The sequence below is a fragment of the Bos indicus genome, chromosome 8, assembly GCF_029378745.1.
Source record: "Bos indicus isolate NIAB-ARS_2022 breed Sahiwal x Tharparkar chromosome 8, NIAB-ARS_B.indTharparkar_mat_pri_1.0, whole genome shotgun sequence".
In the NCBI taxonomy this organism is placed as follows: Eukaryota; Metazoa; Chordata; class Mammalia; order Artiodactyla; family Bovidae; genus Bos; species Bos indicus.
In genome coordinates, this window is record NC_091767.1 from 84,303,424 (window position 1) to 84,445,104 (window position 141,681).

General features: G+C 48.5%; 3 protein-coding genes, 2 long non-coding RNA genes and 1 other non-coding gene across 19 annotated transcripts in view; 3 read left to right on the forward strand and 3 right to left on the reverse strand.

The window, feature by feature from the left end:
• Positions 1 to 2,275: 2,275 nt before the first annotated feature.
• FGD3 (FYVE, RhoGEF and PH domain containing 3) lies at positions 2,276 to 67,749 on the forward strand. 13 transcript variants are annotated; one of them, XM_070795130.1, is made up of 19 exons: positions 25,786 to 26,188; positions 27,248 to 27,362; positions 34,750 to 34,930; positions 35,070 to 35,160; positions 35,757 to 36,270; positions 42,617 to 42,706; positions 43,388 to 43,524; positions 45,731 to 45,887; positions 47,110 to 47,248; positions 47,800 to 47,858; positions 50,810 to 50,956; positions 51,242 to 51,392; positions 52,586 to 52,665; positions 53,907 to 53,937; positions 56,338 to 56,400; positions 63,938 to 64,152; positions 64,467 to 64,607; positions 66,381 to 66,527; positions 66,799 to 67,749. In XM_070795130.1, exons 4-19 carry the CDS (start codon positions 35,147 to 35,149, stop codon positions 67,042 to 67,044), a joined length of 2,331 nt encoding a protein of 776 aa, XP_070651231.1. In that variant the 5' UTR covers positions 25,786 to 26,188; positions 27,248 to 27,362; positions 34,750 to 34,930; positions 35,070 to 35,146; the 3' UTR covers positions 67,045 to 67,749. The 13 variants fall into 13 exon arrangements, with proteins under 13 accessions (XP_070651232.1, XP_070651240.1, XP_070651231.1 ...); XM_019966580.2 differs by lacking the exon at positions 27,248 to 27,362 and adding an exon at positions 54,858 to 54,965 and having other exon boundaries at positions 25,812 to 26,188; positions 51,300 to 51,392; positions 64,030 to 64,152; XM_019966581.2 differs by lacking the exon at positions 27,248 to 27,362 and adding an exon at positions 54,858 to 54,965 and having other exon boundaries at positions 25,821 to 26,188; positions 51,300 to 51,392; positions 64,030 to 64,152; positions 66,802 to 67,749.
• An 8,474-nt stretch (positions 67,750 to 76,223) lies between these two features.
• LOC139184611 (uncharacterized) lies at positions 76,224 to 91,843 on the reverse strand. The gene is made up of 3 exons (XR_011568159.1): positions 91,705 to 91,843; positions 77,434 to 77,560; positions 76,224 to 77,130 (listed from the first exon to the last, which is right to left on the reverse strand). It is a non-coding gene; the product is annotated as an uncharacterized lncRNA (long non-coding RNA).
• Positions 91,844 to 91,849: 6 nt separating this feature from the next.
• Positions 91,850 to 111,631, forward strand: SUSD3 (sushi domain containing 3). The gene is made up of 5 exons (XM_019966584.2): positions 91,850 to 92,024; positions 104,500 to 104,688; positions 106,433 to 106,580; positions 107,252 to 107,404; positions 110,945 to 111,631. The coding sequence occupies exons 1-5, from the start codon at positions 91,937 to 91,939 to the stop codon at positions 111,135 to 111,137; spliced, it is 771 nt and encodes a 256-aa protein (XP_019822143.1). The 5' UTR covers positions 91,850 to 91,936; the 3' UTR covers positions 111,138 to 111,631.
• Positions 111,632 to 116,129: 4,498 nt separating this feature from the next.
• Positions 116,130 to 128,622, reverse strand: LOC139184612 (uncharacterized). Its single transcript, XR_011568160.1, has 3 exons — positions 128,208 to 128,622; positions 122,442 to 122,553; positions 116,130 to 121,078 (listed from the first exon to the last, which is right to left on the reverse strand). It is a non-coding gene; the product is annotated as an uncharacterized lncRNA (long non-coding RNA).
• Positions 128,623 to 129,107: 485 nt separating this feature from the next.
• Positions 129,108 to 141,681, forward strand: part of CARD19 (caspase recruitment domain family member 19) — a 15,402-nt gene continuing 2,828 nt past the window's right edge. The window contains exons 1-2 of one of the 2 annotated variants that reach the window (XM_019966589.2): positions 129,108 to 129,283; positions 140,351 to 140,493. In XM_019966589.2, coding sequence (XP_019822148.2) covers positions 129,277 to 129,283; positions 140,351 to 140,493 — 150 coding nt within the window. In that variant the 5' untranslated portion in view covers positions 129,108 to 129,276. The remainder of the gene's footprint in view (positions 129,284 to 140,350; positions 140,494 to 141,681) is intronic. The other variant, XM_019966588.2, reaches the window with a different exon arrangement.
• LOC139184710 (small nucleolar RNA SNORA27) lies at positions 137,711 to 137,837 on the reverse strand. The gene has a single exon (XR_011568275.1). It is a non-coding gene; the product is annotated as a small nucleolar RNA SNORA27 (small nucleolar RNA).

The window sequence follows — 141,681 nt, forward strand, 5'->3', positions numbered from 1 at the left end:
GCAGCCCTCAGGTTCAAGTCCCCAGGCCCTCTGCAGGTACAGATGAAATCTGGAGCTTGGGGACATCAGGGCAGGGTCTAAGTTGGATTCTTTGTCCATAGATGCTCTTCTTGGCTAAGTGAAGGAAGTGTTCAAAATTGAAATTTGTAATCTGTTTTTTCCAAGAAAGAGTTGTTCTAGGTTTTAAACATCATATTCTCAGAGGATTGAATTTCAGTAGCTGAAGTGAAATTGCACTTGTCATCATTTAAGTTCATAATGAAAACATGTCACCAGAACTCTTCCAAATTTTGCCAAACTTCTCACTAATGCTTTTTCCCTTTTTGGGATCCCACACTTCTTTTATTATTTGTCCTGAATCTCCCCCGGATTGTCATGATGTCTGGGTCTTTCCTTGACTTTCTGATCTAGATTAAAGTATATCTCTCTGGATAAGATAAAGCAGTACACTGAGTCCCTTGGACTTCAAGGAGAACAAACCAGTCAATCATAATATATATTCATTGGAAGGACTGATGCTGAAGCTGAAGCTCCAATACTTTGGTCACCTAATACAAAGAGCCAGCTCATTAGAAAAGACCCTGGTGCTTGGAAAGATTGAAGGCAGGAGAAGAAAGGGATGACAGAGGACAAGACTGTTGGATGGCATCACTGACTCAATGGACAAGAGTTTGAGCAAGCTCAGGAGATGGTGAAGGATAGGGAAACCTGGTGTGCTGCAGTCCATGGGGTTGCAAAGAGTTGGATGTGACTGAGCGACTGAACAACATATCAAATCACTGTAGTAAGTATACTCTATGAATTACCTTATTAAAGTGATGTAACATTTTAATTTTAAAATTCTAATATTTACAACATACTAAAAAATTATTCTTTGCCTCTCCTTGAACTTCCAATGAGGAATTATGAATCAACCTAAAAACTTTCATTATCAATAACTAAACCTTTTCTTTTTTTTTTTCTCAGTATCATTCTATTGGTGATGACAATTGAACAATACACATAAAACATAACTGTTCTTGAGTAACTAATAATTGTCAAAGATTATAATTGTACAATATTGAGAACTTTAGCACAAAATATAATTATTGGAGGACAATTCCTCTACGATATTTGTGGCCTCTGCCACACATTATCATGAATCTGCCACAGGTATACATATGTCCCCTCCTTCCTGAACGCCCTAAGGAACATATTAGCACATTCTCTTTGCAAGTTGTTTTGATGCTACCACAAGTGTACATGTATAGATAAATTCATAGAGTGAAAAGTGAAGACTTTGAGGTTTCAAACCCACTGTGTCCTCCCAGGCCCCTCACCAAGGGGACTTCAGTGGGCATTTGTAGGCCTGCAGACATTGAATTATGAAGATGTTAATGAGATCCTGGACAGGGGAGTGAAGGACACTCAGGTCCGGTGGGAAGCTGAGACACCACTTCTCAAGGTGTTGGCGAACTGGGCCAGGAAAGATGGCTGGCCTCGCAGTTTTCTGCTTCACACCCGTGCCCTAGGTCTGCTCAGTGCTGGCCAGTTGTGGTTTTGGCACTTTCAAAAGTATATGACACACCATTCAGTCCAGGCTTATCACTTACAGAGGAAATGACCTCAGCAAGGCATGTATCTCCTTGGTGATCTTGGCAGAAAACTCCATGATGACCGTATTCACCTTACTCACCTTACAGGTGCACAGCTGGAAACAAACAAGTAAGTCTGTGTCACATTCACAGACAGGGCTCAGGGGAGCTGACACACCCTGAGGATCCAGGCTTCAGTTAGCATTCTCCAAATGAGGGGTGCAGGCAGGTATGAGCGTAAAATGTGAGTGTGGAGGCAAGCCTGAATGTGAGAGGCACACACACCCCCTACACCCATAGTCTCCAAACAAAGGACTCTTTAAGCAGATGAGTATTCCTTGTAGGCATGTGTTAAATGTCCGCACACTACATCATTGTGGTGATGAAGCATTTTAAATGCCCTGTTGCCACAGAATCTTCTAAAAAAGTCTGCAAGAGAGAAGGTGGGTGGCAGAGGTGTTCAGAACAAGAAACAAGGCCCCTCACAGCCTGCCAGGGCCTCCTCCTTTGCCCATGGTTGTAGAGACTCCCTGGCCCTACAGGTCCCACCAGCTCCTCGCCCACCCTCCCCCACCCTTCCTGTTACCATGGTGACAGTCGGCATCCCAGGCTGCGGGCTGCGGGCTGCACTCCCCTCACCCCTCCTGCTGGCTCTGGAGGAGCAGGCGGGCTTTGTCAGGGCTCAGCGTCTCCCTGCAGCTGTGAGATTAGACAGAGAAGAAAAGAGGCTGCCGTGGGTGCCACTGGGGCCCCTTGAGGCCTGGAACAGGGAGGCAGGGCCACTCCAGACCACCAGCCCCGAGCTCGTGGGGTTCCTGCCAGCCTCACCCTGGACTAACTGCCCACAGCACAGCGTGCCCAGAAGGAGGAGGCCCGCGGCGCCCCAGCGTGGGAGACTGGGGTGACATCCTGCTCCTTGGTGACCTGCTTGGGGTCTCAGGCAGCAAGCTGTCCCAGGCAGGAGTGGCCAATGGGGCTGCCCAGGCCTGTGGGTACCCCCTGGCTCTGCTTGTTTGCGAGTTTCATGGGTTTCCTGGCCAAGGGAAGGCGGTGAGTAGACCAATGTCTGAAAAGGGGAGAGTTTTTCTCGTTTCGGGTGGTGTTGAAGTCCTGGGTGTCACTTCCCTGGGCTCCTTGGGTAATGTATTCTCCGGGGTTGTCGGGCTGGGTTGGAGCGCTCCTGCTGTGTGACTTGAGGAGGGATCTACCTCCATTTGACCGCACCAGGGTCTAGGCTGACAACCTGGGCTGGCTTTGCTGAGGGGTCCCTGGCTCTTGAACAAAATTGTCCAGAGTATTTTTTGAACAAATGCAGAATGTTGGGTTCTGTGATGGGACCTGGTTTAATTCTGAATTTCCCTCACCCTCAGCCCACTCTTTCTTTTTTCCCCCTTTTTAAATGGATGGGAAGGGAATAGACTGGGTGCTTTAGAAATACCCCTGCATGAGGTTGCCATGATAACAGGGATTTCATATGTCAGGATTGTCTTTTTTTTTTTAAGTAGACTTGTTATTTTAGTTTTAGGTTCACAGCAAAACTGAGGGGCAAGTACAGAGATTTCTCATATAACTCCCCAGCTGCTTCTCCCTACCTCCCCCATTATCAGCCTCCCTCACCAGGGTGGTGCGTCTGTTACAACTGATGAACCTACTTCAACACATCATGATCACCCAGAGTCCACGTTTTACATTAGGGTTCACTCTAGGTGTGAACATTCGGTGGGCTTGGACAAATAGCAGGTATCCACCTTTATAGTATTGCACAGTGTAGTTTCACTGCCCTAAAAATCCTTTGTACTCCACCTAGTCATCCCTCCTCCCTTAAACCCCGGCAAGTCCTAACTCCAGTAATTTTTCCAGAATGTCACACTGTTGGACTCATACAGTATGTAACCTTTTCAGATTGGCTTCTGTCACTTAGTAACCTTCATTTTAGGTTCCAGAGTTGTCTTATTATTTCTTTCTCTTTCTCACTTACTTTCTTTTAGATTAGGAAAACCAGCCCTTCAGATAAATGTGGATAAGGGGATTTTTTTTCTTTAAAGAGAGTGTAAAGTGCTTATTCCCAGGTTCTTGGTGACCCCAGGCTGTCCCTGGCTCTTTGATGGTGTGTTCCCTGTCTACATCTATGAATCAGGACAGTGAGAAGGTCTAAGCTGTCATTGTGGGTTTCTAGGGTGACTGGGGGATGCAGCATCACAGCTTGAATTAGCTTGAAGTAAAAAGAGTGAGTCGGGTAGGGGGGTCTGTGCGCACATGTGCTCAGACTCAATTCAAATGACAGCAGCTCACCTCAACCCCAGATAGGCTGTTCACGAGAGGTGATATTGTGCAGGCTTATTTTGCGGCTTTTCCTTCCGTGTCTAGCCAGTTGGTCAGCTGAAGGCCAGCTGTCTTTGGATGCAGGGCCTGCTCTGTGTAGACAAGAGGGTGACGGGCAAGCCAGGTTGGGCTGGATCCCACTGGCACAGAGAACCCATCAGGCAGAGCTTGGGTTGGGCGTGTTTCCTCATCTGCACTTTGGGGGATCTTGACAGCTCATCCTCCGGCCCTTAGTGGCTCGCTCGGTGACCTCAGTTAGGGCTGTGGGGGGCCTGGCCCTGCCCTAGGCACCAGGAACAGACCAGCTCACACAGGTCTGGGGGGCTCAGAGCAGGATACATCTGCCTGCCGTGTTGGTGGGGGGAGCACACAGCACCAGTGCTTCAGTTCTCCCAGGTGTCCAGTGGTGCTTAGTATGTATGAAAGGAGCTGAGGGGTGCACTCTGCGGCAGATGCAGCCTGTCTGACTGAAGCATCTGCCCGGACTGAGGGGACACCCTACCCAAGCTCTTGGGCACCAGTTCTGCCTCACTCCTATAGCTTCAGGCTAGCTTTGGGGGCATCCACCTTCTCCGGGACATCCGGACATCCGGGACACCCACAGCTCAGCATTCCCAGCCCACCCGAGGCCACCAGGTGTCTATGTGGTCCAACTGTGTCCAGTGAGAGGTGAGGCACCTGTGTTTGCAGCAGTCTGTCTGGGAAGAACCGAGAAGCCATGCCTTCTGGGCCAGAACCCGCCCCCTGTGTACACTGCTGCACCTGTGCCCTCCACATGCTGCCAAGGAACGTGGTCCTCCTGTCCTCACTCCATGCTCACTGAGAGGCTGTCAGCCATCTGCTGCCCCGGGGCCACAGGCAAGATCCCTGTTAGAGCTCGACTAACTGACTAGCCAGTCACTGTGTGCACGTGTGTATGCTCAGTCGCTCAGTCATGTCTGACTCTGTGTGACCCTGTGGACTGCAGCCCGCCAGGCTCCTCTGTCCATGGGATTCTCCAGGCAAGAATACTGGAGTGGGTTGCCATGCCCTCCTCCAGGGGATCGTCCCAACCCAGGGATCAAACCCAGATCTCTTATGTCTCCTGCATTGGTGGGCAGGTTCTATACCACTAGCAGCACCTGGGAAGCCCCCAGTCAGTCACTACCCAACTACGAACCAACTAGTTGACTTCCCTCCTTCTCTGTTCTCTCCCTTTCCCTCCTTTTCCTCCTTCCTCCTTTCCCTCTCTCCTTCTCTCCCACCTTTCATAAGAGCTGGATGTATTTGCAGACAGAACTCGTGAGTGTGTCGGAGGGTGGAGTGTGAAGCCGCATGATCGAGTTGTATAGGAGTTCTGGACTTGGGCCCACCCTTGCAAGAACCTGGGTGTTGAAAGAAGGCAGGGGAGAGCGGAGGGCTCTGCACCAGTGAGCTCAATTTGGCCAGTTTAGTCCAAGTCCTCGCCCCACTTCCAGGTCAGATTCTTATGACTTATTAGAACCTGTGAGCATTCTTTAGTCTAAAGAGTGGAACCCAGAAACACACCCAAGGAGCCCACTCAGAGGGGGTCTGAGGAGTGGGAGCCCTTAAATGACCACCCACCCTCCTGGCTGCCCCTCCCAGCTTTCTGCCCCCTGCAGGAACAAGGGAGAGGGGACAGCATGGGAGCAGATGGCTCACTCCACCTTGGCCTGGCTCTGGGGTGAGAGCTCTGTCGAGTGTGTTTTGAGAGAATTCCAATGGACTTGCTAGAGATCCAATTGGGGATTTTAAAAATGAGAAGTTACTAGTGATATATGCTTGAACAGATGAACAGGGAAGGCCTGTGTTCTCCTGGTACATTATTTTATATCTCAGAATATTCCAGGAGGACTCTGCTGGATGAGGCCAGAATTTTTTGTTGAATGCATCTTATGCTGAATTTAGAGTCTCCTAAAAAAAACTGGCATCCCATGCAGATGTGGGGTTATAGCAGTCTACTCCCACGTTCTTAACATCATGTCTAAAGGACCCCTCATAGCTGCTGCTCTGACTGCAAATTGGATAAAACTGCAGGCCTCTAAATATAAGCTTGGGGCCTCCTGGTCAGCAGGCTGTGACTTTTCAGCAGCCTGTGCTGCTTCTCCAAAAATGGGTGCAGGAGAGCATGGCTGTTACTGTTTTGTCCTAGATGATTGGTCAAGGAACCCTGGTGTGGATGGGGGTCTAGCCAGTGTCCTCCTGTGGGGATACATCACGTGCAGGGAGTATCCTCGGGAACAGCTGAAATGGTAGCCTTTCTTCCTAAAGTCAGGACCTGCTGCAGAGAAGCTCCTCCCTCCCTTCCCCACTCCCTACATATATGAGGAGCCTAAGAGCTTCTGTGGCAAAGTGGGCAACTGCTGTCTATTCTCCCCATCTTCCTCTGTCTTAAACCAAGCTTCAAAAAATTTTGTCTGCAAAATAAACTATGCTGCCTAAAAAATAATCAATTGCAGGAGTAGGCAGATGCTCCCAGCCCGATATTGCTTCCTGAGACTGTCCCTCAGCTTCGTGCTGTGCTTAGTCACTCAGTGGTGTCCAACCCCATGAACTGTAGCCCACCAGGCTCCTCTGTCAATGGGGATCTCCAGGCAAGAATACTGGAGTGGGTTTCCATGCCCTCCTCCAGAGAATCTTCCCAACCCAGAAACTGAACCCAGATCTCTCGCATTGCAGGCAGATTCTTCACCATCTGAGCCATCAGGGAAGGCCTGTCCCTCAGCTTCAGAGCCCTGCTAAGGGACACTTAGGTCCCCTCCCCTTTCCCTCCCTTCATTCTTCCCTCCCTTCACTCGTTTTTGTTTTTGTTTTTTTTACTAGGACAGTGGTGCTGTGAATAGATTCCAGTTCTCTCTAGCTATCTTCTCCCAGAGCTGCCAGCATATCAGTGCCCTGAAAGTAAGCCCTCTAAATAAGCAGAGCTGTTGCGTTCTGAACTGCGTTTGGTTGATCAGGAGCAAAGATGAAGGAACTGAACAGGAAAGAAAGAGTCCAAGTGACTGTGCAAATGCCACCAGGCCAACTCTGATGTGGGTGGAGCCTGAGCATGCAGAGGAGACCCTAATCTCCCTGGGCTCAGCCATGTTCTGCTTGAGGCTGTGCAGTTGCCAGAACAATGTTGGAATCACTCTGTATCCAGACACCTGGACCTGAAGAGTGGGGCAAGGCCACTCTTATTTCCTTACTCCTTCATGTAGCTCTTTATTTACACAATGACATTTTTTTTTCTTACAGGGTTAAAAAAAAAAAAAGCGTCCCAGACACAGCACTTTCCTTTCAGTGTCGATCATCAGAGCTCTTTGTTAAAGATAAGAGGTTGCTTCCACTTCAGGCTTGAATGTCACTGCAGCCTATGCCAGGGCCTCTCTGTAATTATCCTGTCCTGTCTGGAAAGCTCTTAAATGCCACTTCATCTAAGGGCTTGAGGCCGAGATTGCTTCTCCAGTGCGATGCCAAAGGCTCCTCTTGGCTGAGATGACTAAACTGTCAAATATTTTTAGAGCAAGTCTTCTTTTAAAAAATAAATAAGAAAAGTAAAGTGAGTGATGATTAATCAGCTCCTCACTGCCTCCACCTTGGCATCTGACATACAATTTTCCCAGGGAGTCCCTGTAGCCTCGCGTTGGGGTGAAGGGGCTCCCCCACTGTCATCTGGCCAGGATGTGGCCTCTCAGGACCTGTGTTCACCCTCCTAGCTGCCTGATTGATGGTGCAAATGGGTGAAGTTCCTCAAGTTTAGGAAAAATTTTCTGCCTTTGAGCAAAACATACTTTCAGTTTAGAGCAATCTAGAAAGCTTTTTGCAAAAACATGTTCTCGGAAAGCAGAATTACATTCAGAGTCCTTTCTTTTGGAATTGCTTGACCACATTTTTCCTCAGAGAGATTTAGGACAGCTAAGTAGAAATTAAAATTTCCATACGTAAACAGACATGGAGACAGCTGGCTCTGACTCTGTAATGACTGGAAGTTTTGAATCTTGAAAGAGCATGGAGATTTTATTAGCTTATTTTTAAATAGGTTGGCTTTTCTCCCAATTGCAAATATAATACATGTTCTTCATAGAAATTTAGATATTACTGAGAAGCGTTGAGAAGAGGAAACCCAGAAGCTCACCACCTGAAAGTGGCAAGATTTATGTGGGCCTGGAAAGATTTCCCTCTTCCTTTCCTGGGTCTTGTCTACTGATAAGTGGAATATTCATCAGAATTTGTCATTGGGGCCTGAAAGCTGACAAAGTTGCCCCCCCTATCCAAAGCTTCTTGGATTCTCATCCCAGCCTCCTGTCCAGCTGTTTTGGTGATGTTGCCCAGCTTGTTGAAGGAAGTACAGTGTTGGACACTGTGTCCCATCCTTGGGGCCTGGCAGTGCCCCCAGTGCCTGCTGCTGTGTGTCCCATGGGACCGGTGAGTGGAAGAGGCACAGGCACAGGACCCACTTGTGCCAGTGTTTCTCTCCTTCCAAATGATTTCACTTAGCATAATACTCTGAAAGTCTAAACGTGTTATTGGAAATGGTAAGGTTTCATCTTTTTTATGGCTGAGTAACATTTCATTCATGGTGACTGGAGCCATGAAATTAAAAGATGTTTGCTCCTTGGAGGAATAGCTATGACAAACCTAGACAGCGTATTAAAAAGCAGAGACATCACTCTGCCAACAAAGGTCAGTATAGTCAAAGCTATGGTTTTTCCAGTAGTTGTGTATGGATGTGAGAGTTGGACCATAAAAGAACGCTGAACACTGAAGAACTGATGCTTTTGAATTGTGGTGCTGGAGAAGATGTTTGAGAGTCCCTTGGACAGCAAGGAGTTCACACCAGTCAATTCTAAAAGAAATCAACCCTGGATATTCATTGGAAAGACTGATGCTATAGCTGAAGCTCCAATGCTTTGGCCACCTGATGTAAAGAGCCAACTAATTGAAAAAGACCCTGATGATGGTAAAGATCGAAGGCAAAAGGAGAATAGGGTGGCGATGGTTAGATAACATCACCAACTCAAAGACATGAATTTGAACAGACTCTAGGAGATAGTAAAGGACAGGGAAGCCTGGTGAGATGCAGTCCACGGAGCAGACATGACTTAGTGATTGAAAAAAGTTTTCATTTTGTGTGTGTATATGTATGTATGTATATATATATATATATATATATATATATATATTCCATTGTGTATATATCTCTATCTGATTGAAAAAAATTTTCATTTTGTATGCGTGTGTGTGTATATATATATATTCCATTGTGTATATATCTCTATATGTGTATATATCTCTATCTGTCTGTCTCTATCATATCTTCTTTATCCATTCATCTATCATGGAATATTTAGTTTGCTTCCATATCTTGGCCATTATAAATAATGCTGCAGTTTATATGCAGCAATGCTCCTATGTTTATAGGAGTGTCCAAATTAGTGTTTTTGTTTTTCTCAGAAAAATGCCCAGGAGTAGAATTGCTGGATGATATGATAGTTCTGTATTTAATTTTTTGAGTTCTATATTTAATTCTTTTACTGTTTTTCATAGTGGCTGCACAAGTTTACTTTCTCACCAACAGAGCATGAGGGTTCCCTTTTCTCCACATCCTTCCTAAAACACTTGTTATTTGTTATCTTTTTGATAACAGCCATTCTGACAGATGTGAGGTAATATCTCTTTATGGTTTTTACTTGCATTTCCCTGATGATTAGTAATGTTGACCATCTTTTCATGTGTCTGTTGACCATCTGTATGTCTTCTTTGGAGAAAAAAATTCTATTCAAGTCTTCTTCCCATTTTTTTAATCAGGGTGATGTTGAGTTTTGATTTTTTTTGTATCTTTTGGATATTAACCCCTTATCAGATATATGGTTTGTAAATATCTCCTCCCATTCAGTAGGCAAGATTTTCATTTTGTGGATAGCTTCCTTCACTGTGCAAAAGCTTTTTAATTTGATGCAACTTCCTGTGCTTATTTTTGCTTTTGTTTCTCTTGCTTGAGGAGACATATCCAATAAATATTTCTAAGACTGATGTCAAAGAGGATACTGTCTATGTTTTCTTCTAAGAACTTTATGGTTTCAGGTCTTACATTTACACCTTTAGACCGTTTTGCATTTATTTTACTATATGGTGTAACATAGTTCACTTTGGTTCTTTCGCACTTAGCTGTCCAGTTTTCCTAACGTCATTTATTGGGCTATCTTTTACCTATTGTATATTCTTGCTTCCTTTGCCATAGAGTAATTGATCATTTAAGTGTGGGTTCATTTCTGGGCTCTCTATTCTGTTCTATTGATCTTTGTGGCTGTTTTTGTGCCTGTACCATACAGCTTTGATTACTGTAGCTTTGTAGTATAGTCTGAAGTCAGGGAACCTGATAATTTCAACTATGTTCTCTCTCAAGATTGTTTTTGCTATTCAGGGTCTTTTGTGTTTCCGTACAAACTTTAGAATTATTTGTTCTTTTTCTGTGAAAAATAACAATGATATTTTCATAGAGATTGCAGTGAATGTGTAGATTGCCCTGGGTAGAATGATTATTTTAACAATATTAATTCTTCTAGTCCAGGAGCACAGTATATCTTTCCATTTGTGTTGCCTTAAATTTCTTTCATCAATGTCTAGAGTTTTTTGAGTATGGATCTTTTACCTCCTTATTTAGATTTATTCTTGGGTGCTTTTGTTCTTTTTAATGAAATTATAAATGGGTTTGTTTTCTTAAGTTCTCTTTCTGATAGTTCATTGTGACCATATAGGAATCCAACCAATTCCTGTATATTAATTCCATATCCAGCAACGTTACTGAATTCATTTACTAGTTCCCATAGCTTTTTGGTGGTATCTTTAGGATTTTTTATAAAGCAAGTTTCCTACATACAAACAAACTCCATTCTGAGAGTATGTTCATAAGTCCAATTTGTTCATAAGTCCAACAAAGTTAGCCTCAGTGCAGTTCAGACGTTCACTCGTGTCCAACTCTTTGTGACCTCATGAACTGCAGCACGCCAGGCTTTCCTGTCCATCACCAACTCCCGGAGCTTGCTCAAACTCATGTCTGTTGAGTCAGTGATGTCATCCAACCATCTCATCCTCTGTTGTCCCCTTCTCCTCCTACCTTCAATCTTTCCCAGCATCAGGGTCTTTTCCAATGAGTCAGTTCTTCCCATCACATGGCCAAAATACTGGAGTTTCAGCTTCAATATCAGTCCTTTTCAGGACTGATTTCCTTTAGGATGGACTGGTTGGATCTCTTTGCAGTCCAAAGGACTCTCAAGAGTCTTCTCCAACACCATAGTTCAAAAGCATCAATTCTTTGGCACTCAGTTTTCTTTATAGTCCAACTCTCACATCCATACATGACTACTGGAAAACCCATAGCCTTGACTAGACAGACCTTTGTTGGCAAAGTAATGTCTCTGCTTTTTAATATGCTGTCTAAGTTGGTCATAACTTTTCTTCCAAGGATTAAGCGTCTTTTAATTTCATGGCTGCAGTCACCAGCTACAGTGATTTTGGACCTTCCCAAAATAAAGTCTGTCACTGTTTCCATTGTTTCCCCATCTATTTGCTGTGAAGTGATGGGACCAGATGCAATGATCTTAGTTTTCTACATCATACTCAATGGTGAAAAGCTGAAAGCATTTACTCTAAGATCAGGAACAAGACAAGAATGCCCATTCTCACTACTTTTGGGCAACACAGTATTGGAAGTCCTAGCCACAGCAATTAGACAAGAAAGAGAAACAAAATGAATCCAAACTGGAAAGAAAGAAGTAAAGCTGTCACTGTTTACAGATGACATGATACTATATATAGTAAATCCCCTACATACAAATAGTCAAGCTGCAAACTTTCAAAGATATGAATGTGCATTCCCTCGACATCAGGGGTGAATTAAAGTGAAACTTGCCCTCCATCTCCTATTGCTGGTGATCCTTCAGCCCTACCATCTCTCACCTCCTCTACCTCCTCCAGTTAATGATTCTTCTTGTCTGTTCACTTGATGCCAGACCCAGTATGCTAGCTGTTGTATGTACTTTTCAGTTACGGTGAAGTTAAAAATGTTTTCTTTATTTTGTGTGTTTATTTTAGTTGAGTACCCAACTAACACAATGGGCCATATAGTTCAGTTCAGTCGCTCAGTCGTGTCCGACTCTTTGCGGCCCCATGAATCGCAGCACGCCAGGCCTCCTTGTCCATCACCAACACCCGGAGTTCACTCAGACTCACGTCCATTGAGTCGGTGATGCCATACAGCCATCTCATCCTCTGTCATCCACTTCTCCTCCTGCCCCCAATCCCTCCCAGCATCAGAGTCTTTTCCAATGAGTCAACTCTTCACATGAGGTGGCCAAAGTACTGGAGTTTCAGCTTTAGCATCAGTCCTTCCAAAGAAATCCCAGGGCTGATCTCCTTTAGAATGGACTGGTTGGATCTCTTTGCAGTCCAAGGGACTCTCAAGAGTCTTCTCCAACACCACAGTTCAAAAGCATCAATTCTTTGGCACTCAGCCTTCTTCACAGTCCAACTCTCACATCCATACATGACCACAGGAAAAACCATAGCCTTGACTAGACGGACCTTTGTTGGCAAAGTAATGTCTCTGCTTTTCAATATGCTATCTAGGTTGGTCATAACTTTCCTTCCAAGGAGTAAGCGTCTTTTAATTTCATGGCTGCAGTCACCATCTGCAGTGATTTTGGAGCCCAGAAAAATAAAGTCTGACACTGTTTCCACTGTTTCCCCATCTATTTCCCATGAAGTGATGGGACCGGATGCCATGATCTTCGTTTTCTGAATGTTGAACTTTAAGCCAACTTTTTCACTCTCCACTTTCACTTTCATCAAGAGGCTTTTTAGTTCTTCTTCACTTTCTGCCATAAGGGTGGTGTCATCTGCATATCTGAGGTTATTGATATTTCTCCCGGCAATCTTGATTCCAGCTTGTGTTTCTTCCAGCCTAGCATTTCTCATGATGTACTCTGCATATAAGTTAAATAAGCAGGGTGACAATATACAGCCTTGACATACTCCTTTTCCTATTTGGAACCAGTCTGTTGTTCCATGTCCAGTTCTAACTGTTGCTTCCTGACCTGCATACAGATTTCTCAAGAGGCAGGTCAGGTGGTCTGGTATTCTCATCTCTTTCAGAATTTCCCACAGTTTATTGTGATCCACACAGTCAAAGGCTTTGGCATAGTCAATAAAGCAGAAATAGATGTTTTTCTGGAACTCTCTTGCTTTTTCCATGATCCAGCGGATGTTGGCAATTTGATCTCTGGTTCCTCTGCCTTTTCTAAAACCAGCTTGAGCATCAGGAAATTCACGGTTCATGTATTGCTGAAGCCTGGCTTGGAGAATTTTGAGCATTACTTTACTAGCATGTGAGATGAGTACAATCGTGTGGCTATATAGTACTGTACTGTAATAAGTTTATAATACTTTTCACATATATGATACATGAAAATAAACACACAAAATAAAACATTTTTAAATCTTACAGTAACTGAAAAGTACAGTACAACAGCTAGCATACTGGGTCTGGCATCAAGTGAACAGACAAGAAGAATCATTAACTGGAGGAGGTAGAGGAGGTGAGAGATGGTAGGGCTGAAGGATCACCAGCAATAGGAGATGGAGGGCAAGTTTCACTTTAATTCGCCCCTGATGTCGAGGGAATGCACATTCATATCTTTGAAAGTTTGCAGCTTGACTATTTGTATGTAGGGGATTTACTATATATAGTATCATGTCATCTGTAAACAGTGACAGCTTTACTTCTTTCTTTCCAGTTTGGATTCATTTTGTTTCTCTTTCTTGTCTAATTGCTGTGGCTAGGACTTCCAATACTGTGTTGCCCAAAAGTAGTGAGAATGGGCATTCTTGTCTTGTTCCTGATCTTAGAGTAAATGCTTTCAGCTTTTCACCATTGAGTATGATGTAGATTCTTGGAATTTTCTTTGTAGACAATCATGTCATCTGTAAATATGGACATTTTTATTTCTCCCATTCTGTTATGGATACATTTTAGTTCCTTGCCTTTATTGAGCTAGCTAAGGAATCTACCACTCTGATGAATAAGAATGCAGATATCCTTGCCTCATTCTCATTCTTAAGGAGGACTATGGGCTGTATTGTGTCCCACAAAATTTACATGTTAAAATCCTAATCTTCAGTACCTCAGAATGTTACTGTATTTGGAGATTGAGCCTTTATAGAGGTATAATTAAATTAAAATGAGGTCTTGTAAGTGGTAACCCTAATCCAATATGACTGGTGTCTTTATAAGAAGAAGAGATTAGGATATAGACACACACAAATAGATGAAACGCCATGTAAGGATGCAGAGAGAAGACTGTCATCTCCAAGCCATGGAAAAGGCCTCAGGAGAAACCAGCCCTACTGACACATGAATCTCAGACTTTAACCTCCGAAACTATGAGATAATAAATTTTTGTTATTGTTTCTATGGTATTTCATCATGGCAGCTCAAGCAAACTAATACCCACCCTCTCAACCCAGAGCCCCAGAGATTATCACTACTTCAACTTCATAGACTAGTACTGCCTGTTCTTGAACTTCATCAAAACCAGCCTTTTCTGCTTGGCTTATTTTGAGATACATCCATATCATTGGTTATGTCAGTAATTCATTCCTTTTTGCTTCATATTATGGCTATACCACCCTTCATTTATTCATTCTCCTGTGGCCACTTGGGTCTTTTTCCAGTTTTGAACTATTATGAACAGGGCTTCTATAGACTTTTGTGACAAAAATGGAGGTCTTTGTGTGGACAAATGTTTTCTCTTGGGTAGACCCCCTAGGAGTGCCATTGTTGGGTCATAGGGCAAATGTATGTTTAACTTCATAAGAAAATTCCAAGCAGTTTTCCAAAGCAGTTGTAAAATTTTATGCTTCCACCAACACTATATGAGATTTGTTTGCTCAGCATTCGTGTCAACACTTAGTATTCTCAGTCTTTTACATGGTAGCCCTTCTGGTGGGGCATGGTGATATCTCATTGTGAAATTAATTTGCATTTCCCTGATGGCAGGTGATGTTGAGCACTTTCCCATGTGCTTTTTGTCTATTTAAATAACTTAGTTGAGTACTTACTTTAGTCTTTCCTCAAAAAATTGTTTTCATTAGATCACTTGCCTTTTTTTCTTATTTGATTTGTAGGAATCTTTTTTTTTTTCTTTTAACTTACCATTAGCTGAAGGAAAATTGCTTCACAATATTGTGTTGACCTCTGCCATACATTAACACGAGTCAGTCATAGATATACATGTGATCCCTCCCTCTTTAACCTCCTTCCCACCTCCACCCCCCATCCCACTCCTCTAGGTTGTTACAGAGCTCCAGTTTGAGTTCCCTGAGTCATACAGTAAATTCCCATTAGTTATCTGTTTTACACATGGTAGTATATATGCTTCCATGTTACTCTCTCCATTTGTCCCAACCTGTCCTTCCTCCCCCACTGCCGACCTGTGTCCATAAGTCTGTTCTCTATGTCTGTCTCCATTGTTGTCCTGTAAATAGGTTCATCTGTACCATCTTTCTAGATTCCATATATGTGTGTTACTTCATGGGAAATAGATGGGGAAACAGTGGAAACAGTGTCAGACTTTATTTTTGGGGGCTCCAAAATCACTGCAGATGGTGATTGCAGCCATGAAATTAAAAGACACTTACTCCTTGAAGGGAAAGTTATGACCAACCTAGATAGCATATTGAAAAGCAGAGACATTTCTTTGCCAATAAAGGTCCGTCTAGTCAAGGCTATGGTTTTTCCAGTGGTCACGTATGGGTATGAGACTGTGAAGAAAGCTGAGTGCCAAGAATTGATGCTTTTTTTTTTTTAATTTTTTTTTTCTTTTTACTTGCAATGCTAGTGATAGAACCAAAGGCTGCTATCTATATCAAACAAGAGAAACGTAAAGAATTGATGCTTTTGAACTGTGGTGTTGGAGAAGACTCTTGAGAGTCCCTTGGACTGCAAGGAGGTCTAACCAGTCCATTCTAAAGGAGATCAGTCCTGGGTGTTCACTGGAAGGACTGATGCTAAAGTTGAAACTCCAATACTTTGGCCACCTCATGCGAAGAGTTGACTCATTGGAAAAGACCCTGATGCTGGGAGGGATTGGGAGCAGGAGGAAAAGGGGATGACAGAGGATGAGATGGCTGGATGGCATCACTGACTCGATGGACATGAGTTTGAGTAGACTCTGGGAGTTGGTGACGGACAGGGAGCCCTGGCGTGCTGTGATTCATGGGGTTGCAAAGAGTCGGACACAACCGAGTGATTGAACTAAACTAATACAATATTTGTTTTTCTCTTTCTGACTTACTTCACTCTGTATAATAGGCTCTAGGTTCATCCACCTTATCAGAACTGACTCAAATGCATTCCTTTTTATGGCTGAGTAATATTCCATTGTATATATGTACCACAGCTTCTTTATCCATTCATCTGATGATGGACATCTAGGTTGCTTCCATATCCTAGCTATTGTAAATGGTGCTGCAGCAAACATTGGGGTACATGTGCCTTTTTCAATTTTGGTTTCCTCAGGATATATGCTAAGTAGTGGGATTGCTGGGTCATATGGTAGTTCTACTCTCAGTTTTTTGAGGAATCTCCATACTGTCTTTGTAGGAATTCTTTAAATAGTCTGGATACAAGTCATTTGTCAGGTAGATGTATTACAAATATTTTCTTTCTGTTTATGACTTGCCTTTTCATTTTCTTTTTTTTTTATTTTCAATATCATCCATATTACTTTTTTATTTTTTTTTAATTTTTAATTTTATTTTATTTTTAAACTTTACATAATTGTATTAGTTTTGCCAAATATCAAAATGAATCCACCACAGGTATACATGTGTTCCCCATCCTGAACCCTCCTCCCTCCTCCCTCCCCATACCATCCCTCTGGGTCATCCCAGTGCACTAGCCCCAAGCATCCAGTATCGTGTGTCGAACCTGGACTGGCAACTCGTTTCTTACATGATATTTTACATGTTTCAATGTCATTCTCCCAAATCTTCCCACCCTCTCCCTCTCCCACAGAGTCCATAAGACTGTTCTATACATCAGTGTCTCTTTTGCTGTCTCGTACACCAGGTTATTGTTACCATCTTCCTAAATTCCATATATATGCGTTAGTATACTGTATTTATGTTTTTCCTTCTGGCTTACTTCACTCTGTATAATAGGCTCCAGTTTCATCCACCTCATTAGAACTGATTCAAATGTATTCTTTTTAATGGCTGAGTAATACTCCATTGTGTATATGTACCACAGCTTTCTTATCCATTCATCTGCTGATGGACATCTAGGTTGCTTCCATGTCCTGGCTATTATAAACAGTGCTGCGGTGAACATTGGGGTACACGTGTCTCTTTCCCTTCTGGTTAGGGAGCCTTTTGATGAGCACAGGTTGTTCATGTTGATGAAGTTCATTTGTCAAGTTTTTATTGTATGGCTAGTGTCTTTTCTAGCCTAAGACATTGTTGCTTATTTCGAATGCATGTATGTTTTCTCCTATTCAGTTTTAGTTTTGGTGTTTGCAGTTAAGACTGTGATTCACTTCTAGTTATTTTCACATGTGTGGTGTGAGTGGTGAGTTAAGGTTCATTTTTCCATATAGATAACCAATTAGTCCAGCTTGTTGAGAGGGTTTTCCTTTCTCATTGACAGCTGATGGCACTTTCACTGAAAATCAGCTGACCAAGTGAATGTGAGTCCATTTCTGGACTCTATTCTGTTCCATTGACCTACTTCTCTATCTGTATGCCAATATGCTGGGAGAGAGTGAAGGACAGAGAAGCCCAGCGTGCTGTAGTCCATGGGGTCGCAAAGAGTCAAACAACTCTTTTGTTGCTGACTGAATAACAACAATGCCAATATCATCACAGTGTCTTGATTTTGAATTTAATATTATTATAGTAATCATTTTACTTAATAAATTAAATCATTTTATATTTTATAGTAAGACCTGTGCTGCGGTAATCTATTGAACTAGTTCTCTGTTGGTGGACATCCAGAACACCTCCAATTTTCACCTATTACAATTATGACTGTACTGCATGTCCTTTCTCATCTGTGTGAGCATGAAGGATTGACACCTGGAGTGGGCACGGCTGGGTGGGAGGAGGTATAAGCTGTGTGTTGCCATCCTTGTTTTGGTCGAGGCTCCAGACTGCTTTCCCCAAGATGGTGCGGAGCAGGGGAATGGTGCACCCCAGGCCCTATACTGCCCCTTTCCAAGTCGACCTCCAGTGTTTGGTGCCTCTGGAGTGCTATCTCATGTCTTGCTTCTGTGCTTTGTCATGGAGACGAACCATATGAGGAAGTAGAATTCGTTTGTTTGTTTTAATTATCTTATTCTAAGAAAGTGATTAAATGAAAAAATGGCTACAATGATTATATGGCTAGAAAAATAAAATGATACAAGAGAAATCTCACTCCTACCCCATCTTCATCCATCCCTTTCCTCTTGTTCTGTATAGACAGCCCATTTTAAACTGCTTTTAAACATTTTCAAATTTACAGAAAAATTATAAGAATTGATTCAGCAAGTGTCAACATTTTCCCATATTTAATCCCTCTTTCTCTCTGTATATATAGGCAGACTTTTTTCGGTCAGAACCATCTTCAAAAAAAAAAAAAAACTTTCAGAGCTCACAGATGGAACATTTTGTGGCTAGAGACTTCCTCTTGTGTCACTCAGGCTCTGGTCATTCCATTTTAGTGACTAGCTGCATCGTCCTTTAAGGCAGTTTTGCCGGATCCCCCTCATTGTGCAAATTCCCCTCTGCAGTTGGCAGGTGGCCACGTGGTTTACCAGCAGGTCCCTCCTAGGTGGGTCTTGGTTGTTTCCAGCCTTCCTCTTAGCAGCCTGACGCAGGCTGCTGTACTTGTGCAGGTGTGTCTGCAGAACTGTGCCTGCAGAATGCCCGCATTCATCAGAGAGGTGAATGCCAGGTCAAAGGGCAGATGTGCCGTTTCACTCTCCCACCAGCCAGGTGGAAAAAGCCTCCTCCCAGGCCTCACTTCCCTCCTCCCTCAGTCTTTGCCCGTCTAACTGGGAAGAAAGTTATCACAGTTGTAGCTGTAATCTGTAGTTCCCTCATTACATGTGAGGTGGAGCCACTTCTCCTTTTCTGTGATTATCTGTTCCTAACCTTTGCCCAGAGCTATTGGGTTCTGAATCATTTCACAGCATCCTCATCTGGCCCAAATGATAGTGGCTCATCTGATGGCAGATCAGATCAGCCATCTGAATCTTAAAAAAATTAAAAAATTGAACCATTTTGCAATAAAACCAAATTTAGGTTGAGTCAAATTAACAGTAAATACATTGCTTTACATTTGGTAGCTGTTTTTTTATCATCCTTTTGTCTTTCCTGCTGCCTCACTGACACATGAACCAGATAGTTATTTAGAATGCGAAATGTCATAAGAGACAAGATTTTGAGAGAAAGCTAACTTTCTCATGGCCTTACAACAGGATTGTTCCATCTCATTAAAATATTCAGTACTGAATTTATAATCCCTAGATTATGGAATAGTTTTAGATGTACAGACAAGCTGAAAAGATAATATAAATTCCTATACCCTTCACCCAGCTTGCCACAACATGGGCATCTACAAAACCAGGTTCCATTTGTCAAGAAATTGGCATTGGTAGAATACTACAAACTACAGTTTGTAGTCAGATTTCACCAGCATTCAATCTGGGGTATCATATTTTATTTACTATATTGGATTTTTAAATTTAAAAAAAATTTAGACTGGTTTTACTTTCACAGCACTGTTAAGAGGGAAAAGGGATATTCCAATATATTCCCCGCCCCTGAACATACATAGCTTTCTCATCAACAAGGTAGTGGTGCATAGCTTTCCATTAACAACCTCTCCCACCAGAGTGGTACATTTGTTACAACAGAGCAATTGTAACAGATTGAGCAATTGAAGAGAGAATTAGTTTCTCTTTTTATAAGTTTTTTTTTTTTAACAATGTAACTTTTTATATGAAGAAATAAAGCACCTTAATTCTTAATGTTTTTAATGGCATGGGATTGTGAAGAGTCAGACCCGACTGAGGGACTTCCCTTTCACTTTTCACTTTCATGCATTGGAGAAGGAAATGGCAACCCACTCCAGTGTTCTTGCCTGGAGAATCCCAGGGACGGGGGAGCCTGGTGGGCTGCCATCTATGGGGTTACACAGAGTCAGACACGACTGAAGTGACTTAGCAGCAGCAGCACAACATAATGAATAAATGTTGGTTTTACTATTTTTCATCTTTCTATATTTATAGCAACAGTGAGAGATTTTCAGTGTTCTGACAAAATTTCTAAATGTGCTGGAACAATGGTACTTTCCCCTGTTGGTCAGACTTTGCAGGCCCTTTTCTTGGTTTTGCACTGCTGTGCAGTAGGAGCTGCCTGCTGCCTGGCTCGTTAGAAGGGATTTGCTGATGCCCGCTCTGGGTCACTGTGATGGCAGAGGATACCCCATCAGGGACGCTGAAGTGGTATTGACTGTGTGGTTCTGATCCCCAAGGACACAGGGGGACTGTGGGGCGGAGGTGAGGGGGCACATACAGGGGGCCAGTAGCAATGCTGAGAGTAGGGTCTCTGATGGGAGAACAGTGGAGCTGACAGCTCTTGGACCATCCAGAAGAGTGGCTGCCCCGGGTGTATTCCAAGTTTCCTAGTACCAAAGCAGTGATTGTTCAATGCCCATGGTCCAGAATGGACATCTGATAGCTCACAAGAGTGTCCCAGGAGAGGCTGCTTACACCTACAGTACTGCAGGACAGCAAGAGCTAGTTCAGCTCTGATCAGTACAGGCGAGAGGATGGAGCTACTCCCAGCCCTGCCGCTTCCTGGTGACAAGGAAACTGGAGCCTCTGTTCTCTACCCTGCTATGGTCAGAGGATTTGAGATATTTGAGTGCCCACTCAGAATGTATGTGGGTGGGCTAGGCCTCCCCTTTTCTAGCAGGCGCTTTTCCATTGCTGGTAACCGTGAGTAAAATCTGAATTTGTTCCCACGGAAAAGCGTCTTAAACATCTTCAGAATCTCATATGGGCTCAGTTATGATCTCAAAGCTCAGTGCCACATACAGTACAGGTGAGAGGTGATTTTTGCCCGGAGCTAGTGCTTTTGTTGTCCCCTGTCTGCAGGAAAACCTCAGTGAAGCTTGACCACATGTTTGATTCTGCATGTTCTGGGGCCATCAGATGTCCACAGCCAGTGAAACTTCTGCATGATCAAAGGACCCTGGCAGTTGATCTGATTCTGAGCAGCATTTGGGGTGGGCCAATGGGTGCCAAGTTTCTCACAAATCCAGTCCAGGCGGAATCTGGCTCAGGTATGTGCTTAGTAAATACCAGCTAGGAGAGAAGGGTCTGCTGGCAGGGGTACCAGCAGACAAGAACCATGAAGGGGCACTGGTGATTGTTTGGGAGATGTAGAGCTGGACAGAGAGCAGAGAGGACTGGGATGAACTGGAATCTTCTAGGGCTCTTGTTTGGGTCTCTCTCATCTAATCACAGTGACCTTCAGAAAGGGAGGCATTGCTTCACTTTCATCTCCCAGATATTGTGCAAATTTCCCCTGTGACCATCCCTAACTCACGTCCCCACAGAGAAGGAGTTATGGGAGACACAGTCCAGCTTAGCTCGTCGACAGTCTGGAGTCCAGTCCCCTTCATCTGATGGCTACTGGCCCAACTTCTGTGCATTTGCCTGGCATATGGGGAAGAGCAAACTGGAAGATTTTGAGAACATTTTTTGAGAGGCCACGCCTGAAGGGAGCATGTCATTCCCATTGCCCAGGGCTGGCAACACAGCCCACCATCCACAGGGGAGGTTGGGAGTAATAAGATGTGGTCACTTCACTCTCAGTACTGCTCCATATTCCTCACGCTCAAATAAGTGCGGATAAGACACAACTATATGTGGCTGTTTTATGTTTAATATCCTATACTATAAAAATACCCGTTTTGGATGACCTCTGTGTCCCTTGAGCTGGGACACAACAGGTGTATACACTCCTGGAGTAAACAGTGAATCATGGAGTTCAGGTTTGAGCAGGAAACTAATATACAGAGAGATAAACAAATATATGGAGAGACTCCATAAACCCTAGATTTTACCACCCAAGGTCTCTTTCTTCACTCTTTCCACTGTTCTTTGTGCAGACCTGTTTGTTGAGGGCACAGCAGTAAGGCCAGGTAACAATCACAGGATTGGAGGCACACAAAATGCAACCAACACTCACCTCACAAGTCACTCAGCTTATTGCACACCATCAGGTTACAACACAGTTTAGTCAAAGTAGGGAAAAAATAGGAAAGGGGGTAACAAATCACTCCAGGAGAAAGTCCCGGAAGGAGGTATCTCAGCATGAGCATCAGTCTCTGGGCCAGCAGTGGGTCCCTTGACCAAGCATGAGTGGGAAGTGGCTTTCCTCCTGCAGAGCCTCTGGCAGGGCCATCTGGAACAGCACTCAGCAGTGTGGACTTGGGTCCTCCAGCAAAGGGGCATTAAGTCATTTGGCTTAGTGGTCTGAGCTTTTAAGAAGTCAGTCAGTCAGTAGGTGTAACAGTTACTCCGGGGGTCTTGTCTCTATCAAACAAATATATGGAGTCAAAGTATATGGAGTCAAATATATGGAGTCAAAGTCACCCCTTCTGTTCCCAGTCTTTCCTAGGATGCTACCAAACAAGTGCCTTATCTCTGTTGACACTCTCGATGTATTACACTTAGACACTCAGAGTCCTATGTTGTACATTCAAAACAACTAATACGGAAATTCACATTTGCCACTGTGACTGCATCTTGAGTTATTTAATGTAGCTTAAATTCTATGAGTTTCACACAAGATGAGTAGGAATCATAACACAGAAGAAGTCAAATCATGAGATCTTCCAGGGTTCCTCTCTGACCAGTCCCTTATTCCAAGAGACTGTCGTATCCTCCTCTGTGTGGGCTTGGGCGCTAACCAGCAGCCCCACGTCAGGATATGGGCTGGGCCCCATTCACCGTCCCCCAGACCAGTTTCTCTTGGCTGGCTTGGGGCTCTCTCCCTTTGGATCACCTCTTGAGTGAAATGAATGGATACTTCCCTGGTAGAAAGGTCTCTGCTCACCTACTCTCCCCAGCCTTTGATTACACAAGTTCCCTTTTAGTGACAGCTTTCAGGGTTCCTCTGCCTTCCTTGGATGGGCTGTCCCTCAGTCTTTGCCAGCTGTTGTGCTAGGTGGGGCTGGGAGTTTCTGGGGGCAAAGCAGGGACCATGTGGGAGAGCCCTCATGATCAGCGCTGCTTCCTGTGTGGCAAGCAGCTTGGGGGAGGATGGATGGGCAGAGGGATGCTGTTTGGGGAACCTGGCCTTCCGCTGAAGAGCCTCTGACTCATGAAGCTATTCAGGGTCATGGAGAGTGAATGGCAGAGCCTTCACCATTGTTACCAGGGAACCCTTCAGGGATGAGGACACAGTTTGAACCACCGGGTCATTAATGGAATAATTGGATAGAGAAATAGGACGGTGTGCCGTTAATACCCTGCAGTCATCTCTTCACTTTGGGCTGATGCCCCCTGACCATAAGTCACCCTGTGTGCATTTCCTGATGACCATTTCATATCATTGCATAACGGATCTATTGCCTAATGAAATGTCCAAAACTGAGTGACATAAGAGAACACTTACCAACTCAGTTTTGGTGAGTCAGGAATTTTGGTACAGTTTGTCTCTGGCTTAGAGACTTTAGTGAGGTCGTAGTCTTACCCAAAGACTTGACTGGGGCCAGGGGTGCCCTTCCAGGTGATTCACGACCTCATGGCAAGTTGGTGCTGGCTGTTGGCTGAGGGCCCAGCTCCTCCCCACATGGGGCTCTCCGCAGAGCAGCTTGAGCATCATCATGATATGGTGGCTGGCTCCCCCAGAGTAAGTACCCCAAGAGAGAAAGGCAGAAGCTGCAGTGTGGTGACTGACCTGGCCTCAGAAGTTACCCTTGATATTTCTGTGGTGTCCTATTGACTGCATTACTGCATCAACCCTATTCAAAGTGGGCACAGCTGCAGCAGAGCAGGGTCACCAAGATCCCTCTTGGGGCATGGCTGCCACAAACATGCTTCTTGTTGGAGGGGGTCAGCCACATCCCGGTGGAGAATCTCCTCCCCCACCCAGGATGAGAGGGCACTTTACCCCCGTTCTTCTTTTCAGCGTATTCCACCACCACATGACCCATGGATCATTACACTTGGTCTGCTGCTGTGCTGCCAGGCTTCATCTCTGCCTTCTTGGGCCATTTCTGTACAGCAGAGATCTGGGCTTGGGTCTCCAGGTCCTGATGAGGTCCCCTTGCCAGTCTTCTGCCTTAGGGATGTCAACAAGGGGAAGGGCTGTGCTGGGTGATGGTGGCAGGCACTGTCCTTGCCAGCCTGGACTGGAAGCACTTGGATAATTGATCTACCCCAGGCCAGGCTCTCTTTCTTCACAAAACTCCAACCACGCATCCTGTATTATCTCAATTTTATGAGAAGAATTGGGGCTCCAAGGGGCTTAGTGATGTATGGAGGTGACACACCCCATCAGCCAGGATATGAAACCAGGTACCCCTGAGACATAGGCTGCCCTCTTTTCCATCACCTGCTGACTGAGCTGCTCTGAGTCCACAGTAATGGCTGGGGGCCAGGTGGAACTTATCTTAACGTTGGTCTTCAGATTCCTGGAGAAGATGCACTCATGTATTCTGGAGCTGGACCTGGGTCCAAGGTGGTCCTATCCGTAGGGCCTGGCACATGGTGGATTTCACTGCAACGAGTCATGGAGGTGAGCAAGAGCTTATCAGTGTCTTAGTCGTAGAATTCTTCGTCTTTGGTTGAAAGGAAGACTATCTGGAGGTGAAAGTGGGTAGCATCTCTCAGACTACCCCCTTCCAAACAACTGGTAAATATTTAGAAGAACAGAGGGTGGAAGCAAATCCCCTCTCCAGCTGGTGTGGGCATCCCTTGGAAACCCATGGAGAAACATGGCTGTGTGGTCTGCCAAGGGGGGTCAGTGTGGACTGGAGAAATTATCTCATTAACTGGCCCCTTCAATGGTCTCATTCGTTATACTCACATGGTCCCTGTGTGTGAGGTACTGCCTCTGAGGGGGCTCTATTGTGACCCCCATACAACAAGGAAACCAAGGTCCAGAGAAATCTCTTTGCTTTTTAAAAAACATATAAGGCTGGATGAAGAATCCATCATTTAAACTGGACCAGAATTTGTGGTCTAAGCCTTGCAGCAATCTTGTATCTTCATATATTTACTTTTCACTCTAAAAGTCATGGAGCCCTCTCTGTAGGTGCTAGGAAGGGCTGGATCTGGCTGGAGCAGCCAGATCATCAAATATGGAACAGGTTTCCTCAGGAAATTGGGGTGGGGGTGGCGACTGGCTTCACCCCTGGGAGCACCTTGAAACAATCCACTTTCAATTTTCCAATAGTTTATGGCCATTTTCATTGTTCCCATCCAAGAAAATTCAAGAAAGCCTCTGGTGGCCCATTGGGCCTTTTCTTTGATCTAGGAGCCACAGCCTGTATGGTCTGGAGCCAACCCCACTACTCAGGCACTGCTGCTGCTGCTGCTGCTGCTAAGGCACTTCAATCGTGTCCGACTCTGTGCGACCCCATAGACGGCAGCCCACCTGGCTCCCTCATCCCTGGGATTCTCCAGGCAACAACACTGGAGTGGGTTGCCATTTCCTCCACCAATGCATGAAAGTGAAAAGTGAAAGTGAAGTCGCTCAGTCGTGTCTGACCCTTAGCGACCCCATGGACTGCAGCCTACCATGCTCCTCCATCCATGGGACTTTCCAGGCAAGAGTACTGGAGTGGGGTGCCATTGCATTCTCCAACTCAGGCACTGAACCCACTAGATACCCACTGAGTGCCCCCTCTCTGAAGGTTTGAGAGACGGGCACCTGGAAGTCTGCTTAGAAAAACAGATAGAGGCAGAGGCAGGACGGCTGTAGCCTCCACACCCGGAACCACTTGGGGCACGCAGAGCAGTCGGTTAAACTTTAACCCACCTTGCGGCCAGCATCGCCTGGTCCTCGGACAGCATTCCAGCCGGTTGGGGCTGTATCTTTTTGTATGTGAGGGAAGGGAAGAACCAGTGCGGAAATGCAAATGCACTGTCGTTTAGTGACCCATATTGCGAAAACCAGCAAAAGGAAGTTGTGTTTTGCTGCTGCCTGAAGTCAGTCCTGGAGAGAAGTACGTGCGCCACAGAAGACAGGTGAGTGGTGCTGGCTCTGGGGTCTTTGCCAGCCCAGAGAGCCTCTGCTGGTCCCTTAAGGGGCACTTCTGGGGTCAGGGAAAGTTCAGAGCAGTAGTCATTTGGGGTCGGATGTCTCTAAGGCAGGAAGCTGCCGTGGTGGCGCCGAGCAGTGTCTTGTGTCCCTTTTGTCTTCCTGTGGTGCCTCTGGCATGATTTGTAGCAAGTCGTTGAGCAGTGAGTGAGCACACTGCTGAGTGTCCTGTGGCAGTTTAGACTCTAGCAAAGATGAACTTGAGGGCCGGGGTCCCCGAATAGACTGGACCTATGGAAGAAGGATAAGTGGTCCCAAACACAGTCCCTAGAGACTGTGGGGCTTCAGAAGATTCCGCTGCAATCTGCATTTTAGGTCCTGACAGGGCCTGTCTATGATGGGCTGCTAGGAGGGAAGACTGAGCCTGTCAGGGCCTCTTCCGAACCTCATACTGTGCCCAGAGAGTGCAGGGTGGTGGCCAGGCCACCTTGACCTCGGGGAGGTGGCCAGGCCACCTTGACATCGGGGAGGGTGATGGGCAGCCATGGGGTACCAGAGGCAGCTGTGTTTGTGCTGGTTGTACTGAGGGGGCATGTTCTAGGGCACGACTGTACCCAGAGCACTAGGCTCCCAGGACCCTGTGGCGTTTGCAGTGTGGGAGTCCCTCTGATTGCAGACCATCAGCCCGTTTACAGTTTCTCGGGGTCAGTGAGGTGCTATGGATTCCCCTTGGGAGGTGGAAAGATGGGTCTGGGGTTTTCACTGGAGGAGGGAACCGAGGAGTATGTGGCAGCAGGTAGCTGGTATCCTGGTGATGTTCATGGCCCACGGGGACATTTGGCTTGCAGTCCCTCCCCCAGCTCTGTGACTATGGGCCACTGATTCTACCACCCAACTTTCCCATATGTGAAGTGGGATCTGAGTGGTACCAGGCTCCAGAGGTGAGCACAGCCCTGGGAGGCTGGGTGTGCTCAGGGAAGCTCTGCTGTTACTCACACTAGTCCTCAGACAAGTCCCACAGTGACTTTGCTCCACCACTCTTTTAGGAGAGGAAGCTGAGGGCCACAGAGAAACTGAGGCCCATCACTTGCCCAAGACCATGGACTGTAAGCTGACAACCTGGGCCCAAACTCAAACCTTTGGAGCCTGAAAATTTGATTGGCAAGTGGCCCTGGGGCTGGGTGGGGCTGGGTGCTGAGGGGAGGAAGTGGTTTGTCTTCGGCTGGGTAGTTGCAGGAGGCCAAGGCCCTGGTTCCGCAACTTGCGCTGACGTCTGTTTCCACACAAAACCAGCACCTCTGAATATGCAGTGGCCCCCAAAGCTGGACAGGACTCTATGCTCTGCACACACAGAAGCCTAGACTGCAGTAGGTCTGTTGAGGTTAGAGCTGAGATGAGGTGTTGAGCAAGGCCCCAGAGGAAAGGTGAGGCCTTTCTGCCCTGAGCCCCTTGAGAGCCGAGGGTGGGGGTTGTTGCTGGACTCAGAACAATGATCACAGAAGAGTCTCCAGGAGTACACCAGGATCACGGTCAAGTGCCAGGAGCACTTGTCTTGCTGCATCTTTGCCATCTGCTCCAGGTGGGCTCTGATGACCCCACTGACAGATGAGGAAACAGGTCCATGGAAAAGGGGATGAGCCTGGGAGTAAAAATGTAACCTTCAAGCAGTATTGACCATAGCACAGATGTGAAACCCAAACCTGAATGGGGTGTCGCTCACCTGCATGACCCCTGGCTGCCTACAGCTATGAGATCCATCCTGGCTCCAACCCCCAAATCCTGTCCCCTCCCCTCTGGGCTCACACACCTAGGCACACTGCCACCTCTTCAGATGGCATGACTCACTCTTGTTTGCTTTGTGCCCTTCCCTCTGTCTGGGACACTGGTCCCTCTGCCTGTGATACTGCTCTCTCTGTCTGAGATATTGTTCCCTCTACTTAGGATGCTGTTTCCTCTGTCTGGGTTCCTGTCCCCTGTCTGAGCCCCTGTGTGTGGTGGTGATGACTGGTTGCCTAGGTTCCCAGTGAAGTGGATGGTAACCTACCTTGTACATCAGTTCTACGGGGTTTTGTGGGGGCTACTTGGAGCCCCTTGGTGCCCAGGACACAGAGCTCTTGCTGGTACAGCCATGCGGCTTTGGGGAGGTGAATCCACCATCTAGGCCTCCGTTTCACTGTAATTACCTGACAGGGTCACTGTGCAGTTAGATGAGATGATGTGGGGCTGTCAAGTGACGGACGGTAGGAGATGGAGTTTAACCTTCTGTAATCTTGATTTGCATTTTGTATTTTCAAAAATTTGGACTTGACTAAAGCATATTTTTGTAGGGCTATGTAAAAGTACATATTAGAAGGAAATAAAACTGACGTGCTGATTCAAATTCATCTATTCACTTACTCACTGAACATGCTTACTGAGCCCTGCTATTTGCCAGGTGGCAGACCACACGAAGGAGGTAAGATTTCCACCTGTGTGGTCTGCAGCCGGCGGGGAGTGGAGTGGGGAGGTGTGGGTGAGCCTGGCAGGTGGGAGCTATGGAGGAGGGGGTTCTCTTCTGAGGAAGGCCTATCACAGAGCAGGGAATGAGCGCGGGGAGCTGGGCTAGGCTGTTCCTCCAGAGGGAGGGCCTTGAAAGCCCCCCAAAGTGGCTCAGTGTGGAGGGAGAGGCAGAGTCATGTCTGTGTTAGGGTTTTCAGTATCAACTGGAAGCTGTTGGAAAGTTCTTATCCATTTTGATTCATTGCTTTTTTAAATAAAAATTTTAAACACAATCAAAAGTAGAGTGGAATATTTGTGAGCCCAGGGTGCCCCATGGGAGAGGTCAGAATGGAACAAGGAGCCCCTGTTGCCTCATCCTGAGTGTGGGCCTAGGGATCTTGGATGCTGTGGGGATAAACTCTTTTCCCAAAAAACTTTATTATAAAACATTTTAAAAATACAGCAAAGCTCCAATAATTTTGCAGTGCTCACTCCTGGGATTCTACTTGCTTTATCATACATCTAGCTGCCTATGCAAGAAAGGATTTTACTTTTTATTTCCAAGGTTGTGGTTTTATTTCTGTAGTTGCTTTTGATGTATGGCAATGCATAGTGTCTGTAGTATTTATATTTGTTCTCCTTCTAGATAAAAGTAAAAACAGAAACAAAATATGAATCAGAAATAAACATAAAAATTTAAAAATAGAAAAAAAAAAGGAAATAAAGAAGAATAGTAAATATATACATAAGCAAAAAGATTAAGTTGAAGCAGTACAGGGACTTCCCTGGCAGTCCAGTGGTTAAGACTCCACGCTTTCACTGCAGGGGGCATGGTTTGGAGCCTGGGTTGGTGAACTGAAATCCCTCATGCCATGCAGCACGGCCAAAGAAGAGAGAAAGAAACATCACAGTGATCTGTTTCCCAGACACACCTGCCTGCATACAGCGCAGCTCTGCACGTGGGCCTTCTAGTCACAGCTCCTTACACTGTACCCAGTGCGTTCTTGGGCTTGCTTTCGCTGAACTTCTGTTAACTCAGCTCTGGGCACATGTCATCACTACTGGACTCATTGTGTGATTTTGCCAACTCCTACTGTAGCTGAACAGGCCCTGTGATGGGGAACTAGGAGCTTCAGGTGATGCTAATGGCTGGAGGTCATCAGCCTGGTGAGGTGTCCTGCCCATCTTTGTCTGTTAGGACCACTAAAAAGCGATGATATAGCCAGTTGGAGGTAGAGTGTTGTGTGCTGCCTCGGGCTTTAAGAACCTTTGTGGGACTGTTGTTGGGTCCAGTGCTGTTGACCAGTCTCCTTTCCTCCTCGCTCTGCTAGCCCCATCCTGCCTTGAAGTCCCATTGACCCCCACTGAATTTTGAAGCATATGGCACCCCAGTGTCTGTGTCCATGTCTGGGTTCTCAGCACACAGGATGGAGACCACAGACTGTACCAGCCAGAGCATTTCCTAGGCTGAGGCCCCAAGACAAGTATTGTGCTTCTGGATCCTAACTCTGGAGTGCAGGCACCTCTGGGTCATGGAACAGCTTTGCAGACATGCCATCGATTGTTGCATCTGGCAGGGCCTGCACAACCAGACCTTTGTCACTGCTGATAGAGCCTTGTAGGTTTCTGCAGCCTTATCCCCCAGCCTGCAACCTGCATGTAGGTGTGTGCAGCATAGCAGTTTCTTGTATTGCCCCATGGTGCTCTCAGTACTATTTGGATTACCTCCTTCACGTAACCAACCACCCCACTGAGCACTATCATCTCTCACGATTCTGGGACTGGTGGGGTGCATTCCAGTGGCCCTCATTCAGGGTTTCTCTGGGACTGTAGCCAGTCAGGGCTAGAACTGTTTCAAAGGCTTCCTCTCAGGCTCATATGTCTGATGGCTGCTGATAGCTGTCATCTGGGGCCCCATGTTCAGGGGCTACTAAGCCATGTCAGTGACAAAGCTGCGGAGATGCCTGCCCACCTGGGGCCTCCAAGGTACCAGGTGACAGGCAGCAAGTGAGATGGGCATAGTGTTGATTTTAGTGGGAGCTCCTGCACTGTATCCGTAGTGGGGACGTCCAGCGTCAGGTGGAGCGGAATTGTGGCCCGTATGCAGGACTATCCCTGCCTGTCTCAGGCAGCTGCCAAGCAGTTTGGGGACTCCAGGGCAGGGACCACACCCCTCCTGCCACCCTATCCATTGGCTGCACAATGCACTCGGTAGTGGGGCACATTTAATTTCTCTGTACTTCTCCAGTCCCCACACCTCTCCTGGTCCCAGGTTTGGGGCCTTTGATACTGGCTGGTGGCAGCCTTGGGTGTCAGGGGCACTGGGCCCTGGGCTGAGTTCAGTAGCTGGGCTCTCTCAGCTCAGAGAGCTCGGGGCTTCAAAGAGAGAGGTGAGTGGCTGGGAAGACAGAAATGACAAATGCTCCTTGGCTCCTGCATGGTTTTACATCTTTGGCCTTGGGCATGTCAGAATGAGCCTGGAACCCAGTCCAGGGGGTTCAGAGCAGCATGTCTGGTAGACTCAGCTCCTGGGTGCTGATTCCCCTAGGCCACATGGTCAGGATCAGCTTTGGCATCCTTGTCTGAGACATGGAATGTCACCCACCTTGGTGACTACAACTGAGCAAGCATACAAAAGCGCTCAGCATGTCCCCAGACACATGGAGTATGTGTGTGTGTGTAATTGGATGTATGTTTATGTGTGTCTGTGTGTGCATGTGCATGTGTGTAAGTGTGTGTGTTTACATGTGTGTGTGTGGTGGGCACCCTTGCACGTGTGTGTCCTCGACCCTAACCCTCCCTCAGCCCTCCGCTCCTCTGAGCTGTGAGGAGGGGAGGCTATAACTGGACTGGCCTGTCCTGTGCTCACCTTGGCCTTAGAAAGGGAGACCAGCTGAGGCTGCGGGCTGTACCCTGCAGCTTCCTAGTCAGATTAGAGGGTGGTCTCAGCTCTTCTGCAACCAGAACCGCCCTCCACCAGGTACTCTGCTCCCTGGAGGGCATCTTTATGCCGAGCCCTGGGTTTCCCAGTCTGGCCAAGCCTTGATCAGCTGCCCTTGCACAAAAACCCTTGGAAGGTAAGATGGCCACACCTGAAGGACCTCCAGAGAAAGGGTACAATTCCTCTCCTTGATGGGGATCCAGGGAAGCCAGGCTGCTGCAGCCTCCCCAGGCTCTGGGCCTGCCACACCTCCTTACCACTGTTCTTTGCATAGTTCATTGTCCCTTCTGTAACAAGGAAAATGACACTGGTGAATGTTAGCAACTCACCAAGTCTGTGTAACTCAGAGGTATCACCTTCCCTGAAGTATAGTCAGCATACAATTAACTTCATGTTTAAGACGTACGATTGGATGTTCCAACATACACACACGTACACACACACATGTGATGAGCACATCTGTCAACTCTGCAAGGCTTCCTTGTGTTCCATTGTAACCCCCACACCGCACCTACCCCTCCATCCAGGCAACATCCTGGTCTGCTTTCTGGCATCACATGTTAGGGTACATTTCCTAGAATTCTATGTAAATGGAAAAACAAGTAGACACCTTTTTCTTTGTCTTTTTTTCACTTGAAATAATTTTTTCTAGATTCATCCTTATTATTGAGAAGTATTTCCTTTTCCCCTCAGTGATCCAAAGGCTTGTGTAGAATTGATATCAACTTTGGTCATTTTTTTTTCTCAAGTATTTTTCAAGCTCACTCCTTTTTTAACACTCCACATATGTATTCTGGTTACACACATATTATGCTGTTCATAGTTTTTCTGCATCTCACAATTCATTCTCTCTCTTTCATTTTAGAAAGCTTCTATAGTCTCTCCAAACTCACTAATTTTTCTTCTTTAATATCTAATCTGCCATCAGTCCCTTCCAGGGGGTTTTGATCTCACATCTTGTGGTTTCCATCTTTAGAAATTGGATATGCATCTTTTTTTATTTTCCATTGTCTCTGCTGACCTTTTGAATATACAGCAGGTACTGCTGCTGTCTTAAAGACCTTGTCTGCTAATTCTAGCATCTGTATCAGATATGGGTCAATTTCAATTCATTGACTTTTCCTCCTCACTGTGGGTTGTGTGTATCTGCCCTCTATGTCTGGTAATTTTTGGTTGGATTCCAGACACTGTAGATTTCACCTTATTAGATTCTGAATATGTCTGTGCTTCCATAATTGCTCTGGAGCATTGTTTAGCGATGCTATTAAGTTGCTTGTTAACAGAGGGACTTGCCTGTTAAAATTCGTCAGTGTCTGTTAGGTGGGACCTGAGTAGAGCTCACTGTGGGGCTAATTATGCACCCACACTGAGGCAAGACCCTTCCAAGTTAGCTAAGTCCCTGTGGGTACTGGGGTTTTCAGTCTGGCTGGTGGAAACAGGCTTACTCCCTGCCTTGTGTGAGCCTGAGTTGGCGTTCCCTCTGATCCTCTCTGGTAGTTCTCTCTCAAGTCTTGTAGTTCCCTTGCACACGCACTGAGCTATCCCGAGGGCCCCCGTCAGTCTCCGTGTTCCCTCACTGCAGATCTCTCTCTAGCCCTCTACCCTGTGACGTCCAGCTGCTTTGGTGTTCCTGGATGCCCAGGTCTGTCTCCTCACTCAGGGGTCGACCTGGGATCCCCTTCTCCAGGCAGAAAGTTGGGGTGACGGAGGGCTCACTGCACATGTTTCCACCTTCAGAAGCACTGCCCTTTGCTGCCTGCTGTAAGGTGTCTCTCAAACTGCTGTTTTGTGTGCTTTATCCATGATTTAGTTGTTTCAGGTGAGAGAGTAGCTCCAGTTTATTCAATCTTGACCAGAACCAGGAGGCCCTGAGGTGTGATTGCAGCAGGCTCAACCTGGCACCGGATGGCGGCATTAGACATGCCAAAGCTGAGTGTGTGGCCTGAATTCCATCTGGCATATTTTTACTGCTGTGTCATGTCTGATTTCTGGAAACTGGAGATTATCTTCTGTGCTATGAGAAGAATGCGGCAAAGCATGCATTTTCTGTTTAGAAATATTGATATTCCTCCCCATTAAGTTCTTGAGGAATGTGGCGGTAGCAATACTAAATGTGCACCCTGCACTGATTTTGGAGTCACTTGACTCAGAAGAAATCTGATTACACTGGGAGACAAGAGGGCAGGAGACCCACAGGGGCTGGATCTTTGCTTGGCTTCTGGGGCCTCACCAGCCCTCAAGGCCATGTGCGTGCAGAGGTGGGTCACACTTCTCTTCTGAGCACACTCTGCCAGGAGGCCCTTCTGTTGCATGGGTGGCCAAGGGTCAGGCTTCAGGACACCTTTTTGATTGTGTGTCTGGAGGGGAGGGGGACCTGTGCCTCCACTGATGGTTCTTTATTTTGTTTAGTGAGGGAGGAAGACCATGTGTGAAGAAGCCACTGACAGCAGTTGATTGCCTGTGACTGTGAGCACAAGGAGTGCATGTGTCTGGGAGGGCCTGCTGGGTCCCCTCAGTCATGATGGCACTGCACACTCGAAGGGACCCTTTCTCCCTGAGTCATGGCATGGCTGGGGACAAGCTCAATTCTGGCCCCAGTTTTAAGCCAGCCCTAGAGGCAATGGCAAGCCACTCCAGTACTCTTGCCTGGAAAATCCCATGGACGGAGGACCCTGGTAGGCTGCAGTCCATGGGGTCGCTACTAGTCGGACACGACTGAGCGACTTCACTTTCACTTTTCACTTTCATGCATTGGAGAAGGAAATGGCAACCCACTCCAGTGTTCTTGCCTGGAGAATCCCAGGGATGGGGGAGCCTGGTGGGCTGCCGTCTATGGGGTCGCACAGAGTCGGACACGACTGAAGCGACTTAGCAGTCGTAGCAGCAGCAGTAGAAGCTGCTACATGCCACGGCCGTTGTCGTACATGTTTCCCTGGGCTGGGGGCCAGGGAATCAGCCATGCTCCATCCACCCATAGGCCTCTACGACCTGCTCAGGGGTCCCCTGCACTGAGCGGTGGCCTGAAGCTGCCCTTTCATCTTCTCCCTGGAGAACTAGGTCTGTCACCCAGGTTGCTCTGTGCCAGTGGAGGACGTGGTTAACGTTCTCTTTTCACCTTTTTTTTTTCAGAACCTCGTGAACTGCTCCACTTCAAAACTGCTGGGCAAGAAAAAGATTTTCAGCAAATCCTGCCCCCCCTCAGTCTCGTGCAAGGCCTCGGCTGGCCAACCCAAAGGACCCAGAAAGCAGCTGGCAGGGAGCCTGGCACCTGCCCTTCACCTCAGTGCCCTGTGGAGTCTGCCAGCCTCAGGTAACCCACCTGTTGCCCAGGAATAAGTGGCTGCTGTTCCTGGTCCCTGACTCCTCTGCAGCTCCACTCTTCAAGTAGAAGATTTGGGGGGATCTCAGTCTCCTGCAGTCTAGTCTCACCTTTGACCCTCTCTGTGCAGGTCTGACACTTGACTGACTGACACTCGAAGGGGCGTTTCCTCCACAAGGTTTTCCAGAAGAGGCACCATGTGAGAGCATGAAACAGCCCCAGTGCGTAAACGCAGCAGCAGGAGGAATTTGGGACCAAGATCCAGGCTCCTCAGCCCCTGGGTCTCTGGAAAGTGTCAGGTCACCTGTCAGACAGAATATCTACAGTGATATTGAGGGAGGGTCCTGATGGGGATCCTGCCTCACCTCAGAGCTACCTTGAGGATAGTGTCACGGATGCCAGAGCAGGGTGCAGACCAGATCCACTGTGCCCAAGATGGCTACTGCTATTATTTTATGCGTTTATTTCTAATTCATCGAGGAGCAGGTAGCTTCATGATACAGGATTCATTCCTCCCTCTCCTGTCTTTTTCTTTCACCCTCTTTTTTCTTTCCTTTCTTCCTCCTTCCTTCCTTTGTCTCTTTTTCTCTTTCTTTCTCCCTCTCTCCCTCCCTCCATCCCTCTCTCTCTTCCTTCTTTCTTTATGAAGAGATTAATTTTTAAAACAAAATGCTTTGTATTTGCCATTGCCCGAAAACCAGCTGAGGGTGACAGGGGTGCTCAAGTGCAGCTGCATGTTGACTTTCTCCAGAGGGCCCTCCCTGGGGGCTGGTCCACAGCCCAGCTGGCATTGACTGCACTCATTTCTCCCTGACAGGAAGCCCCCAGCCAGCCCCTCACAGAGATCAGAGAACTCAGCTTTGAGGATGGAGCCAGGAAGGGGGTCCTCAACACCCTCGGCCCCCAGTGCCACCATGGAGGAGCCAGATGCTGGGCCTAATAACTCCTCCCTGGAGCAACCAAGCACAGACCCAGGGAAGCTCCCAGCGCTCCCTGTCGGGCCTGGAACTCACCACGGGGAGCTTGCCTCTGGGAGCCCTGGCAGCCAGGCCTCTGCTGGGGACATGAGCTCAGTGGGTGAGGCGAGCAGCTCTAAGATCCCTAACCGGGACAGCGGGATAGACAGCCCATCCTGCAGCGTGGTCAGCGAGCACTTCTGTGAGGACAGCGGCGAGGCGGGCCCAGGTACCATCATCAAAGGGCCACACCCGGGAACAGCCCTGGGCAGCAAGTCTCCACAGGAGGAGGCTGATAGCGATGCAGGCGAGGGGAGCAGTGAGGAGCCAGACCCTGAGAACAACCCTTCTAAGGTTGACATGGATCCAGCCAAGGTAGGTCACCTTCCTGTACCAGGTATCAGGGGCTGCAGGGCCCTCCTCTGAGGGTATTGGAGGTCCATAGGGCCATCACTTACTTACATCACTTACTGGTGCCAGTAGCAGGGTGCACACTCAAACACCACTCTCAAAGAAGCCCCCACAATGGGTTGGTGGGCAGGCCCGAGGGCAGGACCATGCAAGCAGGGGTCTCCCCAACACATCAGGCAATGATGTCTCTCCTAAGCTTCAGTTCCATGGCCACACAGTGTCCCAGTCTTAATGCAAACAGCGCTGCCACCAGCTCTGTTCACCAATGCTTGCTGCCTGCCTTGCAGAGCCCCCATGAAGAAGGCAGCGTGGTTATCATGTTGTTTTATGAATGGGAAAACACTAGTGTTGCACATGGGGTGTACAGAGGCAGGAAGGGAGCCCAGGCATGGGAGTAGAGCCCCATGCAGATGGCCCAGGGAAGCAGGTATGCTCATGCATGTGGCTCAGTGTTAGAGAAAGCTCATCTGTGTCCCTTTAGCATTTGGGGCTCTGGGCTCTGCACTGGGACTCATGGGGACATGGGAGTAAAGCTGATAGCCCTGGCTTAGAGGGACTGCATGTGCATGGGAGGAGAACAGCGTAGGTAAGCTGCAAGTGACTAGGTCTCAAGAGAAGCACAGGCGGCCTTTGGTTGGAGATGGTATTGACAAACATGGCTGCATCAAGAGGCAGGTTTGTGGGCAAACGGCAGCCACAGGCCTATGCTGTTGTAAGCCAAAGTCTCAGCAAGTGGGCTGGGGGCATATTTTAATCTAGGTTTTATTATTATTCAGAAATGACAAAGCCAACAAATCAGGAAATGACTTATGTGTAAAGACAGTTTATTACTCATAGCTCATGAAAAGAGGGGGTACATGATACCAAGGAGAACCAGAGAGAAACTCACCAGGGTGGGTCAGGAGACAGAGGGGTTGGAAATTGTGAGCAAGAATCTTTTTTAATCACTTAATGATTTTTTTTTAATTGAAGTATAGTTGATGTACAAGTACTATTTAAGTTACAGTAGAGTCTTGATTGTGATTTCTGATGAGATGGATGGGTGAGACAGAGTAAGCAGGCTTAAGATTGGCCAGTCTGAATAATTTCAGTGGGCTCTGTGTACAGGGGCTGTCCCTGGATACCTCACACCTGGTCCTGTGTGATTCAGAAAAGATGGTTGGATGTGGGCTCTGGATGGGTTGGTTTGCACTTGAAAGACACTTTTTGTCTTGCTGGTGAATTCTTTATATCTCTAGGAATTAGTGTATCCTGGGAGGGACAGTATCTCCAGGGTCAGCAAGGCCCCAAAACTTTGGTATTAAGATAATATTGGTCTTGTAGAATGAGTTAGGCAGTGTTCCTCATTCTTTGAATTTTTTGGAAAAATTTGAGAACAATTGGTGTTAATTTCCCAGTGAAACCATCTGGTCCTGGGCTTTTCTTTGTTGGGAAGTTTCTTTATTGTTTATTTAACCTCCTTATTTGTTATTGGTCTGTGCATATTTTCTATTTCTTCATGATTCAGTCTTGGTAGATTGTGTTTCTAGGAATTTATCTATGTCTTCTTCTAGTTTATTCAACTGTTGGCATTTAATTGTCCATCTCTATGATTGTATTCTGTGGTATCGGTTGTAATGTTTCCTCTTTCATTTTATTTATTTGATTTCTATCTCATTTTTTTGGTTTGTCAATTTTGTTCATCTTTTCAAAAAACAATTCTTAGTTTTGTTGTTTTTTTTTTTTTTAGCGTATTTCTACTCTCTGTTCCGTTTATCTCTGCTCTAATCTGTTAGTTACTTCCTTCTGACTCCCTTGAGTTTAGTGTGTTATTTTTCTAATCTTGAGGTACAAAGTTAGGTTGTTGATTTGAGATCTTTCCTCCTTATACACGCATGCATTTACAGCTATAAATGCCCCTCTTAGCACTGCTTTTCCCACATTCCATAAGCTTTGATATGTTGTGTTTTCATTTTCATTTGTCTCAAGCTATTTTCTAATTTCCTTTGCAACTTCTTTGACTGTTGTTTAAGAGTGTACTATCTAATTTCCAGAAATCTGTGGATTTTCCAGGTTTTCCTGTGCTATTGATTTCTAGTTTCATTCTGGTGTGATTGGAAAAGATAAATCATATGATTTCAATCTTCTTCAATTTGTTAATATTTGTTTTGTGGCCTAACACATGGTCTGATCTTGAGGGTTTCCATGTGCACTTGAGAAGAATGTATGTTCTGCCATTATTAGATGGAGCACTCTACATATGTCTGTTAGGTTCATTCGGACACTGTTGTTCAAATCCCTTGCTTCTTTATTGATATTTTGCATGTCCTATCCAGTATTGAAAGTACTGAAGTCTCCTACTGCTATTTTGTTGTAATCAGCTTCTTTCTTCTAATCTGTCGAAGTTTGCTTCATATATTTAGGTGTTATAAGGTAAAGAACCTGCCTACAATGCAGGAGACCCAGGTTGGATTCCTGGTTTGGGAAGATCCCCTGGAGGAGGAAATGGCAACCCACTCCAGTATTCTTGCCTGGAGAATCCCATGGACAGAGGAGCCTGGTAGCCTACAGTCTACGGGGTTACAAGAGTCGGACATGACTCAGCAAGTAAACCACCCCCACCATGAGGTTTAATGCATATTTATAATTTTTCTATCTTCTTGGTGAATTGATCCTTTTATCATTATATAATGTCTTTGTATTGTGTAAGGTTTTTTATTTAAAGTCCATTTTGTCTGATGTAAGTAGGCCACTCCTGATCTATTTGTTGACCATTTCCATGAAATATCTTTTTACATCTTTCAGCCTATGTATATCCTTAAGTCTAAAGTGAGTTTCTTCTGTGTGTTTAGTCACTCAGTTATGTTTGATTCTTTGTGACTCCATGGACTGTAGCCTGCCAGGTTCCTCTGTCCATGGAATTTTCCAGGCAAGAATATTGGAGTGGGTTGCCATTTCCTCCTCCAGATCTTCCCAACCCAGGGATCAAGCTCTCCTCTCCTGCATCTGCTGCTTTGGCAGGTTGATTCTTTACTACTGAGCCACCTTGGAAGCCCGAGTTTCTTGTGGGTAGCATATAACTGAATGCTATTTTTTTTTAAATCTGTTCAACCAATCCATATGTCTTGATTGGGGAGTTTAAATTATTTTACATTTAAAGAAATTACTGATATGGAAGAACTCACTATTGCCTTTTTCATTGTTTTCTATATGGTTTGTAACTTTTTTGTCCGTCTCTTACTGCTTTCCTCTTTTAAGTTTAACTGACTTTTTTGTAATAATATGCCTTGATTCCTTTCTCATTGCCCCTTGTGTATATTCTATATATTTTTTCTATTGCAATTACATAAAATATTTAAAGTTATAGCATTGTATTTTAAGCTGGTAAAAACTTACTTCAATGGTAAACAAAAACTCTGCTTTACAGCTGTCCTTACCAGATGATCTATATGTTATCACAAATGACATGTTTATATGTCCAGTATGCCCTTTCACATAGATTTAGAGTTTTTAAAAGTTTTTGTCCTTTTTGTGTTATTTTGTACCAAAAATTATGATAGTATAGGTTATTATATCATATTTGTTCATGCATTTACTTTTATTGAAGAACTTTATATTCTTGTATAACTTCATGTTGCTATCTACCATCTTTTCACAACTTAAAGGACTTCCTTCAGCATTTCTTGTATAGCAAGTCTAGTGATAATGAACTCTTTATCTTTTGCTTATTTGGGAAAGTCTTTATTCTTCACTTTTGAAGAACCACTTTGTTGAATAAGGTATTCTTGCTTCACAGTTTTGTTTTTTTTTTTTTCATCTTTAGCACTTTAAATATGATATCCCACTGCCCCCCTCCCCCACCTTTTTTAATAATAGGTCCCACTGTGGTTCTTTGGGTTTGTCCTAGTTGGAGTTCCATGAGATTCTTGAATTTGTATCCATTTCATTTGGGAGACATTTTCAGCCAAAAATTCATCAAGTAAACTCTCTGCTCTTTTTACTCTCTTCTTCTGGGACTCCCATAATGCATATATGGTCAATTTGATAGTATTCCATAAACTTCTTAGGCTCTCTTTGCTTTTCTTCATTGTTTTTCTTTTTGTTTCTCTGACTTTCAAATGACCTAGATTGAATTTTTTAGTCTAGTTATTGAAATGTTCAGCTCTAGAATTTCTGTTTGGGTCTTTTTTATAGTTTCTATCTCTTTAATGATATTTTCATTTAGTTCATGCATCACTTTCCCAATTTCACTTAGTTGTCTATTTGTGTTCCTTTTTTTTTTTTTTTAGCTCATTGAGCATCTATATGACAGGTATTTAATATTTTTTTATAGGCAGCTCATAGATCTATGCTTCTTTAGGGTTGGTTTCTGGAATTTTATTTTGTTCCTTTAATCACACCACGTTTCCCTATTTCTTTGTAATATTTTGCTGGAATTTGGGCATCTGAAAAACAACCACCTCTCCAGTCTTCACATGCTGGCTTTGTGCAGGGAAAAATCTTAGCCAGTCAGGCTAGAAGTTCTAAAACTTAGTAAACTTTGTCTGATCTCTTGCTCCTCTGGCATCTGCCTGCAGACCATCAGCTCTAACATGCTTCTTGCCTCAGTTTTCAGTGTCTTTGAAACTCTGGCACTGGTCATGATAGCATTCCAAGTCTGGCAAGACAAAAACCATCCCTCAGGAAACTTCCAGAAGAGACAGAACACTGGGTGTACAGCTCACTCCTTTGTTTTCATCCTGAGGGAGGAGCATCATGGGGAGGGGGAGTTCCTCCCAGTTGTGCCATCCTATTTTGCTTGGGGGAGGAACGTAAAAGGGTGTTCCAAACACCAGTTTTCATTCGCTGCTTGATAGAATCTCTTCTTAGTTTTAAAATGGCTTGGAAGCCATAGTTTCTCAGCTGTCCTGAGATTTCACAGAGGTATTCTTGTTTGCATGTTGTTAACTCCATGTCTATGTAGGAGAAGGAGGGCGTGGAGCTTTCTTTTTTGTAAATTTATTTTCTTGAAGCATAGCTGATTTTCAATGTTATGTTAATTTTTACTGTATAGTAAAGTCATTCAGTTATGCATTTATATATAAGTATATATATACACACACACATTCTTTTTAATATGTTTTCCATTATGGTTTATCACAGGCTATTGGATATAGTTCCCTACACACCAGAACCTTGTTGTTTATCCATTCTATATATAGTAGTTTGCATTTGCTAATCCCAAACTCCCAGTTCATCGCTCCTACACCTCACTCTTCTCCTTGGCAATCACAAGGCTGTTCACTAATTCTGTGAGTCTGTTTTGTTTCATAGATAAGTTCATTTGTGTCGTATTTTATATTCCACATATAAGCGATATCCCTGGAGGAGGGCATGGCAACCCACTCCGGTGTTCTTGCCTGGAGAATCCTCATGGACAGTGGCCCTGGTGGGTCATAAGGCTGCAAAGAGTCGGACACGACTGAGCAACTAAGCACATAAGTGATATCGCATAGCCTTTCTCTGTCCGACTTACTTCACTTAGTATGATAATATCTAGCCCATGTTGCTGCAAATGGCATTATGTCACTCTTTTTAATGGTTGAGCAGTATTCCCTTGTATATATGCGCCACATCTTCTTTATTCATTTATCTGTTGATGAACATTTAGGTTGTTTCTGTGTCTTGGCTATTTTAAACAGTGCTGCAATAAACACTGGGGTACATGTACCTTTTTTAATTATAGTTTTCTCTGGGCATATGCCCAGGAGTGGGATTATAAGATCATATGGCAACTCTATTTTAGTTTTTTGAGAAATCTCCATATTGGCTACATCAATTTATATCCCCACCAATAGTATAGGAGAGTTCCCTTTTCTCCACACTCTCTCTAATATTCTTATTTGTAGACTTTTTAATGACTGATGACCACTCTGACCAGTGTGAGGTGATACCCTCATTATAGTTTTGATTTGTTTTTCTGTAACAATTAATGATGTTGAGCATCTTTTCATGTGTCTATTGGGTGGGCTTGTAGCTTTGATTTGCCATCTTGATGATGTCATTCCACAGTATATTTTGATGTGGCTATTGTAGCTGTTCTGCAGTCAAAGCCCTGGGAGGATAGAGTTTTCTCTTGGCTGCAGAAGATTTGAGGGGATTGGTAAAAATTATTCTGTCTCCCCCAGAAACCTCCCTGGAAATTCCATCTGTGAGAACTGAGCCTCACATCCCAGTTCCAGCAGCTTCCTCTGATCTTTGGGGGCCTGTGGTCATCCCTGGTATGCAGTGTCAGATGCTGCCTCCCCCAAACTCACCGTCCCTAGGTGAGTTATAGCTCTTCTCTTCACAGTGCTCTGAGCCTCAGAAGTTGCTCCACATCGCCCAGGAGCTCCTGCACACGGAGGAGACCTATGTGAAGCGGCTGTACCTGCTAGACCAGGTAACCCTCCTGGCTTGGAGCCTGCCTTTGTCTACTTCCAGAGTTTCAGTGGGCAGTTTCAGAGGCAAGCTTTCTATCTTAGCATTGGCTAGGCCTTGCAGTTGGAATATGACTGACACGAATACTAAAACTTGGATATATTTAAGTCTCCTCCAGAAATTTTTAGTTTTTGCTTTCACAACTTGTGGCTCTGGGGCAAAGGTCTTGTCTAGTCACCTTGGGGGTTTTTCTTCATGGCAGTTAAATTATCTGAGCATGTAAAGCCCTATGACAGTGAGTGGCACTCTCCCTCTTTACCTGGCAACATGGGGTTTATGAGCATAGGAAGTAAAACTCCAATAGAAACCAGGTTTTGACAGGTGCTGCTTCTGTTTGTAGCTCACAAAGCAGAGAAAGGAAATCAGGATCATCCATTTCCCATGAAAGGCAGATGGGAGAAAGATGGTCTGTCTCAGTCTAGAGGGGACTGTCGCTGCCTCACTCCTAATTCTTGGCCATCAGTAAGCTTGCTTTAAGACCATAAGGTTCTTTAAGGCAGTTTGATGAAGCAGAAGTTTCATTAAGAAAACATAAGGCAATGGCAGCCTCTCCTGAGCTCCCATGTTTGTAGCAGAAGCATGATTGTAACCATTTGCAGTGACCCACATTTAGTGACCACTGCAAGGGCTTCTCCATGCCTAGGTTTTCTGCACCGGGCTGACAGAAGCAGGGATCCCTTCAGAAGTCACCACAGGCATCTTCTCTAACATCTCCTCCATCTATCGCTTCCACGGGCAGTTCCTCCTGCCTGAGCTGCAGGCGCGGATCACGAATGAGTGGTAAGTGCAACTCAGGGTGCCTGGGAAAGTGGAGGGGCCGACATTTCCCTGGGAGTTTGATTCCTATGCCTTTGGAGATTGAAGGTCATGGTGATCCTGTTGCAGTGTTTTGTTGTATATTCCCTGCCAAGCAGCCTTTAAATCTGGGGTTTGCATGCCCCCAAACCAGGGGCTACCTGGGAAACCTGTCTCCTAGGGTCCTAGGCTCTCTTTTGCAGGGTCCTGGGCCAACCCTGACCCCATGGCCTCTCAGTGTCTTAGCTTCTTCATCTGCAAATTGGTGGTGGTGGTTTAGTCGGAGTCATGTCCAACTTGCGACCCCATGGACTGTAGCCCACCAGGCTCCTCTGTCCAGGGATTTTTCAGGCAAGAATACTGGAGTGGATTGCCATTTCCTTCTCCAGGGGATCTTCCCAACCCAGGAATCGAACCCAGGTCTCCTGCATTGCAGGCAGATTTTTTAACCAACTGAGCTATGAAAGAGACTTTAATACCTGCTCAGGGCTTTGTTAGTTGCTCAGTTGTGTCCAGCTGTTTGCAAACCCATGGACTGTAGCCCACCAGGCTTCTCTGTCCATGGAATTCCCCAGGCAAGAATACTGGAGTGGGTTGCCATTTCCTTCAGGACTTCCCTGATTGCTCAACTGTAAAGAATTTGCCTGCAATGCAGGTGGCCTGGGTTCAATCCCTGGGTCGGGAAGATCCCCTGGAGAAGGGGTTGGCTACCCACTCCAGTATACTTGCCTTGAGAATTCCATGGACAGGGGAGCGTGGCAGGCTAGAGTCCACAGGGTCGCAAAAGAGTCAGATGTGACCGAGCACCTTGAGCAGGTGCTACTGTAAATAGAATTGTTTGGGCTTCCCTGGTGGCTCAGTCAGTGAAAAATCTGCCTGCAATTCAGGAGACTGCAGTGCATGAGATGTGGATTTGACTGATAGTTCAGAAAGAGCCCCTGGAGAAGGAACTGGCAAAACACTCCAGTATTCTTATCTGGGAAATCCCATGGACAGAGAAGCCTGGTGGGCTACAGTCCATGGGGTCGCAAGAGTCAGACATGACTTAACAACTAAAACCACCAAACCAGAGCTTTGCAGAATTTAAATGAGGTTTGACGTCTGCAAACACCAGTGAATAGACCATGCTTATGGGTTTATTTTCCTTCCTAGTATATACTGCACCTCTACTTTAAAAACTGAGATGTTTTTCTCTCTCGTGAGTGTCCCCAGAGGGCTGTCCCTCTGTCCCTCTGCTGCTTCCATTTATTTGTAGGAGAGGGACAGCTCAGCTGCAAGGCCTGTGGTGTCCCCAAGAGTCCACTCTCTAAGCTAGAGCCAGGCCAGAGAGAACACAGAGGCCAAGGGCCAGGGGCTTGACTGGGGGGTGTCCCTGCACCTGCAAGGCTCAGCAAGCATCCAGGTCAATTTGTAAATATTTAGAAGGACACGCTCCACTTGCAGAGCAGGTTATACTGTGTGCAAGGCCATGAGGTTAAAGCTCAGGGCTGGATTGCCTTTCTGGCTAATGCAGCGCACACCTGCTAGAAATGACTTTGCCCCTCAAGGCCCTGAAAAGACTGTCAGTACACAGACACTCCTTGTGTAATAATGGTGCAGGAGTCCAGGGGCTTCCCCTCTGCCTTTGAAAGCCCATTCCTAGTAATGCTGCAGAGGATGACTTTTTGCCTGTGCCTTTTTTTCTTATTTTGGATTATTTCTTTAGGATAAATCCCCCACAGTTCTAAAGTCTAATATATTCATATATTTTTGGTTCCTTTAAATTTATTTCTAAATCCCTGTCCAAACCACTCATTATTACACAGTGCTGCTTTCCCACGATATTGCCAGAATTAGATCATCCTATTGTTCCTAATTGTTGCTCATATAGAAGTATAATGGGGTTTTCTTGGTTCTCTTCGATAACTGTGGCTCATCAGGTGGTTCCATTATTACTAACAGCTCCTGGTTTTGAGCAATGGTTCTGTGACTGCACTGTTGAAGTACTTCACATGATCCTCTAGGCAATACACTATTTTCCATCCCATGTGATACAGGAGAGGAAAATAAGGCTTAGAGAGGGTGACCAGTTTGCCCACCATCACACAGACTTGGGAGTCAGGCCATTGTCCCATGGCTCCCTGTGAAGTCCCTGTCCCACCCTGGCCCTTCACTGGAACTATGTGTGTGATGATCTCATTTCCTGGTGAAGGGATGTGAACCCTCGACTTGGAGACATCCTGCAGAAGTTGGCCCCGTTCCTCAAGATGTATGGTGAATATGTCAAGAACTTTGACCGGGCTATGGAGCTGGTGAGCACCTGGACCCAGCGCTCACCTGTATTTAAAGACACTGTCCAAAGCATCCAGGTAGGTGGCCCCACCTCTGCTTCATGGGCACAGTGATGGGTTTGTGTTTCAACATGGAGGAAATCAGTAAAATTGTGGGATGTGTCCAGACGCTCTATTAATGCTTTGATCTTTAAAATAACTCCAAGAGACAAATCATCATTTTCATTTCATGGAAGAGGAAACTGTGGCTCAAAAAGTTTGTGCGATCGTGTCATCACAAACTGTTATTCAATAGGACCAGGATCCAAATGCCAGTCTCCCTCCAGAGCATCCTTCTGTGGCTGGTGCAAACACTTAGGAAAATGTTGCATCAATTTTTTTTTTCTCTTTTTCTGCAAACAGACTGTTTACAACTCTGGTTACTGTTGTCTACTGCCCTGTTGGTCTTTTTCTTACTAATTCATGCAGATTTTACATGTTAAGAATGTCAGCTGTTAACTCTCAAATGTGTTGCAAATTATTTTTCCCCATTGATGTTTTATTTTTTAACTTTATTTAAGATTTTGTTTTCCATACAAAATTTGAGGGTTTTAATTGGCCACATTCACCAATTTAAATAAAGTAATTCTTTTAAAAATATTTTAAGTATGAGCCACCTGCACCCACATGCATATATGTACATATGTAACACATGTGCACATGTGTACACACACATGTTCACACATGCATACGTGCACCTACATTCCTCACTGTACCCTGGAGAGTTAATGGGCACTGAGCCCTCTGTGCCAAGGCTTTGAAGGACAGGTTCAGATTTGGGGTGGCCCCTTGATAACTTTCTGGGTTGTCCTCAGATCCCACTGTAATCACATCACTCATGATTTCTTAGTATAGAGTCCTGGATCTACCTGCATCTCTCAGCATCCCCATCTCTCCCCAGAGAGGATATCTCTGATTCTGAGTGCTTCTTTCTCCCCTTTTACCTGCCACCCCTACACCCTCACCCGCTCACTTGCAGCTGGGCCCTCCCAGCTGTCCGCACAGAACAGTCTCCAACGAAGATGTATATAAAAGTGCCAGCACTGGGTCTAGAGCAGGCCTGCCTGGGGTGCAGCTCCTCACTCCATTGTTCAATCTCTCCAAGCCTCAGTTTCCTCTGTGTAAGATGTGGCCTGCAGTCAGTCAATTGTGGGTTCTCCAGGCAGCCTTCTGGGGGCTGCAGAAGCTGAAAGTGTGGAGTGTGCCTGGGAGCCGCATGCCTGCCCATGGGTGCCCCACACCTCCTCTGTCTACCCCACAGAAGCAGGAGCTGTGCGGAAACCTGACCCTGCAGCACCACATGCTGGAGCCCGTGCAGAGGGTCCCCCGCTATGAGCTGCTGCTCAAGGACTATCTGAAGAGGCTCCCAGAGGATGCCCCAGACTGGAAGGATGCAGAGAGTGAGCTGGCCTGGGTGGTGGGTGTTGGGGCTCCTGCTGAAAACCCACATCGAGAGAGACAAACAGACAGAAAGATAGAGACAAAGAGGCAGAGATAGAGAGACAGAGACAGAGACAGAAGGAAAGAGTTCCAACTGACCCCTAAGCAGGAAGCGACTGAGTGAGTGCAAGGGAAAACGTCCCCTGCCCCACTGCAGTGTGAGGAGAGGATGATGTTCCTGTGGAGGGAACTGCTAAGTGCTGGCAGAGCTTAGGGCTCATGGAGGACCTTGTGGGGCTGGCAAGGCTGTACCTGGTGCACGGGCAGCAGCTGATGGGCAGCATGGGGCAGGATCTGCACAGGGGAATGGGACGCCAGCCTTGGCAGACCCCCAGCAAATGGGACACGTCTGCCAGCTTGCACTGCCCCACCCTGGGCCAGTTCTAATGAGCACCTGGTACAGCCATGGGAAAGGACAGGCACAGGGCAGAGCCTGGCACTCAGCCTCATGGGGGAAAGACCTGGGGCGCCATCAGGTGCCCTGTAGCTAGATTCTGTTGTCTTTCTGCAGGGTCCTTGGAGCTCATCTCCACAGCTGCCAACCACTCCAATGCTGCCATTCGGAAAATGGTGAGTGTGGGCATTCCCAGAAGATGCCTGAGGAACCAGCAGTTTAGGGCAGGGCAAGCACAGGGTGGGCCAAGCATCATCAGTATGCACACTTACCCACCTGCCCCCAGGAAGACAGAGGCTCTGCTGAGTTCTATACAGGCCTGCCCCTTACTAGCTTGATGATTGCTAGTAAGTTATACAGTACCCTGTGCCTCAGTTTCCCCATCTGTAAAATGAGATCACTGACAAAACTTGTCTCCTTGGGGATCATGGGGATCAAATCACTCTACATAAAGTGCTCAAAACAAGACCTGGTACAGTTCAGTGTTAGCTCTCAGTGTCAGCATCGCTCATTTGATTGTTCATTCATTCATTCAAGCTCTGTCAGCTGGGGCTGCTATAACAAAGTATTGTAGACTAGACATCTTAAACAGCAGACATTTACTCTAACCATCTGGAGGCTCGAAGTCCAAGATCAAGGTGCTGATGGATTTGATTCCTGGCTTGTAGACAGCCACCTTCTCGCTGTCCTTACTTGGCAAAAAGAAAGAGCAAGTTCTCTGATGTCTCTCTTATTAGGGCTGTAATCTCATCATGATCCCCTCTCCCACCCCATGACCATGACCTCATCTAAACTTAATCATCTACCAAAGGCCCCATCTCCAGATACAGCCTGAAGGTGTCCTCTTGTTGATCTAACACCTCTGAGCAATGGGGTCTGCAGATGGGGAGGCGTCCTAGCTCATACCAACACCTTTTGACCCAGCTGGCATTGTTTCATCACAGCCCTTGTTTATCCTGCACACTGCCTGGACATAGTGTAAGAATTTCTAATTCCTTACCCAGAATTTTAGATCAGAGCATTTCACAGGAGAATCCAAATTCTTGGCTTTACTGGAAAACCCTGAAAACACCAGGGCCACACTTCAACCTAGGATGAGATGAGGTTATCTTCTCAGTGAGCCGGCTCTCCAGGCTGCCACAGTCTCTATCCAGCCCTGGTTCCCTCAGTCCTGGGACCTATTTACTTTCACATGGGCACTGCTGTTTTTTGAGAGGAGAAAGAAAGGGAAATATTTCTTTGACCCCCACATCTCTCAACAGTGAGAAATGAGAGATGGGCAGCCTGTTTTGGGGAAGCTCTTGTTATGTGTGATCCATGTCCTATGTCCTCCTACCTGACTTTCCCCAGGATTGGGTCTGCTTTGGGGGTACCCACAGCAACCAAAACAGGCAACATTTCACTCTAGATCCTTTTTAATCTAATTTCCCATCTTTTTGTCCTTAATACTAAATCTAATGGAGGAGAAAGAGCTGCTTCATGGAACTCCATGGTCATGAGGTCACATAGAGGCCATGGACCTTTGGAGGAGCTGCTGTGGGCCTACATCTCGGAGGGGCATGGGATGGACTCCCATCACACTATACCATATTCACCATGTGGCAGTTCTCACTCCAAGTCTGGTGAGGCCTCTGTGACAGTCTGGGGGCTCTTATCAGGTGCAGGGGATGGTTTATCAATGTGTGCTCACAGGAGCCTCTTCATGCTTCCACCTATCTATCTGTAATCTCCTCATCTTGGACCACCGCTGCAGCCTCCCCACCTCCAGTCTCCCCAGACTCTGATCCACCTTTCTCTGCTCAGAGCCTTCTATGGGTTGCTTATTTTGTCACTCCCTGTTCAGAGCCCTCCTGACCTGCCATCGCCTCCCAGGTACACACACAAGCTCTCCAACTTGCTGTCTGCATGCCTAGCCTCCAGGACACACAGGCCCTTTGGCCCTGCCTTGTCTGCTCCTCCTTAATCTCTATGCTGGGGTCCCCTTTCTGCTCCCACGCCCATATCTACCACTTGTTTCCATACCAGAGACAGAAGGGCCAACTAAACCAGCCTGTTTCCAGGGCATGCAGATTTAGACTGGTCAGATCCAAGGGCAGTGGCTGCTGTAGCATAGTGGATCTACTCTTTTTGTTGCTGGGTTAAGGTTCCTTAGGCTCAGCTCTGCCTTTTGCTGTGTTCATTCCTTCATTCCTGGCTTAGGTGCCTCTCAGCCCAGAGCTGTAACAATGAATTGCCTATCCTCTCCCCTCATACCCCAGGGGAGCTGGTTGACCATATGACCACAACCAGTCTTGAGGCCGGAGGGAGATGACCTGAGGCTCGGCAGAGGTCTGGTCTTATCATGGCCCTGGGCCATCTGAGGGTGGAGCAGGAAACCGGTAAGGCTAAAACGCAAGAGGGGCCCAGCGTATCTCCTCTGACCCAAGGCCTTCACTGCCTCCCCATAGAAGGCACTGGCATGCAGTGTGGAGGCCAAGAGAGCCAGTCCCGGTTTTCTAGCTGAAGCACCTCCAGCAAGTTACTTAATTTCTCTGTGTCTCAGTTTCTCTATCTATGAAGTGTGTAGTTGCTCAGTCGTGTCCGACTCTTTGTGACCCCACAGACTGTAGCCTACCAGACTTCTCTGTCCATGGGATTTTCCAGGCAATAATACTGAAGTGGATTGCCATTTCCTTCTCCAGGGGATCTTCCCAACCCAGGACTCAAACCCGGGTCTCCCGCATTGTAGACAGACGCTTTACCGTCTGAACCACCAGGGAAGTCTTTCTCTGTCTATAGGTTGAGGATAATCATGGGATCTGCCTCATAGAACCTGTGCTAGAATTAGGTTAAATACACTATGTGTATTAAGTATACTGTGTGTAGAACAGGGCAGGGCACATGGTGCTAGCTGCTGTTACAATTGAATAGTTATTATTAACATGCGAGGTGAACTTCTGTTCTTCAGTGCCCAACTTGAGTGTCACCCATGTTTCCCCTCACATCTGGTTGTACACAGGCTCATGGTCCCATCTTGGTTCTGGTCCACACTTGGAGGGCAGGGTTCCATTCATCTCTGGGTCCCCAGCCCTGGCAGGCCTCCAGTCCCTGTGGTTGTGGAGCTGCCTGAGCCCCGTGTCTCTCTTAGGAGAAAATGCACAAGCTTTTGGAGGTGTACGAGAGACTGGGTGGGGAGGAGGACATCGTCAACCCTGCGAACGAGCTGATCAAGGAGGGCCACATCCAGAAGCTGTCGGCCAAGAATGGCACCACCCAGGACCGCCACCTCTTCCTGGTGAGCCCCCATCCAATCACACCAGCCCTGCCCACTCCTGCCCAACCCAGCTGCAGAGCCACAACCCTGCCGGGCCTCACCCAGCCCAGACGCAGAGTCCTGGCCCACCGGGTCACTCAGCCACACCCTCACCCAGCCCAGACCCAACCAGCGGCAAAGCCACGCCCAGCGGCTAAGCCACACCCTCAGCCCACCCCCTAGCATGCCCTCGCCACGCCCACATTCAGCCCAGCCCCACCTAGCCCTGTCCACCACCGCCAGGGCCACGCCCCACCTCCTCCCTAGGGTGCTCCTCTCTGGGGTCAGACACCCCTCATCGCGTGCCTGCCCGTCCCTATCGCAGTTCAACAGCATGATCCTTTACTGTGTGCCCAAACTGCGGCTTATGGGCCAGAAGTTCAGTGTCCGGGAGAAGATGGACATTTCCGGCCTCCAGGTGGGTGAGCCCCTCCCACGCAATCTGTTCCCCTGGGAAAGCACAGAGCAGGTGGAGGGACACAGGGCACTCACTGCTGTGCGACTGGTCATGTGCCTGCTTCTCTGAGCCTTGCTTATGTCCTGATCCAGGCGTGCAGGAACATCTCTTGAGTCCTGGCATCCTGGACTGAGTGGGCAGGATCCCTGCCCCTCAGCTTGGCCTACCTTCCAGCACGTGTAGGCTTCATGTTGGCAGGCTGAAGGGCCATGGCAGGACCAAGCTGTCTCCTGTACCCAGCACTCAGGGTTCCCTTTACAGACTCTAAGGGAAGCTTGAGGTGAATACAGATGGGGTGCCCATGCTTGGGCACTTTGCTCTTTGGGCGTCCTTGTTCTTTGGTCCTTGGTCCTATGCTCCCTCCACTCCTGCACCAATCTGGAACCCGGATGAGGTTCTGCTGACATCTGTACCCCAAATCCAGACGGCTTGTTGTTCTTGCCGTCCCTCTTCCTTGAGTCCATCGATGTCTTATGCTGTGCGGCTACTGGAGCTGGAATCAGTGCCCCTTCTCCTGTGGGGGAGTACTTTGAATTAACAGGCACTCCAAAAATGCTGGCTAAATCAAAGTACTTAGTTATTCTGAAAAGTAAAGATTTGCTAGTGATACCAAAAAAAAAAAAATCCCTTCTGATAGTGGCCTGCCTGTGGGCCACATCCAGCTGAGGGAATGAGGAGTGTAGGGGATGAAGGATGGCTCCCTGTTGCAGATGCCCCTGGATCCAAGGCACCAGCCCATGGGGCCTCAGAAACTCCTGCAGAGAAGTGGGGATCCTCCTGGCTCTTCTCAGATTTTCATCCTGTGTGTCAGGAGTGTCTGGGGGGTACCTTGTGGGGAAAGGCACTGGCACTGACTTCCTGGGAAACTCCAAGAACAGACACATTTGGCTGGCACAGTTCTAAGAACAGTGGATGAGTGGTCTTAGCCTTGTGTGGGCAGGTCAGTGGTCCACCCTCCCCCCATGGACTGACTCATACAGTCGCCCGCAGCAACCATGACCCTAAGCTGGACACCTTCCCTGCAGACCCTCTGGGCCCCCTCTGCCCCCTTCTCAGGGAAAACCCTCCAAGTCTGAGTGACGGTGTGAGTCCAGAGTCCAGGCCCTGCTGAGTGACACACTGTTTTCATTTTGTCCTTGGCTGTGTGCCTTTAGGTGCAGGATATCGTCAAGTCAGGGGCAGCCCACACATTCATCATAACTGGAAAGAAAAGATCCCTGGAGCTACAAACTCGGTAGGGTCAGCTGCCTCAATGTCTGCTGCTGTGTGAGTGTGTTTGACCTGAAAATTTAGCAGATGGCTTCCTTTTCTAAACTGGATAACCTTTTGATGTATTTTTTATTTATTCATTTAACTGGCTTATTTGTGGTTTAAAATGTTAACAGTACTAAGGGGAAGTCAGTGAAAATTAGGCCTCTACCCACTTCCTGTTTCCCACCCCCAGCAGACATTTTTAACCATCTCTGAAGCATCCTTCTGGAATTTTTGTCCCCATACATACATGTATCTATTTTTTTTAATCACAGATGACCATTTTCTGTCTAGTTTGTTCTGCATCTTGCTTTTTTCACTTAATTTATTAGAAATCATCCCATATATGATCATCATTTTCTAAAGTAGGATAATTTTCCACTATGGTCATTGGCTGGTTCCCACTGATGGGCATCTAGGCTCCTCCGGGGTCTTGTTGTTGCAAATGGTGCTGCAAGCAGTGTCCATGAACCAAGCTTTGTACAGATGTGTTGTTATGTACATCTGACAGATTCTTGAAGAGGAATTGCTGGCCAAAGAGTAGCACGTCCACTTTAAATTTTGGTGGCTATTATCACACTACCTTGTAAGGTGGTGCCAGGCTCTCTCTGACTTGCAGCAGTACGTGGGAGAGCCCATCTATGACCCACTGTGGCCCAGGGAGGTGTTGATTTACATCCACTGCAGAGGGCTCTGCATACCAAGCTTAACCACATACAGTCACACCTGACTTCGTCTGGGCACACCTGAACCGTCCTGAACCCACATGGCCATATCTAACTCCACTTGGTCACACTCAACCCGGCTGCACTTGGTGATACTGGCCTCATTGTCCCACAGCCTGTGGGGCCACTCTTCCAAGCCTTGAATTGTACTTCCAGGCAGTGAGCAGCTCAGGCGTTTGCTGCAGAGCTGAGAGGAGTCAATGGTTTATAGTATCTAAGACAAAATTAGGTATCTAAGACAAAATTAGGGCTTCCCTGGTGGCTCAGCTGGTAAAGCGTCTGCCTACAATGTGGGAGACCCGGGTTCGATCCCTGGATCAGGAAGCTCCCCTGGAGAAGGAAATGGCAACCCACTCCAGTATTCTTGCCTGGAAAATCCCATGGATGGAGGAGCCTGGTAGGCTACAGCCTATGGGGTTGCAAAGAGTTCGACAAGACTGAGTGACTTCACTTTCACTTTCAAGACAAAATTAATAAAATACTGTTTTGGCTTTTATAGGACAGAAGAGGAGAAGAAAGAATGGATTCAGGTAAAGCTCCTAAAGTTTTAAAGTCACCAAATGACCAAAGTCTTGAGCAGCATAGTCATTTCATTCTGGAGCAAGGGATGGGATGGCCCTGTGGCCCTTCAGGTGTTGCCCATCCATCTATCCACCTTGAAGTGGTGGATTGACCAAGCTTCTAAGTACCTTCAGAATCCAAAGTTTGAATCCATTCTCTTATTTGGGGCTCCTCTTCAGTAAACAAATAAATGTAAAGGCCTGGAAGTGGGAATGCAGGGAGGTGCCTTCACCCTGGGGAGAATCCCTCCTGGCTGGAAGTTTGAAGGCGGGTCCTTGTCACCTTTCTCTCCATGGCTGGCAGGAGCGATGCATTGTGTGGAAAGAGCAGTTTGACTTCCAGGATGGAGTCTGCACTTCCAGTGACAGGCCAGGCAGCATCATGGGGCAGCCAGAACAGGCTCAGCTCAGAGCTGGCCATGGCGGGGATATCGGTCAGGAGGGCCAAGGCAGTGTGAAGACCAAGGCAGTGAGCAGGGTGGGCAGACCACCACCAGGCCAAATGCTAACCATTAGTGAAGTGTGGCTCACAAAATTCATAGAAGAGAAATCTGAGTGAGAGGAGAAAAAGGAAATTCAAACAGATACTAGATGGTAATGCAGTTGCAGGAAATGAAAACACGGCCTCAAATCCATATAAAAGGTTCCCAGAGAGTGTCTGCTTTGGGCTTGGAGCACTGCATGTGGGGTGGCATTGGGATCCATGGGAACTGGAGTGGGGACCTTGTCAGTCACTGGTCACATCCCTGAGCCTTGTTTCCTCACATTATCGGGGGGCTATTGCCGAAATGTGAAGCTGTTGGTCAGGGGGAAAGGCAATGACCATAGGACCCTGTCCTGACCTTCCTGAAATGCTTTCTGAGGGCCCTTGTTCTCTGTGGTTGTTTCAGGTCATTCAAGCCACCATTGAGAAGCACAAGCAGAACAGCCAGACTTTCAAGGCCTTCAGTGGCTCCTTCAGCCAGGATGAGAATTCCCCCCTCACTCCAGAACCCCCTGTGAGAGCCAGTACCTGTTGGGTGACCTAGGCCCTTTCCGCAAGGACTGGTATCTGGGAGGGAAGTTGGTCCCCACACTCTCCTTGTGCCCACATTTACTGAGCATCCATGTGGGGACCCCTGCTCCCTGCAGGTGTGGTCGGCGCTCAGAATGGAGGGAGGGAAAGACAGGGCTGGATGAAGCTGCTACGTGATCTGCTGTCCTCTCACGTGCACTAGGGGCTGTGATCATATCAGCAGGGGTGGCTTCCTCCCAATGGGGAGTTGCCCCCAGGCCTGGGGAGAGCAGGGAAGCAGGATCCCCACCCACGGCCAGATAGGTGGCCCTAGGCCCTGGCCATCCCCTCTGTGTTCAGTTCAGTTCAGTCGCTCAGTCGTGTCCGACTCTTTCGACCCCATGAATCGCAGCACGCCAGGCCTCCCTGTACATCATCAACTCCCGGAGTTTACTCAGACTCACGTCCATCGAGTGAGTGATGCCATCCAGCCATCTCATCCTCTGTCGTCCCCTTCTCCTCCTGCCCCCAATCCCTCCCAGCATCAGAGTCTTTTCCAACGAGTCAACTCTTCGCATGAGGTGGCCAAAATACTGGAGTTTCAGCTTTAGCATCAGTCCTTCCAAAGAAATCCCAGGGCTGATCTCCTTCAGAATAGACTGATTGGATCTCCTTGCAGTCCAAGGGACTCTCTGTGTGGGCACAACCAAACGTGACTTCATGGTGAGAGGCCTCAGAGACATCCCTGATGCCCAGCCCAGACTGGCTCAACAGCTCAGTGTCCCAGACACCAGGCCTGGTTGGTCCTCCCTGTGGCCCACAGGCCACCTCGTTATCCACTTAATATTTGCATCAAATCTCCATTTTGTCTGCTTTCTGGACTATTTTGGAAGAAAACTTTGTGTCATCTCCAGGCAGGAAAAGCTCTGTCTCCTAGCTTGAACAGAGGTGACCTGAAAACAGAATCCCCCTGCCCCACCCCATACCTGCTATTAAAGTCGATGCAGAGGCAGAGCCTGACCATAGAAGGCAGGGCACTGAGCTCTCCATGAATGCCAGAGGAAGGAGCTAGAACCCAGGGCCACCTCACGTGGTGTGATGTAGCCAGCCAGGCCCAACGGACCTTGAGAAGCTTCATACCTGCCCACCTTCCCCCACCCCCAGCTGGGAAATGATAACTTTCCTGGGATGCCTTCAGTCCTCAGCCAGGCCAGGGAGGGGCTGATTGTCAGAATTATAGCAAATGCTAGGCCCCAACCGTCTTTCTCCTGACCCTGTGATCAGACAGAAGAAATGGTGGTGTTCCAACATTACACTGGATGTCAGCATGTGGCCATGGAACCTCTGCTCATGCCAGCTGTCTCTGTCCCTTCCAGATGATGAGCCCCAGCTCCGAGGTGCCTGCAGTGCCAGCCAACAGTGGAGGGGGAGTTTCAGGGGTGAGTGACCCCCTCAGCTGTTGGCATGGGTGGGAGGTAGAAGTTGGGGTCAGATCAGGGTGACCTGAGGGTGAGTCCTTAGGGGTAAGCCTTCCTCCTACTCCATGAGACCTGCGTCCTTACAGTGATGGCCTCTGGGGCCTGTTGGGAGAGGGCTGGAGTAAGCCTGCTGGGACCCAAATGTCCATTTTTTGGGGTGGGTGGAGGTTACACAGCTAAGATCTTCTGAAGACTTGTGCTCTTTACCATGAATAGAATAGCCCTGGATCAATGTGCATCAAGGTGGTGCCTGGCCCTCAGGATGCTCAGTCAGTGTGGGCAAAGATGGTGTGTCCAGGGACGGCCTGTGTCCTGTCCCCACTCTGAGAGGGCCAGGCCATGGGACTATGCCTGAGCCCCGCCCACTCTGTTGGTTGGGAGATTAAGTAGGAGGGCAAATGTGCTTGCCTTGCATGCAGGGAGTATGCAGTACAGGGGAGCGTTGTTATTAACCACGGGGCCTAATCGTCATGAAGTCTGATGACAGTTATAACCCTAGACTCCCAGGGAGGTGCTGTGCCCCGCATCCTGAGAGGGGATTCTCCTGGGCACCCCTGCTTTGCCCTTGTGTGTGCACGCTCAGTCATGTCCAACTCTTTGTGACCCTATGGACTGTAGCCCTCCAGGCTCCTCTGTCCATAGGATTTTCCAGGCAAGAATACTGGAGGGGGGGCCGTTTCCTTCTCCAGGGGATCTTCCCAACCCAGGGATTGAACTAGCATCTCCAGGCAGATTCTTTACCACGAGCCCCACCTGGCCCTGTTCCTCAGTTTTCCAGGCTCGAAAGAACGAGTGGGGGCCTGAGGCCCAGCCTGACACCCAACAGGGTATTTGCTCCTAGAAAGGAACATCTCCTGTGGGTGGGTCAGTACTGTCCCCACCTTCTCTCCTCCATGCCTGCCTCTCCTTCCCTCCCCCACTTCTCTTTCTCACACCCTTATCAGGACCATTCCCTTCGGGGCAGGTGCACCCCAGTCGGACAGCAAAGTCTGCCTGAATTTAGCACCAGCTTCTAGAGCTCCTTCTTTTCTGGCTACAAGTGCCACCCTGCTGGTCATTACCGCCATTCTGGGTTGGCGGTTGTGAAGGACAACTCATTTTAGGAAGCGGAAATGGGCTTGACAGGTGAGGAGACCTAGCCTTCGACTCCAGACTTTGTGGTGTGACTGGACTTTCCTGGGACAGCAGCAGAGGGAGGGACAGCTGCCTAGCTTGTTATGGGGAGTAAGTGTTCCTGTCCTGACTTAGATTTTTAGTAAGAAAACTAATCTCCTCCTCCCACAACATCCATGCATTGATAGCACTGAACCCCTGCTGAGGCCCCAGAACAGATGCACCAGTGTCTCCCCAGCTCTGTTACAAGAGCAGAGGCTTTGCGAGGTCACACATGACCCCTGACCTGACATGTCTTGGATTGCAGGCACTGGGAAACCCTTGAGAAGTTCTTGGGCTCTGAGGGAAAGATACAGCTTTTCTAGAGCATGGTGGGGTTCAGGGACCAATTGAGAGGAAGGAGCCCCCTTATTTGAGTGATACTTCTGCCACACAGTATGCTGGGGGGTCAGAAGCAGCCTGCGCTAATTTGTTTGAACTCAAAGTCAGGAAATCTAAAAGCCGCGTGGTCAGTAGGGGAGAGATGGTCTTATCACAGCCCTTCAAACTCCCTGAGGGGCTTCCCACATCGTGACCCTGTCTCGCATTGCCTTCTTTCCAGCCCACCCTCCCCGACCACGCCCTGGTCCCCCTCACTTAGCCATGTCCCAGGGCCTGTGTACCTGCTGCCCGCTCTGTGCAGAATGCCTCATCTGTGAGGCCTTCACAGCTGACCCCAGGATCACTGACAAGTGTTTCCCTCATGAAGCAGCCCATTATAAGCTTTATGAATCACAAAACTGTACACGTAAGGCTTGCACTGTGCTACTGTGCTCCTTTCGGGAACGTCTAGGAATGTCATGAAAAGAATCCGCACGTTCAGGCTTCCTCTGTGTAACTGACCAGAGAGAAATGACAGATGGGGCCTCTGCAGTTTTCCAATTGGCCCCTGGGTCCCTTGGCCAGGGGTCTCTGACAGCCTCCATGCTGGCCCTTTGCATAAAGCACTGCCTCTCCCTGCCTCCACAGGGGAGCTGAGCTGGACCCCATGCAGGGCCCTCTGCTATCTGACCCTCGGCCTGGGGTGGGCTACAAGGCATCAAGAGCCATGAGCAACCCCCATTCTTTGTTGGGTGAGTCCATAGCAGGCCTCAGCCCTGGGATGCAAGGAGAAGTGGAATGGCTGCAGGCTGCATGGTTAGGGAGGAGGCACCGAGGAGGATCCAGTGCCAAGGCAGGGAGAGAGAAGCAGGAGGTGTGGCTGGCACACAGGGCAGGCAGTGCCCACTGGAGAATCTTCTAGGTGGAAGGACCTGAAAGCCACGTTTAATGTTTTAACCTGTGACTGGGTCCTGACATGAGGCCTTGGGCAGTTCCTCACCCTCCACCCCTACCTTCTCCTGGATAGGAGGAAGAGAGAGAGAAACTATGTCAGATGCCTGTTGGCCACTTGGGTGCCCCTCCAGTTGGTCGCCCAACTCCTTTTATAGGTGAAAAGGTAACTGAGAGCCCCTGAGGGTCAGGGCCTCAGCCCAGCCCAGGGGTCTGTCCAGGCCAGGCTGCAGCCTGCGGGGCAGTGACAGCGACACTCAGTCAGTGGATGAGCAGGCCGCCCCTCTTTCTCCCACCTGGGGCTCAGTCTTCTCAGGGCTCTGCAGCGTCTCTGACTCGCAGATGCTTGAGATCACAGTTCAAGTTCAGGCCTCCTTGTCCCAGTCCCTTTACCCACCCCAAGCCAGGCCAGGGCCCTACAATAGAGAGACATCTGTTAGCAACAGACTCGTAGCTCTGGCCCCGGCACATGTGGCCTGGCCATGGTTCTTCTCATTTGTGTCTCTGGTGAGCACAGATTTTAGTGGACCCAGGGCAACTCAGTGAAGCTCCCGCTGTATAAGGCGAGTCCAAGACGTACTCAGTGGATATTTGTGGAAAGTACCCAAAAGTGGGTTTTAATTCTGACACTAGAGTGATCTTTGCTACAACATGCCAGATGTAAGCTTTTGGAGAGGAAATGTAACTTCACTCTTGGTGTGCTGGTTTGATTTCCTGGTGTTGTCCTCAGACACTCAATTTCCACAAGCCATCTTTCCTAAGAGAAGCTAAACCAGGAAGTTTTGCAAGGGGGCCTTGCAGAAGCCAAAGACTTCCCTGTTCTGTAAAAGTTACATCTCTCTTCTCAGAAGCACAGAAATGTCAGAGTCCCTGACCCACCGTGACCACACATGGACCCCTCCACGATGCCGAGGAAGGCCCCACCCCTGCCACCATCTCCTCAGCATGCACAAATTTAGTACAACCCACCCTCCAGGGCCCTGGGACAGAGCTGCCCACAAGAGGAAGAGGGGCTGGGCCTCGCTGGGCAGGGCCTAAGATGTAGGCCAATGTCCACACCCTTCAGGACGGATGATAACTGTGTGGCTCTGTCTTCCGGGGCTGGTTGTCAGGACCACTGTTTGGGACCCACTTCTTAACCTGAATTTTCCTCCTGCTTCCCTGCTTTGTAAGTGAATCTGCTGAAGAGAAAACGCTTCGTGAAACAGGCTTTGGCACATACCTCCTCCCAGGCCCACGCTTGTGTGTTTGGAGCACTGCGGGTGGAGTCACTTGGCTGTTAGTGGAGAAAGCCACGGTTCCACACCTCCCCGGTTAGACTTGGCCCAGCCTTTCCAATGTCTCCACACCCAGAGAGAAAATCTAAGCCTCTCCCTTTTGTTGGCCTATTCTGTATCCTCATCCAAACAGGAAGTATGGTTGGCCAAGACCTGTCCCCAGCAACGCAGGTGGGCTCACCCCAGCCACCTGGTCACCAGCTTTCGGTGGGGTAGTGCATCAGTGGTGGGCCACAGTGGCTTATAGTCCTCAGCATGCAGGGAGCTGGTACCTAGCCTGAACTCTATCTGAGCACTGAGCTGCTGCCTGACAAAGGAAGCCAGGAGGGTTGCTCTGCTGAGCCCCAGCCCCAAGATGCCCTGCTCTGGGAACTGCCCTCTGTCCCTTTGGCCAGGGCAGGGTCCCTGCTGTCCTGGTGACCTTCACAGGTCAAGCTCATGGCCACACACCTCTGGCCCACTACAGCCTCTCCTCCATCTTGTGGGCCAGCCCTGCCCCTCCAGCCCCCTGCCTACCCCCTGGCCCTCAGGGATACCCCAGAAGCCCCTTTGGTCCCCTGGTGTTCTCTGCAATTGTGCAGCGCTGTTTTCAGGGTCTGGAGAGATGAGGTTCTGTGGCACACGTCAGGGCTTGAACGCAAGCCAGTGGATCCAGCCACCCTACCTCTGACCACGCCCATCCCACGTGCCCTTGGTGTCCTCACCTGGAAAATGGGAATGACAGGGTCACCTTGAAGGTTGGTGGAGGGCTGGGGCTGCTGCAGCTGCTGCAGACCCGTAGATGGCCCCTCCCTTCCCTCCTCTTGTCTGAGCCCTAGCAGTTCTGGAGATGGTCTCCAAAGAAGGAACCCTGAGTGGGGCAGACACATGTGTCTCAGGGCTACAGTGTGGCTGGTGGCCCGTGTCGGATGGCAGGGTGGCCTTGGGTGAGACGTGTGGCTGTGGGGAGCATCAGCGTTGCTTGTTGGGTCTGTGCCGCCCGTTCTCCACCCACAGAGCTCTGAGGTCCTGAGCTGCATGGAATAAACAGAGGGGGACATCTTAAGCCCAGTGTCCATGGGGCCAGGGGTCATGAGATGGAGGAGAAGGTGGCGGGGCGGGGGGGGGGGCGGTCTTGGGCGGAATAAGTGTTCCTGTCACCCTCAGAGGCACCAGCTGTCTCACGGCTCCTAGTACCAGGTGGCTGGAGCTGGCCTCACAGTGGTGGGGCCCACAGTGGGGACTATGAGCAGAGGCAGCAGAGCTGGGGAGCATAGGCCTGTGTTCAGGCTGCTTAACAAAGCACCACAGACACTTATTCGCTCACAGTTCTGAAGGCTGCAAATCCAGGATCAAGGTGTTGGCAGGGCTGGTTTCTCCGGAGGCCTGTTGACTTAAAGAAAAACATACAACTTAAGAGTTGAATTTAAGTTTTATTCACGGTCTTACTGAAGACTGTAGCCCAGCAGACAGCTCTGAGAAACTGATTCTAAGAGAGGAGGGGAGGAGCCAGGATATGAATGGATTTATTTTGGCTAGGACATACATGTAGACAGACATCTATCTTAGTAAAAGATGACTGCTAATCATAAAGAACACATATCTCAAGTGAACACTTTTGGTGTTTTTCTGTACATGGGAAGATACAAGAATCTGAGGTCTTTGAAATTCTTTCTGAGATGTGCATCTATCTCGGGGCCTGTTTCTCCAACACACAGAATGTCTCCTCTTGCTTTTTCATTCTGGCCACACTGTCATGACTGCAGAGGTTGTGCCTGAACCTTATATAACTGGATGATGAGTAACACTCTTTGTTCTTTTCTTGTTTACAGCATCTCTCTTTGGCATATAGATAGCCATCTTCTCCCTGTGTCTTCACGTAGTCTTGCCTCTGAGCGTGTCCATGTCCTAATCTCCTCTTATAAGGACACCAGTTATGTTGAATTAAGGCCCACCCAAGTGACCTCATTTTACTTTAATCACCTCTTTCAAGGCCCTCTCTCCAATTACAGTCACGTTCCAAGGTGCTGGGGGTTAGAACTGCAAACTATGACTTTTGGGGGACACAATTCAGCACAAGCCCCTCCTTTCTGTCTCCTCACCCCTGACCAGTGCATCTCTTTCTCCTTAAGTTTGCAGAGTTTCTATTAAACATATTTCTAGTTTATTTTGTTCAGATTTTTATTATAGAAGTTTTGGACACACCGAAGTAGAAATAACGGGCAGCGAGCCCCGCCTCATCTGTCTGGAGCAACTTCAGCTTTGTGCTTTGTCCCTTACTCCACTTTACAGATGAGGAACCAGGCTTGGAGAGGAAAAGTGACTCATGCAGGGTCTCACGGCTGATGAGGGGCAGGGCAGGGGCCTGGGAGTTATCCCCTAACTTGCACTATTGCTAATCAGATGGAGAAACCTAATCAGACAACACTTCTGAGCCCCCATCCCAGCCTCAGTGCATGGGCAGTGCCCACTCCCACCCTCACTCCTGCCTGCCTCCCACTCACCTCCCAAGCCGTTGCATCAGATGGGGCTGGGGTCCTAGACACAGTTGATGTCACTATGGCCAGGGTGTAGGTGGCCAGAGCAGACCACACCAGCTCTCAAACTTCTGTTCATAGCGCAGAGGGGACACAGTCCTCGATGGGAGTGTGAGGTGGGGGGTGGGGGTTTGGGGGTGCTGGTCAGTGAGTGACTGATTTGCTTTCTGTATGTTTTTTGGTTTTCTTCTCCTTTCACAAGCCGTTCTGGTGAACAATTGAGACAATCCAGATAAGAGAGTCAGATAAGAGTAACTCTACCCCAAACAGCCAATAGGATCATCAGGGTGTGCTTCCTTCCAGTCTTTTTTTTCATGCATGTACCCTTTTCGGTATAAACATCATATGCTACTGTCTGTTATTTTGCTATTTGCTTGTTTCCCTTAGCTATAGAACTCAACACCTTTAATTTTCCGATACGTCGCCTTGACATCTACCTCCCATGCATGATTTATGCACCTGTTCCTTTATTTTAAACTGCATCAGATTTTTTAAAAATTTGTAAATGTATGCTTACCATAAAAGGAGTGAATACTTTTAAGAAAAAAGTACAGTGGTAGAAGAAAATGAAAACCTCTCTCCCATTGCTGCCTGCCACTCCCAATTCCTCTTGGCTCCAAGGACTTTGATGTGGTTCTTATAAATCTTTTTGAGAAACCTTACACAAAACAGCTTGTTTATACGTTAAAGAAAGCAAAACAAAAGTAAAAGAATTTTGTAGTGTGTTCTTGTGACTTGTCTCAAAGGTCTTTTAACCTCTCTGAACACACACCACATTATGTTTCATGACTTCCTGTTGTTTCTCTTCTCTTGCTGAAAAGACTCATCAGTGCCCTCCTTTGTGGGAAATTCAGGCAGCATCAGAGGAGACAGACAGGGGAGTCCAGCCCCCTGACCCTACTCCTCCACCCCAGGAGAGCACTCTCACACATGTTGGGTGGGCAACTGCAGGCACCACGCTCTGGGGCCCAGTGCAGGATAAGAGTGTGGAAGCAAGGGCCACCTGGCCGGATGCTGGGTGCAGACACCCGGTCCTCGCCGTCTGGACTTTGCTGCAGAGCAGCCACCATTTCCCCTGGTGTGGGTTCCGGTTGTTATCTCTGCAGACACGGCAGGGTTATGTCACTGACCTTTGTGGAGGGCCAGGTCATTCTAAGCATAGAATTCCTGATCCCCTTGGAATTTCACTCTGTGTGATAGCAGGGCAGCTTCTGGGGAGCGGGGCTGAACAGGGGGCCATGGCCAACGTGGCTCCTGCTCAATTCCCTTCTGCACGTCCAGCTTTCTTGCCCCGCATGTGCGTTGCCTGTGTGTCACACGGCTGCCACTCCACACGTGCTGGGAAGCTGACTGCAGCGGTTTGCCTCCAACAGTCTGAGCCCAGGAGAGGGTCCTCTAAGACCAGACGTGACAAGGAGAAGCAGGGCTGCAGCAGCTGTGGTGAGACCTTCAACTCCATCACCAAAAGGAAACACCACTGCAAGCTGTGTGGGGCGGTGAGTCCAGATGGGAGGAGGCCAACTGTTGGGACCTTCATGTGCTTTATTCCTCCTCCCAATCTTCTTTCCATGCACACAGACCCCCTGGATTCTGGACCCTCCGAGCAAGAAGGCAGGGCCTGGAGGCCCAAAGGGGTCCAGCCTCGGGGTCTCTGCCTGCTGGACAAGGCTCCTGATTCCCCTGGCTCATGGGCAAGCCCTTCCCCTCCACATGATGTCACATCTCTCTTGGTCACTGTAGCCCTTCCAGCCTCCTTCTGGACAGTCTTCTGTCCCTGGGTGGTAGGGTCACAGGTGCCCTTGTCTTGCAGGTCATCTGTGGGAAGTGCTCTGAATTCAAGGCTGAGAACGGCAGGCAGAGTCGTGTCTGCAAAGAGTGTTTCCTGACCCAGCCAGTGGCCCACTTGAACCTCAGCCTTGAGGAGCCCCTGGAGCCCAAGCAGAGCACAGAGGTAGGTGGGCTGGGTCTGGTGAGCCTTCCAGACACAAGGCCCCAGAAGCCTTGATAGATGGTGCTCCCAGAGCTGTTGGCTTTCCTGGGACCAGGACTGATGAGGCTCAGTTGGATCTGTAGGCCACTGCAGGCAGCTAGCAACTGAATGCCAAATATCTCCTGTGTGCATGTTGGGCTTCATAGGATCTAGTCATGGTTGAGAGCTTGGGAATCATTTGCACCCTGGAGTTAGATGGTGCTTTAGTCAGCTCAGGCTGAATAATAAATACCACAGGCTGGGCAGCTTAAACAACAGAAACTTATTTCATCATAGTCCTTAAGGCTGGAATTCTGAAATCAAGGGATCAGCAAGCTGGTTTCAATTGAGGTCTCTCTCCTTGGTTTGTCGATGGACTTAATCTCCCTTTGTCTTCACATGGTGCTCTCTCTATGGATATCCTAATCTCTACTTATGAGGAAACTGATCATATTGGATTGGAGCCCATACATATAACCTCATTTTAACTTAATTACCTCCTTAGAGGCCTCATCTCCAAACACAGTCTCACTGTGTGTGTGTGTGTGGTTGGGGGGGTGGGGGGTGGGGGGGTGCGGGGCTGGCACTTAGGGCTTCAACATATGGATTTAAGGGCAGACAGTTCAGCCCACAGCAGATGGGAACACATTTCATCTTCACTCATGGTCACCCTCATTGAAGGCCTGGAGGCCCTGCTGAAGTGAGATGTTGCTCCCACCTTGACCAAGCCATCAGGGGGGTGGGGGCAGTGAGGACACCTGCCTCCTTCTCACCTCCTGTTCTCCGGAGATGGTTGCTGCCCTCCAGGCCTTCCTTGAAGGGCACTGTCCCTATTTGATGAGGTAACAGGAAAGCTGGAAAAAAAGAGAATATGGCTTTCCAAAAAAGTGCATTTTTGCATTCTTTCCACATAACATAGTCCATGATTCTCAAGGCCAGCTGCACATTGGGATATTCTGGGAAGCTATTTATAATGTTTATAACATTTCCCTTCCCAAAGGCTCTAGGGAAGGTTATCCAGGTGGGTCAGGACTCTGATTAGAGCCCCAGTTAGAGTCTCAGTATGTCTTAGAGGTTAAGTGCATCAGTGTATTAGAACTGAGTGTAGTATTATCTTGACAGAGGAGAGAGGGGTCCCTTGCACAGCTCCCTTGGCCTTCTCATCCATGCATTTTAAATGCTGTATCTGGGAGACCCGTGTCCCAGGTCCAAGCAGGAACCAGTTTTATCAGGTGTGTCTGAGGGATTTTCTGATGACCTAGGGGTTGTGTCCATGACTGCTCTAAACACATCAGAAGAGAGAGAAGGGCGTGTGTGATGTATGATGTATATGTGAATGAATGTGTGTGTGTGGTGTGTGAGGTGTGTGTGGGTGTTGGGGGGTGGTATGGGTGTGTGTGTGTGTGTGCATGTGTGTGGTATGTGTGTGGTGTTATGTGTGAGGGGTGTTTACCTATGTGTGTGTGTGTACAGATAAATCACAAAAGCCACCACATTCTGGATTCCTGCAGTTCCAGTGTTTCCTACTGCCTTTATTTCTGTCTTTGACCTTTCTTGTGGTCTCACTCCCTAGAGGGTCCAGCCCAACCCCAAGTGGCCTTGCAGTGACCCTGGGCAAAGTCAGTTAGGCCTAGGCCTTTGTCCAGTCTGTCTTCCCCTCCTGCCTCTCTCCCCCCAGAGCCTTGGCCCTGATGCTTCCCCAGGAGAGTAGCTCTTACAAGTGAGACTCACCTGACTTGTCCTCTGCGTTCCCAGAAGCCAGTCGCTGCGGAGCCCCCACCCAGCCTGCTCTGCGGCCCCCTGCAGGTGTCAGATGGTGGCACAGCATGGAGCAAGGCATGGGCTGCCATCTCTGAGTCAGACTCCCTGGAGTTGGTGCTGCACCTCCACGAAGGCAGCCAGGTGTGTGCTCTGTCCACTGGGCCACGTTGGGGGTGGGGGTTCACCCTGCTCCGGCAACCAGAACCTCAGGCCCGTGGCCTCAGGCCTGTGCCCATATAGGCCTGGGCCATGCTGCCTGGGACCAGCTTCACTTGGAGGGTGGCTCACGTGACCCTAGGGCCTGTTTCCCCGACTGTCTAGAATCACCCTTCTGCTACCCACTTGTGGGAGGTAGTATTTAGTGATGCCAGGACTCCAGAGGCTAGGGTGCTGACGCTTCTCTACTTTTCAGCAGGATGGGCAGCTGCTCCATGCCATCCCCCTCTCCGGCTGCAGGGTGAGTGTGCTGGACCCTGCAGAGAGACTGGATGCCAGGCACGTGTGGCAGCTGCAGCAGGCCCAGCAGTCTTTGTACCTGAGCGCCCCGTCTGCCGAGCTGCAGCAGCAGTGGCTGGAGGCTCTCAGCTCAGCAGCCCATAGGCATTCATCCCAGGCCAGCCTGGGGGCCCCGCAGCCCCAGGCCCCAGCTGCCCCATGAGCTGAGTCTCTGCCATGTCTCCTAACTGTACAGCCACCACAGCAGGGCCTATGCTCTTCTGAGAGGTGATGTCAAGGCTCCACATGGGCATGAAGAGATCCTGGACCTCTGAGGGGCCAACAGGCCACACAGCACTTGGCTCTGGAGGGTTCCTCCATGTCAGAGAGGAGAAAAATGAGGCCCAGAGAAGGGCAGCCAACTGCTTAGGTCATCCAGCATGTCTCAAAGAGCTGGGCTTCTGCCTGCAGGCCCAGTCGTGTGGCCCAGAGTTGGGCGTAGGGTGACTGTCAAGTGAAGTCTGTCTGAGTGGGCCATGAGCAGTCACCTGTGCTGGAAGACAGAAGGAGCTCATGGGCGGTGCCCAGGGACACCTGGTGGATGTCTGCAGTCATGCCATCCCTCCCAGTGATTGCCCACCATCCACACCATCTACATGCATGCGAGCTGAACCAGACCTGGCCCCTGGACTCCACCTCTCTTCCCTTTCCTCTCCCGGCGACTGGGCACAGCATTGTGCTGCCTTGTAGTTTGACACTCCATTTGGAGTTGCCCAAGGGGACGAGTGGTATGTTCCTAAATAACCATGCTGCAAAACTACAGGGGGACCACACAGGCATTGTGTGGGGCCTCAAGATTTGTGCCTGCCTCCCCTGGCGGGTGGCGGACAGTGCTTATCTGCATAAATAAATAAATACTGGCAGCCAACAGGTGGACATAGCCTTGGGGCAGGGTCTCCGCACAGTGGGCCTGCTGGTGGTTGGATGGAAAATGAGGGTAACGGGGCACAGCCAGTAATCGGGGCCTGGACCCCCATACAGGCCTGCAGGGTGCAAGTCACACCCCTGTGGGTGCCCCAGGATGCAGCGGCATCAGATGGCGAGGCCTCAGACAAGGTGCCATGCCTGGACAATTGCTGTGTCCCTGAGCATGCTATTGGGGTAGATAGGACTGTTTGCCCCTGTAGCAAGTAGAGCCAGACTTAGCTACGGGATCGTGGGGTGCTGGGCACTCACAAAGTCAACAGGAAGGTCTATTTGGACCAGAGCCCTGAGGGCCTTGGGAGAGAGCTGAAGGACTTAGGGAGTGATGACTGAGGGGTATCCAGTCCCTTGGGACCCCCATCTCTCCAACATCCACAAGATACCCTGCAGGGATGTCTGTCACTGCTCAGGTGTGGGCAGACTTGCAGGGCACCTACCTGGAGGCTGAGAGGGCCATTGTGAGAGCCAGAAATGAATGACTGGTCGTTGGTGAGGTGGGGGTTGGGCTCTGTGAGGAATAACAGGGCCCAGGTGAGGTGAGTAGAGTCCAAGTGAGGTGGTGGGGCATAGGTAAGGTAGGCAGGGTCGGTGAGGTACAGGCGAGGTAGGAGAGAGCACAGGTGGAGACACAGGTGAGGCGGGCAGGGCACTGGTGAGCTTATGCACGAGTCAGCGCCACGCCCTGTGTGCCCACCCTGCGTGCCCACCCTGCGATGCCTGGATGTTGCAGCAGCTGTATACCTGGGCCCCAGTCCTGCATCTGTGACAGCCCACCCACCCTGCAGTGGGTGTTCTGACGCTACTTGATACCAGCAACCTGCCCACTGGGAAGGGGAGGCCAGGCCCTTCCAACTGTGCTCTTACTCAAGGAAACACAGCAAAGTCCTACCCAGGGAGCCAAGGTAGGTGTCAGAGGCAGTGAAGGGATCAGCCAGCCCCTCCCCACTGGTCCTGCCCCTTCTCCCTCGGAGCTCTGCTCTCTCTGCCTCATGCGCTGACTGAGGGGGCCTAGTGGGGCTCCTTCTCAGGGTCAACTCTGTAACACTCCCATCTTACCTGAATCCCAGGATGTTCCCACTTGACAGCTGAGGAAACTGAGTCACAGAAAGGACACCTCCAAGAGTCCCACAGCTCCAGACCAAGTGCACAGCCAGAATTGACCAACTGGACATGGTGCCACTCTGCCAGTCTGAGGGGTCAAGACTGGGCCCCCTATTCAGGGTCCTCACCCAGGGCTGCCACTGTGGGTTCTGCCATTATGACCAGTTCCCCAGTGAGCTCTTGGGCACCAGGGCAGGCCTGAGCCCTATCCTCTCTGACCCAACAGCTTGGGGGACCTGGCATACAGGTGTCCACGGTAATTTCATGAGGGTCCTGTCTCACTCAGCACATGGGAAGGCTGGTGAGGTGGCCATTCTGTCCCTAGCAGCTCGGAGTCCGCCAGGACATTACGTTCCATCACAGTCCATCGGAGAGTGTCCTGGGGCCAACTGCAAGGGTGAAAGCAGGAGGCATTCCATCGGCTGTGGCTGCAGCAGGACTGGGAAAAATGTCCTCACTGTCCAGTTTGGACAGCTGGGCCCTGAGGATCCAGAGGAAAGGAAATTCCTATTTGGAGTGGCTATTCCCGTTGAGACACTGAGAAGAAAGTGTGCAGCCATGGAAGAGAGAAGCAGGGTGTGTGTGGGGGGGTGGGGGGTGGGGGTGGGGGGGGTGGCAGGAGGTACCCAGAAGCCTCACTCCTGACCAGGACATGCTGGGGGAGGGGTTACAGAGAGGGTGCCTAAGTTAAGGGCAGGGCCACCAAGATCTGGAGGAGCCAGTGAGGAGAAGGAGCCTGGGGGAGACAAGGCCTGGTCATGCGGTCTCCACAGGGTCTTTTTTGGTGATGCTCCAGGAGGCGAGAGCCATGGGGCAGGCTTGGGGGTCTTAATAGATCCAGTTGGCTGCAATAGGGATGGCCAGGGCAGAGACAGAGATAGGGCCAGGTATCTCAACACAAACCCCCATGAGGGGCACACCAGCAGTCATGGTGATATAGGGGCACTTCTGCCAACTGTGCCCACACAGGCATGGACCTATGTGGCCAGAGCTTCCAGCTTTTCAGGAGATGAAAGAAACTTGAATGTTCTTATAATACATCCCGATAAATGTTAACTATTGTAGAGTTTGAAGTCATGGGGTGGGTGACCAGTGGATGGCTCCAGGGATCCCTTCGGCTAGGGGCATCTGGCCTGCCCTGAGCCCTCTGGATGCCCCAGTAAGGACTGTGAAAAGCAGGATGCCTGCCTGGAGTCTCCACACCATATGTCTGGGTGACTTTGAGACTGGGCTTCTTCCCACGCACACATTGCCAACATCTGTCCACCCTCATCTTGTCCCCATAACCCAGGGCCTGCCCACACCACACTGCCCACCCACAGAGCGAGGAGGTGGATGCACACTGGCTTTTAGCTTCTCCACTGTCCTTCTTTTCAATCATCTCCTCCTCCCCAAGTCCAGCTCCCAACCATGCAGGACAGGAGACCATCCCCTGTCCTAAAGAATGCCAGTCAGGGCAGGAAAAGGTCTGAGGTACCCAGCTGCCACAGGAGTCAAAGGCCTGAGCTAAGAGTCTTCTGTGCCTCCAGGGGCTGCTGCCTGCAGTGTGAGGAAAACATGTCCCCACTAAGGCCACGGGGGATGTTGGCTGTGTCCCTCATAGTCGTGGGAAGAGGAAGGAGCCACCATACTCAAAGGCCTGCTGCAGCCAGGCACCCAGCCCAGCCATTTGCTGAAAAGAATTATAACTCGGGTAGTGTCTTAGTAGTAATGAAACAAAGACCCAGAGAGGGAAATATACTTGCCCAAGGTCACACAGTGCATCAGGGACCCAGCTGGGTCACTCTTTCACTCCCTGTCCATTTCTTCATCACTGACGGCATGCCTGTGTGCTGGGCACTAGGGTGCCAGCCACTCGGATTTCTGGGACTCAGGAGTTGAATAATGCCCTGTAGCCTCTGACCCTGCCACATTTCCAGCCTCATTTTCTCCTGCCCTCCCTTGCTCCCCTGCTGCTTCATCCTGACCTCAGATTACCAGTCTCGTCACTGGGTCTTTAGAACATACTAGTCTCCCTCCCATCTCAGGAAATTTGCACATGCTGTTCATCTGCTTGGGGGTTCTTCCTTCATGACTTTGCAAGAGTCTGCTTCATGAACCTCAGCAGAGCCCTTGCCCTAATCTCTCTACTTTTTGTTTGGGTATTTGCCTCCTTGTTTAATCTCTGTCTCCTCATCTAGGACAGAAGCTCCGAGGGCAGAATGAAGCACCTATGATAGCACCTGGCAGAGAATAAGTGCTCAGTTAATATCTGCCAACAGCATTAGTGAAAGTTCAGGGATTTTGCTCTTGCCATGCAGCCCCAGAGCACTTTGGGTCTGGAATCCTCTTTTAACAGACCTTCTCTAGTGGCTCAGATGGTAAAACGTCTGTCTAAAAGGCAGGAGACCCGGGTTTGATCCCTGGGCAGGAAGATCCCCTGGAGAAGGAAATGGCAACCCACTCCAGTATTCTTGCCTGGAAAATCCCATGGATGGATGAGCCTGGTAGGTTACAGTCTATGGGGTCGCAAAGATTCAGACACAACTGAGCGACTTCACTTCACTCACTTTAACAGATCAGGAAACAGAGCCAATGGCTGCCTGGGGTGATAAAGGCCCAGTGGCTCTCCTGCCCTCTCTGAGTCCCTAGGTATCCGGGACATAGCCAGGTTCTCCTCGGACATCCGGTCCCATTGCAGAGAATAGCACATGAGACCCAGACAGCTGCCACGCCCCCAGAAAATCAGCAGAGGGGCATTGGGACCCAAATGGGTCTGACTTACACCTGTGCCCATCCCTCAGTGCCCTCCCAGGGGACAGAAGACCCCTGTACACATGGGGGTGGTAGGATCAGCCCCTGAAGCCCCAGCTGACACTCCCAGGCCTCGGGGGGCTCTAGTCCTCATCCCCTAGACGCTCACGGCGCCTTCCCACCTCTTGAGGTCTGACAGGGCCCTGGAATCCAAGCCCTTCTGAGCAGCTGGTCCAGGTGCTGGGCATCCAGGAAGGAGGGCGGGCTCACCTCCTCAGGACCCACTGCAACGTGTCTGTAGACAAGGTCTCTCTGAACCACCCTTCTGGGAGCCCAGCTGGCAACTGAGAGTGGCTGTTCTGTGGATCCCCATTACCCATTCCTACTAGTCACCTCCCCCTCCTGGTGGGGTTCCCAGGGGGCCGTGGATGGTCCCAGAGGACTTCAGGTGGTCACAGGGGCTTCAAGTGGTCCTGAGGGGCTCCAGGTGTTTCTGAGGGCCCAAGATGGGTCTCTAGTTTGTCTCGGGGGACCCCAGGTGGTCCTCAGGGCCTCCAAATGGTCCCTGTGAGGCTCCAGGTCTCCCCAGGGAGCTCAGGTATTCCTAAGTACTCCAAGTGATCCGAGGAGCTCCAGGCGGTCCCAAGGCAGCCAGTTGTGACAGGGGGCCTGGCTGCTCCCTAGTCACATACCCTCCTACATCCACCCTGCCCCCCAATTATAAGAGAGAAAACGGAGGGCCAGAGAGGTGGGCAGGACTAGGGCAAGCCACGGGGAGCAGCCAGGAACCCACCCCAGCAGGATGGCAAGTACCAGGTGGTGCCAAGGAGAAGAGCTGGTGGCTCAGGTGGGCCATCTCGCCCCAAGACCCTAGAAAAGGAAGGTGTGCAGGAGAAGGCCTCTATCGGGGCCCCTATACCACAGGCTCACTGGCCAGCTCTCCGCTCCCTCTGCCGGGGTTGGTCCAAGATGGCCGTGTGACCCAAGACAGTCCCCCTTTGAGGGTGGAGGGGGACCATCCTGGAACGAGATGGGAGGGCCTCCCAGGGAGCCCAGACTAGGATAGGAGAAAAGAGGGGAAGAAAACCATCTCTGACTTCGCCTGAAGCAGCAGCAGCGAGCAAATACAGTTCATCTGGAGCCTTATTTCTTCTATGGCCCTGCCCCACCCCACAGCACCCACAGACAGGGACCAGCCTGCATCCTCCAAAATGTCCTGCCTTGACCCTATATTCCCAACAGAATCCAGGCTGGCAGTATCCCTGAGAGGGACAAAACCCTCCCCTTTCCTGCCAGGGCCAAGCCTGCCCCTGGGGGGCCTGGCCATCAGCACTCCAGTTCTGCCTGCTGAAACTGCGCATGCCACATCTCATGAATCTATCTGCATCTTGGAGGGCCACTTCCCTGTGCTCTATCCAGACTCAGAGAGCAAATTATAGCCCCCCAGAATATCTGACCCCAAGGGGCACTGGAAAACTGACACCAGAGCAGCCCATCTCCAAAGAAAAATACTGGAGTAATTCCCAAAGCATCCCCACTTCCCAGAGGCAGGGCGTGGCCATTCTCTGTGTGTGGGCCTAAGCCCAGAGCCCTCCAGCATGCCCTCCTTCCTCCCAAAACCTCAGAGGAAGGGGACATTATCTTCACTCCATTCACAGAGGGGGACACTGCAGCTCAGCACTGAGAGTCATGTCCTAAGTAGGTTCCCAGTAGGTCACAGAGGAGGGGGCCATGTCTTAGGTGGGTCCCCACTGGCTCCCAGCAGGGGGCCTATGTCTTATGTAACTTTCTCTCAGTAGCAGATCCTGCTACACAGATAGAATGCAAGGACTTTATTTGGGAGGCAACCCAGGAAGAATAGTAGGGGAATGGAGAATGAGGCAGAAAAGGGAAGAAAGCCAACACAAGTTGGCTTCCTGAGTTGAATAGTGTCCCTCATCCCAAATCCACGTTCACCTGACACCTCAGAATGTGATTTTACCTGAAAGTATATTTTTCACAGATGGAGTTAGTTAAAATGAGGATCGAGTGGGCCCTAAACCCAGTGATTGGTGTCCTTATAAGAAGAGGACAGGACACACAAGGAAGGCCTTGTGATGACGGAGGCAGAGACTGGCATGTCGCAACTATGAGCCAAGGAACAGCAAAGTTCACCCGGAGTGACCAGCAGCTCACTCTGGTGTGTGTGGCATAGAAGGATCCTTTCCTAGAGCTTCCAGAGTGTACACAGCCCTGACAATATCTTGATTTCAGACTACTGGCCTCCAGAACTTTGAAAGGATAAATTTCTGTTGTTTTAAGCCACTAAATTTGTACAACAGCTCTAGCAAACTGATACAGATTTTGTACCAGGAAGGGGGATGCTGCTATAACAGATGTCTAAAAATGCAGCTGCGGAACTGGGTAATGTGTAGATGCTGGAAAAGTTTTGAGGCACATGATAGAAAATGCCTAGATTTCCTTGAAGACATTGTTGGTAGAGATACGGACAAAGGTGATTCTGGTGAGACCGAGGTCAGAAAGAAGTGAGGACTCTTGGGCATATACCTGAAGAAAACCATAATTCGAAAAGATACACACACCTCAGTGTTTATTGCAGCACTGTTTACAATAGCAAAGACATGGAAGCAATCTAAATGTCCATTGACAGATAAATGGATAAAGTAGGCATGATAGCAGCAACATGGATAGGCCTAGAGATATCACACACTAAGTGAAATAAGCCAGACAGAAAAAGACAAACATCATGATGTTGCTTATATGTGGAATCAAAAAACAAACAAACAAAAAAGATACAAATGCACCCATATACAAAACAGAAATAAATGCACAGACATAGAAAACAAATTTATGGTTACCAAAGGGGAAAGTGGGAGAGAGGAATACATTAGGAGTTTGGGATTAACATATACACACTGTATATAAAACAGATAACTGACAAGGACCTACTGTATAGAACAGAGAGCTATACTATATATATGTATGTATGTATAACTGGACCACTTTTCTGTACTGGTGTATGACATTGTAAATTTTTACTTCAATTAAAAAAAAGAAAAGCCTCCAAAAAGGAAAAGAAAAGAAAGAAGTAAGGAGAATGTAGAGAAAGTTTCTATTGTCTCAGAGAATACATATATGATCATGAACATATTTTTGACATAAGTATGAACATGAGAGGTTCTTCCAGTGAGATCTCAGATGGAAGTGAAGAACCAGTTATTGGAAAAGCCATAAAGTAGCAAAAACTTGGCTGAATTATGTTCTAATATTGAGTGGAAAGTAGAAATTGTAAGGAATGACTTGACTATTTAGCTGAGGAAATTTCCAAGTAAAATGTGGATGATATGGCCTGGTTTCTCCTTGCTGTTTATAGTAAAAGCTGAGAGGAAAGAAAGAAATTGGGGAAAGGAACTGATAAGCAAAAGGAATCAGTACTTGATGATTTGGGAAGTCCTCAGACAGTAATCTGCCTGCAATATGAGAGACCTAGTTTGATCCCTAGGTCGAGAAGATCCCCTGGGGAAGGAAATGGCTACCCACTCCAGTATTCTTGCCTGGAGAATCCCATTGACAGAGGAGCCTCGCGGGCTACAGCCCATGAGGTTGCAGAAAGTCAGACACAACTGAGCGACTTTCACTTCAGTTCACTTCAGTTTGTTAAATTTAGGAAATTTACTGTTCAGAAAGTGTGATCTAAAGAGAGCACCAAAGGTGTGGGAGAGCCTACTGCGGAAGAGATTAGGCACATGACTTGCAGGCCTACTCCACCATCTCAGGGGAATGAAGGAACAGAGATGGGGTTATTCAGGAAAGATCTGTGGAGCCTCTTATCTGATGGTGTGGCTCCCTATGAATTACCGAGAAGACCGACAAGGTTTTTGAGACTGTTACATCAGTTACATCTGCCAGTCTAGATTGAGAGGCCCAGGGATGGAATGAAGTGAAGGAAGAACGGCTTGGAGGGCAGAGCCATGAAGGCAGAAGCAGAGAAAAGAGAAGGTGGGGCTACAGATGCTGCCAAAGCCACAGAAAGCAGGGCCACCATCACGCACCCAGAGCATCAAGCCGCAAAGGGTTATTTACAGGCCTTGCAATCTACTGGAACTGGCACTGCTGGGCTTCTGACTTGCACTGGACCAGTGGCTCCTTTGCGCCTTCCTTTTTCTCCCTCTAGGACTGATTTACGACTTTGGGAGATGTTGGGATGGGGTGCGTGTATTTTGTACGTGGGGAACCAAAGTGACTTTTGAGGGGGTCAGAAGGCAGATGATGATGTGTTAAATAGTGTCCTCCACTAAAATTCATGTCCACTTGGAATATCAGAATGTGACATTGTTTGGAAGTAAAGTCTTTGCAGATGTAACTAGTTAAGATGAGGTGTCGGGGTCCAACCCCGGTGGATCCAGGGAATTCGAAGCGGGGATGGCGTTGGCGAGGATCAGGAAACAATTGCTTAATTAAATGTTAATTAAGGATATAAAGAGTGGTTAAATAAGGATAGCTCAGTGAGGAAATTCAGTGGAGAAAAGAGGCTGAATAATTCAGCCAGAAGGTGAGAGAAAGAACAACATGGGGAGACCAAGATTCGGTGAACAAGTCCTGCACTTTATTTTCCAAAGTAGTTTTTATACCTTAAGTTATGCATAGAGGATGATGGGGGAAGGGGTAGAGTCATGCAGTAAGCCAGGCTTTCTTCCTGCAAACTTATCATATGCAAAAGCTTTGGTGATTTGCATCATCTTCTGGCCAAGAGGCCTGTTAACATTTTAAGACCCTTTCTTCAGAAAACTTATTTTTCTCTAAAGGTGATTAGTCAGGCGCCACCCTCCAAAAGCATTAGATAAAGTTGCATTCCTACAGAGCAAAGGTGTGGTGGGCTATAACAAGAAAAAGAATTAACTCAAGGGTCCAAGGTTACAAACATTAAAGCTACTACTTACACCAATTATATTAATCTATACACTGCCAGGGACACAGCAGGTAAGGGATACGGAGACTTAGCAGCAAACATTGGCCCAACAAGTGAAAAACCCTTCACCAATACAATTTCTAATCAATCTTTTAACTGCTCAAAGGAATCTGTATTTAGACAGTTTAGAACATCTCATGCCTCTCACAGTTGGGAGGCTCTGAACAATCACATGTGGCCGGAAAAACCTATTCAGGCAGGCTAGACGACTTCCAAAGGAGTTTGTAAGTTGAAACACTATCACACCCAGGAACTTTATTAACTGGAGCTGTAAGTTAACTCTTTTTTCAGAGAGAGGTAGTGGGGGACAGCCCCCCATGAAGTCAGATGTGTAGGTGAGAGCACAAAGCAGAAAGTAGGCAGACTCTGGTTTTGGGGGTAGATGCTTGAGAATTTCCAGAGGGACTCCTGAGGCTCGATCTCGCCTTTGCGTATGCCGAGCCTCCTTCCTCATGACCTTTGCCATGGGTGGAGCTCCTCACGCTGGCTCCCGGCATCGAGGTCCATCCAGTCACTGGTGTCCTTATAAAAAGAGGGAGAGAACACACAGACACGTGATGGTGGGGGCAGACTGCAGTGGTGCACCTACAGGCCAAGGCACACCAAGGATTCATCTGTTGTTTTAAGCTTCCTGATTTGTGGTACTTCCTTGTAGTAGCCCCAGGACACTGATACACAGAGTCTATTAGCAGGCAACTGAGGTCTGAAGTTAGAGTTAGACAAGGCTGTGGTCCTAGTGTGATTAGATTCACTAGTTTTCTGTGAGTATGGTTTCAGTGTGTCTGCCCTCTGATGCCCTCTTGCAACACCTACCATCTTACTTACCATGGGGTTATCTCTTCACGGCTGCTCCAGCAAAGTGCAGCCAATGCTCCTTATCTTGGATGAGGGGGTCTTTGCAGCCAAAGATGGAGAAGCTCTATCAGTCAGTCGCTCAGTCGTGTCCAAAGCTCTATACAGTAAACAAAAACAAGACCAGGAGCTGACTGTGGCTGAGATCATGAACTCCTTATTGCCAAATTCAGACTTAAATGGAAGAAAGTAGGGAAAACCACTAGCCCATTCAGGTATGACCTAAATCAAATCCCTTATGATTATACAGTGGAAGTGAGAAGTAGATTTAAGGGACTAGATCTGATAGAGTGCCCGATGAACTATGGATGGAGGTTCGTGATATTGTACAGGAGACAGGGATCAAGACCATCCCCATGGAAAAGAAATGAAAAAAAGCTAAATGACTGTCTGGGGAGGCCTTACAAATAGCTGTGAAAAGAAGAGAAGCGAAAAGCAAAGGAGAAAAGGAAAGATATAAGCATCTGAATGCAGAGTTCCAAAGAAAAGCAAGAAGAGATAAGAAAGCCTTCCTCAGCGATCAATGCAAAGAAATAGAGGAAAACAACAGAATAGCAAAGACTGGAGATCCCAACCAGTAATGCTGAAGAAGCTGAAGTTGAACGGTTCTATGAAGACCTACAAGACCTTTCAGAACTAACACCCAAAAAAGATGTCCTTTTCATTATACGGGACTGGAATGCAAAAGTAGGAAGTCAACAAACACCTGGAGTAATAAGCAAATTTGGCCTTAGAATACAGAATGAAGCAGGGAAAAGACTAATACAGTTTTGCCAAGAAAATGCACTGATCATAACAAACACCCTCTTCCAACAACACAAGAGAAGACTCTACACATGGACATCACCAGATGGTCAACACCAAAATCAGATTGATTATATTCTTTGCAGCCAAAGATGGAGAAGCTCTATACAGTCAGCAAAAACAAGACCAGGAGCCGACTGTGGCTCAGATCATGAACTCCTTACTGCCAAATTCAGACTTAAATTGAAGAAAGTAGGGAAAACCACTAGACCATTCAGGTATGACCTAAATCAAATCCCTTATGATTATACAGTGGAAGTGAGAAATAGATTTAAGGGACTAGATCTGATAGAGTGCCTGATGAACTATGGAATGAGGTTAGTGACATTGTACAGGAGACAGGGATCAAGACCATCCCCATGGAAAAGAAATGCAAAAAAGCAAAATGGCTGTCTGGGGAGGCCTTACAAATACCTGTGAAAAGAAGAGAAGCGAAAAGCAAAGGAGAAAAGGAAAGATATTCCCATCTGAATGCAGAGTTCCAAAGAATAGCAAGAAGAGATAAGAAAGCCTTCCTCAGCGATCAATGCAAAGAAATAGAGGAAGACAACGAATGGGAAAGACTAGAGATCTCTTCAAGAAAATTAGAGATACCAAGGGAACATTTCATGCAAAGATAGGCACAATAAAGGACAGAAATGCTATGGACCTAACAGAAGCAGAAGATATTAAGAACAGATGGCAAGAATACAAGAAATGTACAAAAAAGATCTGCATGACCCAGATAATCATGATGGTGTGATCACTGACCTAGAGCCAGACATCCTGGAATGTGAAGTCAAGTGGGCCTTAGAAAGCATCACTATGAACAAAGCTAGTGGAGGTGATGGAATTCCAGTTGAGCTATTCCAAATCCTGAAAGATGATGCTGTGAAAGTGCTGCACTCAATATGCCAGCAAATTTGGAAAACTCAGCAGTGGCCACAGGACTGGAAAAGGTCAGTTTTCATTCCAATCCCAAAGAAAGGCAATGCCAAAGAATGCTCAAACTACCGCACAATTGCACTCATTTCACACACTAGTAAAGTAATGCTCAAAATTCTCCAAGCCAGGCTTCAGCAATATGTGAACCGTGAACTTCCTGATGTTCAAGCTGGTTTTAGAAAAGGCAGAAGAACCAGAGATCAAATTGCCAATATCCTCTGGATCATGGGAAAAGCAAGAGAGTTCCAGAAAAACATCTATTTCTGCTTTATTGACTATGCCAAAGCCTTGGACTGTGTGGATCACAATAAACTGTGGGAAATTCTGAAAGAGATGGGAATACCAGACCACCTGACCTGCCTCTTGAGAAATTTGTATGCAGGTCAGGAAGCAACAGTTAGAACTGGACATGGAACAACAGACTGGTTCCAAATACGAAAAGGAGTACGTCAAGGCTGTATATTGTCACCCTGCTTATTTAACTTATATGCAGAGTACATCATGAGAAACTTTGGCCTGGAAGAAGCACAAGGTGGTATCAAGATTGCTGGGAGAAATCTCAATAACCTCAGATATGCAGATGACACCACCGTTATGGCAGGAAGTGAAGAGGAACTAAAAAGCTTCTTGATGAAGGTGAAAGAAGAGAGTGAAAAAGTTGGCTTAAAACTCAGCATTCAGAAAACGAAGATATGGCATCTGGTCCCATCACTTCATGGGAAATAAAAGGGGAAACAGTGGAAACAGTGTCAGACTTTATTTTGGGGGGCTCCAAAATCACTGCAGATGGTGATTGCAGCCATGAAATTAAAAGACACTTACTCCTTAGAAGAAAAGTTGTGACCAACCTAGATAGCATATTAAAAAGCAGAGACATTACTTTGCCAACAAAGGTCCGTCTAGTCAAGGCTATGGTTTTTCCTGTGGTCATGTATGGATGTGAGAGTTGGACTGTGAAGAAGGCTGAGCGCGGAAGAATTGATGCTTTTGCACTGTGGTGTTGGAGAAGACTCTTGAGAGTCCCTTGGACTGCAAGGAGATCCAACCAGTCCATTCTGAAGATCAGCCCTGGGATTTCTTTGGAAGGAATGATGCTAAAGCTGAAACTCCAGTACTTTGGCCACCTCATGTGAAGAGTTGACTCATTGGAAAAGACTCTGATGCTGGGAGGGATTGGGGGCAGGAGGAGAAGGGGACGACAGAGGATGAGATGGCTGGATGGCATCACTGACTCGATGGACTTGAGTCTGAGTGAACTCCAGGAGTTGGTGATGGACAGGGAGGCCTGGTGTGCTGCAATTCATGGGGTCGCAAAGAGTCGGACACGACTGAGCGACTGAACTGAACTGAGGTCTGGAGCAACTGAAGCCTGGCTGCAGGGGAAGCCTGTGTGCCAGTCACCCCATTCCTCCCTGCAGAGACCCCCAGGACAACGTTGGGGTTTTTAGATCTCCCACAGTGAGATGAGATGAAGTGCTCGCAATGGGAACGTGTGAGCCGTCTCAGAACAATGATGTTAGGGAGGGCCTGAGTAGGGTTTGGGCTCATGTGAGGCAATCTTGATAAGGGTTCAAGGAGGCAGAGCTGGGTTGGATGCTGTTAGGAAGTGGGACTTGTTCTATGCTTGAGTATCAATACATTTTATTGGAAAGTGTGAGGAATGAAGGGAAGCAAAAGCTGTGGCTGGTAACAAAGCAGCGGTCACTTATATCACCAGGATGGGGATGGTTAGTTATGTCTCTATCCTGGTGATATATGGTGTTGCCTGTCTCACAGAGTGACCTTGTCTCATGTTGATGTTCTGTGACAGTTTCTGTTCATCAGGACAGCCCCAGCTTTCTCATAGTGCAGAACCATTGCCTCGGAGCTAACCTGCCCATGGGGCTGGGGGCTGGGAGCTGGCAGCACACTGCATCATGCAGGGCCACACAAGGAAGCACCATTGTTGCTCAGGAAGCAGAGGGAGAGGGGGACCTGTGGCGAGAACCTTTACCATGGTTTCTACAGGAACCACTCTGCAAATAAATACTTCAGTAGGCTCTCCAAGCAGAGAGGGCAATGGCACCTCACTCCAGTACTCTTGCCTGGAAAATCCCATGGCTGGAGGAGCCTGGTAGGCTGCAGTCCATGGGGTCTCGAAGAGTCGGACATGACTGAGCGACTTCACTTTCACTTTTCACTTTCATGCATTGGAGAAGGAAATGGCAACCCACTCCAGTGTTCTTGCCTAGAGAATCCCAGGGATGGGGGAGCCTAGTGGACTGCCGTCTATGGGGTTGCACAGAGTTGGACACGACTGAAGTGACTTAGCAGCAGCAGAAGCTACAGGAAGGAATGAGTGAGCAGGCTTTACTCCGGGCCCTGGAAACCGAAGAGATCACAGAGGCTGGCAGCATGGGGCACAGAGTCAGGTAGGAGCAGGTATTTAACAACTGGATTGAATAAAATAGGGAGTCAAGGAAGAGCTGGGCAGGGACCTTTTAACTAATCACACTGTGAGTCCGGTTTTGAGAGGTGGTGGCCATCAACAAGGCAAGGCAGGACCTGTGCACCCCCCAGTCCTCTGAAGGCTGAAGGAGCATGTTCCCCACCGAGGATCACCATGTTCTGTCCACATGTTGTCTCTGCACAGGGGCCCCAGTGAGCACAGAGATACAAAGACATTTAGCCCGTGCACTACCCTCGGGGATCTTGGCCTTCACCAAACGGGCTGGCCTTAGCCTCCCCTGGCCCTCCTTGAGCCTCTCAGAGGAGCTGAAAACAAGGCAGTTTCCAGGAGGACTGAGGCCATGGGGGGACAGGGGAGAAACGTGTATAGCAATATGCATGATTCACATGAGCTTGGACCCACCTGGGCTGAGCTGGGCCTTGACGGGAAGGAAGACTCGAGGGCACTATCACTGGGACTCCACAAGTGGGTATGTGAGAGATGACCTTGTCTCTGGTTATGGTCTCTGCCCACCTGCCCTCAGATAGCATCTTTACAGCCCAAGGCCAGATGAATAAAGTGTACATTCCCCTGAACTGTTCAGAAAATGTGGACAAACATCAAAAACGTAGACATTACTCATATTTCCTATCAGCACTTAACGCCATGTTCTCCAGCCCTCCTGTGTCTGCATCTCCTTGTGCATGTTTTATCAGAACTCAGATTACACCTACGCTTAGGGTCTGAGTTTGATCCTAGTTCTCTAATATGGAGTGGCCTGCTACTGTGTAGGTGTCCATCAGATACCCAAGAGAAGTCTGGCCTACTGCTTGTGCTCCCACGGTGGCCCTCAGATTTGCTGAAGGTGAGGTCTGTCTCCTCCCCTTGAACCTGAGTTCCATGGCAGCTTGATAAACAGAATACAATGGAAGTGACATTCCAGGCTAAGGCATGGATAAACACGCAGTTTCCTGTCTTCAGGAATGCTTGCTCCTAGAAGACAGCGCCATGTCATAAGGAAGCTCAAGCAGCCTGTGGAGAGGTGATGATGCCCTGGGATGAGCCCTCTCTAGTGGAGTCTCACTGTGGAGCAGAGCCAAGGTGCTGAGCCCTGCCTGGACTGCAGATTTATGAGCAGAAATGACTGTTGCTGTAATAAACAGTATCTGTTATAAACACTATCTGTGGTTATGCAGTCACAGGTTCCCAGAACCCTTGTCCATCAAGTGACTCTACCTGACACAGCTCTTTGTCCAGGGATGAACACATGGTCCAGCCCACCTCTGGGATGAGGTGTTGGGATGCTGAAAGAGTTGCTCCCCTGCTCTGGGATTCTTAGCCTGAAGGGCTTCCCTCAAAACTTTGAAACTGCCAACAGCTTTCTCTTCTGGGTTGATATTGGGTTACTATTCCTTGAAGATGACTAATGCAGCTACTTAGCAAATGTATGACTCACAGGCCTGAGCCTCAGTTTCTCACTTGTAAAATGGGGACAGCAAAGCGCTCATGATGATTACCGGAAAATCAGTAATCATCAGACTGAATGATAGAAAAGCAGCTGTCAGCACAGGGAGTGAGGAGGTGAGTAGGTACGCAGGCTGCAGGGCTCAGAACAGCCCCTTCCTGCTCTCGGCTGTCCCAACCTTCCTACTGGCCCTGATGGGGCTCGCATCCTGAGCACACTTGGTCTTGCAATGTACATCTTGTCCTTCCTTTGGCCCATCTCAGGGAAACTGAGAGGCAGAGAGAACCAGAAAGTCAGGCCCCAGAGGCTGGGCCTTGGGGGTGAGCTCTGTTGCTATGGCGGATCCTTCCCCCAGGCCTCAGATTCCCCATCTGTGAAATGGGAGCCCTCCAAGCACTTGTTCCACGCAGGTCTCTCCAATGTGTTCATTTGGATGGCCTTGGCCAGCCTTCCAGACCTTATGAAAGACCACTCCCTAGGACGCCCAGGAAGTGCCTTCCCACAAGGTGTGTGCCAGGCCACAAGCCTGGGCCTCAGTGCCCCTGAGCCACAGCCTCAGTAGATGTGGCTTGGGAGAGGTGGGGAGGAGACAGGAGCCCAGAGACAGGGCAGAGCTTACCCAAAGTCGACCAGCAGGGTACAGAAGTAGTTAAAATGCCCTGTGAGGGGATGATGAGGGCCAAGAGGTCACAGGGGCTGTGTTAGGCAGGGGGAAGCAGGCAGGGAGCATGGGGAGACAGGCTCTCATACCTCTCCTGTCACTGGGGACTCGGGCTCCTGCCATGCTGGCTGTGCAGGTATATGGCCTCAAAGAAGCTTAACTGGCTCAAAACCACCAACCCTCTGGATTACCCTAGACTCACCAACGCACATTTTACCCCAGGCTTACCTAGGAAAAACTTCTGTCTGTGAAAACATACCCCTTCCCCGTGGCAGAGCACACCCAAACCCTGTGAGTGAGCCCTCAGACCACAGTAATGAGGCATCATTCGAGCAGGCAAATGGCCACAGGTGGGATCATTCTACCTCCCTGAGTCCAGCTTCCCCATCTGTAAATGAGGGGCCAGTCCATATCTTTTCTGACAGGTAGAATTCAGAACTGTCCAGTGACTGTGTGTAATCATTTACATGTGTTCCACCTTTAAAATCTTTATTAGTCTCCTGTTTTCTGAAAAGAAATAGATTCATGCCTATTGCAAAAAAAATCAGAAAACACAGAGAAGCGTCAAGAGGCAGGAGAAAATGAGCCACAATCTGGCCACCCAGAGGTGAAGGAGGAGCCCCCAAAGCAACCCATCAGGCTTTGTCCCTCCTGGGCACCCTGTGTCCTGGCTCCCAAGTGGGCCTGGCATTCAGGAGGGGCTGGTCCTCTCTTTTCTATGACTCCGTCATCTGCTTTTGCCCCCCCAGGAAAGCACAGAGCCCATAGGCCTGCTTCCTCCCAGCTGCATTGCTACATATCTCCAAGCCATCACTGTGAACCTGTGGGTGGTGGCTCAGATGTCACCGGGGGTAACTCACCTTTCTCCCTCCTGAAAGTCAAGGAATGCCTCACTTGTGCAGACTCAGGGCCAGGGAAGACAACCCAGCAGTCAGAGCCCTGATGGGAAGTGGGCTCCGGGCAGGCATTCCCTACAGAAAAGAACCAGCTCTGGCCTGCCTTTGGAGCAGCCAGAGGACTAGTGTGTGTGGAGGATGACAAACAGCCTGGCAGAAAATATTTTGGGGAGAATTCTTCTCTCCCCAGGTACCCAGCTCATTGGAGCTACAAGTTTAGATTACTTTTTAAAATAATTGCTCTTAATTTAAAAGTGCTTAGTCACTTTGCTCATTCAGGTCTGACTCTCTGTGGCCCCATGGACTGTACCCCACTAGGTTCCTCTGTGCATGGGATTTTCCAGGCAAGAATACTGGAGTAGGTTGCCAATTCCTACTTCAGGGGATCTCCCTGACCCAGGGATAGAACCCACATCTCTCATGTCTCCTGCATTGGCAGGCGGGTTCTTTACCACAAGTGCCACCTGGGAAGCCCTTAAGCCCATGAGACCACCCAAGGCAGCTGGGAGGAGGCAGGCCCTGACTCTTACTTTGGGATGGAATTTTCTAGCCTTGGTCCATTATGAGAAGTTTTTAAGATAAAAATCTTATTTTTATACTGAGAGAAAAAATGAATATTTAAAGAAAAACAAAAAGCATTTTACATTTCCAAGGTTATTATACAAACACACACAAAATGACCACCCCCTGGGGTACCATGGCCTATGGATGCTGTGTCAGGGGAATCAGGTTAAGGTAGGCTCTCTGGGACAGGCAACACTCCAGCTAAGTCTTGAGGGAAGGAGATGCCCAGACAAGATCTTCAGCATCCCCTCAAAATCTCTGGTAGCATGTGTGTAAGCCCATTTTACAGAGCAGAATATTGAGACCCAGAGCTTCCAGAACCCTCCCCTTTCACCAGTCTCCCTGGTTCCTTCCTGCCAGTTCATTTATTCAACAAGTGTTTGTCTGGGCATACTCTGTGCTCCCAGATGCCAATGAAGATGGGGAAGAGGTAATGGGGTGGGGGCTGGATCCCCAAATACAGAGAGGCCAAGGCTTGGGTCAGCTTCTTAAGAGCCTCTGCTGGCTTTTTCTTGCCTCTTTGCCAGCTGCCCACATGCTGCCTTCAGCAGGGGAGCCATATGTCTTGTCTGCTTCATAGAACTTGGGGTCATGCAGCACGGAACAGCTTTGTCTGGGAAGGGCATCAGGGAGGGCTCCCTTAAGGAGGTGGCTAAGGCCTGAGGGCCTGGGGACACCAGCCTGGCATAGCACAGGCACTGTTCCCCATCTGGGCCAGGTCTTGGAGAGGTGGGGGGAAGGTAGGGTTGGCCTAGCTTTCAGACGATGGTCTATCCCTGATCATGTCACAGTCTCCCTTCCCTTGGGAGGGTGGCAGGATCTTTTCTATCCCTTAGATTAGACTTTCAAGGCTCAGGCATTGGGTGCCTGTCAGAACTATGATCCCTGACATGCATGGGGCAGGGGGTGAGGTGGTGGCCCAAGCAGTCTGAGTCTGTGGTGAGCTACTGCCTCAGTTTCCCTCCCTACCCATGGTAGGTGTTGCTGGTGTTCCAGGAGCATGCCTTTCCAAGAAGCCCCAGAAAAGATGGATGGGGTCTAGACTGAGTTCATATTGGCCGAGAACCCACTGTCTCCCACTGCTCCTGAAGATGTCTTTGACACAAGTGGGTGTTCTGAGGCATAACAAGATGGACGGTTTCTTGTACAGAAGTCTCAGGCCACTCCCAGTTCCTTAACAGGACAAATGGAGGCCAGCACCACATGCTTGAATACCCAGAACATGTAAGTGTGCCACAGATGGCCAAGAAAACATGTTGTCTCACTCCTGACATGTTATAGGCTGTTACGGGTTGAACTATGTCCTTGTCAAAATTCAAGTGATTGAGACTTAACCCTGAGTACCTCAGAACATGACCTTATTTTGAAATATGGTCTTTACAGAAGCAATCAAGTTAAAACAAGGTCATTAGGGTGGCCCTATTCCAATAGAACTGGGACCCCTATAAAAAGGGGAAATTTGGACACAGAGACAGACATGCACAAAGGGACAGAACAGCTGTGTAAAAACTGGAATGATGCTGCCACAGCCAAGGAATTATCTGAAGAGAAATGCGGGAGAGGCGTGGAAAAGACCACTTCTAGTGCCTTCACGGGGAGCACAGCCCTGCCAGCACCTTCACCTCAGACTTCTGGCCTCCAGAACCCTGAGATTACACACTTCTGGAGTCCTAAGCTCCCCAGTCAGTGGGACCTTGTTATAGCAGCCCCGGGAAGCATATACATTCTAAACAACCAGGCCCTGGCCCAGCCTGTGGTAGTGCAGGCAGCCCGCAGGCAGCTCCTACCAGCTCTATCCTGTGATTTCAAGGGCCACACCAGACCTCCCCTTCCAACCCTGCTAATGCATCTTCAGACAGCTGTCCTGGGTACAGTGTTGTGCACAAAACATCAGAGCCAACGAGAAGGCCACAAGACCCCAGAGGTGAGCATGGGGCCATCTGTAGGGAATTCTGGGGTCCCCTGTCCCTGAGGGCTTCCCTTTGGGGCTCAAAGGAAGACACGACTTGTGGTTCAGTTGGTAAAGAATCTGCCTGCAATGCAGGAGACCTGGGGTCGATCCCTGGGTTGGGAAGGTCACCTGGAGAAGGGAAAGGTTATGCACTCCAGTATTCTGGCCTGGAGAATACCATGGAGTGTATAGTCATGGGCTTGCAAAGAGTCAGACATGACTGAGCCACTGTCATATGTCCCTGAGTGTGGTCTGGAGGCGGCAGATCACAGTGGGCCCTGCAGACGCCCCTGGATTCTCAGTGTGACAGATGGGACGAACATGCTTGGTTCATATCAAGGGAAATGAAGAAAGTCATTATGTGTGACCCACAGGTCTAAATATTATGGGGAGAAACAACTCTGACTCAGGAAAGAGGAGGGCCCTTATATATTACACTGAACATGAGTGTCTACTAGACTAAGAAAGCAAAGGCAGGGAGGGGCTGGCCTGCTGGGACCCTGCCCTACTGTCCCACAAGATACCAATCTCTTTGCTGCTACCTGCCAGGCACCACAGAGCCAGTTCTGTCCACCTGGGCCATCTCAGAGACTTCCAGGGGTGGCCACACTGAACTTCTGGTTGTACCTCGAGCTTCCAAAGAATTAAAATCGTAACGCCTTTGCATCAGCTGTTCTGTCTTATGGTGGTTCTCTGGATTTATCTTGGTATTTCAGTTCAGGTCAGTTTAGTTCAGTCACTCAGTCGTGTCCGACTCTTTGCGACCCCATGAATCGCAGCACGCCAGGCCTCCCTGTACATCATCAACTCCCAGAGTTCACTCAGACTCACGTCCATCGAGTCAGTGATGCCATCCAGCCATCTCATCCTGTCGTCCCCTTCTCTTCCTGCCCCTAATCCCTCCCAGCATCAGAGTCTTTTCCAATGAGTCAACTCTTCGCATGGGTGGCCAGAGTACTGGAGTTTCAGCTTTAGCATCATTCCTTCCAAAGAACACCCAGGGCTGATTTCCTTCAGAATGGACTGGTTGGATCTCCTTGCAGTCCAAGGGACTCTTAAGAGTCTTCTCCAACACCACAGTGCAAAAGCATCAATTCTTAGGTGTTCAGCTTTCTTCACAGTCCAACTTTCACATCCATACATGACCATAGGAAAAACCATAGCCTTGACTAGATGGACCTTTGTTGGCAAAGTAATGTCTCTGCTTTTCAATATGCTATCTAGGTTGGTCATAACTTTTCTTCCAAGGACTGTCTTTTAATTTCATGTGGATCCCTGGGTCTGTCTTGGTTTGCACTCCTGGTCTAACGGTGGATCCTATGTCTGTTTTGCTCTCCATTGCTTAGTTCAGTGTTGGGTCCTGGATCTATCTGGGTCTAATGGAGGTCCCTGTGTCTACCTGGGTCTCCATTCCTCCATTCCTGGGGCATTCCTGGATATGTCTTAGCCTGCACTCCTAATCTAATGGGGGATCCCTGTATTTGTCTGTATTTGAGGATCCCTGTATTTGTCTGGTGGAGAAGAAAAAGGCAGCCCACTCCAGGATTATTGCCTGGAGAATCCTATGGGTGGAGGGGCCTGGTGGGCTGCTGTCCATAGAGTCACACAGAGTTGGACATGACTGAGGCAACTTAGCATGCATGCATGCATTGGAGAAGGAAATGGCAACCCACTCCAGGATTATTGCCTGGAGAATCCCAGGGACAGAGGATGCTGGTGGGCTGCCATCTATGGGGCTGCACGGAGTCGGACATGACTGAAGTGACTTAGCAGCAGCAGCAGCAGCAGTATTTGTCTGGTGTTTGTATTTGTCTCCACTACTTAGTAATAGAGGATTCCAAGGTCTAAAGGTGGACCCCTGAATCTACCATGGTCTCCACTACCTAGTCTAATGGAAGATCCCTGTGTCTATCATTGTCTGTACTGCTACCCTAATATTGGATCCATGTGAAAAGAAGAGAAGCGAAAAGCAAAGGAGAAAAGGAAAGATATTCCCATCTGAATGCAGAGTTCCAAAGAATAGCAAGGAGAGATAAAAAAGCCTTCCTCAGCGATCAATGCAAAGAAATAGAGGAAGACAACAGAATGGGAAAGACTAGAGATCTCTTCAAGAAAATTAGAGATACCAAGGGAACATTTCATGCAAAGATGGGCTTGATAAAGGACAGAAATGGTATGGACCTAACAGAAGCAGAAGATATTAAGAAGAGGTGGCAAGGATACACAGAAGAACTGTACACAAAAGATCTTCACGACCAAGATAATCACGATGGTGTGATCACTCACCTAGAGCCAGATATCCTGAAACGTGAAGTCAAGTGGGCCTTAGAAAGCATCACTACGAACAAAGCTAGTGGAGGTGATGGAATTCCAGTTGAGCTATTTCAAATCCTGAAAGATGATGCTGTGAAAGTGCTGCACTCAATATGCCAGCAAATTTGGAAAACTCAGTAAGCAGTGGCCACAGAACTGGAAAAGGTCAGTTTTCATTCCAATCCCTAAGAAAGGCAATGCCAAAGAATGCTCGAACTACCACACAATTGCACTCATCTCACATACTAGTAAAGTAATGCTGAAAATTCTCCAAGCCAGGCTTCAGCAATACATGAACCGCGAACTTCCAGATGTTCAAGTTGGTTTTAGAAAAGGCAGAGGAACCAGAGATCAAATAGCCAACATCTGCTGGATCATGGAAAAAGCCAAAGAGTTCCAGAAAAACATCTATTTCTGCTTTATTGACTATGCCAAAGCCTTTGACTGTGTGGATCACAATAAACTGGAAAATTCTGAAAGAGATGGGAATACCAGACCACCTGACCTGCCTCTTGAGAAACCTGTATGCAGGTGAGCAAGCAACAGTTAGAACTGGACATGGAACAACAGACTGGTTCCAAATAGGAAAAGGAGTACGTCAAGGCTGTGTATTGTCACCCTGCTTATTTAACTTATATGCAGAGTACATCATGAGAAACTCTGGACTGGAAGAAACACAAGCTGGAATCAAGATTGCGGGGAGAAATATCAATAACCTCAGATATGCAGATGACACCACCCTTATGGCAGAAAATGAAGAACTAAAAAGCCTCTTGATGAAAGTGAAGGAGAGTGAAAAAGTTGGCTTAAAGCTCAACGTTCAGAAAACTAAGACCATGGCATCTGGTCCCATCACTTCATGGCAAATAGATGGGGAAACAGTGGAAACAGTGTCAGACTTTATTTCTGGGGGCTCCAAAATCACTGCAGATGGTGATTGCAGCCATGAAATTAAAAGACGCTTACTCCTTTGAAGGAAAGTTATGACCAACCTAGATAGCATATTGAAAAGCAGAGACATTACTTTGCCAACAAAGGTCCATCTAGTCAAGGCTATGGTTTTTCTAGTGGTCATGTATGGATGTGAGAGTTGGACTGTGAAGAAAGCTGAGCGCCAAAGAATTGATGCTTTTGAACTGTGGCGTTGGAGAAGACTCTCGAGAGTCTCTTGGACTGCAAGGAGATCCAACCAGTACATTCTAAAGGAGATCAGTCCTGGGTGTTCTTTGGAAGGAATGATGCTAAAGCTGAAACTCCAGTACTCTGGCCACCCATGCGAAGAGTTGACTCATTGGAAAAGACTCTGATGCTGGGAGGGATTAGGGGCAGGAAGAGAAGGGGACGACAGAGGATGAGATGGTTGGATGGCATCACCGACTCGATGGACATGAGTTTGAGTAAACTCCAGGAGGTGGTGATGGGCAGGGAGGCCTGGCCTGCTTCGATTCATGGGGTCGCAAAGAGTCGGACACGACTGAGCGACTGAATTGAACTGCATTCCTAGTCTAAAGGATGGATCTGTATGTCTATTTTGATCACTGCTACGTAGTCTGCTGCTGCTGCTGCTAAGTCACTTCAGTCGTGTCCGACTCTGTGCGACCCCATAGACGGCAGCCCACCAGGCTCCGCCGTCCCTGGGATTCTCCAGGCAAGAACACTGGAGTGGGTTGCCATTTCCTTCTCCAATGCATGAAAGTGAAAAGTGACGGTGAAGTCGCTCAGTCGTGTCTGACTCTTCGTGACCCCATGGACTACAGCCTACCAGTCTCCTCCGTCCATGTAGTCTAATGTTGGATAAACTTAGTGATCCACCATTAAACTAGGAGTGTGGACCAAGACAGACCCAGAATCTTCCACACACCTTCCCCTAGCTCTGCAGGACGGGTCACCAGGAGTTGCCTTGGGAAGACCCCGCTGAGGACTCGGTAATCTTAGTGCTTCCTCAGCATTTCCTGGGCCTGGGCAGGGTGCTGCGCCTGGGCTGGGCGGGGTCCTAGAGAAAGGAAGGGGCGGGCCGCAGCTCTGAGCCTAGCTAGGGGCCCCCTCTAAGGGGGCTGGGTAGGAGGAGTCAGGAGCGGGCAGGCGCCCCCAGTGTGGTGTGTAAGCCTAGGGCCAGACCCTGGAGGTCTGAATCTTGCCCCCGCGACCCGGGGGTCCTCACTGAAGAAGTACCACAGGGACACCCACCACAGATGGCCTGACCCAGTGACACAGATGGGGTTCACATGTGCTACTCACCGAGAACACCTGGTCTGGGGAGGACCCTGGCGGTCGGAGGGGCAGGGACTGAGAGCAACGCCTGCGCAACGCCCTGGAGCGAGACTTTCCGCTCCGCGACTTTCGCCCCCTCGGGGCCGAGGGCTCCTGCGAGGTCGGCCCCGCCCTCTGCCCTGCGAGGGCGCGTCCTGGCCGCCCCGCCCACGCTGGCCCCTGCGCGGCAGTCCGGCCAAGCGCCGCGGAGGGCGCGGGGATGCGCGGGGCGGCGGCGACCCTCCGCCGCAGGGCGAGGCCCGGGGGGCGCAAGGGGAACGCCATGCCCACCCCCGGGAACGGCACAGGTAAGCGCCTCGGGTGAGGTTCTGCGCCCATTAAACAGACGGGAAAAGTGAGGGGCTGCGTGCACAGCCTTGGGTGGGAGCGGGGGGCGGTGGGTTGCACTCTGCCGCTGGGAGGTGCACACCCGGCGGTTAACACCCTCCGGCCCTCTCCGCGGCCCAGCGGGCGCCCCAGCGGAGCTGAAGCCGGGCAGCGAGTGCCCAGAAGCTAGGCGGCTGCGTTTAGCCGCGCACCAGCCCAGGTGTGCGCCCTTTCCCAGTGGGGGCAGCCTCGGGGTGATGTGGGGGATGGCTGCGCGACGGACGTGGGGAAACCAAAACCGGCCTTACCTCGGGGAGATGCTCCTGTTCCTCGGCTAGCTCCTCAGCCCCACTTTACAGGTGGGGGGAAACTGAGCTTGAGAGAGGAGAACGACAGCTGGGCCTGGTGTGTGGCTCCGGGGTCTCCGGAAGGCTGACTGTTATCGTAAATGTTTGATTTCTGGATTGTTCTGTAGGAGATTCGTCTTTCGCCCGCCTTCGGTGTGGGGAAAGCGTCCGAAGCCCGGGGTTCGAATGTCCGCTTTACGCCATGAATGCGTCTGAAATTTAATCCTTTTAGAAACACAGATAAACCCAGACGTTGAGCCCCAGATGTTCCTGGAGGCTCACTTGAGGGCACACAGTCCGCTCCCCCTTAAGCCTGAGGGTCTGTGCACACCGTGCCCCATGCCAGGCGCTGAATTGTACGGGTGGAAGCCGGGCCTGGAGGAGCAGCCTGGCACAGGACACACCCCATTGGGCATGCAGCCAGTCAAGCTTAAAACAGTGACACCTGCCACCCTGGGAGGAATGACGGCTCTGTCTCAGATGGGAAAACAGGCCCAGAGAAGTCAGTCTCTGAGCAGAGGCGTGTGGCTTGGTGGTGTGAAAGCCAAGACCTGAGACCTGCCCCTGGCCTGGTGGGGTAGGTTTTTCTTTAACTCCCTCTGGCAGCCTGATGCCCCGTCCCGAATTTAGTGTTTCAGTGTGTGTGAAGAGAGGATAATGTGTGTGCGAGTTGTGCAGCACCGCCTGGGGAGGTGAGTGTCCACTGTGAGGCACAGGGACTTGCCCAAGATCAGCCAAGGAGAGCGAGGGGGAGACCCTGGCTACATGCAAAAGACTGTTTTCAGAGAACTGTCCTGGGAGAAAAGGGGTCTCAGAGTCCAGTTCTTGCCCTCTATCTAGCCTGCCAGGCCTGGCCCCAGCCCTGCTACCCTGGGGGTCCCAGCCTGTGAATCTTTCCCAGGAATTTGGGGGTGGAGCCCCCCCAACTTGGGGTACATCTGGTCTCACTATCTGTGTGCCTCAGTTTCTCCATATGCTAAGTGGTAGGCCCACTGTTGTCCGGACTCCTCCACATGCTCTGTGGGCGTCCCCTTGGCTTCACTCTGCAGGCCAGCCCCACAGCCACCATGGGCCCGTTTCACGAAAAGACCAAAACCTGGAGGGAGTGGGTGGGCGTTGGTCTCTAAACAGGGCCTCTGTGCCCCTGAGGCCTGGCTCTGGTCTCCCATCAGGGTACAGACAGAGCTGCTGGATGAAAGAGGCTCTCTGGAGCTCAGTGTTCTCCCCTGAGAGATTCAGAGTGGAGGGAATGGGGGCACGGGGCTTGTGCTCTTACTGGGTTGGAATTAACCTGGTCATGTGCTGGAGGAGGATGTACATTTCTCACGTGTGAGCTGACCTGCTGTCAGCAGACTGCCTGGGAGACCCAGGTCTGGACTGGAGTCAAGGACCAGAACTGCAGTAGTTTTGAACCCTGTGCCTGCTTCAGTACACTCAGCCAGGGCGTGGGCCTCCTGCATGTGGCTGTCCCCGATGCTGGGGTCTTGTGGGTGGGAGTGGGGGGAGGTTGACTCTCCATAGAGTACCTGTGCACCGGTACCCGTCACCCATTTTGATTTCTCTTTGAGAAATCCCTCCTGTGGGTTCCTCTTTCCACTTGAGGATACTGAGACTCAGAACAAGGAAGTGACTTTCCATTCCCACAGTGACCCAGGCCCACAGTGGGCGAGTCCAGGAGCCTGCTTCCCCCATCTCCCCATTGTCCCTGTTGTCCGCAGCCATGGCCAGCATAAAAGGTTAACTTATTTACCTCCCAGCGGATGAGGTCAGGGTTTGAGGGCTGTGTTGGCTCCAGGAAGGAGGATAAGAGGGATGGTCCCGTGTCCAAGGTTCCAGATAAAAGATTAACAAGCAAGGATTGTTCTTATCCCCACTGGCCAGGCAGGCTGGGGGAGGCTTGGGCTGGAAGGACAGGGTGTGCAGGCCAGGCCATACACCCACTGTGTGTTAGAGGGTGGGAGAGAGCATTGCCTGGCGCTGGGGAGTGAGTCGGGGGAGTTGGATGCACACCGGATGGGCAGATCTGCCTCTCCACTGTCCAGTGAGTTTATAGGGTTTGCTTTTGTTTTGTATCTTGCCTGCATCAAATCCATTCCTTTTGTTTTTTTCTGTTGTTTTTCCTCTCCTTTGAGATTTATTTGTACATAGAGAAAAAAAGATGAGTTCATAAAGGGTGCGGGGAAAAAAATGCACCAAAGATTGAGGGGTGCAGGGGTCCAGCCAGAGGAGGGCTGGGGGAATGCAGCATCCAGTGTGTGAGTCGGCCGCAAGTGGGCAGGGCCAGGCACCAGGGCTGAGTAGGGCTGGAAGGGAAGGACAGCTGGGAGTTGGGGGTGGGGTGGAGACCAGGTCTAGGAAGGTATACAGGGGCAGCTGGGTGTCGGTGAGGATTTTCAGCAGGGGATGGAGGCAGCGGGATTTGCCTCTTAAACACCATGTTGTAGGGAGGGACTGTTGGGGGCCCAGCTAGAGCGTCTGGGGGTCTCCAGGCTGTGGAGGGTGTAGTGAGGAATGTGAGAAGAGGCTGGGTTTGCAGTGGTTAGGGGATGTCTCTGGAATGTCTCTGGAGCCAGCTGGTGGTTTCTTGGCATATCCTTAGAAGATGGGTAGACTGAAGCCCTCATCATCCTCTGACGCTGTGCCACCTTCCTGCCCCATCTGGCCTGTGTGTCACAAGTTGGGTAGAAAGGTCTTGTGGGGGGCACTGCCAGTGTGTACCTGGGGCCTTCAACAGGTTTGTGGACCTCAGTTTCCTCATCTGGAAAATGGGCCCAGCCCAAAGTGTTTGCCAGCCTTTCAGGCCCAGAGAAGGGATGCAGGACATTCTGTTGGAGTAAGGGGATGGCAGATATAGGTGTCTTGGCAGAGTGTCGTGGTCTTGGGGAAGACTTGGGTCTGAGTCTGGGGGTAGCAGGTGCAGGTATCCTGGATACTGTGGACTTGGGATGGGGGATAGAGTGAGGTATTAAGCCTCCTCCTGGGGGCATTCCTGAGCTCCCAGGCACAGGTTTAAAGTCTCCACCAGGTGGTCCCACTCTTCCTATCACTGACCTGAAGAGCAGGTCACCCTATTTTGCAGGTTGGGAAATTAAATCTGACCAAGTCTAGGACCTAAGCCTAGAGGTGGTGGAGCAGGGTCAGACCTGGTGGAGAGGGTCTGGGGCTGAGAGGGTGGTCCTAGCAGACCAGGCCCACTTGGCTTCTCTGCCTTTGCCTCTCTGCTTGATTGGTCTCTCAGATTACTGGAGTTGAGCTCCTTGCCTCTCAGGTAGGGGAAGGTTCCATGATGTACTCACTGCAGGGAGGGGCCTTGGGCAAGGCTCATCTTCCCCGTGCTCTTTCTTATCAGAGTTATTTCCTCAGACCTTTCATTTTCATTTTTAAAAGAGGACCTGTTTGAACAGTACACTTGTGCTTGAAGCAGGGGCTCCCCGCCTCTGATGGGCGTGAGACACCTGTATTGGCTGGCCACAAATGCAGAGTGTGAAGCCACAGGTCTGGGGAGAGAGACCATGACTCCTTTTAAAGCCCCCACTCTGGGTCTCTCGGTGGCCCTCCTGCCCCCAGCTGCTCAACATGCATTGTAATGGGCAGTGGCATTTTCACTGGGCCTGGGCTGCGAATTCTCTTGAACCTTTCCCTTGAGTCTTCAGTTTGACGCACACCCTGGAGGCATCCACACGTCAGGCCTGTTCCCTTTCTATGGCATCACCCCTCACCCTCCCACCTTGGTGAGATTCCAGGAGGCAGGACAGGCTTTGGGCCTCTTGTGGGGAGGGCTTACTTCTGTCATTGAAGCTATGTGAGCCCCTTGGGTGATGAAATAGCGGCAGTGCTTGTCTCAGGATTGGCATGTCACCATAGCGGAACCCAGCAGCTGTACAGGATGTGGCTGTTGACAGCCGGGCCCTTTTCCCCACGACAGTGGTGGTTTCCTTGCTGGGTTGGGGCTGCATGTCATCTCAGTCAGGCCCCGCCCAGTCTTGCCCACTGCAGCCTTTACGGGTGAGTTGAGGACTGAATTGGTAACCTGGTCACCCCGCAGGTTAAGTGTGGTTTATACCCAGATGTGTGTGTCTGTAGAACCAGCCTGCTGCCTCAGTGTCTGAAACTTTTTCTTCTGTCTGTGACTCCCCATGCCAGGGCCATCTGAGCTGATAGTGCAGGATGTGGATTGCGCTCTGGGTAGGGAGATGGGCAGCCACCCACCCTGGGGGATTTGAGGCAGTCAGATAAATTCAACAGTGATGCCTAAGGCTTTCTCCCCACATTAAAAAAATTTTTTAAACATACCACAGAGGAAAGAATTAATATCCACACATCCCCCAGCTCTATCCTACCCTTAACTTTTCACCAGGTCTGCTTCATCTCGTCTCTTGCCATCTCTTTGTCCCTCCCTCAAAGCATCTTATTTTTTTGATAAAGTTCTAGTTGCATCTTTAAAGGATAAAACACAAGTTTATCCCTTCCTCCTTTTATTCGCCAGGTGCTGGGAAGACAAGTGCCCATGAAGCTCCTACCCCTGCTGATCCCTTCCAAAGGGCCCTCCCTTCTCCGAGGGCCTCATGGGGCTGGGGAGAAAGAAGGTGCTTAGCCACAGAAGAATGGAGAAGTGGCAGCTCTAAATTGGGGAATGGGAAGTGTTGGTTTCCGGTGACCCTGGGGAAGGGGCCATGTGGCTGGCCTGTGGCTGCCCTGCCATGTCTGCCCAGTTCCAAAACCCCAGTCCACTTCCCTGGCTGGAAGGACAACACATGCCCAAGTCCACAGATCCTGAAAAAGAAAAGAGATTTCTCCTGGAGGAGTGCTGATCACAGCTTCCAGCTGTTAGGTTGTCTGTTCACTCATTTGTACATTCATTCGTTCATTCATTTCTCCTTCGGCACCTGTGGAAACACAGTGTGATGATTAATTAAGGGCCTATACTTTGGAATCAAGAGTACTACTGTACTACTCTGTACAGTACTGAGTACTCTGTAGTACTGAACCTCTGTACTACTGGGTACTGGGTGACCCAAGGCCAGTGAGGGTAATCGGGAAATGTCTGACTGGGGGCTCGAAGCCGGTGCTGTGTCCTCCTTGCCCTGCCTCCCTGGGACTCCCAGTTGGGCTGCTTACCCCTTCCTGCCTGCAAGCACCTGCCTGCCCTGCTGGGGGGAGGACTGCCTCTTAGGTCTTCCGGGCTGTGCCCTCTGCCCCACCCCTTTTCCCACAGCCTCACTAAGCTGGTGGGCTGGTGTTTTTGAACTAGACCAGCCAAAAGTAATAACTTAGATTTCAAATTCACACTTCTTTCATTGAGATAAATATTTCCCCTGAATTTTTCTAACAGGCTTTATTGAGGTATTATTCATGTGCCATACAATTCACACATTTGAATTATACACTTAAAGTGTACAACTTGATGGCTTTTAATCCATTCGGATATGTACAACTATCACCACAGTCAATTTTAGGACATTTTCATCACCCCAAAAGGAAGCCCTGCATACCTTAGACTTCACCTCCCAACTTCCCCTCTCCCTTGCCCCAGACAACCACTGATCTGCTTTCTGTCTCTGTAGATTTGCCTGTTGTAGACATTGCGTATGAATGGAATTATACAATATGTGGGTTTTTTGTGACTGGCTAGTTTTGAAGGTTCATCCATGTTGTAGCACGTCAGTTCTTCAGATAATCTTCCATTGTAAGGGTGGACCCTGTTTTAGCTCACCGTTTACCAGTTGATGACCATTTAGGTGGGTTCTACTTTTGGGCTATTATGAATAATGCTGCTAATGAACATTTGTGTTCAAGTCTTTATGTAGATGTGTTTTCCTCTCCCTTGGGTATATTGCTGGGAGGAGCAGCGCTGCGTCATTTGGAAGTGAACTGTTAGAGAAACTGTCAAGTGGTGCCCCATTGACTCTCCCAGCTGCAGTTTGTGAGGGCTCCGGTTTTTTATGTTCTTGGTACACCTGTTATTTTTTTCGTGTGTCTTTTTCATGGTATACATGAAAAAGTACCTCCCTGTGGATTTGGTTTGCATTTCCCTGAAGCTAGTGATGTTGAGCATCTTTTCATGTGCTTGTTGGTGGCCACTGGTATATCTTTATAGAGAAATGTCTGTTCATATCTTTTGCCCATTTATAAATTAGGTTATCTTTTTAGAATTCAGTATAATAATTTATACACTCTAAATGCAATCCCTTTTCAGACAGATGCTTTTGTAAATATTTTCTCCTACTCTGAGGGTTGTCTTTTCACTTTCTTGGTAGTATCCTATAAAGCACAAATTTTTTCATTTTAGTGAAGTCCAATTTATCTATTTGTTTTGTTGTTTGTCTTTAGGTAATCATTGAGAAACCATTGCCATTGGAAAGTCAGGAAGATTTACCCTTATGTTTTCTTCTAAGAGTTTTTATGGTTTTTATCTGTTATATTGAGATCTTTGATTCATTTTAAATTAATTTTTTATATGATATAAGGAGAGGTCCAACTTTCTCCTTTTGCATGTATATATTGTTTTCGTGGCACCAAATTGTTGAAAAACTATTCTCTTCCCGTTTAATTGTCTTGGCATCCATGTTGAAAATCAGCTGATTGTAAATAGGAGTTTATGTCTTGAGTTTAAACTCTTGCATTGGCCTGTGTGTCTGTCTGTATAGCAGTGTCCTCTGTTTTCATCACCATAGCTTTGTGATAAAATTTGAACTAAGGAAATATGAATCCTCCAACTTTGTTCTCCTTTTTCAAGATTGTTCTGTTTGTGCTACTCTAGGTCTTTTTGCCTTTCCTTATGAATTGTGGAACAGTTTGTCAGTTTCTGTGAAGGTAGCAGCTAGGACTCTGATAAGGGTTATGCTGAATTGGGGTTATGCTGAATAAGGGTTAAGCTGTTAAGTGAGCAGAGGAGCATTGCCATCTTAAACCATACTAAGTCTTCTGACCCCCTAGTATGTCATGTATTTCTATTTTTATAGGTCTTATTTAATTTCTCTAAACATGCTTTGTAATTTTTTAGTCTCAGTTTTACCTGAACTTCTTTTGTTAAATTTTGTTCCTAAGTAGTTTATTCTTTTTGATGCTTTTGTAAATGGAATTGTTTTCCTAATTGCATTTTTAGTTTGCTCATTGCCACTGTACTGAAATACAATGGATTTTTGTGTGTTGATCTTGTATACTGTAATCCTAATGGACTCATTTATTAGTTCCTGTAGATTTTTTTAGCAGAAGGAAATGGCAACCCACTCCAGTGTTCTTGCCTGGAGAATCCCAGGGACGGGGAAGCCTGGTGGGCTGCCGTCTATGGGGTTGCATAGAGTCGGACACAACTGAAGCGACTTAGCAGCAGCAGCAGCAGCAGGGATTTTCTAGATATAGGATCATGCCATCTAATAGAGAAGCTTTGGTTCTTCCTTCCTAATGTGGATGCTATTTAATTTTCTTAATTAATTGCTGCTCACTAGTTTGGGACCATTTCCATTTTTTTCTTTGTAACGTAACCATTTTTTCTGTTGTGACTTTTGTCTTGCGTAAGTGCTGTTTATGTAAGAAAGATGCTCCCTTACATGTATGTTGCAAATGCCCACACTCCTTTGTTCTGCTGTTGATTCGGAATCTTAAGCTGTGTGTCAATCCTGTCTGTGGGTTCCCTCTCAATCTATGGGTGCTGGGCGGGTCAGCCACCTCTCTAAGCTTGGTTGCTCATGTTAAACTGATATAATGACTGTTGTTCTCTGCAGATAGTTGAGTGCCATATGAGGGCCAGAATTGGGGTCCTTCTTGACTAGATGTTTCTATCAGCTATTGTTAGTGTGACACCAACGGTGGACATCTCAGACAGGGAAGCCCAGATCCTCCCAGACGTGTGGTTTACATGACAGCCATGGCCTAGCACCCTTCCACCCCATCCCCCTCAGCATGTCATCCAGCCTTGCTGTGCTTCAGTTTCCCCATCTGTGAGGTGGGTGGTCTTCTCATATGGCTCAAATACAGTGAACCATCCATTAGATGTCCAGTGTTGTTTGTACTGTTCCAATGGTCAGTCCCCACTCCCACAAGGACCCCCCAGCACAGACTCCTCCCTCCAGCCTTTTAGCCTAATGAGGCACCCGCCAGGTTCTTGGGAGGGTGGGGCTAGTGGGTGGACTAAATGCAGCTTGGCCAACCTCTCCCAAATGACGTCTCTGAGTGTTGCTGCCCCACACCAAGGGTCTTGGGCAGCCTTGGCCTCCTTGAGGGCAGAACGCAGGCCTGAGGCTGAAGCCTGGCTCTGTCACTGCCCTGTTAACACCCTCACCCTAAGTAGGGCAGGGCCAGCAGGTTCATGCAAGAGGTGGCTTGACCTTCTTGAGCCTCGATTTCCCTTCTGGACAGGGCTGGTTGTGTGCAGACATGTGAGGTGCTATCACGAGGCATATGAGTGCATGTTTGTGACCCCTCTGAGTGACAGCCATGGCCCTTTGGGCAGTTTCAGGCATGCTCTGTCCCCACAACCTGTATGACACAGTGTCCCATGCGTTTCACAGTGGACCCCCTGTGGGGCTGCTTCCACGTGGGTGTGGATTTTGGAGGACTCTCCAGCCTACTACATATGTCCTGGGTATGTATTTTGAAAACAGAACTCACAGAGTTTGCTGGTGAATTGGTTGTGGACTGAGAAAAGGAAGTCCAGGTAGGTTCTAAATGTGAGGGCTAGAGCAAGTAAAGGATAGAGGAACTGGTGGCTGACATCATAGTTAGAATAGGGGAGCCAAGTGATGAGCAGGTTGGCCAGGGCAGGAGCTTGACTGGGTGTGGCAGGCTGAGTGGGCTTTAGGACGTCTATGCCTGGTGCCCAGCACACGGTCCTAGCTGGAGGCATCCAATGGAGGTCAGGTGCAGCGTTGTCTTAGGTTGGTGTGGAATAACAGGGTCCTCAGCCTGGGCAGTGCTAACCCCTGTCCCAGTCCCCACCCTTGCTCCCACCTAGCAAGGGAGTTGAACATGGATGTTGCCTCTGGTCAGTGTTGCCACAGACACAGGCCAGACAACCAGCTCAACCAGTCTCCCTTTTGTCTGAGGCTAACCACTTTATACACCAGAAGTACAATCAGAAAGTTCCAGAAAAGCAGAAGGAAGAGCCTCTTGCACTCGGGAATGAGGAGGCATGCTCCAGAACATCGGTAGCCGCTTCGTTCCATCTTCTTGAAGGCCAGAAGCAACGCACACATCCATCTGTCAGCAGGACAGGGAAGCACGCAGGGCATCCACACAGAGGGGCTCTGCTGCTGCTGCTGCTAAGTCGCTTCAGTTGTGTCCAACTCTGCGCAACCCCATAGACGGCAGCCCACCAGGCTCCCCCGTCCCTGGGATTCTCCAGGCAAGAACACTGGAGTGGGTTGCCATTTCCTTCTCCAATGCATGAAAGTGAAGTCGCTCAGTCGTGTCCGACTCTAGTGACCCCATGGACTGCAGCCCACCAGGCTCCTCCGTCCATAGGATTTGCCAGGCAAGAGTACTGGAGTGGGGTACCATCGCCTTCTCCACAGTGGGGCTCTGCTCCACCGTGAATACGGACAGCTTGGCAATACACGCAGCACGCCGCCTCTCGTGCTAAGCGAGGGAAGCCAGCACAAAGGACCCGTGATGTGTCTGTCACACGTGTATATTGAGAGGGTGCCCAGAGCCTCCTTGTGTGCTTCAGAATCTCTGCCTACAGCATACGAGCTGTGCTACTTCAGGAAATGGTTAAACCGCTCTGTGCCTCGGTTTGCTCCCCTGTCAAATGGGGAGGTATTTTGTGGATTGATGAGTTAATACATGTAAAGCATTTAGAACAGCGCACAGTAAATTCTGTATATGTCCTTATATGAGGACATCATTGTAACACTTGAGGATATCATTGCTGGCACTCATGTCAGATATACTCTGATTAACTGCACTGATGCCCATAGTTGGAGATGTGGGTGCAGACAAATATCTTGTTATAGAAATCCTGGCAGCATATCCTAAGTACTTACTTTGGCTAAATTCTCAGATTTATATACAAGCATAACGGTCTTAATACGCTTTACCAGACTCTGTCCAGAAAGATTTGGGTCTGCACCGCCATCAGCAAGTCAGGGAGGAGTTGCTCCCAGGCCCTTGCTAAGTTCACATGTGGTTTTTGTTTGTTTGTTTTTACGTTTTGCAGGTGGAGGAGTGACAGATTAGCTCTCACTTGAGGTAGTGTTTCTTCAGTGACTCTGAGGGCTTCCCAGGTGGTGCTAGTGGCAAAGAACCCGCCAATGCAGGAGACACAAGGGACTTGGGTTCTATCCCTGGGTCAGGAAGCCCCGCTGGAGAAGGGCATGGCAACCCACTCCAGTATTCTTGCCTGGAGGATCCCATGGACAAAGAAGCCTAGCGGGTTACAGTCCATAGGGTCACAAAGAGTCGGATGCCACGGAAGCGACTTAGCACACACAGTTACTATGAAGGCAAGCATTTTCTCATGTCTGTGAGCTACTTGTTTCTTTGAGTAGCTTGTTCACACATCAGCTCATTCTGTTTTACTTGGATGTTCAGCTTTTACTGATGTGTTAAGATCTCTTTGTAAATTACGGGTGTTGAACTTTCGTCCTGTGTTTTCCAAATATCTTTTCCTAATTTCTTCATCTGAATTTGCTTTTCAGTTATTGTTGCTGTTCAGTTGCTAAGTCGTGTCCAGTGCTTTGTGACCCCGTGGACTGCAGCACATTAGGCTCCCCTGTCCTTCTCCCAGAGTTTGCTCAAATTCTTGTCTATTGAATCAGTGATGGCATCTAACCATCTGATCCATCTCCTTTTCCTTTTGCCTTCAGCAATTCCAAACATCAGAGTCTTTGCCAACGAGTTGACTCTCTGCGTCAGGTGGCCAGTTATTGGAGCTTCAGCATCAGTCCTTCTGATGAATATTCAGGGTTGATTTCCTTTAGGACTGAGTGGTTTGATCTCCTTGCAAACCAAGGGCAAGAGTCTTCTCCAGCACCACAATTCAGAAGCATCAATTCTTTAGTGATCAGCTATGCAATATTGTTCTTTACAGCATTGGACTTTACTTTCACCACCAGACGTATCCACAGCTGAGCAGCATTTCTGCTTTGGCCCAGCCTCTTCATTCTTTCTGGAGTTTTTAGTAATTGTCCTCCGCTTTTCCCCAGTAGCGTATTGGTCGCCTTCTAGCCTTGGGGGCTCATCTTCTGGTGTCATACCTTTTTGCCTTTTCATACTGTTCTTGGGGTTCTTGTGGCAAGACTACCCGAGTGGTTTGCCATTTCCTCCTCCAGTTCAGTTTCAGTTCAGTCGCTCAGTCGTGTCCGACTCTTTGCGACCCCATGAATCGCAGCACGCCAGACCGCCCTGTCCATCACCAACTCCCAGAGTTCACCCAGACTCACGTCCATCGAGTCAGTGATGCCATCCAGCCATCTCATCCTCTGTGTTCCTATCCCCTACCGCTAGGGGGTCCCTATCCTACCCCTAGCCCTAGCCCCTACCTCCTAACCCTAACTCTATGCTCCTGACCCTGCCTGAGATTCGAACTCCTGACCTACGGACCTGCCTGCCTACCTCCCTGCCTGCCTGACTCTACCCGCTATGCTACCGCGGCTTGCTTTTTCCTCCTCTAGTGAAGCATTTTTGTCAGAACCCTTCACTATGACCTGTCTGTCTGAGGTAGGCCTGCACGGCCTGGCTCATAGCTTCACTGAGTTATGCAAGCCCCTTCTCCACAACAAGGTTGTGATCCATGAAGGGGTTTTCAGTTATTAGGGAAGGACAAAAGTTTGTGTTTTTACTTTTCATGAAATCACATCTGTCAGTCTCTCTCCTTCCTTTTTTCCCCCCTTAATTCTGCCTTTTGAGCTGCACTTGGATAACAGTTGTCCTTTTGCTTTTATTGTCTTTAGATGTGTGTTTCTTTTATCAACACCGTGGTCTTCAGCACCTCTAGATTCCACTTAATGTAGGGATTACACTTTGGCCACGTGGATGCCACTGTCCCTTGTCTGGGTGACTGTGTGACCTTCTCCAAAGCACGTATGGTCGTTGGGTCAGGTGAAGTCTCCCACCACGCCCCTGCCCCAAGGGTGGGGTCTCACATTGTCTCCCCTCTCTTCTCTCCTAGGCATGTGTGTGCAAGTGCAGCAGCCCCTGCAGGGCACCTTCCAAGTACTTCGTGGGGACGGCACTTCTGTGGGGACTGTCATCATGTTCCACTGCCCCTCAGGCCACCAGATGGTGGGGTCTGGCCTCCTCACCTGTGCCTGGAAGGGGAACATCGCTGAGTGGTCTTCAGGGACCCCCATGTGCAAGAGTGAGGCCCATTCTGCCTGAGCTGCCCCCAACTCAGCAGTGCCCCCTGGGGGGAGTGCTGATTTTGTCACATGGGTGGCATGGGTGTCCACAGAGAAGGTTCCATGGGTGTCTGTGTAAGGTCCTGTTCCCAAGGCTGGTGGTCCCTTGGGGCTCCATGTCTGCAGTGTAGACTCAAGTTCTAGTAGCTGCTTCAGATTCTAGCGCTGCCACTGACTTAGCCTGTCATCTCCAAGAGGTGACTCATGCATCTGAGCTAGCACTTTATCTGTTAAGCAGAAAACTGCATTCATTCATGTGTTATTTCATGCACAGATACAGGAAACCTTAATAGGATATTCCATGTGCCAAGAATTCTAGGACTGGGGAATGGGATTGCCTGGCCGTAGGGCTCAATCTGGAGGAGGAGATGGTTTTCTGTATTTGCTATACAGGGTGTTGAGGAATAATAGCTAGCACAGCATTTTCCAAAGTGAAGCTACATATGTTGTGTTAATTGTGTTGTGCATTGAAAAGGGCTCTGTAGTCAATATAATTCAGAAAAGACTGGGTTAACAGGCAGTAGGACTTCTCAGAGCCTTTAAAATACTCATGTGGTGGTGGAATCTCTGAGAAGGAGAGTGTCTCTTAGGATTAGACTCCAACAAGAGATAGAAAACCCAAGATAATGAGGGTTACCAAAGTAATGGGGGATTATGAGAGGTTTTTCTTGCCTCTGGTCCTCAGGTGGGCAGTCCAAGGCTTGTATGGTGCCCCATGGTGGGGACCCAGGCCCTTCCCATACTGTGGCTCTGTTGGGCATGACTTCAACTGCGTGATCCATGTAGTTGTTACAGGATTAGTTGCAGGGCAAGAAAGGCTCTTAGAAGTTGTCCCACACCCCTGCCCCACTGTTCACCACTGTCCAGAATGGGTCATGTGAAGGGAAGCTGTGAAATGTAGTCTTCAGTCAGGACGGTCAGTGTGCAGTTAGGGCAGAGGGACTAGGAAATGGAAAGTGTGGTCTATATCTACTACATGGGAAAATATGCAGTGTTGTTCAAATTAGGATTCTGGGCCTCAATTTCGAGAACATCCTTTAGAACCTGATAGAACTAGCACTTGGCACATAGATGATAACATGCCAAAGGCCCTTTGACCCCAAACACTGAAAGTGAAGTCGCTCAGTCGTGTCCAGCTCTTTGTGACCCCATGGACTGTAGCCTACCAGGCTCCTCTGTCCATGGGATTTTCCAGGCAAGAATACTGGAGTGGGTTGCCATTTCCTTCTCCAGAGGATCTTCCAAACCCAGGGATTGAACCTACGTCTCCCACATTGTAGGCAGACGCTTTACCATCTGAGCCACCATTGGTGTTTTCCTTTTTTCCACACCTTCCTAGAAAGTGACCTAAGAAGGCACATAGGCCCCCAAAGGGTTTTCCCAGCTTGAGGCATTGTGAAAATAGACCATGTGTTGTATACTGTTCTCTGGTCTCAGGAGTCCAGTCTACAGGGGATGGAGCCAAAGAGACCATCACTGAATTCCCTGTCAGAGCTTCCCCCAGTATGCCACCAAAAACTTAGACACTCACCGAAACCTTGCTCAAATACCCGCTTCTCGGGGGCAGTCTTACCTGGTAGTCCTACCCCTACAACAGTGTTCACAGACCTTCACCTCATCTGTCAGTACCTCCCTGGCTTCCCCATGGAACAGGGCTCCCTGAGGGCAGGCTGGGCCCAAGAGCTGGTCTTGTCTCCCTCACAGCTGTGCCCCCCTACGAAACCTTTGGCTTCAAGGTGGCCGTGATCTCCTCAATCATCAGCTGCGCCATCATCATGCTCATGTCCATGGCCTTCCTCACCTGCTGCTTCGTGAAGTGTTTGAAGAGGAGTGAGCAGCGGCGATCTGACAGGTACAGTGACCTGTCACTGCTGCGGGCACTTGCTAGTCACGGCGGGACCCCTGGGGTGTCAGGGAGTGGGGCTGCTGGGATCCTGGCGTCTTGCCGTTCACAGAACATCTAGGCTGTGCAGGGCGCATGGCTCACTTGTTTGGTCTTTTGTAAGACAGGTGACAGGTACACGCGGGATTTTCTCCTTCTGCAGACTGTGCACACCCCCAGCGTGTGCTCTGCTGTGTGTGGACGTGCAGGGCTGACCACACGATGGTTAACTAGGGCCTGCAGGTGGAGTCTGGCTCACCTCTACTTTTCTTCACAGAAATTTATCCTGTTTTTGTGTGTGTGTGTGGCGGGTGGGGGCGGGTATTTTTTTTTTTAAACAGTGGTAAAATATTTACAACATAATAAAAGTTACCATGCGAGCCATCTTTCAGTGCACAATTCGGGGGCATTAGTTATATTCACAGTGTTGTGCCATCACTGGCTTGATTCTTTGCAACAACTTTCCACCACCTGTCTTTGTAAGTAGTTTTTCTGGCACTTACTCATCATCCACGACTGCCTTCTCCCTACAGCAGCAGAACGGTACAGCCCTAAAATACTCACTCTTGGCCTTGCAGAGGCTTGCAGGTAGTGTCCTGGACACGCTCACACCTGACTGTCTTTCCCCCATCTCTCCCCAGGGCAAACCAACTGTGGCTCCAGCTGAGAAGCAAGGATTTGGAGACGGTACAGGCTCCCTACCTCGGCCTTAAGGGCCTCAACAGTGACAGCAGCATCAGTGGAGTGTCCAGGATCCAGCCTGTCCAAGTGCACGACAATCACAGCTTCACCACGTGGGCACGGGCAGGGCAAGGAGGGCGGTGGGGCAGTGATAAGGGCAGGGGAGTGCCTGGCTTGGCCAGCGAACCTGGACACCAAGGGCACTCACAGTCTGCGCATGCTGTGAGTCCAGGCCCACCAAGGCCCCAGCTCCCATCTGTAGGACAAGCTGATGGTCCTTCTGCAACCTGTGCCTGGCCCTGTACCCTAGGACCTGGAGCTGCCCTCCACTACATGTCTTGTCACCCCTTGTCCAGAGAAGGAAGCTTCTGGAAATGAGTATTACCCTTCACCAGGACCCACAGTGCCCTGTCAGTTTGCTCTGTCCTCCCGTCTCTCCCCCTGCTCCTCTGTCTCTCCGTTTCTGTCTCTCCTTGTCTCCCTTTCAAAACACACACTCACTTTTTATGAACCAGTACAAGGACATTTTTTACATGCTTTTTTTTGACTCAAGGAGTCTAATCTTGGCTGAACATGGACTGCAGATAGAACATCTCCCATTGTTGTTACCAGCTTTGAGTGAGCACCCTCTGTCCCAGGGCTTCCTGGTCTCTGGGCTCCTTAAATCAGGCAGGATATTTGTCTTCGGTGGTGTTTCCCTTGGCACACTCAAGGCCAGCGGTCTCCTACAGACTCTGTATTCTGGACTGTCTTGGTGTTCCTGCGTGACTCACTTGGGAAGCATTTCTGGTGCAGGTGCCCCATGGGTGGTGCTGGTGTGAATCACGGATGTAGGCTGGGCTATCGCCCTGCAGGCATGAGGTCTGGGCCCTCTTGGCTGAGATGAGCCTGTTGTCAAGTGACAAAGAGGGTTCTGTTAAGGGTCACTCTGCTGCCCCATGACCCCTGACCTGTAGCCTTAGCATCCAGGGATGATCCAGCCAGAATCAGTTTTGGCCCTGGGGGTTATGGAATAATGATTTTAATTCCATTGTGATTCTGTTATTCCCTCTATGAGGAATGAAGATGGATTTTGTCTTATCCTTCCTTTCCTTTTCATTTTGTTTTGTTATTTTTGTATCACTCTGAACTCATAGGTATTCTTTTCTCAAACTTTAAAAAAAAAATTTATTAATGGCTGTGCTGGGTCTTCGTTGCTGCGCGGGAGCTTTCTCTAGTTGTAGCAAGTAGGGCTACTCTTTGTTGCAGTATGCAGGCTTCTCTTTGTGATGGCCTCTCTTACTGTGGAGCGTGGGCTCTAGGCTTGCTGGCTTTGGTAGCTGCAGCACCTCCTCTCTCACACAGGATGTTCTGGCCCACTGAGTGCTTTCTCTGCCCTGTCCTGGCATCGCAAGGTCAGCTTCTGCTCATTTCCTCAGTCCATCCCCACAGGAACCTCCCAGGGAGCCAATTGCTTGAGCCTGACACCTGTCTGTGTGACAACTGCTCATGCCTCATTTTCCACCCTTGTACAGTGAGGATTATGGTGGGCCTCACTTCTTGGCCCTGTTGAGGTGATATGAGTCAGTGGGCTCGACTGGGCCCAGAGTACAGTTTCAGTGAGTGCCAGCCATTGTTGTTAATTCTGCTCTTGTCCCTGGTACGCATATGAGGAAACTGAGGTGGTAGAGGTGGTGGCCTGTGCAGGAGTAGCAAGGGCCTGTCTGATCCCATGTCCACACTCAAAAGCACTGGGGCTGGCTGACTCCTGGAGTGGTAAGGCCTCTGGGAAGGAATTGACTTCCTAACTCCTTCCCTTGAACTTCGGACACACATTAGGCCTACATCGTGGTGGCCATGGCAGGAATGCCACCTTGCAGCCTTTCCACCTGACCTGACACGTTGTGTTGCCATGGCGGTCTGAGGCCCCTGGAGCTTCACTCCAAATACTTCAAGTGCTGTGCTCAGGTTTAGGTAAATGCCTGTACTTAGAGCTGTTTTTCTTTGAGATGGCATTTTAGGGCGATCCTAGGAACAGATTGTTTAGGTCAAATAAGTCTGAATATTTTTATTACCAAATTCTTTCTCCAGGAACCCAGTGCCAGTTGAGCCATTTTTACAGCTAACCATTGCCAAACGTTAATGATTTGTTTTCCATCACTTCCTTAGCACGTGTGAGTTACATCTGTGGTTTTCATCAGCATTTATTTGATTAACATTGAGAAAGAGCATTTTCTCCTGCCTTTGCTTACCAGTCGCATTGCTGGTTTTAGTCATTTTTGGTTTGCTCTGCTGAATTGCCTGATGTTTTTTCTCATCAATACTGGAAGCTTCATGTACATTGTAGAAGAGATCCTTACCCATCAGCCAGCTGCAAGTACTTTCCTTTTTATTTTAGTTATTTTCAGATTATGTGCAGGATATGTTGGTAGTGCATACCCTTTTCATACAGTCATATTTCCTTGGCAGGTTTTGGAGCTTCTCCATTGCCCCCTGCCCTGTGACACCCTCTCCCCATTATAGACCTGTGACACACTTTCTGGTGTCTCAGTTGGGAAGAGCCCCAGTGGGATAGGGGAGGGAATTGCTGCATTTCAGGATGTACCATCCTAGGCAAGATGCCCCAGTTCTCCCACTGATTGGTGGTGAAATCATCTTTAGTAAGGTGAGGTTTGCCCCTCGACCTTACTTTTCTTTCATAAATGCTTCCCAGCACTCACATTGTGCCAGGCACTGTTCTGAGCTTTTCCAAACATTACTTGTTCTAACCATAGGAGTAGGAACTATTTTTCTATCCCATTTTGAGAAATGTGTCCAGAAAAACACAACTGCTAAGCATGAAGCTAGGTTTGAAGTCAGCTCCAAAGTCAATGAACTTGCTTACTAAGCTGATATTCCTTTCTGCTAATTAATTAATTTATTCACTCACGTATTCATTGAACCAACAGATAATGTAATTCCTAGTACTTCCTGGAGCTTTCCTGAGGACTAGATGTGGGTGGGAACAGAAATCTGGGAAAGTTTCCTGGAAGAAGTGCTGCCTGAGGTGAATAGATTGGGAGAGCCTGTATTGGAGAGAAGGAAAGAGAGAGCATCTTAAGGGGAAGAAGTAGCCAGGCAGCCTCAGGCAGTAGAATCCAGTATAAGTGGGTAGGAGCAGGACCAGGTGGACAAAGGTGGGGGCCAGGGTTTGCTCAGCTTGGAAAATGGGTGGGTTTGTGGCTTGGGGGCTAGAGGAGGCCACAAGGGAACTGAAGATCTAGAAGGTAGGAGATCTGGCCCCAGAGTGCCAGAGGAGAGCCTGGCAAGAGCAAGGGTGTCCTCCAGAATGTTCCTGGGGCCCCAGTGTCCCTTCTCTGCCTAGGGCATGCTGTTTCCACATAGTTTACACTCACTCTGAATAAGCTTTCTTCTTCTAGAAAGCCCCAGGAAGGTGGGTGTGCTGCTCCTTGAATCATCCTTCTTGTATGAAGGAGGGACTTGAGGCTCAGGGAGAGGCACCTATGGAGGGGCTTCCCTGGGTGCAAGGCAAGAGGAAACGGGCCATCGCCTTGGGGCAGCAATCTCTCCCAGACCCATTGCAGACCAGGGCCCGGGTACCCAGCATGGGGGCAAAGTTGGAGTTAAATGGAGTCCTCACTCTTCCCCCAAGCTCACACTTTCTCTTCCTGCAGAGACCTTGGCGAGGGTACCAGAGAGCTAGCCAGCATGGCCCGAGGCATGGACAAGGACTTCTGGACTGCTAGCGGCCCCACCAGCTCACCCTGCTCCCAGGTGATGGTGCATACAGCAAACCCAGGGCAGATTCTGCCTCCCTCCAGGCCAACTGTGATGCTCAGACAGCCTGCAGCCTATGTCCCAGGGTGACCAAAGCGGAGGCCAGAGCCTGCCCTCCACAGTGGGAAGGCCAGGACGACCCTACCAGCTGACACCTGCATCTCGACATGTGTCCAGCTCAAGATTGGTCAGTGAAATCAGCTTCCGGGCTTAGAGATCCCTCAGGGCATTGAGTTGGGGACCCTTTCACGGGGTGACCTGTCCCAGGGGAGCCCAGCCATAGTTGTTTTTATAGACAGGGCTCCTTAAAACCACCACTGAGGTTCACAAAACCAGCTGCAGCCTCCATCTAGTGAGGCCCCTTTGAAGAGACTGGAGGACATTTTAGGCACGTCTAGTTTTGCATAGCAGAGTGGAGGAGATGGCAGCAGACTCCTCAACAGTTACAGCTGGCTGCCTTGTACCTACAAGCAGAGACCCAGCTGGGATGCTGCATCCATTATCTGTAAAGTTGTGGCAAGGGGTATGAAATAAACAATTCTTTGAAAAACAATAAAGGTAAGAATTACTGTCTCAGTTTTCAATCCCTGTGTAACAGAGCCTCAAGTGTAGCAGCATAAAACTGTAGTTTCTCATTATTACAGCTTCGGATTCCAGGACTGCTGGGCTGGGCTGGCCAGTGCTCACAGCGCCTCCTCCATGTGCTTGTGGTCAGCTGGGTTGCTGCCAGGAGTCAGCAGAGACCCGTGAAGTGGTGACCACCTCGAGTGGCCAGGCCTCCTCACATCATGGCAGCTGGTTTCCACAATGCGAGTCCCAAGTGCAAACCTTACCTTTCAGGGCCTCCGAAATCATCCTCGGTCACTTCTGTGTTTCATTCAATGACGGGAGGTACTTGGACTCCACTTCTCTCCTGAACCAGTTGAAATCTGACTTCCAGCCTTCTGAGATTTGGGGTGTTGATCTGTCTGGCCATTGAGGAACCTCATTGGTGTTTGCTCTCTGAACTTTCCTGCTTCCTGGAGGCCCTGCAGTCACTCTTAGGCTGTAAGGAGAAGAGCCTGACGAAGAGCTGGTGGTCCTGAAAGAGCCTGTGCTACCCTGAAGCCACATTTGTCATGGTTTCCGTCACTAACAAATACATCTTGATACAGGTTACACGGGGCAGTCCATCTGTCCTGATTCATGTGGAAAGCCTCCAGCAGGGGCAGCTGGGTGGTTCCACATTTTCAGCTGCTACATTGGTGCCAACATCCTTTCTGGTCTGGGATGCTATTCCATCCAGTGGGTTCCAATGAAGAATTCTGAGGCCTGAAGGTGTGTGTGGTTCTCCAGTGAGGGAAAGGTCATGCAGGGGCCACTGGGGGGCAAGCCCAGACCCAGCCCTCAACCAGATAGTGCAGCATTCATGCTGTGGGGGCCCCTGGTAGACTCAGGCCCTCTCCAGCTTTTCTGGGAGGGGCAAGTAGCCGCCCTCGGCTGTGTGCCTCCAAGGGTCCTGTGGGCTCAACTTTGTGGGGCCAGGCAGTGGTGGAGGGTCCACCCTGATCCTGCGGAGTGCGTGTCAGGGCATATGGATGCTGTCCGAAACCACAGGCCCCTCATGGAGGGCTTCAGCAGCTCTGTGCAAGGCTCCGAGTTCGGTCACAAATGCTAACTCCACCAGGCCCTCTCCATGTCTTATCAGAGTGAGGTGGTGAGAAGCTGCCATGAGGGTTTGAGGGAGTGCCTTCAACAGGAAGTGGTGCTTTGTCCCTGGACCCTGGGCTACTGGAGCAGAGGCCAGGAGGGATGAGGTGAAGTGGAGCCAAGAGGATGGCGCCACCCTGCTCCAGCACCCAAAGCTACTGGAGCAGAGGCCAGGAGGGATGAGGTGTAGTGGAGCCAAGAGGATGGCGCCACCCTGCTCCAGCACCCAACAGCTGAGAGTTACAGGAACAGGCATCCAGATGGCCACAGGGTACTGCAGGGGTGGGAGGGAAGCAACGTGGTGCCCAGCTGGAGAGAGTGCTGGCTGGACATCAGAGTCATTGCTCAGGAGAGCTAGAGGGGCATGAGGCCTTAGTGGTGCAGCTCGCTGGGCCCTGACCCGTCTACCCTGTGGCCAGCGGTCTCAGCTGGATTGGGAGATGAGCTTGCCAAGGAGCAGGAAGAGAGCAACATTCTTTCACAGGCATTTTAGAGCAGAGCGCTTCACTCAGCACCAGAGAAGCGGAAGGGGGAGCCAGCTCCAAATCTCCCCTAAAAGGAAGAAAGGAGTGAGAACACCTTTTCTTGCTTACCAGGCTTACCCTCCATGGACAGGCCTTAGTACCTGCTGTCCCCTCTGCCTGCAACACTGCCCTTACATGCCACATGGCCACACTTGCCTTCTTGGCTCAAGAAACAGCCACTTTTTATATCAGGATGGGCGAGACTATGGTGCTGAAACTGACAGCCCCTGATTCAGTCAGCTCAGGCAGCTCTAACAATTACCACAGAATGGGCAATTTAAAAAATAGAGATTTATATCACATGGTCTTGGAGGTGAGAACTAAGTGCTGGCTGCTTTGCTTTCTGTTGAGGGCTCTCTTAGTGGCTTGCAGGTGGCCCCCTTCTTGCTATGTCCTCACGTAGCCTTGGAGTGTGTCCAGAGAGAGGGAGAGAGTACTTTCTGATGTCTCTTCTTAGAACACTCATCCTATGGGGTCAGAACCACACCGTTCAGACCCTGTTTTACCCTAAGTGCCTCCTTAAAGGCCCACCTGTGATACATAGCCACAGTGGGAATTAGGGCTTCAGTATATGGATTGAAGGGAAAAAACACTCCGTTCATAACAACCCCCGAAGTCTCAGGGGCTCAAACAACATCACTTACTCCTTGCTCAGATTGTGTGTCCAGTTCAATCAGCAGGGGCTGTGCTCAGTGGAGTTGTAGGGCCCTCACCTCGTGGAGCACCCCTTTCCGACTTTCACCTCCACAATCTGCAGGAACGAGAAGGGATGGTAGAGCCTCTTTCACCAGCAGTGGAGGGGACACGCCCCACTTCTGTGTAGGACACGTCGACCAGACTGACCTCGGGCCAGCAGGGTGACTCTCCTGGGTGTGCAGAAGGAGAGGGAAGAGGTACAGCAAGAGTCCCACCAGGGCTACCGTGTCATCCTGCATCAGCTCTTTAACATTTGGTGCCAAGATCCATGGTTTTCAGTTGCTGTGACAGGAACTTTATCAGAGAAACACCAGCCAGCCCTAAATACTGGAGCAGTACCATTCTTGTCACCAGAAGTAGCTGTGAAGAATCAGACTATGATGACCCAAGGGAGACTTCATTCCCCAGCAGTTGGGGCACAGCAGTTGGGGAAAAAACAAAACTGTGCCTCATGTTGATTCCTCAACAATTTGGTTAGCTGTGTGTCACATTTATGCACTGCTGGGTAGTGAGTCATCCCCAAACTCGGTGGCTGTAGACCGCAGCCGCTGACTTGTCATCTGTCCTAGCGCTGTGGGTTCTTGCTGGCGTGCCTCCCCCACTGCTGCAGGTAGCAGAGTCCAGGGCTGAGATCTCCTGAAGGTGATCACTCACAGTTTAGTTGACACTAGTTGTCGGGGACCTCAGCTGGGACTCTGGGAGGAAACACCACACATGGCCTGAGTATTCTTTAGGGGTGGGGGCTGGGATTCAAGGGTAGATGTCTCAGAAGTGGGAAGTGGGGGCTGTTGGTTTCCTACGGCCTGGGCCCAGACTATTGCCAGGCAGTCCTGAGGCAGGAGGTAGATGCGCTCCAGGATAGGTATTTATAACTGGCCTCCTATTCACACCTCCTGGGGTGAGAATAAGATGAGTTCCAGGTAGAATATTCATAACCAGCCCCCTGTTTACATTTGCTAAAGCAAGAAACAAATGGGCTCCAGGACAACATATTTATGACTGGGTTCCTGCCTATATTTTGAGATTTATACCTCAATATAAAAACCAGCACAGGAATAGAGTAAATAACCAGACACTGGGCATTTTTATGGCAGGGACAGTGGGACTAAACCCTCTTAAAAGATGAGGACATCATGTATTTCCCATCCTTGGGGCAAAGGAGACATTTCACATGCAGAAAGGCTCCTTGGGGTCAAAAGGAGGGGCATCACCCCATAATATGTGATGCTAATATGTGGATCACATAGACCGCTGGGCTGGAACCCATCTTGGAAAAAAAGTTGCACATACATCTTGGGGAGGGTCCTAGGATTGGTCAGGTGTGGAAAAAGAAACCAGATAATTGGTAAACAAAACGCTGGAAGAACTGTCCTATATAAATGACTTAACCACCTCTTTTCTGTGCTCCTCCTCACTAGGGGGAATGCCCACACACTTTCTCTCACTTGCTTCTATTTTAACTAAACAGTATCTCTACGTGCTCTCCCACTTGTTGTTGTGCTATGTCTCTAAATAAACTTTTTATCTGCATTTACAATTCTTGCTTCAGTGAGAAATGCAGTTTTCACTGGGGGCAAAGATCCAGGGAAAAATAGCTTCTAGCCTCTAGCCCTAGCTGGTCTGCTGGCTAGGATTCCTGGTTTTCATCCAGACTCAGTTCAGTTGAGTTCAATCGCTCAGTCGTGTCCGACTCTTTGTGACCCCATGAACCGCAGCACACCAGGCCTCCCTGTCCATCACCACCTTCCCGAGTCCACCCAAACCCATGTCCATTGTGTCGGTTGGATGTCATCCAACCATCCCATCCTCTGTCATTCCCTTCTCCTCCTGCCCTCAATCTTTCCCAGCATCAGGGTCTTTTCCAATGAGTCAGCTCTCCGCATCAGATCCCAAAGTATTGGAGTTTCAGCTTCAACATCAGTTTCCAGTGGACACCCAGGACTGATCTCCTTTAGGATGGACTGGTTGGATCTCCTTGCAGTCCAAGGGACTCTCAAGAGTCTTCTCCAACACCACAGTTCAAAAGCATCAATTCTTTGGTGCTCAGCTTTCTTTACAGTCCAACTCTCACATCCATACATGACCACTGGAAAAAACCATAGCCTTGACTAGACAGACCTTACTCCTTGGAAGGAAAGTTATGACCAACCTAGACAGCATATTAAAAAGCAGAGACATTACTTTGCCAACAAAGGTCCGTCTAGTCAAGGCTATGGTTTTTCCAGTGGTCATCCAAACTACCCAGGTTCAATTCCTGGGCATGGAACTCAGATCTCACTTCGAGCCACCGTTCACTGCTACATGGCCGAGATCATCCTGACATTTAGATATGCTCACACTTCTTGAACTCAGTGCGCCAAGGAACTGTCCCTTCTACCTCTCTCCATCCCCTTCCCCAGGCCGAAAACCCTGGCCCCACTTTCTCTCAGACCCCATATCCAATCCTACAGCAGTCCTTTTGCTTCAACCTCAAATTTTGACTGGAACATACCCCATCTCCCTACCTCCACACCCACTACCCTGGCTCCAGCCTCCTCCCCTCTCACCTGGACCATCACAGTAGCACCCTCCTGGTCACCGCTTGGTCTCCCTTCCTCCATTCAAGCCCCATCGCCCGCCCCCAGGGTCAGTTCCCATAACCGGAGGGTTACTTTGCTTTTTAAATTTTTAATTGTGGTAAACGCTACATCACATAAAATTCACTGTCTAAACCATTTCTAAGTGTAAAGTTCAGTAGCATTAAGCACATTCACATTGTGCTGCTGTCAATACCATCCATACCCAGAACTCTTTGTCTTCCCAAGCAGAAACTCTGTCCCTGTTAAACACTGACTCCCCCTTCACCTCCTTCAACCTCTGGCACCCACAATTCTCCTCTATGTCTTTATGAATTTGACTACTCTCAGTTCAGTTCAGTTCAGTCACTCAGTCGTGTCCAACTCTTTGCGAACCCATGAACCGTAGCATGCCAGGCCTCCCTGTCCATCACCACCTCCCAGGGTCCACCCAAACCCATGTCCATTGTGTCGGTGATGCCATCCAACTTCTCATCCTCTGTCATCCCCTTCTCCTCCTGCCCTCAATCTTTCCCAGCATCAGGGTCTTTTCCAATGAGTCAACTCTCCACATCAGGTCCCAAAGTATTGGAGTTTCAGCTTCAACATCAGTCCCTCCAGTGCACACCCAGGACTGATTTCCTTTAGGATGGACTGGTTGGATCTCCTTGCAGTCCAAGGGACTCTCAAGAGTCTTCCCCAACACCACAGTTCAAAAGCATCAATTCTTCAGTGCTCAGCTTTCTTTATAGTCCAACTCTCACATCCATACATGACTATTGGAAAAACCATAGTCTTGACTAGACGGACCTTTGTTGGCAAAGTAATGTCTCTGCTTTAGGGACGCCACATAAGTTTAATCACACATTATTTGTCCTTTTGTGACTAGCTTATTTTGAAGTAGGAGGTAGATGGGTCTCCGGGCTGAGCAGCTGGAGTTTGTCAAATGGAACAAATTAGAGCTTTGTTTGCCCTAGAAACTCTAGTGAAAGTGTTAGTAGCCCAGTCATGACTGACTGTTTGCAACCCCATGGACTGTAGCCTGCCAAGCTCCTTGGTCTATGGAATTCTCCAGGCAAGAATACATGGAGTGGGTTGCTTTCCCTTCTCCAGAAGACAAAGTTAATGGCAAGAGCTGGGCTCTGCTAAAAGATAAGATGACCACATAAGGTCAAGGAAACCTCCCTGAATGAATGTGCACGTGGAAGGTCCTTGGGAGTTAAAAGAAAAGGGGCATTATCCCACAGTAGGTGTTGTCAAACGTTCCTTTAGCCTTTGCGCTAGAATCCATCTTGGCAAAAGATGTGCGTGCATAACAGGGAGGGTTCTAAGAAAGGTCAGATATGGTAAAAGAGGTGAAATAATTGGCCAGAGGAGAACAAAGACTAGGAAGGACTGTCCTATATATTGATTTAACCATCTCTAACAACAGCCTTTGATTGTGTGGATCACAACAAACTGTGGAGAATTCTTCAAAAGATAAGAATACCAGACCACCTTACCTGCCTCCTGAGAAACCTGTATGCAGGTCAAGAGGCAACAGTTAGAACCAGACATGGAACAATGCGCTGGTTCAGAATTGGGAAAGGAGTACATCAAGGCTGTATATTGTCACCCTGGCTTATTTAACTTCTATGCAGAGTACATCATGTGAAATGCTGGGCTGGATGAATCACAAGCTGGAATCAAGATTGGTGGGAGAAATATCAACAATCTCAGATACGCAGATGATATCACCCTAATGGCAGAAAGTGAGGAGGAACTAAAGAACTTCTTGATGAAGGTGAAAGAAGAGAAGTGAGAAAGCTGGCTTGAAACTCAACATTCAAAAAACTAAGATCATGGCATCTGGTCCTATCACTTCATGGCAAATAAATGGGGGGGGGCGGTGCGGAATGAAAACAGTAGCAGATTTTATTTTCTTGGGCTCCAAAATTACTGTGGATGGTGACTGCAGTCATGAAATTAAAAGATGCTTGCTCCCTGGAAGAAAAGCTATGACAAACCTAGACAGCATATTAAAAAGCAGAAATATCACTTTGCTGACAAAGGTCTGTATTGGTGGTTTAGTTGCTAAATCATGTCCAACTCTTGCAACCCCATGGACTGTAGCCCATCAGACTCCTCTGTCCATGGGATTTTCCAGGCAAGAATATTGGAGTGGGTTACTATTTTCTTCTCCAGGGGATCTTCCCTACCTAGGGATTGAACTCGGGTCTCCTGCACTGCAGGCAGATTCTTTATCCACTGAGCTACCAAAGCTATAGTTTTTCTAGTAGTCCTGTTAGAGTTGGACCATAAACAAGGCTGAATGCTGAAGAATCGATGCTTTTGAACTGTGGTGCTGGAGAAGTCTCTTGAGAGTCCCTAGGACAGCAAGGCGATCAAACCAGTCAATCTGAAAGGAAATCAACCCGGAATATTCATTGTAAGGACTGATGCTGAAGCTCCAAAACTTTGGCCACCTTATGGGATGAGCTGACTCATTGGAAAAGACACTGATGCTGGGAAAGATTGAAGGCAGGAGAAGGGGACAGCAGAGGATGAGATGGTTGGGTGGCACCACTGACTCAATGGACATGAGTTTGAACAAATTCTGGGAGATAGTGAAGGACAGGGAAGCCTGGAGTGCTGCAGTCCATGGGATCTCCAAGAGTTGGATATTACTTAGTGACTCAACAACAACAGTTACAATGTTGGTCCCCCTGGCAACCAACCTCCATCCTTCAGTGACCTAGGCGCTTTCCAGAAGTTACCTAAATATAACAATATAAAATATAAAAATATAATAAAAAGGTTTCTGTTACTGAAACCAAGTAGGACCCTGTGGGGCTCCTGGGCACATAAGTCTTTCTGTATCCCTCATTTCTTGCTTACAAGAAAATGGGCTTCGTTCAGCCTCCATGACCTTCCCTGCATTCCAAAGGGCAGATTCAAAGAATTGCTAATCAGGGAAGGGAAGGATTGTGGAGACAAAGGAGGACCAGTCAAAAACCAATGATCTTGGTTCCCCCTCAATGGATATACACAATATGTTTGAGCTGCTTTGCAGATACTGAAACCCCCACCAAGTGGGAGACGTTAACTCTATACTGCCCAAAAGCACATAGACTTGTGGTTAAACCAGTTAGCATCAGAAGGTTAATAATGCTGACTTCCAGTTGCGTCACTACCAACCAATCAGAAGAATGTCCATGAACTGATCCTGCCCTCCTCTTTGAACCATTACTGTAAGACTCTCTGTCCCCTCCAGGTTGAGGCACAGTTTTGAGGGCATTAGCTTGCTGTGGCCCCTTTTGCCTGGCAAAGTAATAAAGCTCTTCTTTTCTACTTCACCCAAAACTCTGTTTCTGATATTCAATTCAGTACCAGGATACAGAGGCTGAATTTTGGCTACCTAACCACTTGGGAAATTTCAAAGGTTTTTAGAAAATCTGTGCGGGGAATCAGGATGAAAATCAAATATATATATTTCTCATTATAAATTGTAATATCACTCTTAGCATAATGTCTTTAAGGTTCACCTATGTTGTAGCATGTGTCAGAATCTCCTCCTTTTTAAGGCTGGATAGTACTCCCATCTTAGGTATATGCCATATTTGCTACTTGGGTTGCTTCCACCTTTTGGCTACAGTAAATAATGCTGCTTTGAACAGCGTTCAAAGTGTGCAAATGTCTCTTTGAGACTCTTCTTTCAATACTTTTGTGTGTTAAGTCACTAAGTCCAGTCCGACTCTGCAACCCCATGAACTGCAGTGTGCCAGTCTTCCCTGTCCTTCACCATCTCCCAGAGTTTGCTCAAACTCACGCCTACTGAGTCAGTAGCCATCTCATCCTCTATCGCCCCCTTCTCCTCCTGCCTTCAATCTTTCCCATCATTGGGGTCTTTTCCAATGAGTTGGCTTTTGTGTGTGCAGGGGGTTATTTTTAAAACTTATAAATCAGAGCAGATCTCCATTCTCCCTGCCCTAGCTCATAACCCTCATACTGCCAGCTCTCAGCTACCTGGCCTGCCTGACCCTATGTGATCTGCCTGTCACCACCTGACCTTCCCCTTCTGCTCAAAACAATAATCATCACTTAGTATCTTTCACAGTTTCAGGTGAGGCTTGGCAGGGTGGCTCTGTCTCTGGATCTCTGTCTCTTTTTCTTTCTTTTTTTTTAAAAAAATATTTATTTCACTGGGCCAGGTCTTAGTTGCAGCACATGGGGTCTTCCATCTTTGTTGTGACATTCAAACTTTTAGTAGTGGCGTGTGGGATCTAGTTCCCTGACCAGGGATCAAACCTGGGCCCCCAGCGTTGGGAGCATGGAGTCAAGACATTGAACCACCAGGGAAGTCCTTGTGGGTCTCTCTTGAGGCTGCAGTCAGATGTTAGCCAGGCCTTCACCTGAAGTCTTCACCTGAAGACTTCACCTGAAGTCTTAACTGGAGCCAGGGACTTCTTCATGGTGAGGCAGGAGATAGAAGGGCTCCAGGTTAGACATTTACAACTGGCCTCCTTTGCATTTCATGGGGCTTGACGAGGTGGTCTTCAGGCTGGATATGTAAAACTGTTAGCATTTCCTGAGACAAGAGATAGATGGGCTCCAGTTAAGACATTAACAATCAGCCTCCTGTTGCCCCTCCGAAGTGGAAGTAACAATATAAACAAGGTAAATAGCCAGTCTTTGTTTCTTGTAAACCCTTTAAGGTAATAGTCATAGCAAGGACAAAGAGGGGCAAAATCCTGTTTGAGATCTCTGCTCCCCCTTTTTGGGACAAGGGAGACACTACACATGCACAGAAAGGCTCCTTGGGGGTCAAAAGTCAGGGGATAAGGCCAGGCCATAATGAGTCTTGCTCCTTCCAGAAGCCAGATCCATCTTGGCTTAGAGGTGTGTGTTCACCCAGGGAGGGTTCCAGCGTAGGTCAGGTAATTGACCTGAAGGAAGGTAAAAACCTGGAAGAACTGACCTATATAAATGACATCTGCCTCTTTACTGTGCTCCTCCTCACTAGGGAGGGGACCCACACCCTTTCTCTCTGGGTGTGCATCTCTGCCTTGCTTCTATCTTAACTAAACAGTTTCTTTGTGTGCTCTCCCACTTGTTTTGTGTCTCAAATAATTAACTTTGTACCTATACTTACAGTTTTTGCCTCTGTGATAAAAGTATTTTTTTTCACCCGGTTCAAAGATCCAAGGAAAAATAGCTTCTAACTTCTAGCCCTTGCTGGTCTGATGGCTAGAATTCCTGATTTTCATTCAGACTGCTGCTGCTACTGCTAAGTTGCTTCAGTCGTGTCCGACTCTGTGTGACCCCATAGATGGAAGCCCACGAGGCTCCCCTGTCCCTGGGATTCTCCAGGCAAGAACACTGGAGTGGGTTGCCATTTCCTTCAGACTACCTCAGTTCAATTCCCAGGCAGGGAATTAAGATCTTGCTTCACACCACCACTCACTGCTGCCTTGCTGAGATCAATGGCAAGCTGATGCTGGCTGTTGTCTGGGGGTCCAACTCCTCAGCACACTCCTCAGCACTGCTTGCTCATCCTCATGACATGGCAGTTGTCTCCCCCAGAGAGAGTGATCCAAGACAGAAAGGCAGAAACCACAATCCCCTTTATGATCCAAGCCCCAGAAGTCATCATCACTTCTGCCGTGTTTCACCAGTCAAAAAGATTGGCCTGATTTGCTGTGGAGGAGACCGCACAGGAATGTGACCCGGGATGGTGCAAGCAGCTCTTTCGCCCCGTGTGTCTCCATTTGTTCATCCCTGTTTTCCTCAGACCTTAACCATAAGCATGAGATCGCTAGACAACATTTAAGCTAGTTCCTGATGTTTGCTTTACTGGATGTACACAATGTTTTGCCTAACCTGTTGATTCCTTTCCTTAATTAAAAGGAGTAAGAGTGAAGCATTAATACTTAAAGAATGACTGACTTTACCTTATCTTGCCCTTGGTACATTTGCAGGCAGACCACGGCCAAGAGAACATCCAATTGCAGGGGGACCATGTGAGCAAGACAGCGTCCAAATGAAGATCGGAAATCAGCAGATCTGCACTCAATGGAAAAATGACAAAGAATCTGATTTCCTACATTAATGATTAACTGAGATCGTTTCCCCTTTTTGCCTTTAAAGATTGTCACGGCTGAGCAGAATCTGTGGACTTGGTCTCAGACAAGAGTTCCCTTTCTCCCCAGATTGTCAGTTTTTCTGAATAAAATACCTTTCCTTTGTACTGACTCTTGGTCCTCAATTATTGACTTTTGAGCAGTAAGCAGGTGATCCTGAGTTCAGTAGCAATATGAGGGGCCAATTTGGAGGCTGGCAGGCTCCCAAAGGCAGCCTCTGTCTAGTCTCTTGCTCTTCACAACACTCAGCACCTGCACTCAGATGTGTTTTGTTGCCATTGGTGGAAGTTCCACGTAAGCAGGGCTCCTCTGCCCTCCCAGAAATAGTATACCTCTTTTTGGGGCTTATCACAGGTGTTTAGGAGACATTTATCAAATAAATTAATGAGTAAATGAATGAATTGTGACCTTTGGCCATATGTGAATGTGGAGGAGAATGTCCTTGCTCCTCCGCAGTGGTCAGGCCCTTCATCACCCACCGTACTCCTTCACACAGTCAGCTCTAGCCAGGCAGGCTGCCCCTCGGTCCATGGGCACACTTCATTCCTCTTGCCTCAACCTGTGCTTGACTCTTTTTTCAACTCATCTTTTTAGGCTCTAAGTGCATTTACAGAGCACCTGCTGTATGTCTGGCACTGTGACCAAGGTAGATGTGGCCCTGTCCTTGGGAACTGACATTCTAGTTGGGAGATGGGTAGCAGAAAGTGCTTGGGGGGCAGAATGGGGAGCCTATGGTGGTGCCCTGAGGTGAAGCATTCCATGACCTGGCCCACAAGTCTGATCAGGAACTTGAATTTGTGCCAGTTGTATGTGTGGAACACAATGTTATTATGAATGAAATTGAGCAGCTCCTTAGGTGTTTCCTGTTTCTCTAATGATAGGAGTATTGATCTCTAGGGTTGATTTCTAGGAGTCCTTTATTAATTAGGGAGATGAGCCTTCTGTGAGACAAGCGGCCGATATCTCCCCATTTCTAGTCTGTTTTTTGACTTTGTAGACATGTTGGAGGGAAGGGCAGCCCTGAGGAGATCAGGTGAGTGGCAAGTGCAGACACCATGTGGGGTGAACTCTCCCTGCCTGATTTAAACTTGTATTTACTTTCTGATCAGATAAAGCATACCAGGATTACAAAATTCTAAGACAGCAGAAGTCAGAAGTGAAAGCCATGGGGGTTGGGAGTGAGGGGCAGGGCCAGTGCATCCTGGACATTTAGGGACAGCTGGGGAGCAATGTCAGTTTGCACCAGTAAGTCCACACAGGGTGATCTGTTTCCATCTGCATATAAGACCCCCCAGTGTTCAGCAGATGGAGGAAGGTCCCCAGGAGTCCTGCCCTCCCATCTTGGATGGCCCAACCTCCTACCCAAGTGCTCACTTTTCAAGTGTTTCTGCATTCTCTTTATTACTCTGACAGTTCACACTACATGCAGCTATAATTTGTCATTATTCCATATTATACTGTTCTTTATCAATTTACCTTTTTTAGGAGAGGGTCATCAGAGGTTCTACTATATATCACAGTAACATCTAGCAAAACTTACATATTAAGCGATGGAAGTTAACATTGGTTGAATGCCTTAACAATGACCAAATCTGGTTTTTTCCCATGGAAAAACTGTCTTGTTTATTTGATTAAACAAAAATTAAAATAAGCTCCAAGTGCTCACTTTTGACTTGCAACATGCACATCTCAGTGGGGGCAATGGGCAAGGAGGGAGACACTGCACCTGACCCCCGACTGGGCAGGGGAGTGCCCAGGGTCCACCCTTTGAGTGTCCACCTGCCACTCACAGGGTGGAGATCTGCTGCCCTTGCTTGCCTGTAGCACACATCCCAAGGGGCACAGGATCCATCTGCCAGGGAGTGGAGGCCCCGTAGCAAATCCTGCACTTGGGAGACCCTGTCCTTGTTGTACAGGGGCAAGGTCCAGAAATCTGCTGCTCTTGATCTCGGAGGGAAAGCAGTGAGCAGTCCTGAAGAGAGATCTTAGTTCCTTGTCCAGGGATTGAACCTGGCTAACCTGGGTGAAAACCAGGAACCCCAGCAGTTTGACCACCAGGGGCTACAGACTAGAAGCAAAGTGGCCCTGGTTCTTTCCCCTGTTTGAAAGCAAGCATGTTTCAAGGAGGCAAAAACTAAAAAATACATACAAAGTATATTATTAGAGAGGCAGTACAATGTATGGGAGAGCACACAGGTAAACAGTTTAAGTCAGAAGCAGGGCAGAGATACACGAAGCCAAAGAGAAAAGGTATGAATGTCCTTTCGGTGAGTCAGAGACTAGGCAGAGAGAGAGGGCATGGGTATCCTGAAGGCGGAAGAGTGCAGTAAAGAGGGGATGTAAGTCACTTACACAGAACAGTCCTTCTGGGTCTCTGTGCATGTATGCTCAGTCGCTTCAGTCATGTCCAACTCTGCAATCTCATGGACTGTAGCCCGCCAGGCTCCTCTGTCCATGAGATTCTACAGGCAAGAATGCTGGAGTGGGTTGCCATCTCCTTCTTCAAGGGATCTTCCCGACCCAGGGACTGAACCCATGTCTTTTATGTCTCCTGCATTGGCAGGTGAGTTCTTTACAACTAGCACGACCTGGGAATGTTAATCACTTATATAGGACAATCCTGCTGCTGCTGCTGCTGCTAAGTCGCTTCAGTCGTGTCCGACTCTGTGTGACCCCATAGACGGCAGCCCACCAGGCTCCCCCATCCTACCTTTGGCCAATTATCTTGTTCCTTTCTTTACACCTAACTGGGACTTGGATCCTCCCCAAGATGCTTGTGCAACTTTTTTCTAAACTGGATCCCACTGCAGAGGTTTATGGGTGCATGTCCACACTTATAATGGGGTGGAGCCCCTCCCTTTTCAACTGCCAAGAACCCTTTCTGCACATGTGCAGAAAAGTCTTCCTTGACCTCAGGCGAGGGTGCCTTATCTCTCTACTTCGACAGAGCTCAGCTTTCACCACTAGTTTTATCCTTGGAATGTCTGAGTGAGAACAAAGCTTGAATTTTACTTCACTTGACAAGTACCAGGTGTCCAGCCCAGAGGTCCATCTATCTCCAACCTCATTCTGAGCCTCAGTTTCTGCATCTGTCCCCCTTCCCCACTGTGTTCCCCGTCCATCTAGACCCCAGGCTTATGGCACTGACATTACTTCTGAAATTGAGCAGCGTCCTGTGAGGCTCCTGGGTCCACAGGGAGCCTTTTGGTCCGCCATTTCTTTTTTTTTTTTTTAATTGGAGGCTAATCACTTTACAATATTGTATTGGTTCTGCCATACATCAAGACAAATCTGCCATGGGTGTACATGTGTTCCCAATCCTGAACCCCCCTCCCACCAGAGTGAAGTAACCCAGAAAGAAAAACACCAATACAGTATACTAATGCATATATATGGAATTTAGAAAGATGGTAACGATAACCCTGTATGCGAGACAGCAAAAGAGACACAGATGTATAGAACAGTCTTTTGGACTCTGCGGGGGTCGGGGGTGGGGTGGCGATGATTTGGGAGAATGGTCTGCCATTTCTTGTAGGCAAGACTCCAGCTTCTCTGAGTTCCAAAGGGCAGATCTGAACAGTTGCTAATCAGGGAGGAGCACTTGAGACAAGATTAAAGGGACCAGAGAAGCTCATCATGGAGGCCAGACCACCTGAGAGCCTGCCCACATTATAATCTTGTCAGCAACTTAACCCTTTGAAACTTTGCAGAAGAAAGAATGCATGACTGTTACTACCTTGATCCTACTACAATCATGTATCTCTGCCTGACTATAAGAGCTCTCCCCATCCCCCAGGGAGGGCGGCACAGTTCTTGAGGCACTAGCCTACTGTGTTCCCTCTTTGCAAAGAAATAAAGCCACTCTTTCTCCTCCATAACTCTGTCTCCGTATTTCTGTTCAGCATGGGTACACAGGGAGTCAAGATTTTTACATCACTCTTAGAAAGGAACTGAGAGAAGTAAACGCTAGGAGCCATTGACTTTTGAAAAACCACAGGACTAACCTGGTGGTCGAATCTGCCTGCCAATGTAGGGGACATGGGTTCCATCCCTGGTCCAAGAAGATTCCACATGCCAAGGGGCAACTAAGTCCATGCTCCACAACTATTGAGCCTGTGCTCTAGAGCCCAAGAGCTGCAAATTCTGAGCCCGCGTGCCACAACCACGGAAGCCTGCAAGCCCTAGAACCAGTGCTCTGGCATAAGAGAAGCCACCACAATGAGAAGCCTGTGTACCGCAACTAAAGAGTAGCCCCTGCTCACCACAACTAGAGAAAGCCCTCTCGCAGCCAAAAATAAACAAATAAATAAAAACATACAGTCTTAAAGTTCCCAGTTATGCTTTATTCAGAGACCTTAGTGAAGACTAGGCTCTCAGCTCTGAGAAATTGTTCTGTGAATGAATAATGTTGCCTGCCATATCAGTAAACATAAAAAGATGCTGTAGCCATCAGTCATTACCACTGCCCCTTACGGTGAGAACTGGGAACTCAGGATGCAGACAAATGGGCTGCCCCTCCCCCAAGCCCTCAGCAACTGCAGCCACTCCCATCAATACACCGTAAGGGGACTCAGAATGGGAAAGAGAAGGATCATGGCCATAGATAGCTAAGGTGCATATAAAAGGGATGATTTCAATGAACCCAAACTCTTGCATCTTCCCATACAAAGAAAAGTGATAAATTCATCAACTTGAGATATCTGGTTTTCTTTATTAAACAGGAAACTTTTGATGCTTCAACTATCTAGTCTTCCTTGCAAAACTTCTATATATCCTGGCTCTTCCCTTACCTCTTTGGAGCAGTCCCTCAGAGCTATCTGAGAGGCTACCTCCCAGTATTGAAGTCCTTAGAAAAAGTCTGGCAGATAAAACAAAGCTCAGCTTTCAGTTGACTGTTTCAAAATTAAGAAGGAACCAGGATACACAGGAATTTTGCTAAAAGAAAAAAACACAACAAAAAACCCACAAAGAAACTAAAAAACCCATGCAGTTGAACATCGGAAGATTACTAATTACAAAAACAGACACTTCAAGTTAATGATCTTAGTGCTTTACTATCTTTGGGAAGATGCAAGAACGTGGGTTCATTGAAATTATTCCTTAAATACAAATCTCAACTATCTGAGGCCAGTATCTTGTTTTTCTCCATCCTAAATTCCCCTCAAAGCGAGTGGTACAGAGGCAAAAGGCTTAATAGTGGGTATCATTTACCTTTACTGGGATGGCAGGCAACATTTTTTTGTCCACAGAGTCATGACCCAGCAAGAATGATGCAGAGTAATGCGGGGGGTCAGGCCGGTTCCACTGGTGGGCAGGATGCCCCCTCCCTCTGGGAGGACTGCGCCCTAGGACCTGGAGCAGGCCTGGACTTCCTCTATTACCCCCAGGTCATGTTACACAATCTTCCTGTCCAAGGTAGATGCTGTCCCCCTCAGCTTAGGATAGACCCCACCTGGACTGTAAGGAGATCCAACCAGTCAATCCTAAAGGAAATCAGTCCTGAATATTCATCGGAAGGACTGATGCTGAAGCTGAAACTCCAATACTCCGGCCACCTGATGCGAAGAACTGACTTACTAGAAAAGATCCTGATCCTGGGAAAGATTGAAGGCCAGAGGATGAGATGGTTGGATGGCGTCACTGACTTGATGGCCATGAGTTTGAGTAAGCTCTGGGAGTTGGTGATGGACAGGGAAACCTGGCGTGCTGCAGTCCGTGGGGTGGCAGAGTCCGACATCCTCCAGTTCCCTCATGGGAGCGGGGAACGAGGTAGTTGGCGGGGTGGGGGTGGGGGGGGGGGCGGGAATAGGTGGCGGCGCGGAAAGCAGAAGCACCGCTGACTGCTGCAAAGAGCTCAACCATGTCTACAGTCTGGCTGGTCCGCCAGGCAAAGACAGGGCGGGACCAGGGCAGACCAAGATGGAGCCAGGACTGGGAGAAGTGCGTGGGCTACAAACGAAGTTGAGCCAAAGTTGGAGTGAGGCTCGAGTGAGGAGGGGAGGGGCTCAGGACTGCTCAGCGACGTAGCTAGCGCCGAGGGGGCGGAGCTACAATGGTGGTGTTTAGAGTCAGGATACGGCGGTGATTTAGCCCAGAGCAGCGGGGGCGGAGCTCAGTGAGGGGCGGAGCTGAGGGCACATCCTGTGGGCGGGAGTCAGGCTTAAGGCTTTCGGAGGCCCGGTAACTAATGAGGACCGAGCGAGGGGCGGGGTTCAGGGTTGTGGTCGCGACCTAGTTAAGGTCTGCAAGGGTGGGGCTCAGTGAGGGCAGGGTTTAGAGCCCTAGCGTTGACAAAGACTAGGCCCTGGATTCCCGGAAGGGCGGATCCAGCGAGGGGCGGGGCTAAGGGCTCAGCGGCGTCTGTAGCCCACGCGTTAGGAAGCTGCACTGCAGGGAAAGCTGAGGGTTTTAGACCCTGCGGCAGCGCCGCCGACCCCATGGGCGGGGCCTAGCGGGAAGGGGCGGGCTCAGTGAGGGCGGGGTTAAAGCTTCGCCGAGAGGATACCAGGGGCGGGGCCCACCGGGAAAAAGCGGGCCGGAGCGGGAGGCGGTCAACCGGACCCACGGGCAACGCGCGGACAACCACACGGGCTGACAGCGGCAGGGGGACGGGTCGGGTCGGCCGAATGCACGGCTTGCCGCCGCCATGACAGGTGAGCACGGTCCGGGGTCGTGCCTGCCATGCGGAGACAGGCACGCGGCCACGGTGGCGCGTAGGATCCGAGTGTCCCGATGCCACTCCTCGCTGCGACGGCGAGTGACCTTGCCCGTGATTGAGTGCCCTGTCGACAGGGCGACGGCAGAGCGGCGCGCGGCCCAGGGCTGGGTTCTTTGGGAGCGAGGCCAGGCCGGGTCTAGGAGGGTGCTTGGGGGCGGGGGCCATGGACAAGCTCTGGAGAGTTCTGGTGGGCAAAGCCACGTCATGCCCTGGAGGCTTCTGAGCGTTAGGGGCCGAGCCTTAGCGTGTTCTGTGCTGTGAGGCCAGGTCAAGCCATGGAAGGTTCTAGTGGCGGGGACCAGGTCTTGGGTGATTCCAGGAGGGCAGAGGCCAACGTATGTCTGCAGGTGGGGAGCTGCTGGGGTGAGGATCTGTGGCCTGGCACTAGGAGGTGAAAGTAATTGGTGGTAAGGAATACTCTCTGGGGTTCTACTGTGCTTCTATCAGGAGATATAGAAACTCTTGATAGAAGGCTGTGTCTTCTGTTAGGAGTCCCCTGAGAAGTCTGCCCAACGGGTGGTGCCTTCCTGGGCAGTGTGTGGTACCTGTGGGACTCTGGCATCTCCCAGGCTGCACCCCTTGTCCAGGGACAGGCCCGAGGGGATCTTGCACACACACTCTGTCTCCCAAGGCTTTGTGCCCCATCTGGACTGCCCCAGCCCCTCCAGCTTTTTTTTCCCCCCAGAATGCAGTCCCTAGCCCAGCCATCCTCCAAGGGCCTCTCGGAATGGGGACCCACCCACCACCTTCCTGATCCTGAGCAGAGTGATCCTGCTCTGTGGACCTTTCCCTGTAGGAGAAGCTCCATGAGAGTAACAGGCTAGTGAGAGTTCATGCCAGTGTAATCAGGGAGTGTGGTGGCTTCCAGAAGCCATACCTTATTTCAGGGAATGCTTTTGAGGTAAAAGTCACCTAGGGTGACCCACAGGGTCTGGGAGGCCCCTGAAGTCCCTGTTCTCTCTGTAGCTGTCACTGAAGTCCCAGCCTAAGTCCCATATACTAGTAAGATTTGATGGGCAGGAACCTGGTGATTTCCAGGACACCAGTGTACCAGCCTAAGCCAGAAGAGACCCCAGTTACTACTCATTCCCCTGTCGTCTCTCTGAACTGTTTTTAATCTGTGGCTGCTATTTCTGAGTAAAGTTGATCCTCTGACCTAGAGTTTCAAATGTGACAGTTTCAAATACGTGAATTTTTTTCGATGCATACATACTACTGCCTGACCTGAGGTTGGTTGAATTCTCAGATGCAAAATTATGGATACAGAGGACTGACTGTAAAGTAATGTGTGGATTTTTGGCTCCTCGGGGTCTGTCCCCCAACCCCCTCACTGTTCAAAGGTCTATTGTACCTACTGTGCATCTGGTCCTGCATCAGATGCTTGCTACTCAGGCCTGCTGTATGGGGAAATATGGAATATCTCTGTGTGTGAATGAGGAAACAAAGACTCAGCTTGGGCAGGTGCCCTAGACTGCTGGGGCAGTCAGTGGCGGAGCCAGGACTGGACCTTGACCAGGCCCACCAGTCCCCATTCTCCCTACGGTCTCTGTGTCCTGGGCTTCTAGAGGCCTCTTCCCTCAGAGTCCTTCATTTTGGGGATGGGGAACTAGGGCCCAGAGAGTGCAGGCCTGGGAGGGCCAAATGAACAGGCCTGCAAGGCTGTAGGTCCCAAGTTCCGGGCTTACTGTCTCCGTGCACCAGTAGCAACCTGTCTCGTTCTGGGGCCTTTACGAAGGGTCGCAGAGTGAGCGTGTGGAGCCTCATGCATCTGTGCAGGGCCACACTGACCAGGTATCACTGTAGCAATTACTGTTGCTGCAGAACCGGCTCCTTCCTTGTGGCGTGCTGGCAAGTGGGACATTGCAGCTCCATGCCTGAGGCCAGGTTGGACACTGGGACAGGAGGGGATTCTGGGAGATTCATTTTGGGAGGGGAGGTTGAGGCCCAAGCATCTGGACTTTGTTGGGGGTGGTGGTGGGTGGGGAGCTCAGGAAAGTCTCTTGAGGGGAGTTGGCCAGGTGGAAACCATAGGGAGAGGTGTTCTTGTTCCTGGGAATCCGAAGCAGAATGCTGCAGTTGGGTGTTGCTGTGCAGGGTTGGCTCAGGGGCTGGGAGACTTGGTGAGGGCAGGTGAGGCCAGCTCCCACAGGGCCTCCAGTGCCAGGTCAGGCTAACAGGTTGGCCAGCCCAACTATGCTTGTGGTGCCAGTAGGGCAAGATGATGGGGGAGGGGCACTTCCATGGTCACAGGGGACACGGGTTTGATCTTTGGTCTGGGAGGATTCAACATACCATGGAGCTTCTGTGCCTGTGCACCACAACTACTGAGCCTGTGCTCTGGAGCCCATGAGCCTCAACTACTGAGCCCATGTGCCGCAGCTGCTGAGTCCACCTACCCTAGAGCCCGCACGCTGCAACTACTGAGCCTGTGTGCCTAGAGCCTGTGTTCTGCAACAAGAGAAGACACTACAAAGAAGAGTAGCCCCTGCTTGCTGCAACTAAAGAAAGCCTGCATGCAGCAGTGAAGACCCAGCGCAACCAAAGAAAAAAACAACGATGGGGGAGGTAGGGCTTAGCAAAGGCTGCTGGTGAAGGTCTGGTGAGTTTTTTTGCCAGAGCATTCATTTTCCTCCTTCCTATAAAAACTGTCTGGGACTGTCACTTGGGGCCAAACTGGTTTCCTTTCTTGTGCTTTGTCATGCCTGTGAATGGCCACCTGGGTGTGGTTTGTGTGCACAGCTCACAACGGCCACAGGAAGCACAGGGCACGGCAGAGCCCGGAGCTGTGGTCCCCAGGCTGTGCCATTATGCCAAGTGACTCACAGCTCCAGCCAGTGGTGGCTCCCCTGGCTAGCAGCCTGCAGGGTGGGAGGAGCCACTGCAGAAGTGCTAGTCACTGTCCACTGACAGCCCTTGCCCTGAGCCTTGGACCTATGTCCATTCGTTCCAAAACTCTTCAGTGAGTGCTTAGTGTGTGCCAGCCCTATGCACAGTGCACACACTGGCAGCACACACAAGACGGCCCGTGGCTTGGTCAGAAGCAGACATGATGCAGCTAAATTGCATGATTAATTAGTAGATTGATCAGAGAGGCAGAAATGGGCCCCAACACTGTGCCTGGGTCCTGAAATCAATCCATCACTCTCCAGCTGATTGAGTTCTTCAGCAGGTACCTTATCTATTTATTGTGCCTCAGTTTCTCCTTCTGAAAATGAGGGTAGTGGTCATGCTCGTGTAGCAGAGCTGATAGAAGAATGATGATGCACAGAGCTCCCAGAATGCCCAAGCATGGGTCCCAGTCCATGAACTATGGCCAATATTATTAACTCTTTAATCAGAGAGGCTACAGGTGATGAAGCCAGGTGGCCAGGAGGGTCCTGCCACATGGTGGTGACAGATGTCTCTGCATCCCTGTCCATGGCTTCTTTACCACGTTGGAGCTCTGACAAGTCTGTCTTCAAAATATACTTTCAGAGACTGGGAGAATCAAAAGTTAGAAATTCTTATTCTGGGGGGAATAGACTATCCAGGAGGAGGTAGCATCAGGAGAGAGAGATGAGAAGGTAAATGGTTTATTGAGTTGGGCCCACGGAAGAAATCGGGAGGAGGCCCCACTTGTTCCAACTCAGTGACCCTATTTTTTAAAAATCAACTTTATTGAGGTATTGTTTACTTATAAATACACTCATTTTTAGTGAAAAATTCTCTTAAGTTTTGACAAATGTATATACTCATGGAACAACTGGCCCAGGCCAAATCAAGCTAGAACGTTTCTGTCACTCCAGAAAGTCCTTCATGCTCCTTTCCAGTGAACACCACCCAATCCAAGAATTCATCTCCTTTCTGTGACTGTTGTTTTCATCTTTAAAATTCAACAATGGAGGGTTTCCCTGGTTGCTTAGTGGTAAAGAAACTGCTTGTCAATGCAGGAGACATTTATCCCAGATCTGGGAAGATCCCACAAACTGCAGAGCAGCTCAGCCCTTGTGCCACAACTATTGAGCCTGTGCTCTAGAGCCCACGAGCTGCAACAGCTGAGCCCTGTGCACCGCAACTAGAGAGTCGCCCCTGCTCACCACAACTGGAGGAGAGCCCGCACAGCAACGAAGACCTAGCACAGCCAAAAATAAAATAGATAAAATTTTAAAAGAAAAAAAATTCAACAATGGAATTCCCAAATAGTATTTCTTATTAATTACTAGAATTTACTTTTGGAGCATTTTTAGTTTATAGACAATCTAGCAGATAGCACAGAGGGCTCCCCCCACCCCATTTCCTCTATTATTAGTAGTTTGCATTTGTATGGTTGTTAGCCAATAGTGATACAGTATTATTAATTTCAGTTGTTACTAAAGTCCATATTAATATGATGATTCATTCCTTGTGTTGTACACTGTATGAGTTTTTTGAAAAATTCATGATGTCCAGTATCCACTATTACAGTATCATACAAGAAGTTTTACTGGGTTTTAAACATCTTCTGTGCTCCATCTATTTATCCCTCCCTCTTCCATAACCCTTGGCAACCTCTAATCTTTTTACTGTCTCCATTGTTTTGCATTTTCTAAAATATATACTTGGGATCATATAGTATATAGCCTTTTCAAATTGGCTTCTTTAACCTTTAACAAAATGCATTTGTTTCCTCAATGTCTTTTTGTAACTTTGTAGGTCTTTTTATCACTTTTTATTCCATTGTAACTTATTAAACTGAACCACAGTTTAATATATTATCCACTTACCTTTATATGTATTTTGTTGTTCAGTAGCTAAGTCGTGGCCGACTGTTTGCAAGCTTGCTCAGGCTCCTCTGTCCTCAACTATCTCCTGGAGTTTGCTCAGATTCATGTCCATTTATATGTATATGTGTGGTAAAATATACAGAACATAAAATTTACCATTTTAACCATTTCATTGGGATTAAATACATCCACAGTGCTGTGAAACTGTGCATTTCAAGAACTTTTTCAAAGGGAAACTGTGTACTCATTAAACAAAAACTCCCCTTTCACCCCTACCTGCAGCCCCTGTTAATCACTATGGTACTTTCTCTGTCTTTAGAACTTGCTTATTCTAGATAGTTCATATAGTGGAATAATACATTTGTCCTTTTGTATGGGCTTCCCTGGTGGCTCAAATGGTAAAGAGTCTGCCTGCAATGCAGGAGACCCGGGTTTGATCCCTGGGTCAGGAAGATCCCCTGGAGAAGGAAATGGCAACCCACTCCCATATTCTTGCCTGGTAAATCCTATGGACAGAGGAGCTTGTGGGTTACAATCCATGGGGTCGCAAAGAGTCAGACACGACTGAGCAACTAACATAACACTTCACTTCATTTGTCCTTTTGTGTCTAATGTATTTCACTTAGCATATTGTTTTCATGGTTCATCCATGTTTTTGAACCCATGTATTAGAATTCCGTTCCTTCTTATGATTGTATAGTATTCCATTGTATGTATACCATATTTTGTCTATCTGTTCATCTGTCTGTGGACACTTGGGTTGTTTTTACCTTTTGGCTTTTGTGAGTAAATGCTACTCTGAACTTGACATGCACATATCTGTTTGAGTCTCTGCTTTGAATTCTTTTGAGTGTATACCCAGGAATGGAATTGCGGATGTATTTAACTTTTTGAAAAACAGCCATACGGTTTTCCATAGTAGCTGTACTATTTTACCTGCCCACGGAGTGCATGAGAGTTCCAGTTTATCCTCATCCTCATATTCATATTCCCTCTCTCCATATATTTATTTTACCCTAATGAGTATGAAGTGGTATCTCATTGTATTTTGACTTGCTTTTTGCTAATGACTAGTGATGTTGAGCATCTTTTCATGTACTTAGCAGTCATTTGTCCACCTTTGGAGAAATACCTGTTCAAGTATTTTGCTCATCGTTGTATTGGTTATTTTGTAGGATTTTTTTTGTTGTTGAGTTGTAGGAGTTGTTTTTATATTCTCTCTCTTTCTATATATGTTAATCCCTAACCAAATATATGCTTTGCAAATATTTTCTCCCATTCTATGGATTGTCTTTTCACTTTTTTTTTTTAACTCAAAATAGGGTTAATTTCTGGACTTTCTAGTCTATTACATTGGTCTGTATGTCAGTGCCACAGTTTTGAATCCTGTAGCTTTGTAGTAGATTTTGAAATGAGGAAGTGTGAATCATCCACTTTGTTCTTTTTTTGAGGATTGTTTTGGCAGTACAAGTCCCTTGAGATCCCATATGAATTTTAGAATGAAAAAAAGATAAAAAAAGATTTATTGCAGTTTGGATAGGGGTCACATTGAATTCCTGGATTACTTTGGGTAATATTGTCATCTTCACAATATTAAGTCTTCCAACCCATGGACATGGAATGTCTCTCCATTTATTTGTATCTTTTAGCATTTCTTTGAGTAGTGTTTTATAGATCAGTGTACAAGTCTTCTATCTCCTTGGTTAAATTTATTTCTAAGTGTTTTATTCCTTTTTAAAGTTTTTTTAAGAGTTCAGCGTTTTATTGAATGTGTTACTGAAGAGGTTTGTCAAAAAGACCAAAGCCCATGGCATCATTAGACTTTTCAGATTCTTATTTCTTTGCCTCTGCTTTCTTCTCAGCTAGGGCAGCAGTGGTGAAGAGAACTGGACCTATGGCTGGTGCAGCACCAGCTGCTAGGGGCAGATCCACCAGCCCCCACGTGGCAGATGAGGCTCCCGATGTTGACACTGGCCAAAGCCTTTGCAGACAAGCCTGGCCAGAAAGGGTCAACACTTATGCAGGCTGCTTTAAGGAGGGCGCTGGTTTTGTTGTTGTTGGCTGCACTGGGTCTTCATGGCTGCATGCGGGCTTTCTTAATATGTTGTTGTCGTTAGGTTGCTAAGTCATGTCCAACTCTTTTCGACCTCATGGACTGTAGCATGCCAAGCTCCCCTGTCCTCCATCCTCTCCCAGAGTTTGCTCACATCCATGTGCATTGAGTCAATGATGCTGTCTAACCATCTCATCCTCTGCCAGCCCCTTCTCCTTCGCCTTCAATCTTTCCCAGCATCAGTACCTTTTCCAATGAGTCAGCTCTTTGCGTCAGGTGGACAAAGTATTGGAGCTTCAGCATTAGTCCTTCCCGTGAACTTTCAGGGTTTATTTCCTTTAGGATTGACTGGTTTGATCTCCTTGCAGTCCAAGGAACTCTCAAAAGTCTTCTCCAATACCAAATTTGAAAGCATCAGATCAACACTTAGCCTTCTTTATGGTCCAATTCTCACATCCGTACATGACTACTGGAAAAACCATAGCTTTGACTAGGCGGACCTTTGTTGGCAAATGATGTGTCTGCTTTTTAATGCGCTGTCTAGGTTTCTCATAGCTTTTCTTCCAGGGAGCAAGGATTTTTAATTTCATGGCTGCAGTCACCATCCACAGTGATTTTAGAGCCCAAGAAAATTAAATCTGTCACTGCTCCCACTTTTTCCCCCTTCTGTTTGCTGTGAAGTGACGGACCAGAATGCCATGATCTTAATGTTTTGAATGTTGAATTTCAAGCCAGCTTTTTCACTCTCCTCTTTCACCCTCATCAAGAGGCTCTTTAGTTCCTCTTCACTGTCTTTCACTAGAGTGGTATTATCTTCATATCTGAGGTTGTTGATATCTCTTCCAGCAATCTTGATTCCAGCTTGTGATTCATCCAGCCAGCATTTTACATGATGTACTCTGCATTTAAGTTAAAATAAATATTAAGTAAATAAGTATTTAAGTTAAATAAGGGTGACAGTATACAGCCTTGTCGCACTCCTTTCCCAGTTGTGAACCAGTCAGTTGTTCCATGTCCTGTTTTAGTTGTTGCTTTTTAACCCACATACAGGTTTCTCAGGAGTCAGGTAAAGTGGTCTGATATTCCCATTTCTTTTAAGAATTTTCCACAGTGTGTTGTGATCCACGCAGTCAAAGCCTTTAGCATAGTCAATGAAGCAGAAGTAGATGTTTTTCTGGAATTCCCTTGCTTTCTCTGTGAGCCAGTGAATGTTGACAATTTGATCTCTGATTCCTCTGCTTTTTTCTAAACCCAGCTTGTACATCTGGAAGTTCTCAGTTCACATACTGCTGAAGCCTAGCTTCAAGGATTTTGAGCATAACCGTGCTAGCGTGTGAAATGAGCGCAGTAGTACAGTAGATTACATGTTCTTTGGCCTTGCTCTTCTTTCGGATTGAATTGAAAACTGACCTTTTCCAGTCACGTGGTCACTGCTGAGTTTTCCAAATTTGCTGATGTATTGAATGCAGCACTTTAAAATCCTTTAGGATTTGAAATAACTCAGCTGGACTTCCGTCACCTCCACTAGCTTTGTTTGTAGTAATGCTTCTTTTTTTTTTTTTTTTTACAATGTTTCCTCTGACAGGTTACAAGACAAACGCCCAGTTTGCCTGAGTTCTAAAAGGTTATTTCCTTTGCCCCACTTGAATGACCAATAAAGACATAAGTCCAGTTGGCAGAGTGAAAGTGGGTGTGTAGGAATGCTTCTTAAGGCCCACTTGACTTCACACTCCAGAATGTCTGGCTCTAGATGAGTGACCATACCATCGTGATTATCTGGGTCATTAAAACCTTTTTGGTATAGTTCTTCTGTGTATTCTTGCCACTTCTTAATCTCTTCTGCTTCTGTTAGGTCCTTATACCATTTCTGTCCCTTATCGTGTCCATCTTTGCATGAAATGCTCCCTTGATATCTCCAATTTTCTTGAAGAAATCTCTAGTCTTCCCATTCTATTTGTTTTCCTCTATTACTTTGCACTGTTCATTTAAGAAGGCCTTCTTATCTCTCCTTGCCATTCTCTGGAACCCTGCATTCAGTCGGGTTCATCTTTCCCTTTTTCCCTTGCATTTCGCTTCTCTTCTTTCCTCAGCTATTTGTAAGGTCTCCTCAGGCAACCACTTTGCCTTCTTGCGTTTCTTTTCTCAATGCATATTTCTCAACACTTTTATTTCTGACACTTTTGGTTACCAAATGTGTGTGGGAGTTTCCTCTGTCAAGCAATTTTCCAGTTCTTTGGTGGACACCAACTGGGTGTCCTATAAATTTAACTCAATTCTTACACCATCTATCTGGAGAGTGTCAGATCCCATAGGTTCACTTTAGGTTCAGTCCCACAAGATTGCCCCCACTTGAAATGCCAGTCACCAGTCCAGGCTGTCCCCTGTGCTTCTAACTGACTGGCTATAAATCAGATTTCCCCTGACTGTCATTTGCTAGAGCAGTTCACAGAACTCAGGAAAACACTTACTATTCACAGTTTGTTACAAAGGATATTTCAAGGATACAAGTGAACATCCAGGTGGAAGAGAACAACAGGGCAAAACACGTGAGAAGGGGCATGGAGCTTCCATGCTCCTCCCAGGCACCTCCATGCGTTTAGTAACTGGGAGGTGCTCCAAACCCCGCTTTGTTTGGGGGGAAGGTTGTGGAGGCTTCCTTAGGTAGGCATGAGCTTCCCTGGTGGCTCAGCTGGTAAAGAATCTGCCTGCAATGCGGGAGACCTGGGTGCTATCCCTGGGTTGGGAAGATCCCCTGGGGAAGGGAAAGGCTACCCACTCCAGTATCCTGGCCTGGAGAATTCCATGGACTGCATAGTCCATGGGGTTGCAAAGAGTCAGACATGACTGAGTGAATATAGGAAAGTGAAGTCGCTCAGTCATGTCCAACTCTTTGCAATCCCATGGACTGTAGCCTATCAGGCTTCTCCGTCCATGGGATTTTCCAGGCAAGAGTGCTGGAGTGGATTGCCATTTCATCTTACTGTAAATCACAGTATCACAAATCTATTCTGTCAATCTGTGTCTTTTGATTAGAGAGTTTAGTCCATTTATATTTAATTACTGACAATTAAATAAGGGACAACTTGTTTCTACCTTTTTGCTGTTTGTTTTCTGTATGTCTTGTAGCTTTTTTGTCCTTCATTTCTTCCATTACTTCCTTTTGTGTTGATTTTCTGTAGTAACACGTTTTGATGTTCTTTTGTGTATATTCCATGGACATTTTCTTTGTGGTTACCATGGGGGTTATGTTTAATATTGTACAGTTACAGCTATCTAATTTGAATCAATACCAGCTTAACTTCAGTCACATACAGAAACTCCTCCTATATAGCTCTGCCTGCCTGCACACCAACCCCCATCCTCTGGGTCCACCAGGAAACAGACAAGCTGCCTCACATAGGTAAGGTGGTATACTTGTTCAGGTAGCTAGGGCTGCAGGGCCTTGGGACCCTTCCTCAGAGATTCTTTGCCATCTGCCCACCAACTTCTTCCCATCCACTCCCTGCCTTTAAAGGCTTGTCATTCTAAGGGACATTCTTAATGGGAGAGATAGTGTAACAGTGATGTTTTAATGATGATTCTGAAAGAAAAAAACAAAAGGATAAGCATTTCCCAGCCTCCTGGGTAGCAGGCGTGTTGGTCTGCTGTTTGTGGCAGCTTCCCAAGGCCTTGCAGATACGATGTCTGGTGGCCATGCCAGCTAAAAGTGGCCAGGCCACTCTAAACCCTGTGCTTCTGTCTGTGTGTCTCCTATCCCCATGACAACAGTGGCTGTAGGAGCTTTGGAGCTGGGCCTTCTCTCGCTGCTGTGTCCTTCCTCAGGCCTGCCTATTTCCAGAGAGCACTGGGGGCCCTGCAGACAGCAGACTCTTCACCCTTCTGAGTTGTTTTGTGATGAGCTCTCAGGCATAGAAGAGAGGAGGAACCAGAGACTCTGCTCTGCTCTTAAGCACTCTGTGCCTTTATCACTGCACCCACCCACCCCACTCTTTTGCAAGGGGATTGGCATGACATGGGGGATTCCTGGGCTTTGCATGAGTTGGGATGTCAGCAGTTGTCCGGATGCTTACAGCTGGTACACCTCTTGGTGGGCACAGAACCTTACTGTGAGGAGTCCCTGCCATGGCTGTGTCATGGTATGTGGGACTCAACACCTCCTTGGGCTGTGCTGGCTCATGTCGTTCTGTGTTCTCTGCTTCTGTTTCAGAGCAAACCTACTGTGATCGCCTAGTCCAGGACACTCCTTTCCTCACCAGCCTCGGACGCCTGAGTGAGCAGCAGGTGGACAGGATTATCCTCCAGCTAAACCGCTACTATCCCCAGATCCTCAGCAACAAGGACACGGAAAAGGTGCCAAGGAACCTGAGGCTGCTCTCCCATCCTTTCCTCTCTGGGCTGGGAGAAGTGGGGGGCAGGACAGCTTGGAGGTGAAAACCTATCTCCTTGGGGTGACCTTAGGCCTAGAACATAATTTTTTTGAGCTTTAGTTTCTTTAGATGTCATCAGAACTTCTGGCCCCTTTCAGAAATGCTGGAGGATCACAGGAGAGGTGTGACAACATGAGACAGACCTGGGAGGGGAACAGGGGAGTACCAGGGTGGGAGGGGAGCAGGGATACCAGACTCTACTGAGTGCTGCAGAACTCTTCACTCAGCATCTTCCAAAAGTTCAAAATGGGCAGTCATTTTGGGTGTGATCTGGCCCGTCCTCTTCGGGGACACTGGATGAGAGTGGGTGCTCCTTGTGCACCCCACCCACTTCTCTGGCTCCCTTGTGGCAATGGGGGTGGGTGCCAGAGACTAGCTGGGGCTCTGGGGCACATGACCTGCCTCCCAGCTGGGTGACAGAGCGAGCCCTTCTCCTCTTGGGGCCACATGCAGGGCTCTCTGGAGGGTTGAGGCCTCTCCAGGGGACAGATGATATTGATCCTCGACAGAGCTAGAATCCACCCACACCCTGCTACTGGCTCAGATGCTTGTTGAGTTATAAAAGTAGTCCAGTAAGTTGAAAAGTAGGGGCTCAAATTTCTGTCTTGTAATTAAAAGTCTAATATGCATTCACTATTTTAAAACAATTTTGAAAAGCTTCAGATGTTGACATGGGAAAAAGGAAACTCCACACACCCCCCCACACACACCCCCCCCCCCCCCCCACGGTTCCTTTCCTCAGAGGTGCCCATGGTTTCTGCTGCACACCTGCCTGTGCTTTGCGTTTCTGTCCTTTTGTGGTTCAACTCTAGTTTCTTGTAGAATGGTCCACCACCACCAGGTGGCAGCACCGGGCCATAGCCTCCATGTTCTGGGAGTCAGTGCGGGTACCCTGTCCATTGACCTTTACAACCACATATGTTTCAGTCAGCCACATCGAAAAAGCCACCTTTTTTTCTCCTTAACCCTTGATATCGCAGAAGGCAATGGCACTCCACTCCAGTACTCTTGCCTGGAAAATCCCATGGATGGAGAAGCCTGGCAGGCTGCAGTCCAGGGGGTCGCTGAGAGTCAGACACGACTGAGCAACTTCACTTTCACTTTTCACTTT

Excerpts from the sequence above, each read along its gene's own strand:
- FGD3 (XM_070795131.1), top strand. Across the intron at positions 51,393-52,585 it reads TGGACATTTCCGGCCTCCAG|GTGCAGGATATCGTCAAGTC; the intron begins GTGGGTGAGCCC and ends GTGTGCCTTTAG. Across the intron at positions 64,608-66,380 it reads AGCCCAAGCAGAGCACAGAG|AAGCCAGTCGCTGCGGAGCC; the intron begins GTAGGTGGGCTG and ends CTGCGTTCCCAG.
- SUSD3 (XM_019966584.2), top strand. The coding sequence starts at position 91,937 with ATGCGCGGGGCGGCGGCGACCCTCCGCCGCAGGGCGAGGCCCGGGGGG. Across the intron at positions 106,581-107,251 it reads GAGCAGCGGCGATCTGACAG|GGCAAACCAACTGTGGCTCC; the intron begins GTACAGTGACCT and ends ATCTCTCCCCAG. Across the intron at positions 107,405-110,944 it reads GACAATCACAGCTTCACCAC|AGACCTTGGCGAGGGTACCA; the intron begins GTGGGCACGGGC and ends CTCTTCCTGCAG.